The sequence below is a fragment of the Vipera ursinii genome, assembly GCF_947247035.1.
Source record: "Vipera ursinii genome assembly, chromosome: Z".
Lineage (NCBI taxonomy): Eukaryota > Metazoa > Chordata > Lepidosauria > Squamata > Viperidae > Vipera > Vipera ursinii.
The window spans coordinates 47,952,934-48,097,112 of record NC_139517.1 but is presented as its reverse complement, the minus strand read 5'-3'; the positions used below and the strand labels follow the sequence as shown (position 1 = coordinate 48,097,112).

At 41.4% G+C, this 144,179-nt stretch overlaps 5 protein-coding genes across 6 annotated transcripts; 1 reads left to right on the top strand and 4 right to left on the bottom strand.

Moving 5' to 3' along the window:
• Nucleotides 1–463: 463 nt before the first annotated feature.
• On the top strand, nucleotides 464–16,487 carry LOC310649775 (alanyl-tRNA editing protein Aarsd1-like). The gene is made up of 12 exons (XM_083378531.1): nucleotides 464–680; nucleotides 1,686–1,811; nucleotides 2,388–2,547; nucleotides 5,108–5,165; nucleotides 9,747–9,903; nucleotides 9,976–10,092; nucleotides 10,228–10,358; nucleotides 10,781–10,847; nucleotides 11,365–11,456; nucleotides 11,962–12,016; nucleotides 14,732–14,826; nucleotides 15,073–16,487. Exons 1-12 carry the CDS (start codon nucleotides 534–536, stop codon nucleotides 15,191–15,193), a joined length of 1,326 nt encoding a protein of 441 aa, XP_083234657.1. The 5' UTR covers nucleotides 464–533; the 3' UTR covers nucleotides 15,194–16,487.
• Nucleotides 16,488–17,298: 811 nt separating this feature from the next.
• LOC310650243 (glucose-6-phosphatase catalytic subunit 1-like) lies at nucleotides 17,299–24,079 on the bottom strand. The gene is made up of 5 exons (XM_083379082.1): nucleotides 22,609–24,079; nucleotides 21,137–21,246; nucleotides 20,931–21,036; nucleotides 18,390–18,505; nucleotides 17,299–18,292 (listed from the first exon to the last, which is right to left on the bottom strand). The coding sequence occupies exons 1-5, from the start codon at nucleotides 22,824–22,826 to the stop codon at nucleotides 17,781–17,783; spliced, it is 1,062 nt and encodes a 353-aa protein (XP_083235208.1). The 5' UTR covers nucleotides 22,827–24,079; the 3' UTR covers nucleotides 17,299–17,780.
• A 10,801-nt stretch (nucleotides 24,080–34,880) lies between these two features.
• Nucleotides 34,881–41,009, bottom strand: LOC310649535 (glucose-6-phosphatase catalytic subunit 1-like; the record flags this gene model as incomplete). Its single annotated transcript, XM_083378032.1, has 5 exons — nucleotides 34,881–35,392; nucleotides 35,693–35,808; nucleotides 36,924–37,029; nucleotides 39,924–40,033; nucleotides 40,780–41,009. 5 exons carry the CDS (start codon nucleotides 41,007–41,009, stop codon nucleotides 34,881–34,883), a joined length of 1,074 nt encoding a protein of 357 aa, XP_083234158.1.
• A 35,207-nt stretch (nucleotides 41,010–76,216) lies between these two features.
• LOC310648776 (amine oxidase [copper-containing] 3-like) lies at nucleotides 76,217–90,015 on the bottom strand (the record flags this gene model as incomplete). Its single annotated transcript, XM_083376813.1, has 4 exons — nucleotides 76,217–76,534; nucleotides 84,392–84,521; nucleotides 84,927–85,212; nucleotides 88,437–90,015. 4 exons carry the CDS (start codon nucleotides 90,013–90,015, stop codon nucleotides 76,250–76,252), a joined length of 2,280 nt encoding a protein of 759 aa, XP_083232939.1. The 3' UTR covers nucleotides 76,217–76,249.
• Nucleotides 90,016–94,335: 4,320 nt separating this feature from the next.
• On the bottom strand, nucleotides 94,336–139,389 carry LOC310648775 (amine oxidase [copper-containing] 2-like; the record flags this gene model as incomplete). Of its 2 annotated transcripts, none has more annotated exons than XM_083376812.1 (4): nucleotides 94,336–94,881; nucleotides 99,864–99,993; nucleotides 103,124–103,409; nucleotides 137,820–139,389. In XM_083376812.1, the coding sequence occupies 4 exons, from the start codon at nucleotides 139,387–139,389 to the stop codon at nucleotides 94,597–94,599; spliced, it is 2,271 nt and encodes a 756-aa protein (XP_083232938.1). In that variant the 3' UTR covers nucleotides 94,336–94,596. The 2 variants fall into 2 exon arrangements, with proteins under 2 accessions (XP_083232938.1, XP_083232937.1); XM_083376811.1 differs by lacking the exon at nucleotides 137,820–139,389 and adding an exon at nucleotides 114,737–116,300.
• Nucleotides 139,390–144,179: the final 4,790 nt, after the last annotated feature.

Here is a 144,179-nt window from a genome sequence, read left to right as displayed (position 1 = left end):
TGGGTATGGCTAGTCTAGTGAAAAGAAGGAGTAGGGGTGACATGATAACAGTGTTTCAATATTTGAGGGGCTGCCACAAAGAAGGGGGGGTGTCAACCTATTTTACAGAGCACCAGAATGGTTGGAAACTAACCAAAGAGAGGAGCAACCTAGAACTAAGGAGAAATTTCTTGACAGTGAGAAGAATAAACCAATGGATCGGTTTGCCTTCAGGTGTGGGTACTCCCATCACTGGAGGCTTTTAAAAAAAGACTGTCTGAAATGGTATAGGGGGTTGAACTAGAAAACCTCCAAGGTCCCTTTAGATTCTTTTATTTTTTTTTATAGTTTTATTCCGCCTCCTCCCCCCCCCCCACCCGCAAGGACATAAAACAGCCCCGTGAACATTTTCACTGAGCTCCGCCTTCCACCCCACGCTCGTCCTCGTTGCCCAGTCTTTAAAGTTAATTTTTAGGTCACGAAACACAAATAGTACATTGGCCAACGTTGGCCCCGCTCTCCCTACATAGCTAGCTTGGAGAAACGTAACAATTATGTCCTTTGCTGCCTGCCTTAGGCCGCCAGTCGCGCATGTGCGTTGTCTCGGAGAGAGAAAAGGCGCCGATAGTTCGTGTCTCCTGGTTGGCCAACTTCGGGACTTCATGGCGTTTATGTGCCAGCGGGACAGCTGGGTTCAGCAGGTGCGGAAGGATGCAGGCGAGGGATGGCTATGAGGCCGTGGTCATTGCCGCTATTGGGGGGGGGGGAGAAGAGGGAGGATGAATGCTTGCATTACCCTTTTATTCTGCATGCCTTTGCGCTGGAGAAGGATTCTTGGTGCAGTCTTTCCAGTCTCCAGAACTGGAGATAAGGGGCCTTATCCATAATTGGAAAGACACAAATTGAAATGAATAGTTGTAGAGTTCCTCTGTATTCAACAGATGCAGAATTTTAGAAATTCTGTAGGGCTTTTTAAAGCCCAAAATAGCCCATTCCCGTTAAATGAAGGAACAGTTCTGTATATAACAGATAATTCTTAGGTAGGCCTGATTTCTTCCCTAAGCAGTTGTTGCCATTCCATGTTTTCCTTATTATAGTTTAATGCAACTAATAGAACAATGGATTGTAATACAGAATATATTTAATTACTTGCACAACACAATATGCTGATTTAAAAATCATTTGCATATACATTGTATGTCAGTAGGAAAGGAAAAACCAGGAAAGCAAAAAGAAGGAGTGAAGCTTAACTGCCCTTTGCCCATGAATAACTTCTCTATGAGCAGAGTTATGACTCACTGTAATTAATAGGAAAGTGCCTCGAGACCACATCTATATTTTTTGGTCTCTATTTTAAAATATTTCTAATCTGTGAAGCATTTAGAAGGCAACCAAAGTGAAATTTGACATCTTTAAAAAATATCATTTATATACCGTAATAAAATGGATTCTGAAGTTGGCATACATGGTACAGAATTAAAATGGAAGCTTGAAATAAAAGTGGATCATTTGCTGAATGTAATAATTGTTACAAAATGTTTGCAGTTCTCCCCAGGAATTTACAGACAAGAAGGCTATTATTAAAAACATAGTTTTTCTCATTGTTCATCCCTCTTGGTTTGCACATGATACACCTCTTTAATCTCAATTTTCTATGTAATAATTGCCTCTACCAAAACTAAAGATCCCTTCCTTTTCCTGTTAAGCTTACTACCCAGGTGGTCTCCTGCTGCCCGGCAAAATTATCTACAGAAATTAGTGGAAAGAACATTTTGAAAGGTTTCCATGTCATCCTGGAAGATACTATTCTTTTTCCAGAGGGTGGAGGGCAGGTACTAATAATTGTTCTCAAACTATTTTAGACTTGTAAATTATTATATATTTCTTAATATGTTGCTTGATATTAAATGTAACTTTCTGTTTTTAAAACTAAAAATTTAATTGGTCAATATATGATAGGAATACATGATTTTATTTTTAAATATGTTTTATTTGTATTTAGATACTTAATGAGGTAATTCAAGAATAAGTTGTATTGAAAACAGTTTCATCATAAAATAGAAAGACTTGGATTGCACTAAGGTGTGTTACATAGTTTAAAAATTCTGGAGTGACTTTGATTCTTCCTAAAAACCTTTGGTATGAGATTCATAATAATTGAAACTTTTATTTCAAGTAATTAATAATGTAAAAATGATCGAGCAATGCCTTTATTTGTGCAATCGTTCATTGTTGCTCTTGCATTAATAACATTTATTTTGGGATATCTATGGAAAGGATAGCATTTATTAATTTTTTCCCAGAGCCTTCCCACAAATAAAGTATTTATGAACTAAGTTTGTCTCTTTTATATGTATGTTTTTCCCCCTCAGAAGCCAGGATTTTAACTTTAAATTTCTTCATTTCAGCCTGATGACCATGGATTTATTAACGATATCCCTGTTCTCAGAGTCACCCGACAAGGTCCAGATGCTTTACACTTTATCCAGACACCACTTGAGCCAGGAACTAAGGTACAACTGACGCTGGATTGGGACCGGCGGTTTGACCATATGCAGCAGCATTCAGGTGAAGAATTGATGCGTGTGATGTCCATCAGTTTGGGTGATATAATACAGAATACTTAAAGAAACCCAATAGAAAGGGTTTGAATAGCTCAGGGGTCGGCAACCTAAAAAAGGAAAAGAGCCATTGGGAACCGGTTCCATCACACATAAAAATAAGTGGGAGCCGCATGCGTGCGTTCGCGCATGCGCAAAAAATGTTTGACATACAAAGCCCTACATGGCATGGGTCCGGACTACCTACGGGAGCACCTTCTGCCGATGTCAGCACCCCACCGTCCTGTGCGCTCCCACAGAGAGGGCCTCCTCAGGGTGCCACCGCTCAAGGAATGTCGGCTGGTGGCCCCCAGGGGGAGGGCATTCTCAGTGGGTGCGCCAGCCCTCTGGAACAGCTTACCAACCGAAATCCGGATGGCCCCCGACCTCCGTACCTTCCGACGCGACGTAAAAACTTTCCTGTTCCAGCAGTCCGGCCTGGCATGATAGCGTTAATTGGGGTCCCAGTTTGTTTTCAATATTGTTTTTATTACTTTTTATTGTTCATCTGTAGACCTTCCTTCCTCTGTACACCGCCCCGAGTCCCTCGGGAGAAGGGCGGTTTATAAAAACAAATAAATAAATAAATAAATAAATAAATAAAACGGGTTTTTCTTGCGCATGCGAGGACGCGCGCGATTGCCATTTTTTTTATGTGTGATGGAACCGGTTCCCGGTTTGCTGATGACGGACATGGATGCAGGAGCCGGAGGGAAAGGAATGCAAAATTGCACGGAGGGGCGCAAGGGGTGGAAGATGCCGGGATGAGGAGAGGAAGAGGCAGGGTGAGTGGCTCTGAAGGACTCACGGTCAAGCCGGTGCCCAGCACGACCACGTCGTAGGCCTCGTCCATGGTGCCGGCTACACAGCCGCCTCCCCCCTCCCCGAGAGGAGCCAAGATGAACCGCGGCACCCGTAGGCTGCCTGGATCTTTCCGCCGGAAACGAGTCCCGTTCAAGAATCTCTCCGCCGCGGGGAACCGCCCCAGCTAACTTCGCTTTTCCTATGCCGTAGCAGACGGCAATGGGAGGCGTGGCGGGAGACGAGAAAGACGCGCGCGTTACTTTTCCCAGATTGGTGCCTACGCTTAGAAGCAAGAAAAAGAAGTCCCGAAGCCACTTCCCCGGGGCTGCTCGTTTGGGTGGGGAAGGGGGGGTTTGTAAATCGCGGGGGCCTTGCCCCTCCTGCTGTCATGGCAACGGCGGTGGCACCACTGATCCGGTGCTGGAAGTAAATGGATCCGTAATTCTGAATAAAGGAGAAAATAATTCCCAACCCCCCAGGTGTAGCTCCTCTCCCCATCCCCACTCTCAAGCCTCTGTCAGAAACATCTTAAAAAGATTTGCTGCTTGCAGCGACTCCCAAGATAACTCTGCCAAGGAAAAGAGATCCGCGATACGGGGTGGGGAGAGGGGGAAGGGCAGTAGTTGCACCCACACTGGTTGCATGTTAATAGTGTCGGGGACTGCGGTTCACGGCGCTTCGGTTACTGGGGAATATTTTTGTCAGTTGCAAAGCTGATTTCCACGCTCCAGCTGCATTCCCGCTCGTCGCCAGCCATAAAATGGTTGATAGGGCTTTGGGTCGACTGAGCAATGTAGGACCGCAGCCTTTATGATCTCCTGCTTCCCCTTGATTGCGTTACGGGGTTGAGGGAGCCGACCTGTCAGCTTTGGACCGGCCTCACCGTCCTGAGGCCGCCTCAGGTTTTGTTTTGGGTTTTTTTTGCCCGCCTCGAATGACTTGTGTGTAATCGCGTCCTGATGATAAAGGATTCGTGCAAGAGGGAGGGGAGAGAGCGTCCCCCAATATACTCGGTGAGGCTGAGACCGCTTTAAAGCTGGGCTTGAGGAACGCGTGTCTTTTAAAAGGCGAATCGTTTCAACTTTTTGGGACTTTTTTGGTTTTCATCCCGTTTTGACGTTCTGATTTGGCTCTGTTTGGTTTATTTGGCGCGCCCGGGGGCGGGTGGGGGGGGCGGTGGAAGAAGAGAGATTCAGGGATTTCGAAACGGCGAAGATGAGAATACAGCATGCTTTCTTTCGTCTGCCCTCTCACCGCTTAACAGCGGCGCTGCTGCCCGTTCGCGCGGAGGTCCGCGCGCACCTCTCCAAAGGTTTGGGGAGGTGCGCGCGCACCTCCGCTCATTCGGAGAGGTGTGCGCGCACCTCTCGGAATGGGCAGCAGTGCCGCTTGTTGGGAAAGCTGCCACGGCCCGTTTGCAGAGCTGCCGCTTTCGGCAGCCTGTAAACGAGCTGCGGCAGCTTTCCCGACAAGCGGCACCACTGCCCGTTCACGCGGAGGTCCGCGCGCACCTCCACCCATTCGGAGAGGTCCACGCACACCTCTCCAAACGGGCGGTGCCACTCTCCATTTGGAGAGGTGCGCGCGCACCACTGCCCGTTCGAAGAGTTGTGCGCGCACCGGGCGGCTGGGAGCCGCAGGAGAAGGCTCAAAGAGCCGCATGTGGCTCCGGAGCCGCGGGTTGCCGACCCGTGGAATAGCTGATGAATGATTATCTGTTTCAGGACAACATCTCATCACAGCACTTGCAGATCTGATGTTTGGATACAAGACAACATCATGGTAAGCAGGATGCAACACTTCTCTTTTTCTTCCTTGCCTGTGGATTCTAAAACTAGAGCAGAGGTAATTTGCAAAATCTGTAGAAATGTAACTCTTTCAGGTAATGCTGACAGGCTTAAAATCTGTAGAGCATTTATTAACAAAATCATCTGTAAAAAGAACAGATAACCATATAAGTTCATTAGAAAAAAATATCCACTGTTGGCAATATTTTAATTAAGACAAATAAAAATGCATAAATGTATATATATGCTTTTGAATTATTGGAATTCTTATTTAGACTAGGGTCCCAAAATTAGGGAATGGAGAAAAAGTATTAAAGTAAGGGTTGCAGCCATTTGGATTGCAGTTTAGAATAAATCTTAAGATGAAGATTATAAAGTTGAATATATTAGTATATAATAAAGGCATTGTTTTACCATAAGGATTCTGGCACAAAAAGCTATGGTGGGGCTCATAGTTTAACAGTACACAAAAATCACCAGCCTTTTTTTATCTTTCTTTGATGAAATGCCTGACAGAGCATATTCTGAAGCTAAAGAATATAATGTTCTATTATCTGAAAATAGATTTTTAAGTTTCAAGCTTTTTATTCACCCTAATTAGGTAATTTGGATTCAGCTGACTTTTCCCCCAGTATGTAAATTGATGTATTCAGTCTGCCATGTTTGTTTTCAGACTGATTCTAAATTGGAGATCTCATGGACACAACATTTGGCTCATTTTTTTTAGATTTTACAATAATATTGAATAGAATAGAATAAAGTTGGAAGGGACCTTGGAGGCCTTCTAGTCCAGCCCCCTGCTTATGCAGGAGAACCTATACCATCTCAGAAAAGTGACTGTCTAGCGTCTTTTTAAAAATCTCCAGTGATGGAGCACCCACGATTTCTGGGGGCAAGCTATTCCCCACTGTTAATTGTCCTCACTGTCAGGACGTTTCTCCTTAATTCCAGGTAGCTTCTCTCTTTGATCAGTTTCCAGCCATTGTTTCTTGTCCTGTCCTCTGGTGCTTTGGAGAATAACGTGACTCCCTGTTCTTTGTGGCAGCCCCGCAAGTACTGGAATACTGCTATCATGTCTCCCTTATTTCTTCTTTTCCTTAGATTAGCCAAACCCACGTCCTACAGCCATTCTTCGTATGTTATAGTCTCCAGGCCTTTGATCATCTTAGTTGCTCTTCTCTGAATTTTTTCCAAACTCTCAACATCTTTTTTGTGATATGGTGACCAGCCTTAGTAAAGCTGAGCAGGAACAAAGCTAGTGGAGGTGACAGTATTCCAGCTGAGCTATTCAAAATCTTAAAAGACGATGCAGTAAAAGTGCTACATTCAATTTGCCAGCAAATTTGGAAAACTCAACAGTGGCCACAGGATTGGAAAAGATCAGTTTACATTCCAATTCCAAAGAAAGGCAGTGCCAAAGAATGTTCAAACGCACCATTTCACTCATTTCTCATGCTAGTAATGCTTAAAATCCTACAAGCTAGACTCCAGCAGTATGTGGATCGAGAACTACCAGAAGTACAGGCAGGATTTCGAAGAGCCAGACAAACTAGAGATCAAATTGCCAACATACGCTGGATCATGGAGAAAGCTAGAGAGTTCCAGAAAAACATCTACTTCTGCTTCATTGACTATGCTAAAGCCTTTGATTGTGTGGATCATAACAAACTGGCAAGTTCTTAAAGAGATGGGCGTACCAGACCATTTTATTTGTCTCTTGAGAAACCTATATGTGGGCCAAGAAGCAACAGTGAGAACTGGACATGGAACCACTGATTGGTTCAAAATTGGGAAAGGAGTCCGACAAGGCTGCATACTGTCGCCCTGCCTATTTAACTTATATGCAGAGCACATCATGAGAAAGGCAGGGCTAGATGAATCAAAAGTTGGAATTAAGATTGCCGGAAGAAATATCAACAACCTAAGATATGCAGATGATACCACTCTAATGGCAGAAAGTGAAGAAGAACTAAAGAGCCTCTTGTTGCGGGTGAAGAAGGAGAATGCAAAACTTGGGTTGAAACTTAACATTAAGAAAACCAAGATCATGGTATCCGGCCCTCTCAATTCCTGGCAAATAGATGGGGAGGAAATGGAGGTAGTGACAGATTTTATTTTTCTGGGCTCCAAGATCACTGCAGATGGGGACTGTAGCCAAGAAATTAAAAGATGCTCCTCGGGAGGAAAGCCATGGCAAATCTAGACAGCACACTAAAAAGCAGAGATATCACCCTGTCAATAAAAGTGCGTATAGTCAAGGCTATGGTCTTCCCAGTTGCAATGTATGGCAGTGAAATTTGGACCATAAAAAAGGCTGAGCGCCAAAGAATTGAGGCCTTTGAACTGTGGTGCTGGAGAAGACTCCTGCAAGTCCCTTGGACTGCAAGGCGATCAAACCGGTCAGTCCTAGAGGAGATCAACCCTGACTGCTCATTAGAAGGCCAGATCCTAAAGCTAAAACTCAAATACTTTGGCCACCTAATGAGAAGGAAGGACTCACTGGAGAAGAGCCTAATGCTGGGAAAGATTGAGGGCAATAGAAGAAGGGGACGACAGAGAATGAGGTGGCTGGATGGAGTCACTGAAGCAGTAGGCGTGAGCTTAAATGGACTCCAGAAGATGGTAGAGGACAGGAAGGCCCGGAGGAACGTTGTCCATAGGGTCGTGATGGGTCGGACATGACTTCGCAGCTAACAACAACAAAAGACCAACATTGGCTGCAGTATTCTAGGTGTGGTCTTACTAGGGTTTTATAAAGTGGTAATAATACCTTGTGTGATCTTGATTCTATGCTTCTGTCTATACAGCCCAGGATTTTATTAGCTTTTTGGTTGCTGCTGCACACTGCTGGCTCATGGTTAAGTGATCATCCACTAGGACTGCAAGGTCCCTCTCACAGTTACTATTTTTAAGCCAAGTCTTCCCAATCTGTACTTGTACCTTTGATTTTTCCTGCCTAAATGTAAAACTGCTTTTTTCCACATTGAAACTCATTTTGTTGGATAGGTTCAAGTTTGTCAAGATCTTTTTGGATCCTGAGTTTGTCTTCTGGGGTGTTGGCTACTCCTGCCAGTTTGGTATCATCTGCAAATTTGATAATTTCCCCTTCAGTTCCCTCATCTAATTCATTGATGAAGATATTGAAGAGTACTGGGCCTAAGACGGAACCTTGTGATACCCCACTGCTTTCTTCTGTCCATGTAGATGTACATGTTGACAATTATGGAGCAGCCTAGATAGGAATAGTTCAACCATCCTGGCCCTTCATGATTTCTCAGTGGCTTTTGATACTGTTGATTGTGGTACTTTTCTGGCCTGTCCAGGTCCACTCAATATTGATAGGAGTTGAGAGGTCAAGTCTGAAGCTCCTGATATGTGAGATGCTATAGAGTTTGATACTGTCATCCTTTTGATTTAATATTTATATGAGGCCATTGAGAGAGGCTAATTGTGGTTTTGTACATCTTGACTCCAGCCATCCAAGCAATGCTGCCAAAGTCTTGTTCTAATGCCTGGAGGCTATAGGAATTTGGATGGATTTAACCCTAGCAAGATCAAGCGACTGTGGGTTCTTGGACTACCCAGTTCAGGAGATCTCTCATCTCTGGTTCTAAATGAGATTGCAGTGCCCCATTCAGACTGGAGCATAATCTGGAAGTTTTCTTGGAATCTTAGGTCCTTCTCAAAGAACAGATGGCACCTGTGGTCAGGAAGGGCTTTGTGCAGATTTGACTTGTGCAGTTGCACTTGTTCCAGAATTAGGAGGCCCTCCCTATAATGCAGCTTTGGTCACCTTGCAAGTGGATTTTGCAATGTGCTACTGGAGATTGCCTTTGAAGTCTATGCAGAAATGGCAGCTATTCCAGTGTTAGGCAGATCTTGCTATACCCTTGTAACAATTGTATCCCTCAAGCTGCACTCATTACTAGTAAGGTTCCATAGTCAATTCAAGGTATTGTTTTCACATTTAAAGACTTACATGGTGTAGAACCTAGTTTTCTGAGGGACTGACAGCTATAGTGTCTGCCTATCTTTTATGAGCCAACAGAGTTGGCTTTTTTGGGTCATGTCATCAAGGATATTCAAGAAACCAGCCTTCTCTATTGTTCCCCCCGCTTCTAGAACAGCATTCTGCAGCCCACAGATATTTGTACAATCCCCTCTGCCCATGTCCTTAAATTACCCTTAAAAAAATAGCTGTTTTCCTGGGCCTTGGGTCAATGTATCTTTGGACCTTTTAAAATTATTCATGAATGTTTTTGCTTTTGTTCTCTTCAGGCTACTACTGTTCATTTAATTTGATATTTTTATCTTTTTTTATTTGTTCTGGAATTGGCGAGCCTAGAAATTCCATGAATGAATGAACAAATGAAGGTTCATATAGAACTAGTGAATGCATAAGGGTTAATAATCTATGTAATTTCCAGATAAACATGCATAATATTTCTGTGTCCATTTCATTCCACTCTAATTCTTAAGCAAAAGAAGATCATGGAACAGCCAAGAAGCCTCTTTGTGTATCTACGTTTTCTCCGTAACAAGTGAGGGAAATATTGCCTTTCTTTAACCATTGTAGGGAGCTGGGCCGTCAGCGAAGCACTATTGAGCTAGACACCTCATCAATGACAGTAGATCAGGTGACGGTCCTTGAGCAGAGTGTGAATGAAAAAATTCGAGCTCGGATCCCTGTGATGGTACGAGAGTTTGCTGTGGGTGATCCTGAAGTTGAGATGGTAAGTTTGGGCTGCAGTCGTGGAAAAAGAAACTACTTTTGTGTTCTTCTCTAACCAGATACTGCATTGTAGGTAAGAAGCCGTGGCTTGCCAAATGATCATACTGGGCCAGTTCGGATAATAAGCATTGAAGGTATTGATGCCAATATGTGTTGTGGCACACATGTCTCCAATCTCAGTGACCTGCAGGTGAGGCCCCACATTCAAGAGTTTTATAAATTGAATTTCTTCAGATGTGCATGTCAGACTGCCCTACAGAACAAAAATAGCCTCTTTGTGCTTGTAAAGCCTTTTAATCTGAGTCAATATGTGTTTGTTCAAAAGGTCGTTAAAATCTTGGGTACAGAAAAGGGGAAAAAGAACAAAACCAACTTAATTTTTCTTGCTGGCAATCGGGTGCTGAAAAGTCTGGATCGAAGCCACGCCACTGAAAAGGCCCTGACATCATTGCTTAAGCAAGTATTCCATTTTCTGTATATCACTAATGGGCACCACTACACACAATCACTGACAAACTATTTCTGACTTATGGGCCTGAGAATTCCACTTAAGCAGTAGAAGGAAAAGCAGCTGAACTTTGAGATTTTTCTTAAATCCAGAATTAATGGCACACAGGTTAATTATTTACTTAAGAGGAACAGATACTTTATTTACCGTAAATATATTTAGAGTTCATGATAAGTAATGTAAGCCTTGGAAAAACTGTTCCTAACCTGAAAAAAAATGTTCCAAAAACATACAGCAATTCCTGTTACAATTCAGTTCTGCATCCCCTATTAACACAAGTTGCTCCTCTCACACATTTGTCCTCAAAGCTTACGCTCAATAAGATACTATACAGTCTTTCCTGAGTCCTCTGGTTGCCTTTGTGTTTTAGGAATGGTCCCGAAGAACATGTAGAAGCTGTGAAAAGGTTGCAGAGCTCTCTGAAACTACTTCAGAAGGTACATTTATGTCACTTCATTTTCCGCCATGGAAACTTTCAGGCCTCACTTTACAGTAGCCACAGCAAGATACACCATCAGCTTTATGTTAGAATAAGACATTGATAAGCAGTTTACAGAAAAGCATGTTTAGTAACGGAATATGGAAATCAGGTTTGAGGAAGTTGGGTTAGTCAGGAATGATAGTGACTATGCAATTTTCAGAATGGTTCTGGCTCCATGTGAAAAGATGTCATTCAGTTTCTAGAAGGACATGACTGAGAACCAGTTGCAGGCAGATTCTACCTATTTTAGGACCATTCAAGGTCTGTTCTCCCAGCACAAAATTACATGTGGTTTAGAATCTAGATGGGTACACTATAGCTTAATCGTGGAGAAGCTCAGTAACATTTATTGCATCCTTGCCCTTCTTTACCTTCTAGGAATTTCTCTGCTCAGTCATTTCCTCAGTCGGTTAATCTTTGCTGAATGGAATTGATTGAGTGTAACACATCCATGATGTACTTCTTTTTTTCAGAATAATGTGAATTTGCTAAGAGATTTAGCTGTTCTTACAGCGCAGAACTTCAAAAACACCTCAGCTCAACAGCCAGTATTTGTCTTACACAGGTGAGACAAAAGACTCCTCATGTTTAAGCTTGGCTAGTTTGGCAGATCACCATGAGAAAATCTATTTATATGTTTGCTGAGAGTCAACACCAATCTCACAATGTCAGTATGGTAGAATCAACGAATGTCTTAGATAATTAGAAATTCCAGATAATGGAAGTCACCTTCATTTCCCATATACCCACAAACATAAAATGATATTTAATGTTATCAAGAAGAATATTTTAATGTCTTGAGAACTCTATTTTTACTTTAATAATAAATCCTTTGAAGCTCCATCAAGCATTGTTATATTTTAAATCTCCAAAAAGCTGAAGTTAATACTAATTAAATTATCAAACCAATCCAGGCATTGATGATTTCCTTCTTGTGTGGTTGACAGATCTGTTACAGAGAGTGGTATGAGAGTGCAAGTTTGGAATTATTTTTTATAAAAATTTAAAAATAGGAAAGAATTTTTCTATTGTTCTTAGGGCATCATGGAGTATCTTTCTCCTTTCTACAGGAAAGATGGTGACTCTGAGTTTATGAATATAATTGCAAATGAATTTGGCTCTGCGGTGAGTCTTTTCTTCTTTCTCTGAATTTTTAAAATAGGAAGTCTTCAATAAATCTTTTATTTGTTGAAGATTTCCTATTTTAAATTTAAAGGAAGTTCCTACTTCTGATGCAGATAGTTCTTGTTAACAACCATTTGTTCAAAGAAATATAACAGCACTGAACATTCGTAATATAATAGCATTGAACAAGGAGATTTATGACTGTTCCTGATGTATGGTTGTTGTGGTGTTTCCATTGTCAGGTAATCGCAATTCGGGCATTTTGCAACCAGCTCACAATTATGAGGTTTGCAGCATCCTATGGTCATGTGTTCGTCATTTGTGACCTTCACTGCTGGCTTCCAGCAAACAAAGTCAATGGGAAAGATAGTGGGTGATTGTAAATTGAAACATGTAATTGTAGGAGAGCATGGGAGTCATGTAACAACCACAACTGGAACTGCTGCAACTGCTATTATAAGTCTATGCATGGTCACACTTTATGACCATGTCTTTTAGTTATGGAGTTGCCAATCCTAATTACGGTAGTTCTTGACTTATTGACCATTATTTAACAATGATTAAAAGATACAGTGACCTCAAGAAAAGTGATTTATGAGCTGTTCTTGCACTTATGACTGTTGCATCATTCACACACAGCTGCAGTCACATGATCACAATTTGGGTGCTTGGCAACCAATATGCATTTACAACCAGTTGCAGTGTCTTGCTTCACATGACTGTTTTGTAATCTTTTCTAATGGTTTCCAGTAAGCATTGTCAATTGGAGAAGCTGGATTTGCTTATGACCATGTGATTTGTTTAATGTAGTAAAACTGGTCATAAAGTTGGATCCAGACACATTATGAATTCACCAATTTATGATGGAAATTCTGGTCTCCATTGTAGCCATATGTTGAGGTCTCATTATTTATATTTATCTATCTCTATCATCTATCTATCTATCTATCTATCTATCTATCTATCTATCTATCTATCTATCTATCTATCTCTATCTATCTATCTATCTATCTATCTATCTATCTATCTATCTATCCATATAAATAGGCTATTAGGCATTTGACATCTTTGCTGTGGGATTTAGAATATGGTTTTAAATCAATGCAACATTAAAAGTGAGGTAATTGGTTATAGAAAAAATAGTTTAAAGTTTAACATGAAATAACGAATGTTCAGATATAAATACGTATACTGAAATATCCAAAATTAAGTAGTATCTGGTAAAATATTCTTATCCATATGATTTTACCAAATAAAGATGTGGAAGCAAAAGAGATGAAGAAAGTATCTCATTAATTACTCATAATTAATAGCTAATATCCAAGTGGGTGAGAAACTGTTTGCTAGCTTGTTGATCAGTTTGTCAAAGAACTTATCAGTTCTTTGTGTGTTTGAGCACGCACTTAGTGAATGTTCAAACTTATGATATTCCCCGCCAAAAATACTTAAGACCGGGTCCCAAAGTTACGTATCTTGCAACATCACAGCGGTTGTTCGCACTTATGAACGACCGCAGAGATGCTGCAACATACTACTTTAGTGCCATGTCTAAGAGTGTTAAATTGCCCACATTCGCCTCCTCTGCAGCCCTTGTCCAGCCAGGCACAGAAACGCTGGGTTGGCCTCTTCCCTTGCCCCCCAAGCCCCAGCCTCTCTCACAAGTGGTTGCTGTCCTGCTCCGCCACTTGAGTGCCGAACCTGTCTGGAATTCACAAATTGCAGTGCTGCAGAGCTGGAGAGCTTGGCATGCCACCACCCAGCTTCCTTCACTTCGTAGCACTTGCTCTTGTTTGGACGCAAGCGGGAAGAAACCACCCAGAGGAAGCGCGATGTCCCCGTCTAGCTTCTAGATTGGAAGGAATGAGGTTTAGCCGGCCTGGTTCTGCCTCTCCTCCTCACAGACTTGCTGCAAGATCTCCTAAACAGAAATTTTGCAGAGGTGCAGGGCGCCACAATGCATTTGCAGCTTTGCATAGCGCAGGTTGGCGGAACCAGCTCGCCCCTCGTTGCAAGCATGACTCTGCCAGTTTGAAATCCTATTCGTGGCCTCAGCCTCTAACCTGTAACTGGAGGCAGCCTGGGGAGAGTGGGGAGCTGGCCTCAAACGTCTGGGTGAAATTCCTCTTTGCACTTTGTTTAATCCTGGTTCCCCTCCAAGCAAGAATGAAACAAGAAATAACTTCCATTGCCTGATCTCTGCTCTTGGCTGTGCCGCTTAAAAAACGCTGAGTTGCAAACGGTAGAAACATGCAGGGAAACAAAAGGAAGTTCATGGAACAAAAAAAAGGTTCAATCAGACCTTTCAACTTCTCACAAAAAAATGTGTTCAAGTTACACCATTCACTCCTGTGAATTCTCGGGTTACGAATATAATTGGCAGGCTCCATTATATTTGTATCTCAAGGACTACCTGTAGTCCTCCACTGATCCACAAGTGGCTTTTTTAATGGGAAACAAATCATATGGATCTCATCCTAACAAATTCAGGTTGTAATTGCAAAGTATAACTTCTCCGAAGATCTTGAAATGGCTGTCAAGAATGGAACCAGTGATACATAAAACTTGCAGGGGCCTGCTAATGAATTTGACTTCCCATCATCAGGAAAATCCTGATTTAAATATTCCTATACAGTGGCACCCTTGAGCAGTGATTTAATAGTACTTGTAAAGAATTTGTTTAGCAGCATTAGATCTGAAACACTGTCCTTTCAACAGGAAACCCTCCTTTTCTTATCTGTGGGAGATGAAAAAGCAGCTGGGCTTTTTCTGTTGGCAGGTCCTTCAGAAGCAGTGGAGAAACTGGGTCCCAGGTGAGTTATTCACACCAGTTGAAGAAGTACAATCAAACTATTAATTTGGTGACCATTGAGAATGGAGCTCTGGTCTGTGATTTTGTTAATTGCCCAACTGATAAGTAAGGAAAGTCCAATCTAACTGAACATATTTTTTTTATTTTATTTAATCCCATTTATATCCCGCCCTTCTCCGAAGACTCAGGGCGGCTTACAATTTAAGCACAAACCAATTATTGATTCATCTCTTGTTCTTCCCACAAGAGTTGCTGAACTACTGGAAGGAAAAGGAGCAAAGAAGAATGGCCGCTATCAGGGCAAAGCTACAAGGATGAGCCAACGATCGGAAGTGGAGGCCCTTCTTCAGGCATTCACCAGTAAATAAAACTCAGGCATTCACCAGTAAAACCCAGAACAATGACTAGGCATCCAGACAATAATGCAGTTAGGGAAGAAGCAAATGATTCAGCCATAATTGTTCCTTAAGGACTGTTTAATAATACAATAATCTGTTTTTGTTTTTTGAGCATGCCAGTATCAGCAGAAAAGAATGATCACTGGTCTAATATCGCAAAGAGGGATATTACTAGCTATGAAAGAAATAAAATATGTAAGAGAGGTGTGATATATAAAACAAGCATGTCTGGAAACTATTTTATATTTGTAGGAAGAAGCTTTACCATAAACCAAGCAGGGTTTTTTGGTATAGAAGAATTGCATTTTTCAGAGATGTGTTATGATGCATGTTCCATAAAATTTGTGATGCTTCAGTATCACAAATTAAACACTGCAGGTGTTTGCTGATGTATTTGTTTCTAATAGTGTATGTTGTCTTCCCCAAGTTTTTTCTGCTGAACCATTTGGAAAGGAGTTTAACAGACACAATTCTTTGCTCATTCTTGTCTAATTTGGCCTCCAAATAGACGAGGACTGGTATGCTTAGAATTTTCAGTATGGTTCAGTTGGTTGGACATTTTGGAATTTGTATTCCTAACACCAGGAAGGTATCAAATTGGGAAGGTTTTTTTTTTTTTAAAAAAATCCCTATTATATCTTAGGATCAGCGGTTTACAATGTCATCATCTTGCCTCCAACAATCTGGGTCCTTATTTTATCGACCTTGGAAGGATGGAAGGCTGAATCAGTCTTGAGCCCATCAGGATTGAACTCCTGGGCATAAGCGGTGTTAGCCTGCAATACTGCATTCTAAACATTGCACCACTAGGCAGCATGATAATAATGAGAGGAAGTTCATTAGTTTTCTTCTTATATAATAGCCTTTTACTATATAGTTCACCTGCTTATGTTCAAGCTGTTTAGTACATCACTTTGTGCAAGAAGTACTGTGATAGGATTCTGAATCAGGTTTTGAAAAGCAGGCATAGAAATGTGAGTCTGAGAAAGTGCATAAATCCTTTTGGTGTTAAAAATGGTATGCAAATTTAATCCTGCATCAATCTGATGGTTTATGGTTCTGCTTATTGCTGTACCAAACATCTGATTACAAGTGAAAGAAAAAGCCTCCAACACAACATCAGAATGGCAGTAAATTGATTAGAACATAGAGTAATAGAAGAAACCTTGGAGGCCTTTAAATCCAACCCCTTGTTCAAGCAGGAGACTCTATACTATTTTTGACAAATGGCTGTCCAGTCTCTTTAAAAACCTCTAGTAATGGAGCACCTACAACAGGGGTGTCAAACTCAATTCCATTGAGGGCCACATCAGCATTGCGGTTGCCCTCAGGGGGCCGGGTGAGCGTGGCCTACTGGGTGGGTGTGGCTAGAGTGTGTATGGCCTACTGGGTGGGCGTGGCCACCTCTACATCGTTCGCATCAAGGGTGCCTATGGGGGCCTGGGCAGGAGTGGGACAGATCTGAGGGTCTCTGGCAGGAGGAAGGTCTCTGGGCCAGGGCCAAGGCAGTGGGGGCCGTTCCCTCACTGTTTCCAGGATGGCTTTGCGGGCCGCATGAAACCACTTCACGGGCCGGATCTGGCCCCCGGGCCTTATGTTTGACCTACAACTTCTGGAGGAGAGCTTTTCCACTGATTTATTGTTTCACCATTAGGACATTTCTGTTTAGTTCTAGGTTGCTTCTCTCCTTCATTAGTTTTTTATTTATTTATTTTATTTTATTTTATTTTAATCCCATTTATATCCCGCCCTTTTCCGAAGACTCAGGGCGGCTTACAATGTAAAGCACAAATCAATGTGCTTAGCAATAGCCTTCATTCTATGTATATGCCTGCTTATTAGGGCTTCCCCCCCCAATCGGCATTATTACAAAGTCAGCTTAATTGCCCCCAACAATCTGGGTCCTCATTTTACCTACCTCGGAAGGATGGAAGGCTGAGTCAACCTTGAGCCTGGTGGGATGTGAACCTGCACTAATTGCAGGCAGCTGGTGTTACTTAGGGAGGCATTAGCCCACTGCTCCACCAAGGCTCTTCCATCCATTGTTTCTTGTCTTGCCTAAATATAGGATTAAATACAAGATAATTTGGTCCAAAGAGATAAGAAAATGGTAAAAAGCAAGATTTGTGCCTAACATTGGTTGGAGATAAATGCACAAACATTCACATGAAAAAAGAGAAAAGAATGTATGATGAACATGGAAAAGGAACCAGAATGCGGGTGTGGGGGAGAGCAGACAATGCAAATACAGCAAATAGGTCTTCCAGGCTACTATATTAAAATTGGTTGTAACTGTTTCTGGCTTGGTTTGTAAACTAGCAGGTAAGGTAGTCCTCTGTTCTGGTTGGAATTCCTCAGAAGCTTTTCCAAGAGACATCCCAGATGCCAGTCAGCTTTATTTTCTGGTTAAGCTATCTATAGTTTTCTTCCCTGAAGGGATTAAGAATGTTTAATCATCCACAAAAGAGACAACAACATATCTTAGTTTATAAACCTTTAGTCTTCAGAGTTGAAGATACATGTCCAAATTTGCTCTCTATTGCAGGACATTTGTTCTTTATAAGTCTTTCTTGTTCATTGGCTGAAGGAGGCAGAAAATGCTATAGGGGATGAGGGCCACTGCACAGATGTGGGCGCAAGTGCACTTACAGAATGAGAGGATGTAGAAAAGGATCTCCTGATCAGTGGGTAGTTCAAAGGAATCAAACAGGTGCAGGACTAGCAATGAAAAAATGATGCAACTGAAATGAAAGGTCAGCCCTTGGCTTTGCTTCCCTTTGCATAGTTCTGTATACATTGGGGAGTTGAGTCCAAATCCCAGCCCAAACAAAATGCCCAGATTGCGTAACAGACTGGCAAAAGGGGTTGTGTCAATATGGATCCATTCAGGCCGTTCACACCATTTGTGGGCCTTCTCGAGTGTCCATAAGAGATCTACACCCAGCATCTTGAGCAGCAGATAGAAGCTTAAGGCAAAACCAAAGAGGAAGCCAATAGTTCCAACATATCGCATGAAGCTGGCGGTGTAGATGGAATGGACTTGTTCAAAAGCCACAGCCACCAGCATGCCTGTAGAATAAGTCAATTATTGATTGAGTTGGCATTCTCTTGATATTTACTTACAGGGTTTTATTCTTTTATTTATTCAAGACTAGGAATAGCTTACCTGAAATAACACCTGCAATTACTTGATGTGGGAAGTGTGCAGCAATGAACACTCGGGACAAGCAGACACAGACTTGTATAGCCCAGAATCCTGCCCAAAGAAGACTATGCAGACACCTGGAATGGGGAGGGTGGAAAGTTTGAGGGCAAAAGCAGTTCTTAATTGCACTTAAGAGGGACATCTTAGACTAAAGGCCAATTTGTCCTTTGAATGTTCTGCCAGAACAGGAAATAACAAGATGTCATTTAGCTAATTCTACAGTAAATTAATTAGATGCAGATAGTTTTCACCAATTGCTTTGTTTTGTGACTTTAATATTATAACAGTGCTGAAAAAATAACTACAACCAATGTCTGTCTATGACCTTCACAGTCCCCCTCAGTCACACAATTGCCATGAGGGTCAGTATGTGTTGTCCTATGCTGATTTGCTGGGGGGGGGCGGGTTTCCTTCACTTTCAGCACTGAGATTGGACAGGAAGGGATTACAAGAGAATGAACAGCCACCTACTGCTTACTCTCTTGTAATCTCTTCTCTAATCTCTATGCTCTGCAAGAGATAGGGGACAAGTAATATCTAGGCAATTTCTGCTGTCCTGTTTTCTCCTTCCCTCACAGAATAAATGCCTGTGTATTCTCTTGTAATCTCTTTTGCCAATGAATGTAAATATAAACATCAATTCTCTTTTTGCTAATTATCTCAGCAGAGGGGTGAGCTTTTGAAGTGGCAGTGGAGTAGGGAAGGGGCTATAAGATTTGCCCCTTCATTGTGAGTCAAATTGTGATACTTAAAATTGCTGTAAAGATTGGAAGCTATTTCTTTTTTCTTTTCTATTTTTATTTTATTTTACCTCCTTGCACTTTTAACTTTCTTTTTTATTTTTCTTCTTTTCTTAGTTGTATTAGTTTTTAATCTTCCTTTTAAAAAACTTTTTAAAAGGAACCAACTGTAGCTTTGAGATTTTATATGGTATATAGGTGTGCCACGGTGTACAATGTGATTTAAAAAGAGTCAAGATAGTAGCTAGGATAGTGAAATCAAAGTTCTGTCTGTTTTTCATATGTTCTGCACACATGCATACATACAAACCTGGCAGAAATGTATTCATTCCACTGTTGCCCTCATCCTGACTTTTTTGACTATCCTATGGATATTCATGTTTGTGTATCTGTGTTGAAAAACTGGGGAAAAAAACAGTGGAAGAATTGACACTGAAACTCCACAAAATCCAATTTTCCACAAATCCAGGTGATCCTTGACTTACCATAGTTCTTTTACTGACCAAAGTTACAACACTGAAAAAAGTGACTTATGAATGTTTTTCACATGACTGTTGCAGAAGCCCCATGGTCATGTGATCAGAATTCAGATGCGTGGTGACTGGTTCATATTTATGACTGTTGCCATGCCCAGGGGTCATGCGATTACCTTTTGCAACCTTTTGGCAAGCAAAGTCAATGGGGAAGCCAGATTCATTTGAAAACTATGTCACTAACTTAACAACTGCAGTGATTCACTTAACTGTGATAAGAAAGGTCATAAAATGGGGCAAAGTTCACTTAACAAATGTCTCACTGGGCAATAGAAATTTTGGGCTGACTTATGGTCATAAGTCAAAGACTACCTTTATAATGCTTCAATTTTGAACCAATCTGGATTTCATGAAAGTTATTGATGATTTATAATCGTCTTTAATACTGCTGTATTACTGCACATTTATTCATGTTGCATATAAAGGTAAAGGTTCCCCCGCACATGCGTGCTAGTCGTTTCCGACTCTAGGGGCCGGTGCTCATCTCCGTTTCAAAGCCGAAGAGCCAGCGCTTGTCTGAGGACGTCTCCGTGGTCATGTGGCTGGCATGACTAGACGCCAAAGGCGCACGGAACGCTGTTACCTTCCCACCGGAGTGGTCCCTATTTTTCTACTTGCATTTTTACGTGCTTTCGAACTGCTAGATTGGCAGAAACTGGGACGAGTAACAGGCGCTCACTCTGTTACGCGGCACTCGGGATTCGACCCGCCAAACTGCCGACCTTCTGATTGACAAGCTCAGCGTCCTAACCCACTGAGCCACCGCGTCCCCATGTTGCATATAGATAATACTTAATGTGTGCATTGTGGCATCAATTATCACAAACAAATAAAAACATCAACTACCTGAAAATGAGATAGTGAATTGAGACAATGTTTAGGTATATATATATATATATATATATATATATATATATATATATATATATATATATATATATATATATATATATGTATGTATGTATGATGTATGTATATATATGTATGTATGTATGTATGTATGATGTATGTGTATATATATATATATATATATATGTATATGTGTATATATATATATATATATATATATATATATATATATATATATATATCCATCATCTAGTATTAAAATCCTCCTCTTAAACGGAAATGGGAATGGGGAAAGGTATCCTTATTTACAGGACAGAAAATCAAAAAAGGAGCGCTCTCAGTTCCAGCTCTCATATGCCCAGCAGGCACGTAGACCTTACCTGCCTCTCAGGGTGTTTCGCTTCTGTGGCAATAGTTGTGATAGCAGTGCTGTCACCATGACATAGTAGACCCCAGAAGACCCCATGGCATGACCAGAAGGACTACCTGAAGATGCATACAATGAAATCAGTGAAAGGAAAGCTGTAGCTGCAGTGGCTTAAGGAAGGTACTGGGAAAGTCGGGGATATGACATATGCAACCTCACCTGGACCAGTTTCACAGGTAATGGGAAACTGCCGGATTACTGGAGGTGTTGCATTGCCATAAAAATCTGTCTCATGTACCCACCAGTAGGGCCTCTCTCCAAAGAGGATCCTAGAAGAAAGGAAAATTAAAAGTAATTCTGATCCCAGTAAAGGACAAAGCCATAGCAGGCATAAGACAACAAATAGACCTTTACAGTTCCAGGCATACCAGACAATCTATAAATTTTAAAAAGGAGATTTCAAGTTTCTAATTTCAGATTTATCTGCAAGACTGGAGTTCTAGAATTAAAAGCCTTTCAAGTAAGGATAGACTTGGGCAACCTTCTCCAACTTGTGCTCCCATAATTCCTAGCACTAAGAATTATGAAAATTATAAGACAAAGGTATTTGACTCAGAAACATTTATTACCCTTGCTGCTCTTTTCTGAATTTTCATTTTTATTTTTGCAAGCTCTGAGGATTATTTTACTAGAAAAGTAGCCATACAATTTTAATATAAAATCTCAACAGACAGTCTTTTATTGTTTTCCTTCATTCACCAAAATTAATTTTTTTCAACAAAATTAAGAATGCATATTATAATGTGAAGGTTGGAGTACTTATCAGTTTCACTTCTGTCATAGAGAAGATCAAATTCTAGAAGTTGCAAATTAACAAAATTCTAAGATGTAAAAATGCCAAATATTTTTTTTGTAAGGAATAATATTATACTTACCTATTCAGAAGGCAAGATGCCTTATAGTTAGTAAAATTGATTCCCAATTAAATTGGATTGGATCCTGAGAGGACATTCTGGACATACACTACAGCACAGTATCTATTTGTAAAGCTGCTTAAATTCAATAGAACTTATATACAAATAATTGTATACAAAATAATATGGAGACAAAATTGCCCAGAGGTTTCCTCATGATACCTGAATCCCAGTTTGTGATAGAGAATAAAAATCCATGGAACAGATAGATGCTCAGACCATTTAAGCAAATAAACAAATAGCCAGTTAATTTCTGAAGAGAGAGAGAGGAGAGAGAATAATGGCAGCCTTCAAGCCTGCTCCCTTTTCCTTAAGTGTCCCAAATTCAATTCTCTGAGGGGAAATGATAAAATGCTTGTTTGGAGGAAAACCTAGTTTCTTCTTCTTCCCAGTCACCTCCCTCTCCTTATTCTTTTCTTGCTTTGCAGCCAACCTTTGTTTTTAGCATTACAGCCACCTTATAAATTATGATTTGTGCTGGCCCTTCAGAAAAAGAGTAAAAATCTGGAATTTATAAGCAGAATTATCTTCATATTATTGTATACTATATACTTTTGCATGCTTCACAGCATGCAAACAACTATGCTCTGAGTTAAGCACCAAATTGCAATAAGGAAGGGTTGTAAAAGTCACTTTGGTCTTTGAGCTGGAAAAAATGAGAGCAGAAGTCATTCCTGAACTCAGATATGATGATCAGGAATTCTCACTCATGCTCACCACTTGAAAACAAGGTTGAACCAATCGCCGATGACAGCTACCCAGATGAGTCGGATTCCCACTGCTTCCTTCAGTTGGAACCAGATAGGGAAGAAGAAGAAGAAAGTCGTTCTGAGATCAGTTACTGTTGAGATGAAGAGAAACCAGTCTTGAAAGTCCATGAAATTCTCTTGAAGGTAGCTGGTAGCCTGGACTCCTGTACTGTGCATAAGATCCATAGTGCAACTTCAGCAGAGACTATCTTCTCCCACTTTGGTTCTTCCTAGTTTCCCCAGCAATTGCTGGGCCTTTTTAATATCCAAGCCCTCTGATCTTTGATCTTTAACCCCCTCTCTTGTCCAAAAAATATTGACAGAAGCTGCAGAATGAAGCAAGGTGTATTTGTGTGCAAGAGTCAATATCTTCTGTTTCAGGGAGCACATCTGCCCTACATGCTTGGAAGTGCTTGAAATGCCATTGCCTTTTCCCACCGTATCCTGAATGGAGGTTAGATTCTGCTTAACAGAACACGCTTGTTGATCAAACTACAATTTTAATGAACCTTTGGGAAAAGTTATGAACCTCTAAATGTAATAATGTCTCGGTAGACGAGGCAACTATTATAACGTTGCTTAATCCAGCCATTATGGAATGTGTGCATAACACACTGATATAGTCTTCAAGAACTATTTTTTAAAGAATTAAATTAGTATAAGCAGTTTCAATTTTCTTTGTTCTTTGAACTAGCTCTAGTTAAGTGTGTAAGTCTCAGACATTTTTAGATACAAACTAAAAACTGGGAAATAAAGGTTGATAGGTAAACCTTCCAGGTAATAAATTAATTAATCAAGACTCAAAGGCATGCTTAATCTGGCGTACCTGAGGTCAGAGAACTATCCACCAGAAATATATGCAGCAGCACAATCAACAAGGTCTAAGAAATTGTTTTCTAAATTCTGTGCTCAAGCAATTTATTAATAAGCAGATAAAGAGATCAGTCCCTCAGAGCAAAGTAAAGGGTAGTGGTGATGATATACAACTGAAATGAACTCAGCATTTTGGACTTTAGGACTACACAGCAGATTTCTAATAACAGCTATGGAACAGGATTATAAAAAGAAATCAGCCAAGGCCCCAATTTCAATCAAGACCTTGAAGCAACGCAAAGTAGTTTTCATAAAATACACTAGTTCACTGTAGATTCATTCCAGCCTGGCTCGAGGCTTAGCTTTGGGATAATACAACCTGCTGTGGTGGGCGACTTTTTCCAGAAATTACAGCATTTGGCTTTTTCTGGCCATTTCTAGCATTATCACCCATAATAGCCTTCCAGACTATTTATTTGTGTAAGGCTGAAAAAGTGAAGTGTTATGGTTATCCCAGTCTTCCTGATGCTATAGTTTGAGAAGAAATACTGGAAAACATATACGGTATTATGTTCCATACCAATGGCTATCAAATTTTGACTGTACTCTTAAATAAACAGATTTAGCCATTTAAATTTGTTCTGGTTTTGATTTGTGCAGGGTATTCCCACTTCATGTGTGTATACAAACTTTCCTACTTTGGGGACATTTTTCTATACTAGTAGGGATACTCAGATTGGAGTACAAAATCTGGACAAACTCAGATAAATTATGGATTTATCTGGATGTTCTGGAGTTAAAAAAATGCCCTAGCCACTTTTGCAGGCTTTATGTTGGTACTAGAAAGAACTTGGTTGGAATATGGAACTGAAAGAAAATCCAGAGGTCGTAACCCTCCCAGAGCCTAATGTTCTTTCACCATGGCTTAATTGCAAGGGCAAAAAGGCTTCAAGAATATTTCTGTAAGCAGCCAATTTGGCCTTGTTTACAGTACTTGCATGATCGGTTCCAGTCTCTCAATGACAATCCTAAAGTCAACTGGACAGGACAAGTTAGGTCAGTGTTTTTCAAACTTGGCAATTTGCTATGGAATTTGGGGAGTTGAAGTCCACACATCTTTGAGTTGCCAAGTATGAAAATGCTGGGCTAACTAATTTATTAATGGGAGGGGATGAAGAGTCATTTAATAATAGAGTTGTACAGTTATTTTTAAATCCCTAAGCTTTTTTCTCTTTGTTTTTTAGTTTTTTTTAAAAAAAGCAGATCCTCAGTAATGGAAATTTCACCACTAGCACTATAGTATCAAGAAAGATAGGAAGGAGCAGACAAGCTTATTAAAGGACAAGAGCTGAAGAAACCTCTTGGATGAGAAATGAAATATCTTCAAAGAAAAATAAGAAAGTCCAGTTGCCTCATGAAAAAGCACCTGTGGGATAAATATGACCTGGATGACTGACAAGGTTGCCTCATCTATTGTCCTGATAGCCTAGGCTTAGTAGCCACATCAGACAACAGAAAAAGGGTTGGTGCATAAGGAACAAAAGCAAATGTTGGAAGGTCAAGTTGCCACATGATCTGTGCACCCAGTTAAAATTTATTTATTGCCAAAGTAAAATGGGCCACTACACTGCTTGCGTTCCAACCCAATCACTTTGGTATCATGTGAGATTAGACCAATGGAGATGTTCAGGCTGCATTATGACTGAAGAAGTCACCTGAAATTTAAAGAGATGTGAATGGCTTGAATGGAGGTAATGTGTACTTTTGAAGCCTACAAAGAATACCCAGGAAAAGAGGGTGCTTAATTGTCCTCTTTCTTTGCCACAAAACAGTTTGCTTGCACAAAAATCCCATCTCAGCAATTGACATTTATATTTTCAAAAGCTTCCCATTGTGGCATTAATGGATGAGCTTTGGAGAAAATTTTGCAAGAGGGGCAGTGAATTAAATGCCCAGTGTCCACTTAATCTCTCATTGTGCAACTGCTGAGGTTTCCATTCTGCTACTTATATAGCTGTACAACTGTTTATAGTCACAACCATTTTGGGTCCTGTGAAAATTTAGCCCTTCCTCCTCTGAAAGAAAATTCACTTGGAGTGAGTCCCTACACTCTAGATGTCATCCAGGTGCATTGGAACAGCAATTCCCTAAAGTCTAATGGGATCCAGCATGAGATCTGTATTTATGCTTTAAGTATTTTAAGTATTTTCAAGTGGCTTTATAAACTTCTTACTGACTTCAAGTGAGGGAGATTGATAAATTATCATTTCAAAGAAGAAAAGTTTTCTTGGAAAGCATCTGGAAAATGACCTCATGATCTATCAGCGGCTTTTGATACCATCGACCACGGTATCTTACTGTGTCGTCTTGAGGGGCTGGGAGTGGGAGGCACCGTTCTGCGGTGGTTCTCCTCCTACCTCTCGGACCGTTCGCAGACGGTGTTGACAGGAGGGCAGAGGTCAAGCCCTAGGCCTCTTAGTTGTGGAGTGCCTCAGGGATCGGTGCTCTCGCCCCTCCTGTTCAACATCTATATGAAGCCGCTGGGAGAGATCATCCGTGGCTTCGGGGTGAAATATCATCAATATGCTGATGATACCCAGCTATTCATCTCCACCCCGAACCAACCCAGTGATGCCCTCGATGTGATGTCCCGTTGCCTGGAAGCGGTACAGATTTGGATGGGAGAAAACAGGCTTCGACTCAACCCGGCCAAGACTGAGTGGCTGTACATACCGTCATTTCGTTTAGTCCAAGAGGTTCCATCTCTGACTATAGGAGGAGAGATGTTACCTCCCATTGATAGAGCACGCAATCTGGGCGTCCTCCTAGATTCACGACTCAGTTTTGAAGATCATATTGGAGTCGTGGCTAGGGGGGCATTTGCACAGATTCGTCTTATATACCAATTGCGCCCCTTTTTGCACCGAGATGCCCTACGTACAGTCACCCATGCACTCGTTACCTCCCGTATAGATTACTGTAATGCTCTCTACATGGGGCTGCCCTTGAAGACCACCCAGAGGCTTCAGCTGGTGCAGAATGCAGCTGCACGGGTTGTGATGGGAGCACCCCGATACTCCCATATTACACCCCTCTTGCGTGAGCTGCATTGGCTACCAGTTGCCCTCCGGGTGAGATTTAAGGTGCTGGTACTTACCTTTAAAGCCCTACATGGCTTAGGCCCGGGATACTTGCAGGACCATCTGCTGCCGGGAACAAATTCCCATCGTCCAGTAGGCTCACACAGAGAAGGCCTCCTCAGGGTACCGTCAGCTAGGCAATGTCGGCTGGCGACCCCAAGGGGGAGGGCCTTCTCTGTGGGAGCGCCAGCCCTATGGAATCAGCTCCCCCCTGAGCTTTGGATGGCTCAAAACCTCCAATCCTTTCGCCGCAGCCTCAAAACACTCCTTTTCCACCAGGCTGACCTGGACTGACAGGCATTTTAATTAATTTATATTTAGAATTTTTAATTTATTTTTTAATTCTTTAATTTTAATTTATTGCACAGATGATTTCAATTTCATTTTTATCTTGATTTCTGTACTTATTATATGTTTTGTTGTTAGCCGCCCTGAGTCCTTCGGGAGATAGGGCCGGATATAAATCCCATCAATCAATCAATCAATAAATAAATAAATAAGCCAGTGTTTTCTAAGCTTAAACTTTAAGATGTATGCACTTCAATTCTCAGAATTTCCTATTTGGCAATTCTATATTGTCCCAAATTGTTTGCAGGGAGCAAGTATTTAAATCGGTTATATAAATAAATAACCCAGCTTGTAGATCACTAGTTCCCCACTCTTAAGGCCAAGAAGCAGTATGGCTGTCATTTCTGTTGCAAGATAAATTAAAAGACTTGAAGCATTTGAAATTGTTTAGAAATATATTAGCACCTTCCAGCATGGAAAGCTGAGTTCACTGAACTTGTTAGTGCCAATGAATCAATCAACTGATGATTTGCATAATTTTTCATTACATATTTACAAGTGAATTTGGGTGTAGGAACCAAGAGACTGTGGGTTCAAGGTTTCCCTTATGCATGAAACTTGGCTTGGTGACCCCCAAATTAATCACTCTCTCAGCGAATCCACCTCACATGATTGTTGTGGAGAAAACAGGAGGAAGGAATGTAAGGTACGTTCACTACTTTGATATATGATATGATAGATTTTGGGCAGGGGGTATCTTTGAGGCAATGTTGACTCCTGGCAACTACCTGGATTAGCCCCTGCAATTTTCTTGGCAAATTTCAGAAGTGATTTGTCGTTGCCTCCTTCCTAGGACTAAGAGAGAATGACCAGTCCAAGATCACCTAGCTAGCTTTGTGCCTAAAGTGGGATTAGAACTCATGGTCTTCTGTTTTCAAGTCTGGTACTTTAACTACAATTAGTTCATGGCTAATTTAAACTGAATATAGTCTGAAATCACTATCATGGCTCTCATATATCTTGAGACCAAGAGATCTTGTCCAAGACCAGGGTGACCAAACTTCCATATATATTCCTTTTATGACCCGTTAATCCCTTTGAGAAAGGGAGCATCAGATATAACAGTCCTAATTATCACCCCCTTTATTCGGGGTGATAATTAGGGCTATCATATCTGAGCTGTAGAAATCTAGATGCCCACTAGATGGCAGCAAAGAGATATAGAAAACTGTAATGCTTTGTTCCGCTACCAGAATTTTTTTGTAGTCCCACTCTACAGACGTTACAGACTGATTGAACAGGGAACATGTGAGCTGCTTTTCATATTGTGATTCACATATATGCCTGCTGTTTTTGTAACTCAAGCCTCTTATTGCTCGTGCAGCTGCTGGTGACTGGAGCAGGCTCCTGCAAACTGAGATTTTTTCCTAGTTTGCAGGGTGCACACAGAATGCTTCCCCCTAAACCAAGTTTATCTTGGGAAAATTGAGACATCTGTCACTTAACTGGATCTCACTTTCCCTGGGAACTCAAAGGCTAATTATTATGAATTTGCAATGTTTCTGTTTTCATGGAAATGATAAATGGGAAGAATTGAGAGATGAAATATTTTAGCAGCTGTTAGCCCTAGTGATGTACCTAGCAACAATTTGGGCTCTTTTTAATATAGTTTTATTTTCTGCAAAGTTTTGTAAAGTATTTTAAAATGGCACATATCAGCATTCACATCAATGGAGCCCAGAGGAATTTAGAGAATGTTTTTTAGACTTTTACGTTGTTGTATGCAGATTTGATACAACATCAGTGGAGACGTCTTCCAGAGCCTGTATATAGGATGCAATGGATCCATAAAACTCATTGACAATCATTCTTTCCTCTGGATCCATATAGGGTCAGATGACATTGCCAGAAGAGCTCTTAAAAGAATCTGTGGAGACTATGATGCAGGAAATTAAGCATAACTTGGTTTTTTCATAGGTTCTACCAAATGAAGGTCATAGCATAACAAGGAAAATCTAAGATCCTGGAAGCCAACATCTTAATATGCAAACAATATCTCCAAAAAAGGTGTGGATCTTATAAAAATACTCTCTGCCACTTTGATAAAGAACTTTGGGAACAGACTGAATACATCTGATCAAAATTGGGAAGAAAGTCATTTCACTATTCACTATTCTCATCAGGAGGGGCTTAAACTAGAACAAACAGGGAAGATGAAGAAAGTGTGGAACTAAGTATAGCCAAGAACACAGAACTCAAAGGGACAAACAGGAAGCCAGGATGGGGACTCAGTTTCTGGGGATACTAGAGATAGTATTCAAATGTCCTGATGTTTCTATACCAATGGACAGAATATGAGAAATAAACAGGGAGAACTAGAGGCTGTAATTCAGGGAAACAAATATGATGTAGTAGCATCACTGAAGCTTGCTAGAATAAATTGCACTGGAAGGCTACAATTATTCAAAAGAAAAAGACTCAAGAGAATGGGTAGAAATGTGCACTGTACATAAAGAAAAAAAATGACTGCACCAATATTACAAGAGCCTTGGTGGAGCAGTGGGCTAATGCCTCCTTAAGTAACACCAGCTGCCTGCAATTAGTGCAGGTTCGCATCCCACCAGGCTCAAGGTTGACTCAGCCTTCCATCCTTCCGAGGTAGGTAAAATGAGGACCCAGATTGTTGGGGGCAATTAAGCTGACTTTGTAATAATGCCGCTTGGGGGGGGCAAAAGCCCTAATAAGCAGGCATATACATAGAATGAAGGCTACTGCTAAGCTTGTAAGCCGCCCTGAGTCTTCGGAGAAGGGCGGGATATAAATGGAATTAAAATAAATAAATAAAATAAATAAATATTCAGAAATCAGAGTATAGAAATCCAGTTGAGAGTATTTGGATAAGAATAATAAGAAAATACCGATACTATTGTGACCATATAGATACTATTGTGACTATATAGACCACAGGTCTGCAACCCGTGGCTCTGGAGCCGCATGCGGCTCCCGGTCCTCTGCCATGTGCAGTCCCACCCCAAAAAAAGTGGGACTAAAAAAAGTTCAACCAATCAATTCAAATATGCAGGGTAGGTGCATATCTCACCTTGGCTCCACTCTTCAAACCCTGTTCTGTGCATGTGCGCATGTACGTGCATGTGCACATATTTTTTGCGGCTCCCAGTTTTTCCTTTTGTGAGGGAACCGGTTCCGAGTGGCTCTTTCACTGTTTCAGGTTGCTGACCCCTGATATAGACCAATTCAACAAGCAGAGGATACAGTCTTTCCAAGAGACATTTTATAGTAATAATGAAAGGTTTGAATTATCCTGACCCATGCTTAGGATTCAATTCTGCTTGTCCAATAAATTCCATTTTTCTTTTGTTCGCAAGTTCATTTATCAGAAAGTGGAAGAAAGAATAAGAGGGTGGCTGCCCTGGATCTAACCCTCATCCATGGGAGCAATTGGTTAAAGAAATAAGGTGGGGAAAGTGACACTATCATCCTTGAATTTGTGATATCCTCAGGAGGAGAATCTGAGGAAAGAAAACTCTGCATACTAGACTTCAGAAAAGCACAGTTTGATGAACTCTTGAGGGTAAGTGAATGGATCCATTGGCATGAAATCTTGAAGAATGTCCAGGAAAGAGAAGAAATTCTACAAAACCAATTACTGATGGCACATTTAAACACTATCCACACAAGAATGGAAAACTGGTGAGTTCAAGAGGCTAGCAAAGATACATGGAGAATTTGGGTCTGAGCCTGGTGCCGAAGCCAATAAAGAACACCAGACACAAAGTGTAGTTGTTTCCTTTTACTGAAGTGCTCCAAGAAAAAGGGTCCTGGCTAGAAAATGCTAAGGAACCTCAAACAATAGAATTAATAAAGCTTTATACATTTTCACTAAAGCGGAAAACGGGATAAGGTGGGATACATAAAACAAATAGTCTAATAAACATTTTAATAATGATCTAACAATTGTACTATTGGTCTTTCGCCATCCCTATTTCTAAGACTTGACTAATGAATGCTCCAGGACTTATTTAATACAGATTCTATTTGCTCCAGGCCATCCTTATTTCTCACTTCTAGCTGAGGTATGCAGGATGCTTAACTCTTTGCTACTGCTATCTCTCATCAAACCACCTAGAATTGATACAAGTGTGCATATTATCTGTGAATAAACATTCTTTATTCTTGCCAGACAGATTCCACAATTACAGGCATCCCAGTTTTCTTTCAAATGCATGCTATGGTCTTGCTTTGTTTTAGCAGACAGCCCATCAGGAGATAGTAAAAGGCAAGATTTATTAACTTCAATTTTGCCTCTGTCTTCTCTCAGAGTGGGAATGGAAACCTAACTGATCATAATTATGTCACGAGAAAGCAGGGAACTCCAGCTTAGATAGAAGAAGCTAAAGTTAAATTAGCTAAGAGACAACTTAGTCAATTTAAAGGAATTTAAGTCTCCAGGGTCAGATGAATTGCATCCCAGGGTACTGAAGTAATTGGCAGAGATTAATGCAAAATCACTTTGGGTAATCTTGGAGAAATCCTAAAGCAGGGATGTCAAACTGCCGGCCCGTGGGCCAGATGCACCATAGCAAACCTGCACCCACCCCATTGCTGGCAATGGAAAAAAAGTCGCGATACGTCAAGACACGTCATGTAACGTTGCGAGTTTCACACCCCTGTCCTAGAGGATTAGTGAAACAAATGCAACCTATATCATCAAAAAGAAAATGAAGTATCCCAAAATTACAGACCTGCAGAGTTTAACATCTATCCTAGATAAGGTTTTCAAACGCTCAAAAACAGTATGGTTGTGAGTGCCTGAACAGGCATGCCTCAAAGAACAGGTGCTCAGATCTCAATGAAACCTTGTTAGAATATCTCATTGTGTTCTTCATATAGTGGTAGCATATTGGCTAGATGATACTTCTGTTAAGACAGATTCACAGTTGGCTAAATTGCAGAATCCAGATAGTGCTCATTAACCATTTCATTTCAGCTTGGAGAAAAGCATTGAGTGGAATGCCACAAAGGCTCTTTCCTAGGCCTTCTGCTGTTCAACATTCAGCATGAGGATGTTGAAGAACAGTACAATGTTTGCAGATGATGCAGAACTGTGAGGAGGGAGTAATACTTCAGATGAGATAGAATCTAGTGTTAGGATTACAAAAGTTAGGAGTAGATGAGCCAGGTGTTTCCTTCTATTACCACACAGATCATCCCATACAATAGAAGCCAAGCCAATGCTGCTGTTTTTGCAATGAAAATGGACTGCATTTGACTTAACAAGTCAAGTCAAAATAACTTTCAGTAGTCCTGGGTAAATGTTATCTGATGATAAGTATCCATGACAGCACAACTCCCAGTATTCCTGTCTGCAAAAGACTTGTATCTCTATTGTGATTTGTTGAGCAATGGGAAGAGAAGAGGAAAAGGCACATGGAAGAAGAAGAAAAAATATATCTCAGAATTTGCCAGAAATGGATTTCAGAAGGAATATTGACTTTAGGAGTAAATATTAGTACTCCTTTTAGGAGGACATTAGAAGAATTTATTTTACCATCCATCCATCCATCCATCCATCCATCCATCCTTCCATCCAATCTCAATCAAATGACTCTGGGTGATGATGACTGTATGGCACTAATATTATGCTTGGCTATCACCAAGAGGAGCTTTGATACCACCACTGCCAAATTTGATGACAAAACAAAACATTTAATAAGAGAAAGAGTGGCCTCTTTGAATCATTGGTGAGCATTCCAGACTTGTTTTGTTATGCTGTTGCCAGCAACCCTGCTACTAGGATATCCACCTGAATTTTACTTCTGACCACCCTCACAAATTTTGAGCCAAAGAAATTTTCACTCAGTTTGTCTTAAATTTCTAGGCCCTGGTGAGGTGTATGTGGCTACTCACCCTATTTCAGTTTCTTGATTTGCCTCTTACAGCAAGTAGTTGCATTGGAACTTATATTTCATGTAATTAAGTTGCCCTGCTATGAATTTTACTAGATGAAAGTATATATTCATACAGTGTGATCATTCATCCTTGAAATTTTATGCTGAGAGCTCCTCCCCAAATAGATTTTCTTCCCGGCTCTTCTTGATAGTTGAATGCTGTAATGCAGGGGTGTCAAACTGCCGGCCCGCCGGCCAGTTGCATCATGTAGAGGCCGTGCCCACCCCAGCTCCAGCAGTGCAAAAAAGTCGCAAGTTTGACACTCATGCTGTAATGCAGGGGTCTTCAAACTTGGCCCTTTTATGACTTGTGGACTTCAACTCCCAGAATTCCTCAGCCAGCGTGTCTGGCTGAGGAATTCTGGGAGTTGAAGTCCACAAGTCATAAAAGGGCCAAGTTTGAAGACCCCTGCTGTAATGGAAAGAACCTGGAATTAAACTTGACACTTTTAAAAAATGTAAATCATGCACTTTTCTCTAAGATATTCTTATCTTTGCAGTTCCTGTTTATGTAATACACAAAAATATATGGAACTGGCCTCCAAGTTACCTCTCGGTTTTTGCCTTATGCTGCTTGTGAGTTAATCTGTCAGTATGTTCCATCAGTTGACCTTTTGCTTGGTTTTTCATTTGGCTGTTTTTGCTAAAAACAGGAATTTAGCTGTTAATTGTTAACAACTTATGAGAGGTCTGATTCAAGCCCATTACAAAGCCATAAACTAGACTTCAGTTTTCAAAGATTTTTGCTACCCTGAACCTCCACAACCCCTCCCCAAATTGGGAACATTTTTCTCTTTTGCAGACATGTCATGCGGCAAAATGAAAATACCCGAAGAATTATCAATTTTTCCTTTCGAAACCCATCCCAAACCAGGTTTGCTCTGTCTTCTCCAATAATATCATGATATTATTTCACACATTCCCAAAAACTAAAGCAAATGAAACCACCATCTCCACCATGATTTGTCAACTCATGGATCAGAGCTCAGTTCAGAAATATGTAAAATAATAAATATAACCATAAGCCAAATTTGAGACTTTCATCAACAAATGACATCAATGGTCTGTGCTCGGCCTTGGTTAAAAAGAAGCATTTTAGGGAAGACGTTTCCTGACCAGAAATGACAGTTTTCTATATTGCACAATACCTCAAAGTTCCATAAACAAAACTCAATTCACTCCGTTAGTGGAGTGGTTGAATTGGTTTGTTCCATTTGTATCAAAATTTCAGATGTTAACTTTTGACACAGGATAGTCATCCATTCTTCAGATTAAAAGAAAAGACTGTGCACAGTTATAGAATAACTACTCATAAAAGTTCATTGCCAAAATTAGAGCTCTGGTACTGTGGGAACTGTGAAACCTGCATTTCCCCACCCCTTAAAAAAGGGAAGGATGGAGGAATGTAATACTGAACTGTAAAACTAATTAAGTATACTTGAAATTTTAATTTATCACATTTCTCCAATATAAGTCAACATAAATTTGCTAACAAAACAGATGCCATACTTTATTAATAACAAAACGCTCTAGATAATATCTTTAGAAATATTCCATGCAGACATTTACCAAAACCAAAACCTATCTATATTATAGCCTTCCCTAACCTGGGGCCTAATAAACCAGCTGATGGGTAATGGCAGCCCCAATCCAATATATAACCAAAGTCACTAAGCTGGAGAAGTTTGGTGCAATATAGGAGGGCTGAATTCATCAACCTTATTTCTTTGGCATTAGAAAATGTACCATACATTGTTTAAGGGTAGCAAACTATTGCAACAGTTAAAGGCTGATTATTTGACTTCACACTCCAATACCCAATTACCCCGGAGTGATGATCTCCAGAAATGTGAGCAGTACTGGCAACTGGGTGGAGTGATAGTCTTTTATCATTGTCAATCTCTATCCCAAAACATCTTCCAGGATATATATATATATATATATATATATATATATATATATATATATATATATATATATATATATATATATATATATATATATATGTATATATATGGCTGATCTTCAAACTACAGTGTTTTCTTGTCCTGTGGCCTGAGCAATTGTGTGACACAATAGGGGATTAGCGCAGCCACTGCCAAGGGCACAGCAGCACTTTTGCAAAAAGAAAACAGATAGAAGAGAAGCTCCACCTTGGCTGGAGGCTTGAAGAAATCAAACAGGTGCAGGATAAGAAGTGAGATACCGATGCTGCCCAGTCGAAAGTTTATCTGCTGCCCACGTTTACTTTTGCTGCTCTCTATGTACATTGGGGAATTAAGGGCAAGTCCCAGTCCAAAGAGAATTCCCAGGTTGCGCAAGAGGCCAGCAAAGGGGGTAGTGTCCAGATGCACCCATTCTGGATGTTCACACCATGTCTTGGCCTTCTCCAAAGTCCATAGGAGGTCCACACCAAATACTTTGAGCAGCAGGTAGAAACCCAGAGCAAAAGAGAAGAGGAAAAGGGTGGTAGCTATATATTTCCGCAGGCTGGGATCATATATGGAAGTGATGTATTGGAAGGATTCGGCCACCAATATACCTAACAATGAAGAGGAAATGACACTGTTTAGAATGCCACAGGACTTTAAAACTCTCAGAAATACGAGGCAACAAGTCTTGCAGTTCACTTGGTAAAATAGCTTAAATCTGCTGCTAGCTAAAGGAGAAGGGGTTCTCCTGTCCCAAATTGTATACTTTATATGTTTACATATATATTATCTAATTTTGGTCACAGGGAATTGCCTAGAAACTGGTAAAATATAGTGACATAATCTAAAGGCTGCAACCTATATTATATCTCAGCATACCATGACAAAACTTGTATAAGAGCTGCACTGACCTGAGAAGACACCAGCAATGACTTGGTGTGGAAAATGAGCTGCCAGGAAGACACGAGAGAGACAGACACAAACTTGGATGGTCCAAAAAGCAGCCCAAAGCACTGCTTGCAAAAAGCTGCCATTGGGAAAAAATAAGAGGGAATAAAAAAGAAACATGTTTCCAACCTGTGAGTAATTTTAGAGACTAGAAAAATGGCCAAACGCTCCCTTTCTACCTATTCTGCTTGACCTGAACTAACCACAGTTATTTCTCCACTGAAATATTTTGGACACAAGGCTTTGCAAGGATAGTATGCATTCTTGTTTGAATCCCAAGACAATTCATATTACAGGAGGTCTTTGATTTACAATCATTCATTTAGTGACCATTTGAAGTTACAATGGCATTTTAAAAAAGTGACTTACAACCAATCCTCACACTTACAATGTTTGTAGCATCTCCATGATCATGTGATTAAATTTGAATGCTTGGCATGTATTTATAATGGTTGCTGTGCCCTGGGATAATGTGATTGTCATTTGCTATCATCCTAGCTGACGTCCAACAAACAAACAAAGTCGGGGGGGGGGAAGCTGGATTCACTTAATGACATGTGATTCACTTAATAGCTGCAATGATTTAATCACTGTGGCAAAAATGGTCGTAAAATCAGATGCAGTTCACTTGATGACTCCCTTGCCTAAAAACAGAAATCCCTACAGTGGTTGTAAGTCAAGTACTATTATACTGTCCCTTATATTCAAACTAATGAAAAATAGATCTGCTTATTTCAGTACATCTCAGTTTTGTTTGGGTTTTTTTTCATTTTTGCAGATTTGCCAGATGGATTATTCTGCTTTCATTTTCAGGATACTATTACATTAGTTTGTCAAATGTCAGGTTTTTTCCAAAGTTTGCACTAAAATATGTGTATCTGAGTGCAACAGGTATTTTATCTGAAATTTTGAATAGCTCTTATAAACAGATTTTCCTAGCAGTACATTTTGGTATGAATATATGCATCTTAAATAAACTTCCTCTTGCTTGTCTGTATGTTGGTGTGTGTGTGTGTGTGTGTGGTGTGTGTGTGTAGATATATATTTGATTGCTTATTTACAGAAGTATGAATTCAATTCATTCAATTCAATTAATTTGGTTTGAAAAAATTATTATGTGCAAGCTAAATAAATTTCTTCATGTTTAGTTTTCGGCTAGCACATTTTTATTATTTCACCAAATGATGTGCTTACCGATGTTTCCATGATGGAGATTTCCTTCCACGGGTGATAGAGAGAATGGCTGTAACTATCACGTAATACACACCAGCTGAACCCATTGCATGACCAGAAGGACTCCCTAAAGTTGGAGGAAAAAACCTTTGACTTTCCAAAATTGCCAATCGTGTATAGGCTTTAAGAAATTTTTATTTATTTATTTATTTTATTTATATACCGCCCTTCTCCCGAAGGACTCAGGGCGGTGAACAGGGCAAGCATAAAAAATACAGAGTTACAAAAGTTAAAATAGGATTAAATATATGCCCACTAAAAACAGTAAATACAAATATTAAAATAACAATAAAAAAACCCCACCCATCCCCCATCAGGCCAGGCCGGCTTGTTCAAATAAGAATGTCTTTAGATCGCGACGGAAGGAGCGAAGATCGGGCGCCATCCGGAACTCAACCGGTAACTGATTCCATAGCTCCGGGGCGCCCACAGAGAAAGATCTCCCCCTGGGGGCCACCAATCAACATTCTCTGATCGGTGGCACCCTGAGGAGGCCCTCTCTGTGGGAACGCACAGGGCAAAGGGAAGTTGATGCCGGCAGCAGGTGTTCCCTAAGGTACTCTGGACCCATGCCATGTAGGGCTTTAAACACCATTACTAGTACCTTGAATCTCACCCGGAAGACAACTGGCAACCAATGCAGCTCACGGAGCAGAGGTGTGACATGGGAGTATCAGGAGACTCCCAACACAACTCTCGCGGCTGCATTCTGTACCAGTTGGAGCCTCCGGGTGGTCCTCAAGGGCAGCCCCATGTAGAGAGCGTTGCAGTAGTCTGTCTAGGTCACGAGCGCGTGAGTGACCGTGCATAAGTCATCCCGGCCTAGATAGGGCCGCAACTGGCTCACCAGGTGAACCTGGGCGAAGGCCCCCCTAGTCACAGCCACTATGTGGTCTTCCAAAGTGAGCTGTGAATCTAGGAGGACTCCCAGGTTGCGAGCCCTATCGACGGGGGATAATAGTTCACCCCCCATAGAGAGAGATGGAATATCTGGAATAACCCGGGATGCAGGTATGCAAAGCCACTCAGTCTTGTCGGGGTTCAGTTGAAGTCTGTTCCTCCCCATCCAGACCCGAACCGCCTCCAGGCAACGGGACATCACGTTGAGGGCATCACTGGGGTGGTTTGGGGTCGAAATGAAAAGCTGGGTATCATCAGCGTACTGATGATACCCAACTCCAAAGCCACGAATGATCTCACCCAGCGGTTTCATATAGATGTTGAACAGGAGAGGCGAGAGGACCGACCCCTGAGGAACTCCACAAACGAGAGACCTCGAGGTCGACCTCTGCCCCCCTGTCAACACCGACTGCGAACGTCCCAGGAGATAGGAGGAGAACCACTGCAAAACCGTGCCTCCCACTCCCAATCCCCTGAGACGCCGCAGCAAGATACCATGGTTGATGGTATCGAAAGCCGCTGAGAGGTCTAATAGGACTAGGACAGAGGAATATCCCCTGTTCTGAGCCCTCCAGAGATCATTCACCAGCGCGACCAATGCCGTCTCCGTGCTGTACCCAGGCCTGAAACCCGATTGGTACGGGTCTAGATAATCCGCTTCATCCAGGACCAGAGGGAGCTGATGCGCCACCACACTCTCAACAACCTTCGCAAGAAAGCGAAGGTTGGAGACCGGACGAAAGTTGTTCAACACAGCTGGGTCCAAGGCAGGCTTCTTGAGGAGAGGCCTCACCACCGCCTCTTTCAAGACGGCGGGGAAACTACCCTCACTCAAAGAAGCCGATATAACTGCCTGGAACCAGCTTCGTGTCCTCTCCCGGGCTGCATAAACCAGCCAGGAAGGCCACGGGTCCAATAAACATGTGGTGGAGCTCAGCCTCCCCATAATCCTGTCCACTTCCTCCAGAGTCACAGAATCAAACTCCTCCCAGGTAATATCGACAAGACCGCCTGTGTCCTGATCGTCAGACTCTGCCCAGTCGGAGTGCAGACCGGTCTGAATCCGAGCGATTTTGTCCGACAGATGTTGGTTAAACTCCTCGGCACGACCCTGCAAGGGTTCCTCCCTCACCTCTTGATTAAGGAGGGAGTGAGTCACCCTAAACAGGGCGGCCGGGCGATTATCTGCGGACGCGATAAGGGTAGCAAAGTGATTAGACCTCGCCACCCTTATCGCAGCGAGATAAGACCTAATGAGCACCTGTAGCAGCTTTGAGAGGTTTAGGATTAGGCTCACATTAGAGAGATAGAGATCAAGCAAAGGAAGCTCACTGGGTGAATTGGATCAGATCTTCTATCTCAGCCAAACCTACCTCAGAGGGTTGTTTTGTGGCCTAGATCTCCATTAACCCTGAGTTCCTGGAGGAAAGGTGCAGTACAAAAAACAGATATTTTAAGGCATTTGTTGGTGTTGTATTGGAATTAGGAGCCTGAAAGGTGAGCTTTAAACAAGGGAGTACATGAAAATTTTGCATGATTACCATGTCAAATAAACCACGTTTCAGTGAAGGGAGGTACATAGGCCTTCAGATGGAAGGAACTACTTTATGTCTGTGACACCACCTAGATAAATTGATCTTACCAGCTGACAGCCTTGGTGGAGCAGTGGGCTAATGCCTCCTTAAGTAATTAGTACAGGTTCGCATCCCACCAGGCTCAAGGTTGACTCAGCCTTCCATCCTTCCGAGGTAGGTAAAATGAGGACCCAGATTGTTGGGGGCAATTAAGCTGACTTTGTAATAATGCCACTTGGGGTGTTTGTGAAAGCCCTAATAAGCAGGCATATACATAGGATGAAGGCTACTGCTAAGCTTGTAAGCCGCCCTGAGTCTTCGGAGAAGGGCGGGATATAAATGGAATTAAAATAAATAAAATAAAAATAAAAACTGCACTCTGCTTCTTTAATCACATTTTGCCAAGTGGGATGTCATTTTTCTATCCATCCTTTTCTTATACTGTCCCACTTCTATTATTTTAGTGGGGTTTTCTTGGGAAACTCACCTGGGCCGGTTTCACAGGTAACTGGGAACTGCTGGATTTCAGGGGCAGAAGTATTTTGATAGAAATTGGTCTCATGTACCCACCAGTAGGGTCTTTGTCCAAAAAGGATCCTGCAGAGAAAGAGATTGTCTGAGGTGCTATCAGTCAATTAAAAGGGATTCCATTTGCATCACAAGCCATAGTGAAGTCACATGCTCACTGATTTTTTCTGAACATTGAGATCCAGAGTATTTACATTGAGATACTGATCTAGGAATCATGGGATTTAGGGAACCTATGCAAGAAAGTAATAAGCATGGCTCTGGCTTATCCACTGGACAATTGTCTTTATCTTAGCTTTGAAGGCTACACAACTTTAGTAACTGAGGACCTTTTCCCATGCCATGAAAAATAGCTTCCTAGGCTTTAGCTAATTTTCTAGAAGAGGAGGAAAAAGGGAGAAACTGGAAGAAAAAAACCTGAAATCTTAAATCTATCCAGACACTCTAAACAAGCAGGTTCACATAGTAAAAGATGGATTCTGGTAAGAGTGGGATGAGCTTGTCATTTCTGCAGTGGTTAATCTCTTGAGAAGATAGTTGCAGAATCCAGGCTTTTTAAGGTGGAAGATGTTGCTGTCTAAGTCATTATTTAGCCGTGGTTGGTTGATTAATTCACAATTTGCTGAATTTGTCCAACTGACTAAGGTATAAACCATAGTTTACAAACCACAATTGGCAGTATTCATGCAATACACTAAGAAAAAGCAGACAGTCGTGGCTTAGCATATGTGAGCTCAGCCTCCATGTTCAGCGGCTCAGCCTAACAATGAAACTCTTAAGTTCATGTGGTAAACTGAAGTTGACAGACTACTTACCACTTAAATACGAGGTTTAGCCAGTCACCAATCACAGCAACCCAGATGAGCTTGATTCCCACTGCTTCGCAGAGATGGAACCAAATAGGAAACAGGACAAAGAAAGTGTTTCGGAGGTCAGCAGCAAAAGAAACAAAGAGGAACCAGTCCTGCGATCCTGGGTATTTTGTTTGCAGAAAGTGTGTGGCTTGGATGCCTGTGTGATATAGAAAATCCATGCTGGCTTCCATTTTATCTCCGGTTGAGCAAAAAGCTATCTTTGGTCTATATTGCAGCTACAATGCACCCTTTCACAGAGGCCTGCTGTCTTTTATTCCCTCCCATGTGTGGCAGCTTGAGCTTTGAACTCAAAATTACTTTGGTCACAAAAACACCTCCTGGTCAAAGGTACTTCCCCAAACAGCTTGGGACAAACACACTTAAAGCAACTTGCATAAGAGGGACAAGTAAGCTATCCAAAACAATCCAGGTAGTCAGCATGACAAAGGTGTTAAGTCTTTGTAGAGTTGCTTTATAATTATTATTCTGCCTCCATTTCCTGGCAAAAATCCAATGGAACATAGCTGCGTTTTCTCTGTGCATCCCTTCTCGTGATATTAGATGGACCATGTAGGGATTGGGTTTGGGTATCCAAAGTTGATCCTGGATCTTATTGAGTAAAACTCAAATGGAAGTTCTCTAAAGGTCAATTGATATTAGCCCATTATTTGAAAACCTGAAGGCAACTACAGATAGTCCTCATCTTACAACCATTCGTTTAGTGACCAGTTACAATAGCACTGAAAAAAGTTACTTTTGATCATTTTTCACACTTTTGAGTATTGCAGAATCCCCATGGCCACCTGATCAAAATTTGGGCATTTGGCAACTGGCATGTATTTATGGCAGTTGCAGTGTCTCAGAGTCAAGTGATCACTTCTGACAAGCAAAGTCAATGGGGAAGCCACATTCACTTCACAACCACCTTACTAACCTGACAACTGTAGTGATTCACTTAACAAATGTGGGAAGAAAGGTCATGTTGTTCAGTCGTTAAGTCATGTTTAACTCTTCACAACCCCTTCAACCATAAGATGCTAGATTCCCCTGTCCTCCACTATCTCCACTGCCCAACTTCATGTTCATTGCATCAGTGATACTATCTAATCATCTCATCTTCTGCCATCTTCTTCTCCTTTTGCCCCCAACCGTTCACAACATTAGTATCTTTTCCAATGAGTCCTCTTTTCTTATTTGATGGCCAAAGTATGTGAGCTTCAGAAGAAAGACCATAAAATGAGGCAAAACTGTCTTGCTTAGCAATGAAACGTTTGGGTTCAATTGTGGCTGTAAATCAAGGATTACACTACAAACTATATTTTAAAATTAACTGAAATAAATTTGACAATTTTTATTATTTTGTCTCCTGGTGGCTATTAAGTTCAAAAGCTGTAGTTGCTTTCATGTTGTTGTTTTTTTTTTGCTATCTAAGAACACTTGCTCCAGCTCAGGTGTTGCAAATTAGTGACCTGATAACATATTTCAATCATTTCTATGCCCATAATCATCACATGAAATAATAAGCAGTGTTGGGATACAGTTTTCATGCATTCTGTACAACTACACCGGTCACCAAGGTGGCTGTGTTTATTAGTTTGCATCTATGGTATATATGCCTTTATATTCTGAGTAAAGTTTCCTATTTACTGTTGCAATTAGGCAGCAAAGGCATGTGGACTGCACAGTGTTTGTCCTATATGGCTTTTTGCAGAATTTCTAACAGGTTATGGGCTCAGTCATAGCCGGCTACAGTAAATAAGTGCAAGATACAGCAACAGAAAGAAAACTGCAACAGAATAAAAGAAAATGGCCAATAACACAGCTGCAACAAAGTTTTCATTTGCAAATCTGACAAACCAGAACTACCAGTCTTAGAAATTCCAGATGAAAATACTGCTAATAAGAGATGGTACGTGAAAAATGTATAAATGGATGTTACTCTCCCTTCAGATGAATGGATAGAGAAAGCTCAGAAAGCTCAGAGCACAATCTTTTTTACCATAGATAATGATCAAATTATACATATATGTAAGCATGAAACTGCTAAAGAAATGTGGAAAGGGTTACAAAAGGTGCATGAAAGAACTAATCTCAGCAATAAACTGAATAGGAAGCTATACCAAACCAAGCTAATGAAAAGCCAGGAGATGTAGAATTACATAAGGAAGACCCTGGAAATGGTTGAAAGCCTGAGAGGTATAGGAGAAGAAATAAAAGATTTTCATGTTGCAGCACTATTACTTAGTGTTTTATCAGAAAAGTATGAAACACTTGTCACAGCACTTGATGCACATCTAGATGATGAACTCACATTGGAATATACTAAGGGCAAACTTATGTATGAATAAATATAAAAGTAAAACAGAGAGCATTAATAGTGACAATGCTTCCATTGCAGATGAAATAAAAATAAAAACATGCAGTAAGGAGCACGTGAATGCTTTATGTGCAAGAAAAAAGGCCATTTAAAAGCAGATTGCAGAATCTGGAAAGCTAGAGTGCAAAAACAAACTAAACTAGCTTCTAAATATATATATGTAATAAATCTAATAATAAAATTAAATCAACATACCATGCCTGCAAAGATGAGGTGCAACTTTTGGATTAAAAAAAACCATATTCATCATCTGAAGCAAAATCTTCCTTCACATTTTTGGCCTTTTGTAGAAAAGCCAAAAATGTGAAGGAAGATTTTGCTTCAGATGATGAATATGTTTTTTTAATCCAAAAGTTGCACCTCATCTTTGCAGGCATGATATATTGATTTAGAAGCTATGAGTCACATGACAAATGAAGAAATTATTCACCTTGACCAGAGTAAAACAGAAAAAAAATCACCTCAGCTAATGGACAAATAATGGAATCAGAAGGACTAGGAGATGGTTATCTTTACTGCTCTACCTCCCAGAGTGTCACCAGAAATATACTTGTGAAAAATGTCCTGTATATCTCTGCTCTTGAAACTAATCTTTTGTCAGTGAAGAAGCTCACAAAACAAGGCAATGGAGTGACCTTCCAAGAAGAAGTTGTGCCATCACAAAAAGGGATATCTTATTTGCAAAGGTTAAAATTACAGATGAACTGTATCAGTTGAATAGCAATGAGGTGGTTAAGGAAGAAAAACATTCAAACTGCATTCACACATGGCACAGACAACTTGGGCACAGAAGTCCTGACATAATAAAACATAGCTGTCACTTGATTGCGTCACATGACATATCATGATGTATTGCAACATTTTTTGCCTTTGCAGAGCCGGGGTGGGCGTGGCCTGCGCATGACCCATCTGGCCCATGGACCACCAGTTTGACACCCCGTAATAAAGAAATTAACTGAGAATGACTATGCAAGTGGAATAAAAATTAGTCCATGTGATCAAACAATGAAATGCACTAGCTGTATAAAAGGAAAAATGATAAGAAAAGTCTTTCCAAAGCAGAGTAACAGCTGAGTTGTTTCATCTATGGTACTGATATATACTTTTTTGTTCTGAGTAAAGTTTTCCATTTCCTGTTACTATTGTGTAGTGGGTCCGACGCAAGAGAGACGCCAGCCGGTGTGTGAGTTCAGCTCTTTATTGGAAGGGGAAGTGAACTGAGGAATGAGGGCTACCTGGCCTCCTTATATACCTGGCCAGGTAAGCTAACAGCCAATGGGGTTGGCCCTAGGTTTCCCGCCGAAACTGTCCAGGCCAACGCCCCCTGAGGGCTGTTGCTATGCAGATGCCTGCATACATAACACCCCTCCCCCCTCAGAGAAGACCCACATAACAACAACAACATGCAACTACTATAACTATGAGTATATATATATAAAAAAACAGTGGTGTCCTTGTGTGAGGATCACTTGCACACATAGTCCGACAGGTAGGCTGGTGTCCTGTGTGGACGGGTGGATCGTCTGGGTGTGCTTGGCCCCTGGGCTTGGACCGTGGGTTCCTGAGGCCTTTGTGCAGGGCTGCAAGGAGCCGGCATCAGGAAGTCCTCCTCCTCTGGTCCCTGCCCTGTGACGTCCTCAGCTGGGTTGACCCCTCCTGGAGTGTGGTCCTCCTGTTGATTGTGTGCGTTGAGTTCAGGGACGTGTGTGACGCGCTCAGGGGCGTGTGTGACGTGCTCAGGGACTCTTCCTCTGAGCTGATCGATGTGTCGCCTTATGCGTCTGTCCCCCTCCACCCCTACAATGTATGAAAGGGGTCCTGTTTTCCCGACCATTGTCCCCGGAACCCAAGGATGTCCAGCCCCATAGTTCCTTGCCCAGACCAGGTCCCCCAGGTTGAGGACCCTGTGTGTGGATGATGATGGCAATGGTGATGGTAGTGATGCTGGTGGTGATGGTGATGATGGTGATGTTGCCCTACCGGTTTCGGCTGCTACCCGGTCTGGGTGTAGGCGGTCCAGCTTGGTGATGAGGCGCCGTCCCCATCGCAGTTCTGCTGGGCTCTTGCTGGTAGCCATGCATGGTGTTGTGTGTTGGGCTAGTAAGTCAACAACAACTTTTATTGATTAGCCCTTGGGCCATATCAAAGTACAAAGTTCCAGCAACAAACCGTCACCGAAACTAGATAAAAACAATCCGAAATGGAATTTGATAAAATACAATTTAAAATGGAATTAAAATACAATTTAAGTTAAAATAGTAATAAAATACAAATTTAAGATATAGATAAAATATGGTAACATTATATTTCGGAGTCGCCCTTACAATCTACCCCAATCAGTCCCACATATGCAGATCTTAACTGGATCATTTTGTTTAAATACCGTGCTACGTTGAATGTTCTTTTCAAGTTCTGGCCGGACATAAGCTAAGTTATTTTAATATGGGGATCCCAATGGGTCATTCGTTTGGTATATAGACCAAGATACCTGTCTCTCACCCTCTTATACAAACTAGAGTCAAATAGGATGTGAGCCAGGTCCTCTACCTCTGCCGCTCCGCAAATGCAGAGACGCTCATTGTACGGTATAGCATGAAATCTCCCATATCTGACCGTTGTATCAAGCTGTTCGAATCTTGCTCTCGTAAATATCTCCCTAAGATGTTTTGGGAGTTGTGACTTCAAATAACTGTCCACTTGAAAAGTACATTTGTATTTACTCAGCCATTTCAAGTTACCCACCTTACTAAGGATAGCTATATCAGTTTGTGCTTCTATATCCTTAATTCTTTGGGCAACTCTTTTTTTAGATTGTTCTCCTGTTACGCAAGAAACAGGAAGGCCACAGCTTCTTACAAAATTTGTTAGTTTGGTGATCCAGGAGATTTGTGATTGCAGTTTTATTTGCTCTAGTAGGCATAATTTGGGGAGTCTATCAGTCTCCATTTCATTAACTTTGCACCAGTAGTTATAAGCTCTAATTTTAGATAATGCCTGAATTGTATGAATTCCCAATTCAGCTCTAACTGCTGCAGCAGATGTTCTTGGGTCTACACCCAAAATACATCTCAGATGCTGGGACTGTGTTTGTTCTAAAGCTGTGGTTGAATAAAGACCCCAAATTTCTGCTCCATACAAGAGCATTGTTGTAACCTTAGCCTTATAAACTTTGAGTACTGGAGCTAGGGACCCTGGGTAACTATGGTTCTTTAGTTTGAGCAATAAATCCAAACGGGCTTTTGCTCTAAATGTACTTCGTTGATGATGGCAGGCCCAAGATCCAGTCTTGGGTGTTGGGCTAGTAAAAATTTGGCCAGTCTGTGGTGCCAGTCCCCGCTGATGATGTGCCGGAGTGCGTCTTTGGTCGTCCTTACCATCCGTTCGGCCTGCCCGTTGGTAGATGGATGGAAAGGCGCAGAGGTGGCGTGCCTAATCCAGTTCGCCTTCAAGAACGCCTGGAAATCAGCAGCAGTAAACTGAGGCCCATTATCAGACACAATTACGTCGGGGAGGCCGTGTGTGGCAAAGAGAGCTCTGAGCACCTGGATTGTCCTCCCCGAGGTCATGTTGGGGACAGGGACTACCTCTAACCACTTGGAGTGACTGTCCACCACTACTAAAAATAGTTGACCCTGGAATGGCCCCGCATAGTCAATGTGAATGCGGGACCATGGCATGTGTGTGGCCTCCCACCGGTGTACTGGTGCATGTGGCACTTCTGGCCTGGATCTCTGGCACGTATAACAGGCCTTGACCCGATCCTCAACCTCCTTGTCCAACCCGGGCCACCAGAGGTAGCTCCTAGCCAGTGCCTTCATCCTGACCACCCCCGGGTGCCCTTCGTGTAAGGAGTCCAATACCCTGGCGCGTAGTGCGGGTGGAATGATGACCCTGCTACCCCAAAGGAGGCACCCTTTGTGTGTGGAGATTTCATCGCGTCTAATGAAATAGGCCTGAAACTCTGGTCCCGGGGATTTGTCCTGCCACCCTGTGCAAACCCATGAGTGCACCCTGCCCATGATGTTGTCTGTGGCTGTGTGGCTGGCAATGTCCTTGGCAAGAACTGGGCACTCGGGTAGTTCCTGCAGGGCTAGGATCTGTGTGGCTGGTGCTGGGTCTGGGTCGTGTGTGTCTAGGGGGAGCCTACTTAGACCGTCTGCGTGGCCCATCTCCTTCCCTGGCTTGTGTACCAGCTTGCAATTGTATGCTGCAAGGAAGATGGACCACCGGAGCATCCTGGGGGACAGAATCTGGGGGGTTTGCCTGTCTGTGGTGAACAGGCCCAGGAGTGGTTTGTGGTCCGTGAAGACAGTGAACTCCCTGCCATATAAGTAATCGTGGAATTTCTTGATTCCTGCCACGATTGCCAGGGCTTCTTTGTCTATTTGGGCATAGTTTCTTTCTGCTCCAGACAGTGTCCTAGAATAGTATGCTATGGGGACTTGTGCCCCGTTGGGCTCAAGGTGGCTTAGGACAGCACCCACACCATAAGGGGATGCATCGCAGGCGATACAAATGGGCTTGGACTCGATGAAATGGGTTACTGTGGACTTGTCCGACAGCAATGCCTTCAGGGCCTTGAAGCTCTGATCATGGGTGGCCATCCAGGCCCATGTTGCCTGTTTGTCTAGCAGCCTGTGGAGCGGTTCAGCGATGGCTGCCTTGTGTGGGAGGAATGTATGGTAGAAATTCAGCAGACCCAGGAATGCCTGAAGCTCTGCTTTGTTCTTGGGTGTGGGTGCTAGTTTGATGGCCCTCACCTTGGATTCTGTGGGGTGGATTCCCCTGGCGTCTACTCTGAACCCCAAAAATTCTGTGGAAGGAACGCCTATGCTGCATTTTTCCTTTTTGAGTTTGAGGCCAGCTGTGCGCAGCCTTGCCAGCACTTCCCTAAGCCTCCCTGCCAGTTCCTCTGCTGATGCTCCTGCGATCAGGATGTCATCAAAATAGGGGCAGACTCCTGGAATGCCCTTGAGTGTCTTTTCCATAACCTCCTGGAAAATTCCGGGAGCAACGCTGACTCCAAACTGCAGCCTGTTCACCTGGAACGCCCCCCTATGGGTTACTATGGTTTGGATGTCAGCTGTTTCCCTAGTGACCATGAGTTGCTGGTATGCCTGTGCAAGATCGAACCTTGCAAAAATGGCGCCACCTTGGAGGGAAGCGAGAACGTGGCTGACCGTGGGAACCGGGTAAGCGTGCGGGTTTAGGGCGCGGTTCACCAAGCACTTATAGTCGGCGCAGATCCTTATTTCCCCGTTGGATTTGAGGGGGGTCACGATGGGGGTTTCCCACTCCCCTCCATCTACAGGCTCTAAGATTCCCTGGGCCACCAACTTGTCTAGTTCACGCTCGATTTTGTGTTTGAGCGCAAACGGGACTCGCCGCGGCCGGACCCTAACGGGGGAGACGTTCGAGTTAAGCTTGAACGATATGGGGGCCCTGGTGTACTTGCCTAATGACCCGTCGAAGACGTCGGCGAACTCCCGGCAAACGGCCTCAACGGAGTCCCCCTGGATCCGATGGATCCCGGATACTGAGATTCCCAGGGCCTCAAGCCAGTCCAGCCCGACCAGGCTGGCTCTGCGGCCCTCTACCACTACAACATCCAGGTGCCCTTCGCGACCCTTAAACCCCACTGAAATGGTGGCCTCCCCCTTCACCTTGACCGGCGAATTCTGAAAATCGGTCAGGGTTAATTTAGTAGGCCGTAATTTAATCCGTTGCTTGCTCTGGCTAATTATGTGGTTAAGGGTCTCATCCGAAATAATTGAGACCGCTGATCCGGAGTCAAGCTCCATGCTGCAAGGGACACCTTGCAAATGGATTGTTAATCTAATTTTGGGTTTGAGCAGCCGGCGGCTACCCGTATGGTTAATGGCCGGCCGGCTCTCGACATAGCCAATTTTTGTTTTGGTGGGGGCCCCAGTACCTTCGAACGGCGGTTCCTCCGGCTGCAGCTCGTGGATCTCCTCTTGGGGGCGGCGGCTATGGCAGACAGCGGCTATGTGGCCTGTTTTCTTGCAGGCCCGGCACGTGGCGGACCGGAACTTGCAGAGGCTGCGCATGTGGTTCCCACCACATCCTGCGCACCTCTGGGGAACGGCAGTGTTGCTGGGAGGCCTGGGCCTGTCTGGGTGTCTGGCTCGCTGGTCGGGGGTCGACGTCCGCTGGAGGAGGTCGATGCTCAGGTCGTCCTCCTCTGTGGCCCCTTGCCGGTGGACGCTGGTTGTCTGGTTGCCGGGTCGGGTTCCCTGGCAGGCTTGGACGGCCCCGCAGGCCGCTTCGTGGGCTAGGATGGCGTCCTCGGCTTCCTGGAGAGAGACCTCCTCTCTTTCGAACAGGCGCTCCTGCAACCGCCTGTTGCGTAGGCCGCAAATCAGCCGGTCCCGTAGTCGCTCCTCCAAATTTGTGAACCTGCAAGCGACGGCAGCTTCCCGTAGGGCGGCGAGGAAGTCGGCGCCAGTCTCGTCGGGGCGCTGGTCCCTTTTCTCGAATTGTGACTGTGCGGCCACCTTGGAGTGCCGGGGCCTGAAATGTGCGTTGAGCCTGGCCACGAGGTCTCAGTACGCGACGGTGTTGATGGCCTCCTGGGGGAACAGGTTCGTGGCGACTTCCAGCAGCGCTGGTCCCCCAAGGCAGAGCAGGGCGGCCGCCTTTGCACCGTCCTCCGATATCTGATTGAACCGCATGTACAGTTCAACGTGAGCCAGGTAACGGGTCCAGGTTTTGGGGCGGCGGGTCTCAAATTCGCGGGGTTGTCCGGCTCAAGCCATGGCGGCAGTTGGTCGTGGATGTGGTGCTTGGTGTTGCCGGTTCGGCTGGCGGTCGTGGGGGGAAGAAGGAAAAATGCCTTTCCCTTCAGCTCGCGGAGCATTCCCCCAGTGACTTCAGCTCTTGGTCTGCAGCAATCCCACCTTCGTTGCCACTATTGTGTAGTGGGTCCGACGCAAGAGAGACGCTAGCCGGTGTGTGAGTTCAGCTCTTTATTGGAAGGGGAAGTGAACTGAGGAATGAGGGCTACCTGGCCTCCTTATATACCTGCCAGGTAAGCTAACAGCCAATGGGATTGGCCCTAGGTTTCCCGCCGAAACTGTCCAGGCCAACGCCCCCTGAGGGCTGTTGCTATGCAGATGCCTGCATACATAACAGTTACAGGTAAGCAGCAAAGGCCCACATGGATTGTGCGCTGTTGGTCCTGTATGGCTCTAAACAGAATTTCTAACAAGCAAAAACCCTCTTGTTAAGGGTTGACTATATATTATGTAATAAAGATATATTGAAAAATGAATGTGGCAAATGTTATCAGTTATCATGCAGAATCTTATTTACTTAGAAATAGGAGACAAAGACATTATTTAACACACACACATGCACGCGCGCACACACACACACACACACACACACACACACAGAGAGAGAGAGAGAGAGAGAGAGAGAGAGAGAGAGAGAGAGAGAGAGAGATTTGTATTTCCAATCCAATAAACAAAGTGATTTAAACATTACAATATTAGTTATAGTAGACAAGGCTCTATAAACACAAATGTGTGTTTGAGAATATATTCACCAAAATACATCATAATAGTTCAATTTAAAAGCAAAGGAAATGGGCAATAAAAAGATATAAATTAGACAAAAATTTAGAAAAATTGTAATAAACTTACGGTATTCCCTGATCCATACTTAGAAGCAGAATTCACTCTGTTTTACCAAAGTTTGTTTCTAGATAAAAAAATATTTGGGTGATAAACTTTGGAAAGAAGATGCTTAATATTTACAGATGAAGTAGACATTAATTAACCAAATGGCTTCTTTCTCTGGTTTTATCTTTGCTGTGTAATTATGACATTAAATATTTGAAAATTATTCCTATACTGTTTTTCTCTTTCTAATGTTAAAGTGGGCTTCAAGTCTTTCCCTTGTTGAACAAATTTGTGGATTTAAGCAGAATTTGTTTGAGCAAAATTTATTTTATGAGATGACTGCTCTAGTTTGGGCATTATCACACAGACAGGATATTCATTGATCCCAAATATTCACTTCCTGTTAGAAAAGATGTTAGAAGCACACTGCTGGAGAATTCAGGCTGAATTGTCCAGCATTTCACACCTCGCTCTGCTTTTTTGACTACATTGCTTGAAAGAATTAGCTACCCACTGCCTGCCAAGTCACAGATCAATTTAGCAATTGATTGATCTTGATCAAGCAACGAATCTGCAAACAAACTAAATCAAAGTTATAGCCAGAAGCCAACATGGGTTTGTCAAAAACAGATCATGCCAGATAAGCCTTATTGCATTCTTCGAAAATGTGACAAAATTAATGGACCAACAAAATGGTGTGCACACAATTTATGTGGACTTCAGTAAAGCATTTGACAAAATAGCCCACAACCTATTATTGGATAAGACAGAAAAATGTGTGTTAGATAGCATCATCATGAGGACCCAGATTGTTGGGGGCAATTAAGCTGACTTTGTAATAATGCCGCTTTGGTGTGTGTGTGTGTGTGTGAAAGCCCTAATAAGCAGGCATATACATAGAATGAAGGCTACTGCTAAGCTTGTAAGCCGCCCTGAGTCTTCGGAGAAGGGCGGGATATAAATGGAATTAAAATAAATAAAAATAAAATCATCACCAGATGGATTCATAACTGGTTGACAAACCACACTTGTGTTGTTATTCTTAATAGAACTCCACCTGCATGGAAAAAAGTATGTAGTGGGGTACCTCAAGGTCCTGCCTTAGGCTCAATACTCTTCAATATCTTCATAAAGTATTTAGATGTATTTGTAGACGACACCAAAGGGGTGAAAATAGTTAACACTACAGAAGACAAGCTCAAAATACAGAAGGATCTTGATAGACTTGAACACTGGGTCCTATCTAACAGAATGAAATTCATTGATGATAAAAGGAAGAAAAACCAAATGGACAGGTATAGAATAGGTGGCACCTGGGTCAATAGTAGTAACTGTGAGAGTCCTTGGAGATCTTGGAGTCCTCTTAATGAGCTAGCAGGGTGCTGCAGCTGCCCAAAACTCAATTGGACCTAGTCTACATTAATAGAGGGATAGAATCTAGACATGTTAGTATCACTTTACAATGCCTTGGTAAGACTATATTTGGAATGTTGCATCCAGTTTTGGTTACCATAATATAAAATAGATGTTGAGACTGTAGAAAGAGTCTCAAGAAGAGCAACAAACATGATTAGGGAACTGGAGGCTAAAACATGAAAAACGGTTGCAGGAATTGGGTATGTCTACTCTAATGAAAAGAAGCACCATGATAGCAGTTTTCCAATATTTGAGGGGCAGCCACAAAGAAGATGGAGTTAAGCTATTTTCCAAAGCACCTTGTACATGGACATGCACAAGAACCAAAGGATGGAAACAAGGAGGGAGTCAATCTAGAGCTAAAGAGAAATTTCCTGACAGTTGAGACAATCAGTGGAATGACTTGCCTTCAGAAATTGTGGGTGCTTCATCACTGGAGATTTTTAAGAAGAGATTGGACAACCATTGTTTGCAATGGTATTCCAATCAGAAATTTTCTCTCCTGCTTGAACTGGGTCTCCAGCTTGAACAGGTGGTTGGATTAGAAGACCTTAAGGTCCCTTCTGTTATTCTGTTCTGTTAGAAATACTATTGTGGTGGAATCAAATTGTTATCACATCTTAGTTGCTTAGTGACAAGAGGGCAAAGGCCCATCAGCTGGAATGCAAATTCTGGTGTGAATTTCCACCAATAGGAAATCTGTCCCTCCCAAGCTCTGTAGTGCTCAAGCACCAGAAAATACAAGTGGTGTTATTTGAGATTTTGGGTAGCTGTGCCAGGAAAAAAATTATTTTGCTGGTTACTCGGCAACAGTAATTCCAGGGAATACCTTTTGAACTCTTATGACTAAATTTATGTATGTGTGTGTGGGAGGAGGGAGAAAGAGGCATTTTGGAGAGAGAGAGAGAGAGAGAGAGAGAGAGAGAGAGAGAGAGAGAGAGAGAGAGAGAGAGAGAGAGAGAGAGAGAGAATGTTGATGGACTCCAGAACTTCATGTTTAGAAATGAGGCCCTATGTATAGCTTGCTGGAATTTCTTTCACAAGCTTATGCCTGATGACTGAAAGAATGCCATGATTATCCTCACTTCTCAAAGGAAAAAGTAGTAAGAGTGAATGGAAAACTCACAGGGAAAATAATATATTAAATCTGCCTGAGAATGTATTTGGCAGAATCCTGAAAAGATATGAGGTGGCAACAAGTAGTCATAATTCAATATTCCTTCACTCTACCTGCACACAAACACCTGAAAGGTTCTCTCCAATGCTAGCAGTAAATTGTAACAATGGTGTTTTCTTAAGCATTCTGTCAGTCTAACAATGTAAATTGTCAAGTTGTGGGCTCTGGTGAGCAGGAATGATGACACAAGACTGAGTACTGGGAAACTCATTCTTTTATTCTTGCTGGAACTGTACTGGAGCTTGGGCTGCACCCAGCCACAATATATAGCCTAGCCCCTGGGTGGCAGCCAATAGGTTTGAACCCATGCTTGCCACCTGGAGCTGACCAATTGCAGGACCGGAGACGGCCTGTCTGGGTTGCTGGAGAGCCGTTAGCTCCTCCAGCAACGCACGTGGTATAATACCACAAGCCCAATACATAACAGAAACCACAGAGTGGAAATGGAGAGCAGCAACCAGAGGGGATGGGGTGTGCAGCATGAGTGACTCAGCATTCAGCATTCCTGCAGAAGTGGTCCACATGAGGCAGAGAGCATGATTTTGTCAGGAGAATATAGAAAACATCATTTAAAACATTGTTCCAAACATCCTGGTCTCATCTTGTATTAGCTGTGTGGGTAGAAGAAAGACTGCATCAAGCATAGAGGCCTTTCAAGAATGGTAAGTGGGCTCTTCTCAAGCTAAATATATTAAGGTAGTCCTCAACTTACAATCACAACTGAAACCAGAATGTCCATTGTTAAGCAAGGCATTTGTTAAATGAGCCGTGCCTGATTTTATTACCTTTTTGCCATGATTAAGTGAATCACTGCAATTGTTATGTGAATCATGAGATCATTAAGCAAATCCAGCAGAGGTGTCAAACTGCTGGCCTGCGGGTCTGCCGCATCACAATGAAACCACAGCCACCCCATTGCCGGCAATGGGGAAAAAGTTCTGATATGTCGCGCAACGTCACATGACATCGTAAATTTGACATGTCTGCGGTTTGCTTATCAGAAGTCAGCTGGGAAGATTGCAAATGGGGACCACATGATCCCAGGATTTTGCAACTGTCCTAAATACATGCCCATTGCCAAACATCCAAATTTCGATCATGTGACTGCAATGATTGTAAGCCAGCGGTGTCAAACTTGCAACAACATGTGACATGTCATGATGTATTGTGACTTTTTTTCATTGCAGGCAATGGGGTGGGCATGGTTTCGCTATGATGCATCTGGCCCGCAGGCCGGCAGTTTGATACCCCTGTTGTAAGCATCAGGACTGGTTGTAAGTTATAACTTCAAATGGTTTTTAAATGAATGGTTATAAATCGGGATTTACAAAGAAACACCCTCCTAATTAGGCCAAAATAATACCATAGTGCTTTATTTTGTTTTGCTTTGTTTTAATTTGAGCTTTTAAACATTTACAGTAAAGTAAGTTACACTAGAAAATACAAACAAAATAAAACAAACTAAAAAGTTTAAAATAAAAATATTAATAAAGCATAAGTAAAACCATTATTGAAAAACTTTTAAGTGATGCATTCTTTCTTCCATTTGTTTCCCCAACCACTATTCCCAATCATTAAACACAGCCAAAATAATTTCTGTATTTTTCACTGAGCATTGATAGTTATCACTATAGTATTTGTTCAAAGCACTTTATCTGTTCTTTTAAATGGCCTCATAATTCTACTTTAGAAATCATAAATCATATATGCCAGAACCTGCCTTACTGTATGAGACATTCCTACTAAAATTTGAGTAATTCTGTTACAGATACACACACACACATACACATATATGTGTGTGTGTGTTACAACTATGAACTTTAAAGATCTTTCCTCACTGGAGTTCTGTAGCCTTTTTTTTAAAGGGAAGAAGATTAATGTAGACTCCTTTTTAAAAGCTTGAATAATATAAATTATAAATTGGCTTCGGTTGACAGAGTACTGGTGTTGTGAATGAGGGAACATGCTGTGAAAAACATTGGAAAGGTATATATGAATGAGTGAGATGCAGGCTTTACTTCCCAGATGAAGAGACACTGTTTTAAATGTCTCCTCTTGTTTCCCATTTCTCAGCCTAGTTTTTCAGGATGGAGACCAACATTAGAGCCCTATCTTCACTTTCATCATCAGCAGAGAACATGGAATGTCCATCCCATGCTGGTTCTTTTGCTTAGAGCTACGTTTTCCTGTTTATCACTATTCTATTGTCAACAGTTTGTGCAGTTTGTTCTCATTTTCCTGGAAATCTGGTTCACACAGCAAATGTGTATTGTAAGCAGATAGTTTTCCTAGTGCAGAACAATGTTGTGCATATTGTGTCACTGGGAAAAAGCAGGGCTAATATTTACCACCCAATCAGTGAAAACACCCGGCTTATCTCTTGTTACCAATGAAAGTCCAGGCTTAAGGCCCTTGACCTGCAACAATCTGCGCAGGCAGTGGAAGTCCCTGAAGGCCAGGCCATTGCAGATGCAGAACTAGGATTCAGAAAGATCCAAAACCAAGAGCTCGCTGATCTGGTCTACTTTGCATATGTACACACAAGCAGAAACTATCTATGGGTAGTATTTAATAAGCCTGGAAGATAACTAAAAAAAGTTAACTAAGTCTTACATTAAGACTGGCTATGTATACTATCTTCTTACCACTATGAGCCTTGGTGGAGCAGTGGGCTAATGCCTCCTTAAGTAACACCAGCTGCCTGCAATTAGTGCAGGTTCGCATCCCACCAGGCTCAAGGTTGGCTCAGCCTTCCATCCTTCCGAGGTAGGTAAAATGAGGACCCAGATTGTTGGGGGCAATAAGCTGACTTTGTAATAATGCTGCTTGGGGTGTGTGTGAAAGCCCTAACAAGCAGGCATATACATAGAATGAAGGCTACTGCTAGGCTTGTAAGCCGCCCTGAGTCTTCGGAGAAGGGCGGGATATAAATGTAATAAAAATAAAATAAATAAAAAAATAAAAAATACTAGCATCATTAAAAAAGAAAAGGTGGGGGGAAGAGGAAATCATTATGGAATAGTTGCATAAGAGCAGAGTGACTCCAGAAGGAAGCATGCTCTGTCTTTCCTCCATTGCAGAAGGATTTTCTTTTTTTTTACAGTTTTGGGGATGTGTAATTTTTTAATCAGAAACAGGATAAAAGAGAATTAAACACCATCATCCAAAATACTACTATTACTACTACTGTTGTTATTGCTGCTGCTACTACTATTACTACTCCTACTCCTATTCCTACTCCTACTTCTACTACTACTACTACCAGCCCTGCCCCAGCTGGCTCTCTAGGAAAGAAAAATGCTTGACTCCATCTGAAAGTTACAAAGATCTTTTACTAGAGACAACTGGATACAGCTAATGCAGGATTACATCTGAAGAAAACCCACACAAACCGTTACATTATTTTGAACCCTTAACCCTCCCCTCTTTGACCAGTTCATTAGTGTCCAATAAGATGGTAAATGGATGCTTTGAGAACAGGATACTTTGAGAAGCAGTTAACATTCCATTCCCAGGTCCTGGGCGCCCAAAAGTCCTTGCAGTGGCTGAATGAAAGTATAAGGTAGTGCATTATGCAATCTATGCTTTTTAATATCTACTTTAATATCTGCACAGGTTTGTCTGGGTTAAAGTGTCCAGGTTCATACAATGCACCTCTTTTTCTTATTGTTTAAACCAAGTAAGATAATGAAAACCCTGAGAAGGAATCAGATGAACTAGATGTAGTTATCCAAATTGAAACCAAACAGGATCAAGATGTTAACACTGTCTGTAAAGAAGGCTTTAGCTTATGTTTATTCAAGAGATACACTACTTAACAAAAGCAGAGATGACAAACTGTTCAAACAGTTGTGGTTTGGAAACCATTTTATAGCTCCTACTTCCAACAAGCGGCTGGTAAATTATCTAGGTAAAGCTATAGACTTTGACCAAGGTACAACAGAGGAAAATTAAGAAATATTACATGTTTGTTAGCCAAACAAAAAGGATAAACATTATAATCCAATTTTGGACTTGTGCTGGTTGGCTGCTGACAATTTGTTATTAACATTCTTGTTAGAAAGCACATCATGACCAGTGAAGGTATTCACATACAAAATGTAATATCTGGACAGTTTAGATTTATTGAGTACATTTTTGGGGTTTGTATTCTTAATCCTACACTGACTTACACATAATCATACAGAGCTTTCTGAAGCACAGCCCAATCACTTTTCGATCCTGGAAAACTAGAGTTTTTTGATAGACAATTTTAACTTTTATATTGTTGTTTTACTATTTGAATGTCTTGATTAAAGAAGATAGAATTAAGGAATTTTCCTCAAAGAACATATTTATTGGTTACATAGTATCTGCACAGTCAAAAGTGAAACCAAGTGTGAAATCCCCTTCAAAGAGAGACAATATTACAAAGCTGAATTTCCCACCCCAACACTATGCAATCAGGTATGTTTAGGTTTAGGTTTTAGGTTTTATTTAATTTATATACCGCCCTTCTCCCTGGGGACTCAGGGCGGTTCACAGGGCATATATAAATAACAATACAAAAGTTAAAAAAGATTAAACCAATGCCCGATTAAAACAATAATACCATTCTAAAACAACAATTTAAAACCCATAATCCCCCATCAGGCCAGACCAGCTAATTCAAACAAATGGGTCTTCAGACCGCGACGGAAGGTTCGGAGGTCTGATGCCATCCGGAGCTCCACCGGCAGTTGGTTCCATAATGCCGGGGCGCCCACAGAGAAGGCTCTCCCCCTGGGGGCCACCAGTCGGCATTCCCTGACTGGAGGCACCCTGAGGAGGCCTTCTCTGTGGGAACGCACAGGGCGGAGGGGAGTTGATGCCGGCAGCAGGTGGTCCCCGAGGTAACCCGGACCCATGCCATGTAAGGACTTAAAGATCATAACCAAAACCTTGAACCTCACCCGGAAGACAACTGGTAACCAATGCAGCTCACGGAGCAAAGGTGTAACATGGGAGTACCGGGAAACTCCCAAGACAACTCTCGCGGCTGCATTCTGTACCAGTTGGAGCCTCCGAGTGGTCTTCAAGGGAAGCCCCATGTAGAGAGCATTAGAGTAGTCAAGGCGAGAGGTCACGAGCGCATGAGTGACCGTACACAAGGCATCCCGGTCCAGATAGGGCCGCAACTGGCGCACCAGGTGAACCTGGGCGAAAGCCCCCCTAGTCACGGCCACTATATGATCTTCCAGGGTAAGCCGTGAATCTAGGAGGACTCCCAAGTTGCGAGCCCTATCCACGGGGGGTAAAAGCTCACCCCCCATAGAAAGAGATGGAACATTTTGAATGTCCCGGGATGCCGGAATGCACAGCCACTCAGTCTTGTCAGGGTTGAGTTGAAGTCTGTTCCTCCCCATCCAGACCCGAACCGCCTCCAGGCAACAGGACATCACAGCGAGGGCATCACTGGGGTGGTTTGGGGTCAAAAAGAAAAGTTGGGTATCATCAGCATATTGATGATACCCAACTCCAAAACCACGAATGATCTCACCCAGCGGTTTCATGTAGATGTTGAACAGGAGAGGCGAGAGAACCGACCCCTGAGGAACTCCACAAACGAGAGACCTAGGGGCCGATCTCTGCCCCCCTGCCAACACCGACTGCGAGCGTCCCAGGAGATAGGAGGAGAACCACTGAAGAACCGTGCCTCCCACTCCCAATCCCCTGAGACGCCGCAGCAAGATACCATGGTCGATGGTATCGAAAGCCGCCGAGAGGTCTAATAGGACTAGGACAGAGGAATGTCCCCTGTCCCGAGCCCTCCAGAGATCATTCACCAGAGCGACCAATGCCGTCTCCGTGCTGTACCCGGGCCTGAAACCCGATTGGTAGGGGTCCAGATAATCCGCTTCATCCAGGACCATAGGAAGCTGATGCGCCACCACACTCTCGACAACCTTCGCAAGAAAGCGAAGGTTGGAGACTGGACGAAAGTTGTTCAATACAGCTGGGTCCAAGGCAGGCTTCTTGAGGAGAGGTCTCACCACCGCCTCCTTCAAGACGGCGGGGAAATAGCCCTCACTCAAGGAAGCAGATATAACCGCCTGGAGCCAGCCTCGTGTCCTCTCCCTAGCTGCATAAACCAGCCAGAAAGGGCACGGGTCCAACAAACATGTGGAGGAGCTCAGCCTTCCCATAATCCTGTCCACTTCATCAGGGGTCACAGAATCAAACTCTTCCCAGGTAACGTTGACAAGACCACCCGTGTCCTGATCACCTGACTCTGCCCAGTTGGAGTCCAAACCGGTCCGAATCCGAGCGATTTTATCCGACAGATGTTGACTAAATTCCTCGGCACGACCCTGCAAGGGATCCTCCCTCACCTCCTGATTAAGAAGTGAGCGAGTCACCCTAAACAGGGCGGCCGGGCGATTATCTGCGGACGCGATGAGGGTGGAGAAGTAATTACACCTCGCCACCCTCATCGCTGCGAGATAAGACCTAATATAGGTTCTTAACCGCAACCGGTCGGGTTCGGATCGGCTAGACCTCCAACAGCTCTCTAGGCCCTGTTTCCGACGCTTCATCTCCCAGAGCTCCGCGGAGAACCGTGGAGCTCGCTGGGATCTGCGCCGGGTCAGGGGCCGCAAGGGTACAACCCGGTCAAGTGCCTCAGTGGCTGCCTTTTCCCAGGCTTCCACTAAGGCATCCGCCGAGCTGTGAGCAATGGAGGCAGGTGGGGACCCCAGCGCCGCTTGGAATCTATCAGGATCCATTAAGCGTCTGGGGCGGTACCATCTAATTGGCTCCATACCCCCACGGCGGGGGGCGGCAAAGCGGAAGACCAGCCGCAGGAGATGATGATCGGTCCATGACAGGGGCATAATAAATGGAGCGCCCCCACCAAGATCATCCAACCACCGTCTAGATAAAAAAATCAGGTCAAGGTATGTTCCCCAACAGAACAGTGACTTGGGTTCCCATGGGACAATAGAAAATTTAGATTAGTAGAAATCACACCCTCTCATTCTTGTGGCAACCTAGAACAAGCAAAATGGCTGCAGCCAGGTTCGTTGTACAGTTGACAACAACCTCCAATCTGTTTCTGAGCTGCCACCAGCCATGGAGTAATAAAAATCCTCCAACCATTCCACATAAAAATAAAATAAACTGTTCATACTTTCCTGTTCATATTGGTGTCTGGACAGCAGCAAAATGATGAAAGTAACTTTTATACATATATGTTTTCTTCTTCCATTCAGTTGTGTCTGATTCTTGGAGACTGCCTGCAAAAGTCCCTGCAGTTTCTTGGCAAAATGTTTCAGAAGTGGTTTTTGCCATTGCCTCCTTCCTAGGGCTGAGAGAAAGTATCTGGGCCAAGTTCACCAAGCTGGCTTTGTGTTTAAGGCAGGACTAGAATTTATACTTTCTCAGTTTTTAGCCTGATGCCTTAGTCTGGACCAAACTAGAGAGCCAAAAGGAATGGAACTTGCACTATGAAGCTACTTTTATCATTTCAGTGATAAGAGTTGAAGCCTACTAAGGTCTGTAATTCTGTAATTCACTATATGTATTTGCCTGCACTTGTCTCATTGCCTGCATAACAGTAACAACATCAATCTATCCAAATAAATAACCATAAAAAAGTCAATTAAAAAAACATTCATATGACTTCCCAGCTGCTTTGTTTTGTTTAAAGGTCCCAGTTACTTATAAAAATGAAATGATTGTTGATATGATAGTATCATCAATTTTACAACTGGACACTTTTCCTGGTAGCAGCAGCCATGATTACATGTTGCAATGGCAGCTGGATTGAGGAAAGAGATCAGTTCTAAATAATGTATGCACAAAGAGATAATCTCCATGAACTAGACACTGAACCTGGGAATGTAACACAGCAATAGCACTTAGACTTATAGATGGTGTCAGAGTGCTTTACAGCACTCTCTAAACAGTGTACAGAGTCAGCATATTGCCCCTAACAATCTGAGTCCTCATTTTACCAACCTCAGAAGGATGGAAGTTTGAGTCAACCTTGAGCCAGTCAGGATCAAACTCCTGGCAGTGGGCAGGGTCAGCCTGCAGTTCTGCATTCTAACCACTGTGCCACCCAGGTAAGGATTACCTAGAGCCCAGAAGGCAGCAAGAAGTAATGTGAGGTTAATAAACAAGTTGACATCTAGAAGGTCTAAATCCAGTCCCAAAGTTATGCAAATAATAGCATAGGATTTACCCCTGGTTCAAATCCTCCTCAGCCATGGAAGCTCCTCTAGGTGGACTAGTCGTTTTAACTTAATCCATCTTATTTTACAAGGTTGTTGAGAGAGAAAAAATGGAGGAGATAATGCTGTTGATGCTATTTCAGTAGTTGGAGGAGAGGTGAGATCTAACAAATACCAGTTATAACACACTGAATTTAAAAATAGTCACTGACCTCTATTAAACTCAGAGAGATTTGTTGCTTCATGAACTGATTTTAAAACCATTTCGTGTTGATCAAATGATGCTGTGCTCACTCAAATGTTGATTGGAATGTATTGCAGTGTAAAGAGGTAATATATAGGAACAGATTCAGCATTTTCATCCCCAAAGCTCAGAAGAAAATCGCATAGGGCAGATGGATATTCTCCAGGAGTATCTGTCCCCACTCTGATTATTGAATCTATCTACCCTGCTGGTGGTTGTCCTCTTCTCTTTCATTCTGCTTTTCCCAACATTATAGACTTCTCCAGAGAGTTTGGTGGGTATGTAATTCAAAATGCATCTCTATATTTTCCCCTTTTTTCTTCTTGGAAATAAACATGAATGTTTTTTTAAGTCCTCCTCCTCCTCCTCCTCTTCTATCCCCACTATAAACATCAGCATTTTACCTAGCAGACCAGCTTAACCTGCCACTTTCTACTCAGCTAATTGCATGTGTAACACTGATGAAATGCAGAAAGACTTTGGATAAAATATGAATCACCTCCTCCAATCTGGAAATGGAAAAGTCAGAGAGAAGAAAGAGAACAGAGAAGAAGTGTGTATACAGTATGTGTAGCAGTCAGAGTTCAAATGAGTATACCAAAGCTCTGACTTCTGAAGATGGCATGCCTTCATTTTGGCCTGTATTGAAGCAGAAGGAATTAGTGGAAGGAGAATGAAACTTGGAAAGAGTCAGTGATCACAAAGAGGTGCTTCAGGTGAGAAGATGCACCTGGGCCCGAATTAATATACAAAGATTTTATTTTGAGACGCTTCATTATATTACTCCAATTTGAGAAGAGAATTTAAAAGATTGACTCAGCTAGATTCTGTAACTCCAACAGATGGAGAGATTGGATTTTGTTTTGACTGAGATGATACTGCAAGAAGTACAACCGCAGGTTCCACATTATACATTTGAATTAGCAATTATCAACAATCAGCACATATTTATAGGCAGTTGAAAATTATTAGCAACTGTATCATTGCATTTTACTGCATTCAAAACTTATTGTAATAACCAGTGCTTTTTTTGTAAAAGAAAAAGGTGCCGGAACTCACACACGTCATACAACCTGCCTTGCCTACCTTACAAGGTTCCATCCAAAAAAGGTGCCGGAACTCCGTTCTGAGCGTTCTTTGAGAACAAAAGCCCTGGTAATAACAGAAGATATGTAAGCACGAATGTTATACTAAAAAAGAATAGATTTTTCTTTGTTTCTGCTTGGTGGGTTTTTACAGAGGTTATCGAAGGAGGACTTAAGAAATGAAGACCTACTGACATTGAAGACAGCACAACAAAAACAGGAAGCTGTAGATTCCCGTTAGACTCAACCTTGCCCTTCCTCTCATCCTACTCCTCCCTTCTGTCCTGCTTCTCACTGGATGTGCTTGAAAAACAGAACAAGTACTCTGAAAGAACTGTAATCTGCCTCCGTTGGCATCAAACTTAGTCACAGATGCCTTGAGGTTAAAGGGACATGGTGTGCCATTTATTCTTACTGTGGTGGCTCCAGTGGGTGGATAGAGTCTGGGGAAGATTACCAAGATACTTCCCCCTCTTTGAAGGTTTTACTATCCCATGTATTTCAGGAATGGTGAAATATAGAAAGAGAAGTGGGAGACTATCTGTTTTTTTGTTAGGACCTTCTATGGTCTCATTTTGGTGACCAGCGTCTGTAAAGATCTAACTAAGGGTGGTTAGTTTGGAGAAGCAAGCTCAATGCTCGTTGGGACTAAAATTAAACCTTTCTAAATCCCAGAGTTTAACTATTTATATGATTTACTAGCCTCTGTATTGTTATGAATTTTATACAAACAAAATTTAGGAGTAACATGACAAGCATAAGAAGTGTGCTTCTCTTTTCATGGAGACTTAGCAGGACAATATTGATGTCTGTCTGTTTTTCAGGTAAAACTCACTCACAGAGCAACTAGTGCCACCTTGAGTGACACATTTCTATTAGCTTTCTGTGCATGGCTGGCAATGAGACATTTTGACCAAGTGGCAAGAACAGAGTTTAGAAGGTTAACCCATCACATCCTGTCATCATTTATTTTGCAAAGCCCCAGTTCTATCTCTTTGACTCTTTTGTTTAATGTTACACAAAGACAGATTGGATATCAGCAGGCTCCTTTTTTAAAACTTTGACATGAATAAAGGAAATAGTTGACCTATGCTGGCTATTTTGAGGGAAGAAAATATTGTTTTTTCTTTTCTTTTTTTTATTGAAATGTTTTACAGTACATTTTTAAAAAGAAAGAACTCCCTCCCTCCCTCCCCCTCCCCTACCCCTTACCCTCCCTTACCCTCCCCTCCCCCCCCGACTTCCCAGAGCTGAATACAGGGTATAAACTTTACAAACTTAAACTAAAATATGCTAACAAGCTAAAATAAAACATTAAATTCTATCGCACTTTAACTCACCTTAAACATACCAAAAATAACAAATAACTAATAATACATCATATAAAACCAATACTTATTCAAATGCTAAATGAAACTTTTTAGTCCCATATTTATTCTGAATATATTCAATCCATCTTCTCCATTCCACAATATATCTCTGTTGCGATTGTTCTTTCAAATATGCTGAAATCTTTGCCATTTCCGCCAAGTTGGAAACTTTCAAAGTCCACTGTTCTATAGTCGGCAGTTCCTCCTTCTTCCAATATTGCGCTACTAAAAGTCTTGCTGCCGTAATTAGATTCAACATCAACTTAGTGTCTATAACAGTAGTATCTGTAATAATACCCAATAAAAACAATTGCGGAGAAAACTTTATCCTTTTCTTAAATATCTTTTGCATATTCCACCAAATTTTAATCCAAAAAGCTTTAACCTTTTTACAAGTTCACCATATATGAAAATACATTACATCCTCACCACCACACCTCCAACATTTGGGCTGGCAATTCGGATACATACTTGCTAATTTTTTAGGGTCTAAGAGCCACCTATAAAACATTTTATAAAAATTCTCTCTTAAATTTTGGGGAAAATAATGTTTTTTTCATCCCCTTTGGGTGGTGTCCTCATCCTCCCCTGCTCCACCCTTAAGAATGGGGCTCTTCTTGTTTTAGCCCAATTATTTATATACAAAAAGATCATAGTAACATACTCCAGATTCAAAGCATGCAATCTGTTTAGTAGATTTCTCCTATTGTCTTTTTGTTTGGCGTATTTGTATTTCTCAAAACTGTATAGCTATATGAAGCTGTGTGAGGAAAAAAGAAGGTGGCCTGTGCATTTAGACATTCTTGAGCTATTTATATATCACTCATGCTAGGAAACAGCAAGGCAAAAACACCCAGTTCCATCACACTCAATTCCTCTATTTGTCCAATCTTGGTTACAGTAATGCCAGTAGCTAATTTGCAGTAATCCAGAATAATATTCTATGTCCTGTGATTATCCTCTGGGCCTCTCTGCCTATCCAACCTTTTGTTGTTTAGCATAGCATCCTTGTTATATCTTCATATATTACATAAACCTCCACAAAAGGAAAAAAGGGAGCTATGCCATGAGGAACGGGGCATTAGAGAAAACCTGTAAGCAGGTTTGGCAGTGATGAGTCCCAGTTGCATGGCTCAACATTCAAATCAGACTATCTTTGCAACACAGAGAGAGACAATTAAAAAGAGCAATATATGTGTGATGTTAAACTAGATATGAGAGTCAGAGAGCCCAACAGCCTCCAGCCTAGAAACTGGGAAACTGTGTTTTAGTCCTACCTTAAGCACAAAGCTACCTGGGTGGCCTGATTTTCTTTCAACCCTAGGAAGGAGCAATGGCAAACTACTTCTGAAGTCTTATCAAGAAAACTGCAGGAATTTGTCCTGGCAGTTTCTGAGAATTGGACACAACTGAATGGAAGAAAGAAAGAAAAAGCTATGGGCAAAAAGTGTGGTTCTGAGATCACTATCTTTGTGGCTTTCAAAAGCTGTAAATTCATTTATTCCTGAACTATCAAGATAGGTTGCATGATTCTGCCTATTGATGACTGGCCCTTGCTCTTCTGGAAGAAAATATTTATGTCACTAAATGTTTACTCTTATGTGAAATATATTAGTGTGAAGCTTGTTACAGGGGTTTTTTCCCCTCCATACCTAATCGTGAGCAGGAGAAACAATTTAGTATAATGATTAAGACATCAGATTGGAAACTAGTAAAACCAGGAGTTCTAGCTTTGTCTTAGGCACAAAGCCACCTCATGACCTTGGGCCAGTCACTCTGTCTTAGCCGTAAGAAAAAGGTAAAAGCAAACCACTTGTAAAAAATCTTGCCAAGAAAACTGGAAGTTCATACTCAGATTTAATGTGTGTTTTAGGGAAAGCAGTTCCAAGATGGCAGAAAACAAACGTCACTGTTGCATGGTTGGTAGGAATGGGGAAAGGATTTTCTGAGTTTGCACAATAGTGCAGCAGCTGAGGGATTGCGGGGCTTTGCCCCCTACAGCTGATTTCTACCTGCTAGGGGACCCTAAATGGGCCTGAAGTTGCCCCGTAGAGGCAACAAAGAAGGAAGGAAGTCCCACCAATTGTGGAGAGATGGTGGTCGATCTGATCGATTTGGGAAAAGCCCTCCAGAAACCAGCAAAAGAAAGGCTAGTTTAACTTCAGAGTCTAGCCCAAGCTACAAGCAGCTGAAGTCCAAAAGCACTACTTTAAGCTAACTGTAAACAACATATCTGGAACTGGGTAAGAACAGTGATTTTCTCTCTTCTACTTGAAAATTGATTTTCCTGGGGGGGAAAACCCTAAGAAGCAAAAAGCCTCTGAAAGTGAGAAGTGGGGGGGGGGGAAATCTTTGCCCCAACCTGCTACAGATGGAAGTGGCAAATTAAATTTTTCAGGGGGAACAGAAATATACTGAAATGAAATAAATATAAGGTTTAATTTGGATAAGTTTGAAATTGGTGGAATCTGTTAAGAGTTTCCTTTTAAATCATGAAAATAGAAGTAAACAATTGTCTATTACTGACTGGTGCCAATATCTAGCGGTGAATGAAAATGTACAAAAGCAGTTGCTTTATTACAGGAACTGGCAAAGCCCAGGAAAAGATAACTGCTTCTTGATGACCTTCAATGTCTTAATAATAGAGAACAGCTGTGATAAAGAAAGAAAACATTTTGGGCTATCTACAAAGTGAGAACTATAAACTCTAAAAAAAAAGAATTGACCTTTCTGGATTATAAATACCAACTTAACTGTGACTCTAAAGCTGTTTGCAGAGAAAGGAAAACCCTGATTTTTAGCTATCATGGAAAACCAGAGATCTGCAGAAAGAATATACCAAGAAAAAACAAATACTTTCCAGAAGATCTATGCTATGTTGCAACTAATCCAAACAACAATGATCTCAAGCCATGAGGAAATCAAAAATAATTTAAAAAAATATAAATGAACACATCTCCAATTTAACTTTACAACACAAAAATTCTCAGGAAATAAAAACAGAGAGTGAGCAGAAAAAACAGACAACTGAATACAAGACAAAGGAGAGAGATTTCAAGATGGAACTTAACAATAGAAGAAAGTATGACTTAACTCTGATGGGAAAAAACCTACAAGAAATACTGGACATGGAAAAGGCAACCTAAACTCTAAGATTACAAAATAAGTTTGAGGAAAAATTAAATTAATTGTCATTTATTCAAATAATAAGAATTGTATTAATTTAAGGTTGGCAAAAGAGAATATTATTAGAAGAAGAGAAAATCAAGCAAAGCTATTATATGAACTATAGAATTATAGAAATTGTTATTGATTGTTTTTTAAATACTAACCCAGACCACAAGCTGTTTACCAAATATTAAGGGGATTATGTTAAAAATGAATAACACACATGTGTGTTGTTAAAAATGAATAATAACACATGTGTGTGTGTGTAAAAAGGACCTCTGGGGATTATTTGTTAGCTATTGAAGCCATTTGCCAAACTTTTTTTTTTAAAAAAAGGAATAGGGAAAGGAAGACACTGAGAAAATGGGGCTAGGGGCCAATGGCCAATCAAGTATATTGTGTTTACATCCAACATCTATTCAGTACCACAGAAGCCATTAGCATCAAAGGGGGAAATGGAACTTGGACAGTTAGGTGAGCAGGCTGGCAGACAGGATATGTGGTAAAGAAGAGAATGGAATGGAAAGGCATACTAGCCTTGTTTTAAAAACCCATAAGCCTCTTCTGCGGTTTGTGTCAGCTAATATATCTAGAACAACCAAAACGTTCCAGGTTTTGCTTAGACTCATCTGGAATGAGCTGGCCAAGATTCTAAACCACAATATATACCTTATTATATATATTAAAAATATTAAAAATCTGATATTAGCCAGTTTGGTTTACTGATTAAGGCACCAGTCTAGAAACCTGGAGACTGAGTTCTAGTCCCACCTTAGCCACTTTGGACCAGTCCAACTGACCTCATAGTTATTGTTGTGGGGAAATTAGGAGGAGGAAGATGTCTGCCCCCTTATTTGTAAAAATAATACAGGTAAGATACAAATAAATAAATAAAAACATATAATACTTGATTCCTGTTTTCAAGAAAACAAAATTAATTTCTCAACAAAAAGAAAGTATTTGAGGCCAAATTATATATTACACAAAGAAAGGTCAAATAAATACCATCCTGCAAAAGAGGCATCCAGCATGCAATAATAAGAAAGTGTCAATTTTCAGTTAGTGACTGGATGATTCCAGACTAATTTGGGGAGCTTCTCTAAATAGAAGAGCTGGGACATAGGAAATAAAACTGATCATCTTAAACTTTCTCTTTTGAGAAAGCAGTACTACAAGAGGACATGAAAGGCTTGAGATATTGCGTTGCATGTATTCTGAGCCAATATTCCCATTCACTCAGAAACTGTCAACTCTTTTATAAGATTGCCATTTCCTATATAATTAGTTCTAACAACAGTTTTGTCTAAAACCATTTCTCTCTCTCTCTCTCTCTCTCTGTGTTTGTGTGTGTGTGCGCGCCCGCACGTGTGCATGCACATATGCATGGAAAGTTGATTTGAATTAAGCTCATGATAGTAGAGTGATTAATAGCTAATGGGGGAGGAGAATTTATATAGAAGAATTCCAATAAAACCTCAATTGTTTGGATTCAGTGGACATTGGATATAACAGAAACATTTTATTTTGGATTTCTTCCTTATACAACTTAAATCCATTATTTCTGAAGTACTTCAGACTTAATTTTCTTATTTATATTTATGTAGTTTGCATCAATTTGTATCATTTGCAACACTGCTGTAGATAACGTAAAATCATAGATACCCAAATAACAAAAATGGCATCAACAATAATAAACACTTCAATTTAATGGAACCCTTTTAGCAATTGGGCTGAAGGCATTTTCATGGATATAAAGTAGAATAATGATATTTGGGCTGGATGATTGCAGCAAGGTAAAGGCTGTGTCAGTGAAACTGTCACGCAGAGGATCAAGGCAAAGTAACCATGTTTGGGCATCTGTTTCTACAGAGACAGAAAGCTAATATTTATGCTGTTCACAGAAAGCATACGCAATAGGGCAAAATAAGTACAATCCTAGCTTAAAAAGCTCTTTTTTGTTGCCAGGAAAATTACATAGACATATCCGTAAAATAAACAGAAATTTTATTTCATTTGAAGGAGACTTAACCCTCCTACTACCTCTATTACAATTGGCTCCAGGATTAACTGGTTAGAGTATTCTGATACTGTACTGTACACATTCAGATACCGGTAAGTCATTCTGTTGACCAATATGAATCAGAACTGTGACCAGCAGGCAGGGCAATGCTGAGGGTTGGGGGTTAGGGTTTAGCTAGGAGAGTTCCTGAAAGGCAGTTGGTTTCTACCTCCCTCTCCTTTCCACCCTCCATTCAATTAATTGTTATATATTAACCCTGCTGTTTTTACTTGGCAATGTTTTTTCTTTGACCTCCCAGGGTATCACTGTGCCCTTGACATTTTTCATTCTCAATTGATTATTATTTCCGAAGAAATATGTTGCATGCTACATGGGGATGCCGGCCAGATACTTTATTGATCTAACCTTCATGACTCTGTCATCCTCATTTAGTCAGTTCAATGTTTGTAGCTCTTCTCCTATAATTTTCCATATTGTAGAAAGATAAAGTTTTAGAAGAGGAATATGTATTGTTATTGCCATATACCATTACCTGGATATATTTCCTAAAGATTAGTCAACCATAAATCCTCAGATTTTGTTGCAAGTAAATCTTACACATTCTCCAGCTGTGCTCTTCAACATCTTCATCAATGATTTGTATCAGGGGATAGATGGGGAACTCATCAGATTTGCAGACGACACAACAGCTGGCAGGAATAACCAAAACTCGAGAAGATACACTTAAGATACAGGAGGATCTTGACAGACTTGAACATTGGGCGCTATCTAACAAACTGAAATTCAATGGTGAAAAAATAAGGTTCTACATTTAGGCAAGAAAAATCTTGCCTTCTGCACAGGTACAGAATACATGGTACCTTTCTCAATAGTAGTGTGCTGCCATGTGCTGCAGTTGCCAAAAAAGCCAACACAGTTCTAGGCTGCATTAACAGAGGGATAGATCAAGATCATGTGAAGTGTTAATACCACTTTACAATACCTTGGTAAGGCCATACTTTAGTCACCATGATGTAAAAAAGATGTTGAGGCTCTAGAAAGAATGCAGAGAAGAGCAACAAAGATGATCAGGGGACTAGAGGCTAAAACATATAAGGAACAGCTGCTAGAATTGGGCATGTCTAATGGGGTGACATGATAGCAGTGTCCCAATATCTCAGGGGTTGCCACAAAGAAGAGGGAGTCAAGCTCTTCTCCAAAGCACCTGAAGGTAGGACAAGAAGCAATGGATGGAAACTAATCAAAAACAGAAGCAACCTAGAACAGGGGTCCCCAACGCCTGGTTCATGGACAGGTACCAGGCCGCGGCATGTTGGAAACGCAGTCCATGCAAACAAGCAAAACCCCATATGCAGGATAAAGGCAGTACATGAAACCATGCCACCTCTGGTCCACATAAAAACCTCTCTCTACGGAACTGGTCCCTGGTGCTCAAAAGGTTGGGGACCTCTGACCTAGAGCTAAGGAGAAATTTCCTGACAATTAGAACAATTAATCAGTGGAACAACCTACCTCCAGAAGTTGTGAATGCTCCAACACTGGAAGTTTTTAAGAAGAGACTGGACAACCATTTGTCTGAAATGGTATAAGGTATCCTGCCTGAGCAAAGGGTTGGACTAGAAGACCTCAAAGGTCCCTTCCAACTCTATTATTGTTATTGTTCTTTATATTATTGGCAGTGTATTCTCTTTATTGTGGGAATAGTCTGCTTGAAAGCATACTGCTTCCCAATCTAAGTCTCCAGGCTCCTTTTGTAATAATAATAATAATAATAATAATAATAATAATAATAATAATAATAATAATAATAATAATAATAATGATGATGATGATGATGATGATGATGATGATAATTCAGTAGTGGGATTCAAATATGTGAATAACTGGTTCTCTGTGTGGATGCCGCTTCTGGAAGTCCATTCTGGGCCTCAGCAACAAAAAATTAGCTACCGGTTCTGCTGAAGTGGTGCAAACCGGCTGAATCCCACCACTGTAATAATTGTTCTGATTGTCAAGAAATTTCTTCTTATTTCCAGATTGCTTCTCTCTCAGTTAAAAGAACAGATGGATCATCCAAGACATCAGTCAGAGTTCTCACTCTAGGCACAAATTACCAGTCTGAAATTATTCTACTTCAGACAAATTATGCAAAGACTTAGCTCTCTGGAGAAGTCTCTAATGCTGAGAAAGGTGAATGGAAAGAAGAGAGGATGATAGTCTAAAGGTTATTGGTGAATGCAATTGTGTTTTTATTTTTTTGAAGAAGATGGTGTGCTTGGATAATATTGGTCAATTCATTGCTAGTACTGATATTTTCTGGTCTCCAGATTTGTCCACCAAAATCTAAGTTGAGAGGGATAGGGAAAGTGGTATCATGCAATATACTGAAGTTTCATTTGTCTTGAATACCTGGATGATTCATTACTAGTGTGCCAGCCCTTTTGTTTTAATCTAGGAATGCAACATGCCCTATTGGGTTAGGTAGTTGTAACTGAGCAGTCCTTCAAATAACCTGGGCTCAAACCATGTAGGACCTTAAAAATGATAAATAAGAAAATAAGACCTATCCAGAAAATAAACCCTAGTTTGATTTTTACGTGTGCACCTAATATAAGCCCTACCCCCAAAATAAGCCCTAGTTAAAAACCTGCATGACTGACTGACTGCCCATTCTGTCTGGTTGTTCATGGTGCCACTGCCACAAGGTAAGGCAAGGCAGGTGGGGGAGGGGGTGGAGTTGCCCCATGTGCCCCCCCAACCACTTACTTCAGGGCCCCCGCAGCCAGGCCTCTCATGCCCCAACACCTCCTTCGTCTCACGGCAACATCCTCATCCAGCAGAACCCAATGTGGCCGCTACCGGTCCACTTCTTCTGCAGCCGCTTGCTGCCTCTCACGTATGTCACCTCTGTTTCACTGGCAGAGGCCTTCAGGAAAGACCTCTGCAGCTGAGAACAGAGCCCCAGGTTGACATGCTGGTCACTCCCTGGCCTCGTTTCGCCAGCAGAGGCCTTAAAGACTTCTGCTGTTGAAACGGAGGACAGGGGGTGACATGTGTGACAACCTGTGATTCCGTTCTTGACTGTAGAAATCTTTCTTGAAGGCCTCTGTTGGTGAAATGGATTGGTGGATAGTAGCCGCAGAAGTGGGCTGGTGGCGGCCACTCCAGCTCCTGCTAGATGGGGCTGTTGGTGCCACCACCACAAGGAGAGTCAGTGGAAAAAATAAGACATCCCCTGAAAATAAGACCTAAAATAAAATAATACCAGGTCTTATTTTCTGGGAACACGGTAGCACCTTGAATTGCACCTGGAAGCGGACTAGTAACCAATGCAACTCTTGCAAAAGAGTTGACACATGTACAAATTTGGGCTTGTGAAAAACTCTGAGGGTCATTGCATTTTCAACCAACTGAAGCTTTTGAATACTTCAAAAGCAGCCTCTTGAATATGCAATCAATGCCATTTACATTGATATATTTCTCCCATACATCTCAAGCAAATGTACAATTTATTTAGATAATCCCATTGTGTTAATACACAAAAATCTACATATTCCAATTTATAATGCTTAAATCATGTGCATGCATCAGAGATATTCTCAGTGAGGGAATTATAGCAAGACATTTTGATATTGTGGTACCCTTAATAGATGATTCCACTAATGCCATCTCCAGAATATATTTCTGAAGAATGAACAAGAAGAACAATTCTCTTCATAAATGTATATTAACATAGTCCTTTTATCCATTATATGCACCATCAAAAATAGATGATGAGGGCCATTCCTAGTGAAGACCTGATTCAAAGAAAATGCTTTTTTTTTTTCTCCTGCTTTCCTTCCCAAAATTTCTAGTATAAAATCAGATTGTTGCTCTTATAGTTTTCTTCAGTCAAACAATATTATAATCTGGAGTTTTTTCTAGATGGGTTTAAAAAAAATATCCTCCCTCCCTCTCTCTTTCTCTCTTTACATTCACAATATCTCTTAAAATTTTATTGCATGTTATCCAAAAATTTCCGTCACATGTAAAGGCAGTTGACATAGTTTTTCTAATACAAATAAACACAAACTAAAGCAGTTTTTTCCAATTTGTTTAATTACGGTAGAAACCAAAGCTGATGAATTTAATCTGATACTAAAATGGTGTGAAGTCCAGCAGGGGTGAAATATCCAAATTAGCTCCTAGAGGATTATATTGATGAAATCCTTATATATTCCCAATGTAAGTCACTAATACATCTTTTTGCATCAGAAGAATCAGAATTGTATTATCATAATTACCAAAGTTTCAATTACTCAACAGGTTTTTTTATAGAAAGCAGAATGTAGCCTTCTTTTCAATGCATATTAATGCAGCTATTGTTTCAGCTATTTTTTTAAATAAAATATTTCAACTACAAAACAAATATTAAACAATGGAGCATAAATGAATGCATTAATGCCAATCACTACATTTATCTGAAGGCATCATTTTAGAAAATGATCTTAAATTTGAAATGGGTTTCTCCTCCTCTGCTCCTCCTCTAAAAGGAGTTATGAAAAAAAATGTACAGAATAATAAAAAAAATCTTGAGCAATACCCAGCATTCTTACCTTGGCAAACTGACATTCTGGAAATTCTCCCTCAACAGCTTTTTATGCAAGAATTAATGCCTACAAATTAAAAACAATTGCCTAAAATAAGGTATCTTGTTGTGAAAATTAATTGAACCGCTATCTGCACACACATTTTCCTTCTCTCTCTCTCTCTCTCTCTCTCTCTCTCTCTCTCTCTCTCTCTCTCTCTCTCTCTCTCTCTCTCTCTCTCTCTCTCTCTCTCTCTCTCTCTCTCTCTCTCTCTCTCTCTCTCTCTCTCTCTTTTACAGATGGCTCATACATATACATATTTTCCTTCTTCCTTCCAGGGAAACAGCAAAAAAGGAAGATGAAGAGACAGAGGAAAACCAATATGGCCTGGGATGGAAAACAAAAAAGCCAATGGAAGGGGGGGGGGGGAATAAGAAGTGTATTTTTACTTTACATAAAAGGTTAAATTCACCAGCAAGTCTCCCAAACAGCTACTTCTCATTTCAACAGCTTTTCTATCATTATCAGTAATACAAGAGAATGAGCTGACCTATTCTCCACTCTAAACTTGATAGCTGTTGTGTCTGTGTGTGGAGGGGAGAGGGATACACTATTTTTTCTATTGAAATTTTTTATTAAATATTTTTTATTACATGTTTTTTAAATTACTGGATTTTTCCCCTCTCCTAATCACTAAGTTCCTTTCACTGTTCTGAACAGACCAGAATAAGAGACCTAGGAAAAATGCAATGTCTCCAACAGTATGGGAAGCCAACTATAGTTCCACAGCTGAAGAGCAATATTCAGTAGTGCTAGTAGCAATTGTAGTCAACTGATTCTGCAGCTGGTGTCCTGGCCACCATCACATGACTTGTTTGCCATTCCTTTGTAAAGCCAGGGGCTTTTGAATGTGCAGTGCGTTCCGATTTGATAATGGTCTTTCCAGTCCATTCATTTGTTTCCAGCATTTCAATCTTCAAAAGAGGAACACAAATCATGACTGGGCTTCTCACAGGGATTAACATTATCATAGGAAGCAAGCAGTGGAATTTACATTTCTTGTTACACTGAAAAAAATTGCTGGGGTTGGAGCTGAAAGGAGAATGAGCAATCTAATAATAATAATAATAATAATAATAAACCTTTATTGTCAAAGTACAACATGTGTACATTGAGATTAGCTGAGCCTCCCCCTGTGCTCTCTCCCCCCAACACACAGTGACAACAAACCCTCCATCCCACCACACTATGTGAACCAACCACACCACACACCGGCCTCCCAAGTCAATTCTGCATAAGATTATGTCCCATTTAAAAGCCTAACAGCCCACGGATAAAAGCTATTTTTCAGCCTGTTGGTACGGCTGGCTATACTCCTATATCTCCTACCGGATGGTAGGAGAGTAAAGAGATACCGTCCAGGGTGTGAGTCATCCCTGAGAATCTTCCTCACTCTTCCAAGGCAGCGAGCCCTGGCGATGTCATCCAGTGGTGTCAGGGAACAGCCCACAATGTCTTGTGCTGTGCTCACTACCCTCTGTAATAATCTATCTTTTGGTATAGTAAGCCCTTGCTCAATTTAAAGAATTTCTTCTCCAAGTGGAAGAAAACATGTATGACAGGGATGAAAGGTTTTGGCCTGGAATTATAGTATAATAAACTAATCACTTTTGTGCATCTTAATGGAGATTTCAAAAATCAGTATATTGCTATGACCATTTGAAAGCAGTGCATTCTAATTATCATTTAACTGAGCAAGTCCTTGCTGGATTCTCCCTTTGATATGCAAGTCAAAGGATACCCTGGCTCAATTTAGATCCCGACTAATTTTCCATAAGGTGAAAACCTATACATGCTGGAATATTTAGAACACTGGGTAATGACAATCATAGAGAAGGAACACATACGTAGTTGCCTAATGATATAGCCATAATGTGTAAAAAGACTGAGTGAAGCATCTGATTGTCAGCTGAAAGCAGAAATTCTCCACTGAGTTACTGTAAAAATAAATAAATCCCAGCCTCAAATTGAAAACATTGAGAGCTGATCAAAAGTAAGGAATAGAATAGACAGAATAAAAATGTGGAACGAGGAGTGCTCAAGCCAGCCATCCTTTAGCCTTTACATTTTTTAAAAAAGTTAAACCATAATATAAATGTAGATTCTTCTTGTCATGGGCTTGTTAAGTTCTCAAAGCCATTGTAAGTGAAAGGAGGTAGACTGGGAAAGCATGTGGCTCTTTGTTGCAAGCAGGCAATTTGGTTGATCTCACATTTCCCTGCATCTTCATCATCTCTGAAGTAGATGCTGTCAAGGGAGCTGCTAGAAGGATCAACATCGAAATAGTTATAGGGCCGAAGTAAAAAGCCCACTCCGTTGCCAACTGTCACAGTAGTGGGGATGTCCTCAGCATGTGGCACATGTAAAAATCCAACTGAGATCCAGGCCACAAGATCCTGGGAAGAGGAAAGGAAAAAGAAAAATTAGCAAGAATTGGCAAGATTAACGATTGGCAAACCCTCCATTTAGCTGTGACAGTTTTCTTATAATGTAGAATGCAGTTATATTTCATGGAGCTACATCCTTTGTAAATGATGCTCTTCTTGAAAACCGGCTGCATGTAAATGAAGCTCAGTTCATATCGTTTGTTGAGATGGTCTGCAACCAGATTGTAATTCATTCATGCATCAGACATGCAACTGCACTACCAACAGAACAATATTGTAAGATTTTGTGTTATTTTTCTTCATTTCCTCTATGTATCTTTGCCATGAAAACCCCATGGACAGCACCAAAAGGCAAAATGATATGACGTTGGAAGATGAGCCCCTCAGGTTGGAGGGTGTCCAATATGCTACTGGGGAAGAACAGAGGGCTAGTACTAGTAGCGCCAGAAAGAATGAAGCGACTGGGCCAAAGCTGAAAGGACACTCAGCTGTGGATGCAGCTGGTGGTGAAAGAAAAGTCCGATAGGAACTTGGAATGTAAGATCCATGAATCAAGACAAGCTGGACATGGTCAAACAAGAGATGACAAGACTGAACATCAACATCTTAGGTATCAGCGAACTAAAATGGACAGGAATGGGTGAATTTAATTCAGATGAGCATCAGGTATACTACTGCGGGCAAGAATCCCTCAGAAGAAATGGAGTAGCCTTCATGTTATGTATTGGGCTCAGTTGTAACACCACGTGATTACCTGGAGCAGCTAACAGCTCTCCAGCAGCTCAGACTCCCCATCTTCAGAGCTGCTATTGGCTGCCTCTAGGCGGCAATGGGTTGCTTCAAACCTATTGGCTGCCGCCTAGGGGCCAGGCTATAAATTGCTGCAGGCTACAGCCCAATTCTCACTTCAGATCCTGCAAGCAATAAACCATGAGCTTTGTTGAACTCACTTGCCTCGTCTCCTTTCCTGCGCGAAGAACTCACTACACAACACTGGCGACAAAGGTGGGATCCTGCTTCTCCAAAAGAGCTGAAGTTCACTAGGGGAGAGGCAGCTCACGCCTGGAGGGAAAAGGCATTTCCCCCCCCCACGGTTGGCTATCAAGCCACGCTAGCGACCACGTGCTCAGCGGATTCAGTCCCTGGGCCTTGGAGAAACAGGATCGAAAACTGCAGGAACCAGCCGAAGACAGAATGCCGAAAGTCAGAAGACTATGCAAATTTGATGTCAAGCATCCAGAGGGATGGCCTTCCTACTTGTCCCAGGTAGAAAACTACCTCTGGGCAAACCAAGTCACAGAAGATGGGCTGAAGGCCACCACGCTGCTCTCTGTGTGTGGCCCAGCTACATTCGACCTGGCCGAAAACCTCTTCGCCCCGAAGCCGCTGGAGTCAGTTTCTTATGACCTCAAGAAAAATCTGGGAGAGCATTTTCAGCCAAAGATGTCGGTGATTGCTTGGCATTTCACGTTTGAACAGCGAATGCAGCAGCCCAGTGAAACAGCGTCAGAATACATCGCGGCCTTGAGGCAGGCCGCACAGCTCTGTAAATTTTCTGACATAGAGGAGCGACTGCGAGACCGGCTCATCTGTGGACTATGGAACTCAACGCTCCAGCAAAGACTTTTTGCCAGACTGAATTTAATCTTCATCAAAGCCCAAGATGAAGTAATGGCAGACAAAGCCACCGGGGGTGCAGTCCAGACAGTCCAGCCCGCCAAAATGACAAAACATGAAGAAACAGTCCACCACGAGGATGCCAAACGCTCAGAAGAGGAAGAAGATCTTGAAGTCAACAAGCTTCACAAGCAACCCGATGCACAGCACTGCAGCAGCAAACAGCAAGAGAACACTTACAAGGCAGTTCTCTTACCTAGATATAAAGGTTGTGGCGGCAACCACCAATGCGCTGATTGCAGATTCCGGTCAGCCATGTGCATGGCCTGCAGCAAAATAGGCCACATCGCAGCATTTTGCAGAGCTTGCCAGAGGGACTAGCCACCCAAACACCAATCGGAAGATCCAACCAGGAGAGGTACCAGGGCCCAGGGTCTATTTAGTGTGGGGTTTTGTAGAAGTCGTAGAAGTGTATGCTGCACCGGGGCCCAATGCCCTATCAAACCTAAACTCAAACTGCAGGTAGACATTGCTGCAAAAACAGCTACAGATAGAACACTTAGTAGAGTGCTTTCATGGCTACACACGGGGTGGTTAGATAAAAGCCCAGGCTCTGAGTTTCAGAGTGACTTTGTCAGAAGACATGAGCTATCACCCCCCTCCCAAGGGGTGCATCCTATGGGGAAACAGAGTCATAATCCCCTCTTCACTGAGAGAAAGGGTTTTACAGTCATTACATGAGGGCCATCCAGGCACTATTAGAATGAAAGCTTTAGCAAGAAGCTACTTTTGGTGGCCTGGCCTTGACAAGGACATTGAGGCACAGGTACATGGTTGTTATACATGCCAGCAATCTAGGCCTGAGATGCCACACGCCCCAGTTCACAGGTGGGAGGAAACGCACACTCCCTGGTCTAGAATTCACATAGACTACGCTGAGCCCTTTCAGGGACAACTCTTCCTCATAGTGGTGGACAGCCACTCCAAATGGCTGGAAGTAATCCCAGTTGCAAACATGACTACTGTTAGGACCATCCAGGTGCTGAGAAAACTCTTTGCCACACATGGGTTGCCAGATGTCGTAGTTTCAGACAGTGGGGCCCAATTAACTGCTGCTGAATTTCAGGCCTTCTTAAGAGCAAATCTTATCAGATATGCAACGTCTGCCCCTTTTCACCCGTCCTCTAATGGTCAAGTTGAACGAATGGTGAGGACCATGAAGGAATCACTCAAACGCATTGTAACAGGTGACCGGCATCACAGACTGGCAGATTTTTTACTCTGCCAACATTCTACGCCCTGCACTGCTACAGGCAAAAGTCCTGCAGAACTTCATTGGGGGAGGCGACCGATCACTAAACTGAACAGGTTGCATCCAGATAGAGTGGCAGCAGAGGCCTCTTGACCAAAACCCCCAAGGGGGCTGCATGTGAGCGATTGGGTATGGGCCAGAAACTATGGACATGGGAATCTGTGGGTTCCTGGTAAAATTACCAAATCATCTGGTCCTCTTTCTTATGAAGTGGGGTTGGAGGGAGGGCAAGTTGTCAGACGCCACATTGATCAACTCAGAAACTGGTTTCCAGAATGGCCACTAAGTGAGGACTGCTTCATAAGTCCCTCCCAAAGTCCCCAAGCTTGCAACCAAGCCAGCCCATACATAGACTCTCAAGACTTTTCCTTCTTAAGCAATGAGGAACTGGGTGTAGAGGAGGGAAGTCCAGAAGTGCAACATGGATTCCCTGAAGGAGCAAGCCAACCAGACTTTAACTGCTCCTTGGTGGAGCAGTGGGCTAATGCCTCCTTAAGTAACACCAGCTGCCTGCAATTAGTGCAGGTTCGCATCCCACCAGGCTCAAGGTTGACTCAGCCTTCCATCCTTCCGAGGTAGGTAAAATGAGGACCCAGATTGTTGGGGGCAATTAAGCTGACTTTGTAATAATGCCGCTTGGGGGGGGGAAAGCCCTAATAAGCAGGCATATACATAGAATGAAGGCTACTGCTAAGCTTGTAAGCCGCCCTGAGTCTTTGGAGAAGGGCGGGATATAAATGGAATTAAAAAAAACAACTGCTGTGCCAACTCAGCTGATCAGTTTGACTCTGGGGTGGGCCAACCTGGGGAGGCCAGCCAGAGAGCATCTAATTCCTTTGACTCAAGTGCATCAAGGGACATTGGTCTACCTGGCCCGATGGGTAAGTTGGTAGACCAGAAGGTGACTGGAACCCCAAGGCATTCCACAAGGGCATGCAAGCCTCCTTCTTATCTAGCTGATTGTTGTAAAACAAAGGAACTATAATGTTGTCTGTACTGTTGACTTGTCACTGTACTGAACTATAACGGAGCTATAATGTAACTGTCTAGTGTGCTGTTAATGGAAACCTATTCATTCTGGCTAAATGATGCTATAATGTTAAACCTTGTAATCTGTATTGTTTGCTAACAGTTGCTATGATGTTAAGTCTTGTAACTTGTATTATTGCCAAATTATTGCTATGACGTTGTCTATTCTAAGAGGGGAGGGGTGTTATGTGTTGGGCTCAGTTGTAACACCATGTGATTAGCTGGATCAGCTAACGGCTCTCCAGCAGCTCAGACTCCCCGTCTCCAGAGCTCTATTGGATGCCCCTACGCAGCAATGGGTTGCTTCAAACCTATTGGCTGCTGCCTAGGGGCCAGGCTATAATGCTGCAGGCTGCAGCCCAATTCTCACTTCAGATCCTGCAAGCAATAAACCATTAGCTTTGTTGAACTCACTTGCCTCGTCTCCTTTCCTGTGCGAAGAACTCACTACACAACACTTCATAGTCAATAAAAGAGTAGGAAAAGCAATACTGGGATACAATCCCCAAAATGACAGAATGATCTCAGTTCGAATCCAAGGCATCCCATTCAATATCACAGTAGTCTAAGTCTATGCCCCAATCACTAGTGCTGAAGAGGATGAAATTGACTGGTTCTATGAAGCCCTACAGCACCTTATAGAATTACTGTAACGCCAAAAAATGATGTCCTTATCATCATGGGGGATTGGAATGCTAAAGTAGGAAGCCAAAAGATAATCAGAATAACAGGCAAGTTTGGCCTTGGAGTACAAAATGAAGCAGGGCACAGGTTGATAGAATTTTGTCAAGAGAATACGATGGTCATAGCAAACACTCTTTTCCAACCACTCAAGAGACGGCTCTACACATGGACATCACCAGACGGCCAACACAGAAATCAGATTGACTATGTGCTCTGCAGCCAAAGATGGAGAAGCTCTATACAGTCAGTAAACACAAGACCAGGAGCTGACTGTGACTCAGATCATGAGCTTCTCGTTGCAAAATGTAGGCTTAAACTGAAGAAAGTAGGGAAAAGCACTAGGCTACTCAGATATGAACTAAATCATATCCTTGATGAATACACAGTAGAGATGACAAATAGATTTAAGGAATTAGATCTGATAGACAGAGTGCCTGAAGAATTATGGATGGAGGTTTGCAACATTGTACTAGAGGTAGCAACTAAACCATTCCAAAGAAAAAGAAATGCAAGAAAGCAAAATGGCTGTCTGAGGAAGCTCTGCAAATAGCTGAGGAAAGAAGGGAAGTGAAAGGCAAGGGAGAAAGAGAAAGATATACCCAATTGAATGCAGAATTCCCGAGAATAGCTAGAAGATATAAGAATGCCTTCTTAAATCAATAGTGCAAAGAAATAGAAGAAAACAATAGAATATGGAGGACCAAAGATCTCTTCAAGAATATTGGAGATATGAAGGGAATGTTTCATGCAAAGATGGACATGATAAAGAACTAAAATGGTAGGGACCTAACAGAGGCAGAAGAGATTAAGAACAGGTGGCAAAACTACACAGAAGAACTATACAAGAACAAGCTTAACGTCCCTGATAACCATGATGAGGTGGTCACTGACCCCAAGCCAGACATCCTAGAATGTGAAATGAAATGGGTCTTAGGAAATCTGAGCAACAACAAAGCTAGTGGAGGTGACAGTATTCCAGCTGAGCTATTCAGAATGTTAAAAGATGATGCAGTAAAAGTGCTACACTTAATTTGCCAGCAAATTTGGAAAACTCAACAGTGGCCACAGGGTTGGAAAAGATCAGTTTACATTCCAATTCCAAAGAAAGGCAATGCCAAAGAATGTTCAAACTATCACACTATTGCACTCATTTCACATGCTAGTAAAGTTATGCTTAAAGTCCTACAAGTTAGACTCCAGCAGTATGTGGAACGAGAACTACCAGAAGTACAGGCAGGATTTTGAAGAGGCAGAGGAACTAGAGGTCAAATTGCCAACATACACTGGATCATGGAGAAAGCTAGGGAGTTCCAGAAAAACTTCTGTTTCATTGACTATGCTAAAGCCTTTGATTGTGTGGATCACAACAAATTGAGGGAAGTTCTTAAAGAGATGGGAGTACCAGACCATCTTATTTGTCTCTTGAGAAACCTATATGTGGGTCAAGAAGCAACAGTGAGAACTGGACATGGAACCACTGATTGGTTCAAAATTGGGAAAGGAGTCCAGCAAGGCTGTATACTATCGCCCTACCTATTTAACTTATATGCAGAGCACATCATGAGAAAGGCAGGGCTAGATGAATCAAAAGTTGGAATTAAGATTGCCGGGAGAAATATCAACAACCTAAGATATGCAAACGATACCACTCTAATGGCAGAAAGTGAAGAGGAACTAAAGAACCTCTTGATGTGGGTGAAGAAGGAGAATGCAAAAGTGGGCTTGTAACTCAACATTAAGAAAACCAAGATCATAGCATCCAGCCCTCTCAATTCCTGGCAAATAGATAAGGAAGAAATGGAGGTAGTGACAGATTTTATTTTCCTGGGCTCCAAGATCACCGCAGATGGGGACTGCAGGCAAGAAATTAAAAGACGCTTGCTTCTGGGGAGGAAAGCTATGGCAAATCTAGACAGCATTGTAAAAAGCAGAGACATCACCCTGCCAACAAAAGGGCGTATAGGCCATGGTTTTTCCAGTTGCAATGTAGGGCTGTGAAAGTTGGACCATAAGAAAGGCTGAGCACCAAAGAATTGAGGCCTTTGAAGAATGTTGCTGGAGAAGACTCCTGCGAGTCCCTTGGACTGCAAGGTGTTCAAACCGGTCAGTCCTAGAGGAGATCAGCCCTGACTGCTCTTTAGAAGGCCAGATCCTGAAGTTGAAACTCAAATACTTTGGCCACCTAATTAGCAGGAAGGACTCACTGGAGAAGAGCCTAATGCTGGGAAAGATTGAGGGCAATAGAAGAAGGGGATGACAGAGAATGAGGTGGCTGGATGGAGTCACTGAAGCAGTAGGTGTGAGCTTAAATGGACTCCAGAAGATGACAGGAAGGCCTGGAGGAATGTTGTCACGATGGGTTGGACACGACTTCGCAACTAACAACAACAACAATACATCCTAAATTTATTTTATTCCTTTTTTGACTACTTGCATTACTTTTCCATCTATTTAGCTCAAATTTTGGTTCTCATTTGCAAATTGCGCAAATTTCAATTTTTTTAAAAGAAGTCTTTTTGTCTTGAATGGCTTTTCTGATCACATAGAACTCTCTCTCTGTGTGTGTGTATATGTGTGTGTGTGTGTATGTGTGTGTGTGAAAAGCTGCAAGATTGTCAGTGTAGAATCACCCCTTTGCCTACAGAGGGGACAAAGCTTAGCTTTAGATTGTGACGTTGTGCCTGCCATCTTCCAAATTTGCCTGAGCTTTGAAGATGTTCCTAGGTCTCACATTAAGCAAATTCTTCAGCGGAATACCAGCTTTCCTAGTCTGGGATATACCTACTAGCTGGACAATTGTTATTACAGTTTTGAATAACCTCAAAGCATTCTGAAGGAATGCAACCAATGTTCCTTTTGAATGTATCCTTTAATCTTCCTTTTCTTGTCAAATGAGCTTTTCTTCATACATCAATACCTCTCTCCATCTCTCCTCCCCCTCCCCCTCTCCCTCCCTCCCTCTCTCTCTCCATATCTTCATAATGTTGCTTTCATCTGAATCCTGATCCATATTTGTGGCAGCTTTAGGATAACCCTGGCTTTTCCAATGCTAAAATAGGGGCTGTTTCTTAATCTGACCCATGTGTTTTGACCATCTTTCAAACTACCTCTTAAGACTTTCTTCTCTTGAAAATTTGGTAGTGCTGATGCATAGCAGATTTCTTCTTGTTCATGTTTCAGCTCCTCCTCCATGTAAAGCATAGCTGGGTCATCTCAGTACTTACCTCGTTGACTATGGTCTCATTGTCTATGAAGTTTGCAAAGGTCACCAGGGGATCCCATGGATCATTCTGGTTATAGATGCAGGTGCTTGTCAATTCTTCCTCTTTTTGCTTAGTGACAGACAACTTGTACCTAAAGTGGACAGAAAATAAGGAAAATGAGAAAGAAAATGGGAGGAGGAGAGGAAAAAAACTCAAGGTTTTATTGTGTTCCTGAGCAGTGCAAACTACTTCTCTAATTTCTTTAATTCTTTTAAAAATATATTACAATGATGAGTCTATGACCAGATGATTCCGGTTATAGATTTTGTTAACTCAATTGTATTGCTTTTTAAAGTTTTTTAAAGGTTTTTAAAAATATATTTGGATTGTTTTTCTTTAGTTTTTTAAATTGTTAAGCCATCAGAGTCATGCAGCTGATCAATATACATCAGACAAATGAATAAACTGCAAAACCTTTTCCCCTGGCATAATCCTTTAATTTAAACAAAATACTATTTATTTAAAAGGCAAACATAAGGCTATGATAGGGACTTACCTGCCCCAGCTGATGGCCTTCTCCATGGAGCTACTCTGTGGTAAGTGCTTGCCTGCAAAGCTAATGATCTGGATGCGATAGCTCTGTTTGTGGCCCCACTGGTTTTCGTTGTTAGAACTGAAAAGCAGGTACCGTGGGACTTTGCCATCAAGTGGGAAAGCAGCTTTTTCTTCCGTATCCAGGACTTGCTGGGTGAGGATTGGTCGCTGGATTGTGTGCTGTGTGCTCCAAGGGGCCTGCACAGATTCATAGGCCATGTCAAGATCCAGCAAAGAGTTCTTGACTCCTAACAATCAAAAAGAATGAGAGAAACACTTCCCATTTTGAACTCCTGCCTAAGGATACACCTACTTAGGAACAATGGATTAAACACCAAAGTCAGTTTGAGACTGTGGACAGAATGGCTTATCTTAGATTTGAGAGAGTTTCTCACAGATTCACCATACAGCCTTGTTCAATTATTATTTTTCAGCATCTGTGGCTGCACTATACATTAGGAACAATGGAAACCTACTCAGAGAATTGTTATATCTTACATAACATTATAGATCTCCTTCTCACTTGCAAACAAAAGTCAACCAATAAAAACTTTGTCACAGGCACCAATTCTATTTGGAAGATAACATGAGAGATCTTTTCAGAGGCTGCTTTAAAATTCCCTTCCCCCAGTGAAGATAAAACTGAGATTTATTGGGGGTTTTTGTGGTCTAACATAATAAAATATTATATGTGAAATAGTTATTTGTTTTGTTCTTGTTTTCATAATAACTCCCATATGATATGGATTGACTTCAGCTGGTGGGGTCCAGCTGAGGAAAATAAATTACATCAGTGATACAAAATGCTTCCTGAGGAACACAGCAGGATATGTTTATTTTATTTATTATTCCATGGCTGGTTACATGTGTGCAAATGAGAGAGAAGCAACCTAGAACTAAGGAGAAACTTCCTGACAGTTAGAACAATTAACCAGTGGAACAACCTGCCTCCAGAAGTGGTGAATGCTCCAACACTGGAGGTTTTTAAGAAGAGACTGGACAGCCATTTGCCTGAAATGGTATAAGGTTTCCTGCCTGAGCAGGGGGTTGAACTAGAAGACCTCCAAGGTCCCTTCCAACTCTATTATTATTATTATTATTATTATTATTATTATTATTATTATTATTATTATTATTATTATTATTATTATTATTATTAATGTGTTTAAATTGCCATAGGTTCTAACAACTTGAAGTATAATAATAAACAGGATTTTGGTTTGGTTCATATTTTAAGGAAATATGTACTTTGACCATAATCCAAAATCATACACAAAGGGTGTTACCAGGAAAAGTGCATATAGTATTATGCTTATTAATAAAAAGCAAGATATAAAAGTGCACTCACCTGGAGAAAATGGCTTGCAAAAATCTGCACAATAAAACTGTATTCACATGGTTTATTAGGATGGTCACAATTTTGAATATTTTGTTTTGAAAATTACAAACTTACACAAATAGATTGCAATGAGTACAGGATTGAAAAATGCAAAATTGAGCAAAATGAAATTTATGTGTCCTTGATTTAAAAGAGAACGCTAGTTGGGCTTTGCCAGGAAACTTTTGCCAATTTACAGTTAGTCATATATAGAGATCTCTGGAACTAATCACTGTTATTTTCTGCACACAGAGTGAGAACAGAACAGATGTACTTTCCCAGGTACCTTTTACTCAAGGGAAAAGGGAAAACTTTCTCAGATTTAAAGAATAATCTGCATATTAGTTCTGCCTCTTCTTACAAGAAGGGAACTATAGTTGAAATGCAGCTTTTGGAGAGAAAAGACTTTCCTGTTTACAGGATGAAACTAATTGTATGCCATCTGTATATAAACATATATTATAATGACACTTCTGCTCTATCTTCTCTTCATAGTATCCAGTTGTTAAAATTAGCTCTCTGTTGCTTGTCTAAAGATCACATATTTTGCTGGCCCAAAGCAACTCCTTAGCGCTGAATATAAACCATTGAATACCAAATCCATTGCAGCTTCTTGGCACATGCATGCAGAAGGACATCCAAGCATAGAACATGGGAGAAAATTCATATGGTGATGGTGGTGGGAGCATTTGTCATATATACAGGGATGCACAATTATTTTCAGGCTGAGGATCATGCTGGGCTTTATCTTCTGGAGCCTTCATTCCAAAGAAATATGCAGAACCAAGACAAAATAAGCTTGACACAAATTAAATTTGACTTCATTGCATTTCCATTTAAATATAAACCTGATTTACATAAGATTAGAGTACAAGCAGTTAATATTATTACATCCCAAATACTGAATAATGCATCATTTCTTCACAACAAACATTTACAACTTCTGAGGCCACAATTAAGGCTTTCAGACAAAGACATCTGGCCCTGCAGCTGAGGTATAAAAACAACTGCTGTAGATTATATTTGATAATCTTCTGGAATCTTATCTGCTTTTATGACAAAGGCATATCCACAGGGCCCAGAATTACAAACTGTTGCTCTCTCTTGCCTAATTCTTAGCATATCAACATTCCAGGTGTCAATTTTCAAAGTAAAGGTGATATCACCTTAACTTAAAACACAGTTGAGCCCAGAATTTCTGTTGCCAAGCAACAGCTGTTAAGTGAGTTTTGCCCCATTTTATAACTTTTCTTGCCACAATTGTTAATTGAATCACTGCAGTTGTTAAGTTAGCAATTTGGTTGTTAAGTGAATCTGGCTTCACCATTCACTTTGGTCGTAAAAGGTGATCATGTGACCCTGAGACACTGCAACCCTCATAAATATGGGTCAGTTGCCAAGCATCTGAACTTTGGGATGCTGCAACAGTCTTTAAGTGTGAAAAATGTTCATAAATCACTTGTTTCAGTGCTGTTGTAATTTCAAACAGTCCCTAAAGAAGAAATGGGATATACAGGTAGTCTGTTGTAAGTCAAGGACTACCTGTATTTCACTCTTTCAGTTTCAGCCTCTCATGACTTTCTTTGTTCAGGAGCTGAAGACAATATGCATAGAGTCTTTTCCTCCATTTCCCTCTGTTCCTCCCCCCAAAAAAATAGTCCTCATAGTTTAGGGTGAACTTAGCTTAGGCTTATCCACTTATCAACTGTTTAACCACTAAACCACACTAGTTCTAATCTGAGTTTCTAAATCATACATGATTAGTTGTTTCTAGCCTCCATCTACTCACACTAAAACACAAGCATGTATAAGCACACACAGTCTATGTTTGCAGTTTAATCCTAAAGTATATATATATATATATATATATATATATATATATATATATATATATATATATATATATATATATATATATATATATATATATATATATATATATATATATAAACTTTAGGATTTATTTGAAGTTCCAAACAAGCCAACCTAGACCTGTGGCAGGAGAAGGCTGACCAAATCACTAGCCCTTATATAGCTCTAGTAGGTTTTAATAGAATGGCAGTTTGTGGGAGTTAGGGAAATATAAGAACCTACCTTCTACATCCAAGTCAACTTTGTAGTTTATCAGATGGTTGTGCATGGTTCCAAGTGTGTACTCCCCAACCTTGTTTCCATACTTAGTCCCACCGTCCATAAAAAATGAAGAGCTGATGTATCCTGTAGCATGAACCTTGACTTCTATGGCACCATTTTGATAGAATACAAAATCCCAGACGTAGTCATAGTTAATGAGGGTAGAAACAGTCCTTAAGACCAAAGCATATTTGGGTAACCCCTCATAGTAAAAAGAGCCTAAATTAGAAAAATGGCGACGCAGAGGGACACCCATGTCATGTTCAAAGATGCAGAAGGAGTTCTTGTTTAGTTTGGGAGTGTCAGAGTCTATTAGATAATGCCGATCCACATAGGTGGCTGCATAGGGGCAGTCCACACCCCGCACTAGTTCATAAGAAAACTTTCCAATTCCAAGGCTACCATCCATGTACCTGGTCACCATACCTCCAGGACAATTGGAACCATAAATGGCAAGAGCTTCTTGCAGACTCAACTCATAGACAATCCTCTTATCATTAAATCTGATATCGAAAAGACGTGGCCCTGTGTTCACATTCATCCCAAAGGTAAATTTCCATAGCTGATATGTAACATGGCTGCCAGTTACAGTGTAGCGCTTTCCTTGGGTCTCAAACTGAATTGGGCCTAGAGGAGCTGCCTGTTCAAATCGCTTCCTGGAAGCATATTCCATCTGCAGCTGACTACTCTTCATTCTTGCCTCCTTCACCTGTCCATTCTTGAATGCTTTTTCCAGATGGGCCATATCCTGAAAATAATGTCCATTATAGAATACTTTCTTCAGCTTCCATTCAGAGATGTTCAGACTGCTGTGATCCACCAGCATCTCCAAACCAATAGGATGAATGTAATATCCACTGCCAATCACATTCTGGAAGAGGACAAACCAGGTGGCTCTTTCACCAGACACAAATCCCCTAGGAGCTGTGGTTAGAGTAGCTAAATCAGACTTCTCATAATTGCAGCATATTTTGAGGAAGTTGGAGGTGTTGAAGAGCTTATGGAAAATGAACAAATCAATATCTTTATATTCTCTCTCAGTCACCGGTCTGCTGTGATATGGAACCTTCTTGCCAAATTTTTGCATTGTAATGTCTTGATGGTACATTGGATTTGGAAGTGGACCTACTACAAATTCTGTAATGTTTGGATCTGACTGACTTCCAAAGTATACCACAGCCAATGCCTGCCGAGGTAGCTGTTCCCTTCCACGATCAAGAAAGCCCAGAACTTTGGCTTTAGGCGGGAAGTACACATCCATATAGTAAATGCAATTATCTGATGGTTTTGCATGAAATGCATCTTCCAGGTACACCCCAAGATTCTTCCTAAGATACTTCACCACCTGAGTCATTTCATCAGCTGTCAGATCAGCAAAGACCTCACTTTGTTCTCTGTTGGGCCTCTCAGAAGAAATTGGTAGTTCAGAGTAGACACAGCTGGTGACTTTTTTTTCCTTCGTTGTCAGCAAAACACAGACTAGAGCAAAAATTGTAGCCAGAGCTAGCACCAAAACAATGACTAGCACCTTCATGTTCATGTCAGCACAGTAAAGGCAGCAGTGATAGCACACAGCTTGTCCGTGCTTTTCTTACAGGAAAGTGTCCGGATGGGTGGATGGGAGGAAGAAAAATTATTGCTCCATTCAGAGTAAGAGGAGGGACCTGAGCTAGGAATGCCTGTGGGGGCTTTACAAGGGACCATAAAAAGGCAGATTTTCATTTGGTTTCTTTTTCTCCCCCCCCCTCTCCTTCCTCCCATTGTTTCTTCTGTATCTGCTTTGATACTAACCTTATAAGCTGTTCTGGACCAAGAGTGCTGGGGAACACATTGGGCTTGGGTCCAGAAAGGTTAAAACCAAGATAAGTTAGTGCACAGAAGCTTCCCAAGAGCACTGGGAATGTCCAACTAACTGGCAAGGAGGCTGGCAGAGCCAATTCACATTTAAATATCCAGCCAGACTATTCTAAGCATATTGTGTTCCCATTATTTCTTTGCTTATTCCCAGGAATACAGATCTAATTCTGCCAATGATGATCTAGCTGCCCTCTCTTTTATAATCTAGCTGTGCTAGTGTCTTAGACCTTTTGATTGTGAGACTTAAAAACTTGATTTGAACAAGACACTGTGAATTTAAAGTAAGGTATTTTGGCTGGGGGAGCTAAGACATCTAGCCTAGGAATGTTTTGACTTGTAGTCCATCTACTAAAATTCATATGTCTATAAACAGGCATATTATTATTAAATAGGAAATAATTAATATTCAATATTCCACATGGCTACAAATGTGTTTAGAAGAATGAGAAATTGATATTGCTTATAAGCAATATTGAACACATAGTAAGTCTCAGGTCAGTAATCAGGGTGGTTTAGGGAGACCTTACACTAACCCTTTAAAATTTGTCTTTAAAACCCAGATAAGTTTTGGGGTGGATGGGGTGGCTCCAGACCTGGCAAGCATTTTGGAGGGGCATGTCAATAATCACAGACTTGAAAGCTAATGTGTTGTATGGTTATATTTTCTCAATTCTAACTACACAGCACAAGGATTTGTCATCACAAAATGACTATTTGCTAGGCCTCTAAACCTCTCTTTTAGATTGATTTTCTTGGGCTGTATCAGTGCAAAATTAGGGACGTGGTGGCTCAGTGGGTTAGGACGCTGAGCTTGTCGATCAGAAGATCGGCAGTTTGGCGGGTCGAATCCCGAGTGCCGCGTAACAGAGTGAGCTCCTGTTACTCGTCCCAGCTTCTGCAAACCTAGCAGTTCGAAAGCACATAAAAATGCAAGTAGAAAAATAGGGACCACTACGGTGGGAAGGTAACAGCGTTCCGTGCACCTTTGGTGTCTAGTCATGCCGGCCACATGACCATGGAGACGTCCTCGGACAAGTGCTGGCTCTTCGGCTTTGAAACGGAGATGAGCACCAGCCCCTAGAGTTGGAAATGACTAGCACACATGTGCGGGGGAACCTTTACCTTTACCTTTATCAGTGCAAAAAGTAACAGCATTCAACTCCTATTTCTGAATTCTCAATCTCTGGAATGTTATTTTGAGATCACACTAGATCGGAAACTAGTCACAAGGTGAAGCTTGCATATCAGGTAGTGAAACCTACAGTACCTAGCCAAACAACAACCAGTTAAGAGCACAGCCGAGGTGAAAAATAAAGCTAAGGGCTATTTTAAAAAGGGGTTAGATAGGAGCCTAATTGAAACTCATACAATACCTGGATCTTATGCCATCTCCCTCATGTTTCTTGGTGAGTATGTCAGAGCCAAGGAGTGGATGTGTGTGTGCATGCATTTAAAGCACAATCTTGCTACATTATAATACAAAAAAAAAATTAGGGGGTTAAACAGAACATTATTTGTGTGCTGTCTCACCTGTTAGTGAGAACTATTTGACTGTTTCCAATCTTACAAATCAAGTAGCTTAAGGCTGCAGAATAAAAAATCCCAGAATGTGAGAGTGGTAGAAAATGGGCCATAGACAGGGCTTTTTTCCTCATAGAACACTCAGAACGGAGTTCCGGCACCTTTTCTGGATGGAACCTTGTAGGGTAGGCAAGGCGGGTTGTATGACATGTGTGAGTTCCGGCACTTTTTTTTTTTTACAAAAAAGGACTGGCCACAGATATATTAGAAATGGATATGTTGACTGCTACCACCAGGGCTTATTAGATACGGCTTCACATACACATAGACAATAAATCAAACTACTTGCTGATTTCTCCCAGTTCTGCAAAAGCTTCAATAAGTTGTTCCTATTACCTCAGGTTGCAAAGTTGCAAATTCTTTCTGCCTTGATGGAAAATATACAGTAATGTCATATATTTATTTCCCATATAACTCCAAACATATGTAGAGGTAAATTCTACCTTTTAACAAAAATATAGCAAAGAATGATAATTTAAATGTATGAAGGCTTTACAGTGGCCATCAAAGGTCAGGAGAAGATTTAGAGTTGCCCATTCTCTAATTCCAAGAGAAAAATATGGAGTGTTTAAAAAAGGGCTGTTCTAGAAGGATCATCTAAGTTCCCATCTATCACAGCCAGTTGGAACACAAAGCTAATTTTTCTCCTAGGTTTGGACAACAGTCACTAAGTATGAGATACAGAACTCTAGGATTAATCCTAAGTATGTTTACAATTGGGGCATAATCCCAATCTGAAGTTAGTTACCAGTTTTTGAAAACCAGTTTAAATGTCCCAGTGGTTTGTTCTAGGTAGCAGTTCATAGTTTGAAAAACTGCAGCCATGAGTTAGCTTTATTGCATGTGCAAAAGATGACACAACACATAATTTATTCATAAATCCTGGCTCGTTGATTTTTATTGCCACATAGAAGCTTCCAAGCAAACCTAGGATACAAAACATTAGCAGCTAAACAGGCAGAAAAAAGGTCAGAAATTGGCAAAACAACTAGCATGAGCATCTGGAAGACTGTAGGTTAACAAACCACATCTTAGCATAATGTGTGTTTATTAAAATAAAAATTTCTTATAGATTTCTTAACACAATTGTATCCACAGTGACACCGTCATCTGTCTAGATGCAGTATATTTATCATCATCTATACTAACTGGAGAACATGCTTGTATCTATGGATAACAGTCAGAGCAACTTAATAATTCTGATAAAGAATCCTGGTCAACTTAATTTCATGGCATTTTTAGTTTTTTTTAATCAGATTCCTAGAGCAAATCTAGAGAATAAAATATAATGTAAATACTTTTAAGAAAATCAAAAGCCTTTTCTTTTCTTGGTACTTTTTTCACATTATTTTTTCTTAATTTTCTCTTTTGAATTTTGTATTTTTATTCTTTTAAAAATTCTCTTTTATTCACATACTCACATATAAAAGTCTACACCCATCTTAAAATGCCAGTTTTTGAGATGTAAAAAAAAAATCAGACCAAGATAAATCACTTCAGCTTCCTTTGATATAACACATAAGGTGTACAATTCAATTAAAAAAACCCTAAAATTGTTTAGGAGAAAAATAAAAAACTTACCACAACATGGTTGCATCTTTATTGAAGCACCTTTAGATTTTATGCCAACATTCAGTCTTTGAAGGGAGGAGCCCATTAACATGGCACATCTTGCCCTGGGAATCTTTGCCCACTCTTCCTTGGAAAAGCACTCCGAATCTGTCAGATTGTGAGGGCACCTCCTGTGCACAGCCCCTCTTCAGATCATCTGTAAGGTGTTGAAGTTGATTCAAGTTTCATTTCAAAGTTTCATTCCAAAACTTGGGTTTTCTTCTGTGAAGCCATTCTTTTGTTACGCTAAATCCTGAGGGTTTTGTGCCAAAACTGACTGATATTTGGAACTGTTCATATTTCCCTTCCCCTTGACTAAAGCCCTAATTCCAGCTGAAGAAAAGCAATCCCAAAGCATAATGCTGCTGCCACCATGCTTCACTCTGGTGTCCTTTTGATGATGGACAGTGTTGTTTTTGCACCAAACATACTTTTTGGAATTATGATCAAAAAATTCAACCTTGATCTCATCCAACCACAACAAAGTTCCCCATGTGGTTTTGTTAGATGTGATTTAGCCAGGCTTGGATGTTTTCTTTTTAAGAAAACACTTCTGTCTTTCCATTCTACCCCACAGCCCAGACATGTGAAGAATATGGGACATATTACAGGTAGAAAAAATTCTGAAGTGATTTCTCTTGGTCTGATTTTTATACATCTGAAAAACTTGGCATTTTAACAAGAGAATGTAGATCTCTTATATCTGTAGTAGGTAGGTAGGTAGGTAGGCAGGCAGGCAGGCAGAGAAACAGACAGATAATATAGCAAATTACAAAAATACAGACCGAACCATTACTTTCAGAATGGGGATTTAATATATTTTACAGATACATTTATTATAATCTTCAAATAAAAAAATTAACAGGAAAAACAGTTGGGTAAAAAGGTAGAGGAATTGCAAACACATTTCCAAGTGAGTACAACGCCGACAGAGCTAAGACTTAGGTGAAGCACAGTCAACAATAAAGGGCTCAAGACTGCTATCTTAAACTCACAGATTTATGCTCAACTATTTCCATTACTGTATTCACTCAAATACGAATAGCAGCATTGACTCAAAATCTGGACAGTATTAGAACTTTGTCAGGTTTTGGAAACCTTCGTAAGTGAAAGGCGGAAGGTCGGGTATGCAAGCAGCTATTTTAGGGAGGCAAGCAACATGGTTAATCTCACAGGAGTTGAAGTCATCCTTGTCAGTGAAGAACACACTATCAGGCGAGTCAATGGAGGGGTCATTGTCAAAATAATTATAAGGTCTTAAAATGAAGCCAACTGCATTTGCAAGTGTCACAGTGTTAGGAATATCCTCAGCATGGGGAATATGTAGAAATCCAGTGGTGATCCAAGCAACCAGGTCCTGGTGAAAGACCATAATACAGGGAAATCTGATTAAAAAACATGGAAGGGAAATTTTAGAATAGTCACTTAGTCTGAGTCATGCAATTAGGAGGGAAGGAGCTTAAGAATGGACCACTCAGCAATACTCCAAGGCACTGCTAATTGCCTCTTACAAAGGGAAGCTTTGGGGAAATTATTCCTGTTTGTTTGTTTGTTTCCTGCAGAGGTCCCAGATTGATCTGGCCCGTTTTGGAAGTCCACTTTTTTGTTAGTTTCCCCCATCATATCAAATTTAGTCCCTCTTCTCTATTTTGTTTGACTTCACTTTTGGAGAATGATTGTGCTGATTAGAGAGAATTTTAAGCCCAATTTCTTTTTAACATCCCATTGAGCATTCATTTCTGCAATTAAATGCAAAAAATGAATCAAACAATAATTGTGACATCATGTTGAGAAACCCAGCCTTTCCTGTTTGTGTTCCAAAGCGCTTTTTTTTATCTGCCTCATCCCTGACAGCGCAGATGTTTCGGTAGGAAAAGTACACCAAGCCTGGCTTCTGGAACTGTTTCTAACCCCTTAACTAGCTGTGAACATAGGATACTGTATGTTCTTCTGTTACTGAAATAACACATTTTACATCTCTGTGTTCTGCATGAATGCTGGGAAGATAGAGTAAGATGCATAAGCTTCACTTTGGGTCACATGACCAGGAGGAACCAGGCACCCACCTATGAGGCAACCCAACGAAGTGCGTCTATGAGAATAAAATAGGGGGTGGGAGTGAGGGGGACAGACTTTTCTGAAAGACAAAGATCTTTGAACTATTGATAAAAAGGAAAGAAACACCATTTTTTGTACCCCTCTCTATAAGCTTGTTACTGAAAAATAATCTACCTACCTAACTTCACTTTTTGCATGCCTGCTGTTCCCTGTTGAAGAGAAGGGGATTTTTTTTCTTGTAGGGAAGTAGATTTGTTTCTTTGAACCCAAAGTCAGACTTTCAACTGATTCTCAGCTAGACCTCACTCTCCTGGGCCTTTTTCAGCCATGAGTGCAATTGTGCAATCAACTCTGTGTCTGCCTTTGCATCGGACTCTTTGCTCGTCTTTGTAAACTGCTTGTAAATCAAGCTAATATGTCTTTGCTCAATCTGAAATAGGGCAGTCGGCACAAGATTGGCTGCCTAAGGTAAAATAGAAGTCCCTTCCAGCTCCCTGATAATACAACACACTTGGAAAGCTGTAGGCTTGTCAAATTATTTTAATACAATGAAATAGAACTTTATGGAAAAACACCGTAAATTTTGCCTACAAATCATTCTGAGTGCAAAATGTTCCAAGTTTGGAATGGCTATTTCAAGCATTCAAACACTCCCCCCCTTCCTTAGAATTTGTCCTAATTTGGGATAAAACTGCTTTTCCCCCTTATCTTCAAAATTCCACTGTCTTTTTTAATTATTAAAAAAACCCACCTCTTTCCAAGCCATGGAAATTTGAAGAACGTGATGGCAAGAATTTAGGGGGAAAGAACAATCAGTTTAGCCCACACTGAGATGGGAAATAGTTTGGATTTTTGCTTCATGGAGATACATGAGAGGTCACAGATTAATTTGGTAGGTGAACTTCATTAATGTAATCAGTCAGTTTACCCTAACTTCATTAATATAAACAATTGATTACACTAATGAAGTTCAGCTTCCAAATTAATTTGGCCATCTCTCCTCCTATCCTATTTCCTGTATCTAATACAGTAATGTTATAATCCTAATTACTTAAGCAGTGTAGACAGTACTTTATGAGTTGAAATATGATGTAGCTGTTTTTGTGCAGTGTGTGTGTGTAGTCCTTTCTTTTTCAAGAAACTTGGCAGTGCAAAAGTACATGCTGTTCATGTGCATAAACAGTTCCTGTTGCTGTGCTGTCTTTTGTAGACTTGTTGCTGTCGGCAAAGAATGTTAAATAGTACAGAAAGAAAAACTATTTCTGAGCTTTATTTGTGTGCTTAAACTTTTGGTCAAAAGTTTTTTTTGGTTTGTTGTTGTTGTTTTGCAGTTAGGTTGCCTAATTAAAAAAGCATGTGCTGTGAGTGTTTTTCTGTTGTTGCATTATTTGTGGCGTGTGCTGAAGTGAATTGATGGCTGTTATTTGCTTTTTCATTGGGCTAAGTTCTGTGGCAGTTCTGGGCTGCAAAAAGCATGTTTATCTGTTGATTCTAATGTTCGCTATTGGAATTTAATTTTCTTTTAAAGAAAACGTTTTCATTCTTTGATAAGTCATATGGCATAGCATTTAATTGTGACCTACTAGCCCACTTATTTTCATATCTGTGACATAAAAGATAAAAGATATGTTCTTATTTTGGAACATAGCCCGCTTAAAGTATGCAGGGTACTTTCTAGTAGCTGAATTTCAGGAGCATGATTTTCAACTTGAAAATATGCCTGATCTATGAAGGATAACTCTAGTTTACATAGAAATTAATAAAGCTTCTCTGTAAAAGAGAAGCTGTATTAGTTTCCATGTGAACCAGAGTTTTTACTGACATTTATGCTGAATGCTCAAATGCCTTTAGGGAAGCCCCCAAGATTTCTCTAATGATCTTGGTGGAGTAGAGAAGGTTATCCAGTGTGATCACATAAATATAAGGTAAAGGTAAAGGTTTCCCTGCACATGCGTGCTAGTCATTTCCGACTCTAGAGGCCGGTGCTCATCTCCATTACAAAGCCGAACAGCCAGCGCTTGTCCGAGGACGTCTTCCGTGGTCATGTGGCCGGCATGACTAGACGCCAAAGGCGCACAGAACGCTGTTACCTTCCCACCGTAGTGGTCCCTATTTTTCTACTTGCCTTTTTACGTGCTTTCGAACTACTAGGTTGGCAGAAGCTGGGACGAGTAACAGGCGCTCACTCTGCTATGCGGCACTCGGGATTCGACCCACCAAACTGCCAATCTTCTGATCGACAAGCTCAGCATCCTAACCCACTGAGCCACCACATCCCTCACATAAATATACTGGATTCATAAAACCCAGTAAGGCTGTTACATGAGAGGAACGAGGTATTATGTAGGAGAATATGTAGGCAGAACAGAATTTTTTCTTTAATCCTTTCATAAATGTAGATTATTTTCTGAATTACATTTTTCTACTCCTCGGACCTTATTGCAGAGAAAAATAGATATAAAATATAAGATATAAGATATAAATATTGGGGAAAGAAATGGCATTCACAGTAAGAAATTTATTCTGCCTTGAAAATGCACCTTTTGTCATTGTGCATTTTCTGAAAACATGCAGCTTTGCTTCATAATGTGCTTTTTCTCTCTGAAAAGCTATGGAAGTTATTATTATTATTTTTTATTATGGCCTATATAGAATGTGAAAGATTTCCTGTGTGATCAAATGTTGGATTTTTGTCAGAAAGGAAATCTGGCCAGAACAAAAATTAGCTACATGAAAAATTGAGTGTTCTTCATTCCCACCCACTATCATTTTAAAACACTCATCCACAACCCACAGAGGGATTCTGTGGAGTTTATTTATTTTCATTTAATGTATTTAACAATTACAGATCTCTTGTTATATCAGCATTTTTAAAATGTAAAAAATCTGATTTGCTAACAGTATGCTCAACTATTAGAAGTTCTATAATAATGATGATGATGATGATGATGATGATGATGATGATGATAAAGTTGGAAGGGATCTTGGAGGTCATCTAGTCCAATCCCCTACCCAGGTAGGAAACCCTATACCATTTCAGACAAATGGCTGTCCAGTCTCTTCTTAAAAACTCCCAATGTTGGAGCATTCATCGCTTCTGGAGGCAGGTTGTTCCACTGGTTAATTGTTCTAACTGTCAGGAAGTTTCTCCTTAGTTCTAGGTTGCTTCTCTCCTTGATTAGTTTCCATCCGTTGCTTCTTCTCCTGCCTTCAGGCACTTTGGAGAATAGTTTGACTCCCTCTTCTTTGTGGCAGCCCCATAGATATTGGAACACTGCTATCATGTTCCCCCCCCCGCATCCTTCTCTTCATTAAATAGACATACCCAATTCCAGCAACCATTCCTTATATGTTTTAGCCTCCAATCCCCTAATCATCTTTGTTGCTCTTCTCTGTGCTCTTTCTGGAGCCTCAACATCTTTTTTACATTGTGGTGACCAAAACTGGATGCAGTATTCCAAGTGTGGCCTTACCAAGGCATTGTAAAGTGGTATTAATACTTCACATGATCTTGATTCTATCCCTCTGTTAATGCAGCCTAGCACTATGTTGGCTTTTTTAGCAGCTGCAGCACACTGCTGGCTCATATTTAAGTGATTGTCTGCTAGCACTGCAATATGTCTCTCACAGTTACTACTATTGAGCAAGGTACCACCTATACTATACCTGTACATTTGGTTTTCTTGCCTAAATGCAAAACCTTGCTTTTTTCACCACTGAATTTCGTTTTATTAGATAGTGCCCAGTGTTTGAGTCTACCCAGATCCTCCTGTATCTTAGGCCTATTTTCTGGAGTATTGACTGTTCCTGCCAGCTTGGTGTCATCTGCAAATTTGATGAGTTCCCCATCTATCCCCTTGGCCAAATCATTGATGAAGATTTTGGAAGAGCACTGGGCCCAGAACAGAGCCCTGGGGCACCCCACTACACACTTCCCTCCATGTAGATCCAGTTCCATTGAGGACTACATGCTGAGTACAGCCAGTCAGCCAGCTATGAATCCATCTGGGGGTGAATGCAATAAGATTTCTCTGGCATCATCTGTTTTTGACAAACCCATGTTGGCTTTTTGTTTGCCTTCTAGTTGTTATTTCCTCTGGTTGGGTAGCCTATAGTATACACCTATGGCAATGTCATTTTTCTCCCTTTTATATTGACCCAAATGCATTCAAGACAGTTTTCATCATTGTTGTGCTCTTTTTCTGTAGAGATGTTCTTTCTTATAATTAGAGAGCAACTCCTCTTTTCTTTGGTCTGTTTCTTCAGGATCTGACAACTCACCTCATCAACAATGGTCTCATTATCTATAAAGTCTGCAAAGGCAACAGTAGGTGTCCATGGGTCATTCTGATTATAGATGCTGGTACTGCAAGGTTCTTCTTCCTTTCGCTTGGTGACAGCCAGCTTGTACCTAAGAAGCAGAATTGCAACAAAAGAAACAAAGAATTGTTGAGCTGGATGATTTTATCACTTTCATAGGCATGCAATAAGTTTCCTTATTGCTTATAGGTAATAGTAGCTCCAAACCCTATGGATACTCTACAAAAATTGGCAAAGCTTATCTGAATATATTTCTTTCCACAGTTGCTCACAATGTAATATATGTACAGATAGTCCTTGACTTATGACCATTCATTTAATGACCATTCAAAATTATATGGCTGCTTGAAAATATGATTTATAGCCAGTCCTTACATTTATAACTATTGCAGCACACATACACTCCAATCAAATTATCAAAGTTCAGGCACTTGGCAGCTGTCATGCATTTTAATGGTTGCAGCACATCAGAGTCACATGACTGCCATTTACAATCTTCCCAGGGTTCTTCTGATTAGCAAAGTCAACAGGAGAAGCTGTTAATGACTTTATGACTCACTTAACATCTGTGACAAAAAGGTTGTAAAATTGGACATGACTCACTTAATGACTGCATTGCTTAGTGACAAAAAAGCTAGCCCTAATTATGGTCATAAGTTGAGCTGCCTGTATAGCAATAAGTGCATTACTAAAAGTATTGTGCAGGTCATAGTTGATTTACGCCCATTTGTTTAATGACAGTTCAAAGTTACAATGACTTATGACCCATCCTCAAAGTTATAATTGTGCTATTTCTTCGGTCACATGATTGCAATTTGCAACTTTCCTAGCTGGCTTCCAACAATCAACATCAATGGGGGAAATCAGGTTTGTTTAAAGACTGCATGATTTGCTAAATGATCCTGTGATTCACTTAATGATGGAATGATTCACTTAATAATCGTGGTAAAAACGATGGTAAAATTGAGTCCAGTCACATGTGATTCACTCACTGACCACATCACTTAGCAACCAAAATTCCGGTTCCATTTGTGTTGTAAGCTGAGGACTACCTGTAATGAAAACTGTGACAAAATTATCCTAATGCCAACATAAAAGAAATGTGTCAGTCCATAAAACACTGAATAAAAGAATACAAAAAAATGGATTCAGTCCAACAATTTAAGATTAAGTTGAAGACAGAAGCACAACAAAGATATGAAAGAAAAAAAACAACTCACACACTGGCAAATGGTTTTCCATTTCACAAAGGAGTATAGGACAGCGTGTTTCAAGCATGGCAACTTGAAGATGGGTGGGCTTCAGTTCCCACAGTTGAAATCCATCCATCTTCACGTTGCCAAGATACAAATACCCTAGATACTATTATTTAATTAATGTATATGCCCAACATTTCTTTTTCTATTAAGACATTGCAAGCACTTCAATTCATTACTTATTCTGTCAACTCTCTCAACTCTGATGGTTTATAATAAGCTATTAAAGCAATAAATATAGATAAATATAGATAATATCTGAACAATTATGACTTCATAATAATAAAACAATAAAAATAAGAAACTATTGGCACCAACCCAACAACCCAGTGACATTAACTCCCACAGAACCTATGGACCTGCTCTCTCTTGGCAGCTTTATAAAAGAATGCTGGGGAATTCTGGAATTGCACACATTTTATAATAATAATAATAAGTTGGAAGGGACCTTGGAGGTCATCTAGTCCAACCCCCTGCTAAGGCAGGAAAGCCTATACCATTTCAGACAAATGGCTGTCCAGTCTCTTCTTAAAAACTTCCAGTGTTGGAGCATTCACAGCTTCTGGAGGCAGATTTTTCCACTGATTAATTGTTCTGTCAGGAAGTTTCTCCTTAGTTCTAGGTTACTTCTCTCCTTGACTAGTTTCCATCCATTGCTTCTTGTCCTGCTTTCAGGTGCTTTGGAGAATAGCTTGACTCCCTCTTCTTCGTGGCAGCCCCTGAGATATTGGAACACTGCTATCATGTCACCCCTAGTACTTCTCTTCATTAAATTAGACATGCCCAATTCTAGCAGCTGTTCACATGATCTTGATTCTATCCCTCTGTTAATGCAGCCTAGCACTGTGTTGGCTTTTTTGGCAGCTGCAGCACACTGCTGGCTCATATTTAAGTGATTGTCCACTAGGACTCCGAAATCTCTCTCACAGTTACTACTATCGAGCAAGGTACCACCTATACTATACCTGTGCATTTGATTTTTCCTGCCTAAATGTAGAACCTTACATTTTTCACAATTGAATTTCATTTTGTTGGATAGTGCCCAGTGTTTGAGTCTGTCCAGATCCTCCTGTATCTTAAGCCTATCTTCTGGAGTGTTGGCTATTCCTGCCAGCTTGTTGTCATCTGCAAATTTGATGAGTTCCCCATCTATCCCCTCGTCCAAATCGTTGATGAAGATGTTGAAGAGCACTGGGCCCAGAACAGAGCCCTGGGGCACCCCACTACACACTTCCTTCCATGTAGATGCAGTTCCATTGAGGACCACACGCTGAGTACGGCCTGTCAGCCAGCTACGAATCCATCTGGTGGTGATGCTGTCTAACCCACATTTTTCTATCTTATCAAGTAGTAGGTTGTGATCTACTTTATCAAATGCCTTACTGAAGTCCAAGTAAATTATATCTACTTTAAACTTGCCAAGTTGGAACAACACTGCACTAGAGCAACTTATACCATTCCTACCCTAGGCTTGAATTCTGCATGAAAGGAACTAAATGATCATCCTCTAGAATACTTTGTTGCTGCTATGTAGCACATCTTCTCGGTAATTTTCCCTAAAAAGGGAACAATGGCAATGTTGTGATTATTGTTTTATGTCAAATTCAAAGAAACCCTCTTCTGAAGAGCCTGCTCTCAAAGGCTTATTTACCAGGTATACAGAGAGGACTTTTTTTTCCTTTTTCTTAGATTCTAGAATATACTTTGGAGTTGCATTGGGTTCCAGATCTCTCTGCCTTGAGAGAAAAGTGGTAAAAAGAGTTAGCAGTTAATGCTTCCATAATTTATATTTTAGTTATCTGTTTTAATCTTTTTTCCCCCTCTCTGCTTATGTGTCTATCGTTTTAAACTGTAACTTATCCGGAGTGCTAATTTTGAACAGGAAAGCCCCATTTCAAAGCAAGCAAGTAAATTAATAAATAAACAAAAGCCTTGGACATGGGTGCTTAGAAAAGGACTGCTTACCTGCCCCAACTGATAGCTCTCTCCATTGGATCTGCCTCTGGGAGATGATCTCCAGCAAAGCTAATGGTCTGGATTAGGTAGCCACGCTTATGGCCCCACTTGTTGGTGCTGTTTGCTGCAAAATATATGTATCTTGGCATCTTATCGTTATGGCGGAAAGCAGCCTGATCTTCAGTATCCAAGACCTTTTTTACCAGTTTCATTCTCCGAATCTCATGGTCTGGATTCCAGGGAGCCTTCACTGTCTCAAAAGTCATATCATTGGTAACCAAGGAATTTTTTTCACCTAGGAAGAAAAGGGGAAGGGGAAGAAAGCAAGAGGGTGAGATGGTGTTTTTTTCCCCTCATTTACCCCCAAATCACAATACAACCAATTGCTTCTGCCTTGTTCTCATGATGTTTCCTTCAGCCCATCTCCATCCGTAGTTGAGACAGTTTCCTCTTTACTCTAACCCAGGGGTGTCAAACTCAATTTCACTGAGGGCCGCATCAGCATTGTGGTTGCCCTCAGGGGGCCAGGTGAGTATGGCCTGGGTGGGTGTGGCCTACTGGGTGGGTGTGGCTAGAGTGCGTATGGCCTACTGGGTGGGCGTGGCCAGCTCTACATCGTTTGCATCAAGGGTGCCTATGGGGGCCTGGGCAGGAGTGGGACAGATCTGAGGGTCTCTGGCAGAAGGAGGGTCTCTGGGCCAGGGCCAAGGCAGTGGGGGCCATTCCCTCACTGTTTCCAGGATGGCTTCGCGGGCCACATGAAACCACTTCGCGGGCCAGATCCGGCCCCCGGGCCTTGTGTTTGACATGTCTGCTCTAACCCTTTTTTCCTCCTGTGGATATAATCTGGCATACTCCATTGATAATTTAGGAAGTGAGGTGCTGAGGAATTATGATGTGTCCAGTTTCTATTCAGCACAGTACTTTAAACTGCTGTAGACATGACTTCTTTCCTCCAGTTGCTGGGTTCCCTCCAATTTTGCCTTGGGCTGCAGAATGAGGAGACACCTGAACTCCACAGAGGCATCAGCTTAGTGCTCTTTTGAAAGCTGCATGTCACTATTTGGATTCATTCTCTCTCTCTCTCTCTCTCTCTCTCTCTCTCTCTCTCTCTCTCTCTCTCTGTGTGTGTGTGTGTGTGTGTGTGTGTGTGTGTTGCCATCTAGGGTTTTATATGGCCATGGTGGTTTTCTTTTAGGGTTTAGTGTTTCAATAACTTTTTATTACCTTGGGAAACTTGAACATACAGTAAGCCTTAAAACTAACCACTCCTAACACCCATCCTATTTTACGAAGCTGCAGTTCCTATGACTGCTTATGTGATATACCATGGTTATTTACACTGTCTTGATGGGGGAGTGATGCCATGTATTTACTGTACTCCAACTTTGGTGGCATTTTGTGCTGTGGGGACAAATGCTGTTATTTATGGGCAGGTCAAATAGTGTGTTCTCCATGGCTATTAACTATATTTGAATATTGCCAGAGTTGGATTCTTTTCTCATTTGCTGCTAACACTTCCTTCCATTCTTTGAAATACAAATAGTTCTCATTTAGCAACTGCTTCATATAATTATTTCCAGTTATGACTAATCCTTGCTTTTACAACCTTTTCAGTTTGATAAAGCAAGAGAAAATCTTGATAATTATCTGTTTCTTCTTTTGTGCTTCACTTACAACTTTTCTTCACATCTGTAACCTATCAGGCTATTTTTGAATATAGTTTACTGCTGTTTCAGAAAACTAAACCTATTAACATGATACAGATATAGATAAGGAAGTGCACCAAGCATCTCTTGCTTAGGCAGCTTCATGTGACTATACCCCTTCAATGAGGCTAACCTCACCTAAAGTCATCCAGCACCACTCCACTTTGGACAAAAAGGAAAGCATTTGGTAGTGGTTGCAGCTGCAACAGGTGAGTTTGGTAGGAAAAGAAATGATGCCCAGGAAGTACCCTGATTATTTTCCTGGAATTGACATATTATGTAAGTAAAAACAGTACCACTGGCCAGTCTCTGTTGGTAGAATACAAATTAACAATAGGAGCACAATTAATGCCAATATGCTTTGCTCCTGATTTAGGTAAGGTAAAGGTAAAGGTTCCCCCGCACACGCGTGCTAGTCGTTTCCGACTCTAGGGGCCGGTGCTCATCTCCGTTTCAAAGCCAAAGAGCCAGCACTTGTCCGAGGACGTCTCCGTGGTCATGTGGCCGGCATGACTAGACGCCAGAGGCGCACGGAACGCTGTTACCTTCCCACCGTAGTGGTCCCTATTTTTCTACTTGCATTTTTACGTGCTTTCGAACTGCTAGGTTGGCAGAAGCTGGGACGGGTAACAGGCACTCACTCTGTTACGCGGCACTCGGGATTCGACCCGCCAAACTGCCGACCTTCTGATCGACAAGCTCAGCTTCCTAACCCACTGAGCCACCGCCTCCCTTGCTCCTGATTTAAGGACTACTATAGCAAACAGAACTTTAATGTGGCTGTGTGGAAGAACCCTGAGTCTTGAGCTATTACTTGTAGACACTTTCCAGGGACAAAGAAATCTTCTCATTATAGGCTTTATCAAAATCATTACAGCTAATCCTCAGTTTGCAACTACCTTGATTATTGCCCATTTGCAAATAAGACTGTAATAAATGGGTTCGACTTCCAGTGGCGCCGCGACGCTGAAGACAGCCATCTCCGGGCTGTCCACTCCGCAGCTTTGTTGAATCACTGAAAACAGTGTCGATCAGCTGTTTAGGTGATTCGGAAGCCCCCTCCCCGGGAGAAGAGGAGGGGGTGAGGCCCCAGGTAGGGGTTGAGCTCTCCGGGGCCACCTGAGCTTTAAGTTTGGGCGGCTGAAGGATTGAGCCCCCCCCAAAGCCTGGGTTTGCTCCGGGCTGCGCAGCGTCTCTGCTCCGTGATTTTTGGAGCAGAGCCAAGCGTTAGCAACCACTCCTGCCAGAAGGAAGGACTCTTGAGTATTAAGACGCAGGCAGAGCGGTACAGGAGGTCAAGGTGAAGTGAACTTTTATCTTTACTCTCTAGCTCAATGGATTTTATGGATTAAAAGTGAAAGTGCGCAATAAGTGAAAGTGGGGGAAGATGGCGACGAAAGCCTCTAAAGTTCTTCGGAGTGCGGGGGCTTCCCCGGTGCAACAGACTTCGTTGCAAGCTTTGCTCCCTCCCACACCTGCTCCAGCACTGACTCTTAAGGATTTACAGGATGCCTTTGAAAAGCAAACACAATTAATGTCAGATATGATGGAAAAGCTGGAGGAGAAATTGGAGGAGAAAATGGAAGAGAAGTTGGAAGAGAAGTTTAGAGCAATGAGGGCAGACATCTTGTCTACAATTGAAAGTGTGGCTGTATGTGTGCAAAGTTTGGATGAAAAAGTGGAGGATCTTAGTCAAAAGAACTCTATATTAGAAGTAAAAGCATTAGAGAATGAAAATATAAGGGATAAAATGGATGGAGACCTGAGTCTGGTCCAGTACCATCAGATGGAGTTTGCTATCAGAATCAGGGGCTTAAAAGAGAACCCTAAAGAAGATTTAAAGCAGCTGATTTCCGAGGCTTTGGAAGTGGTACTGGGCCAATCAGCAGCTGAAATTGAGGGAAGTATAGATAAAATCTTTCGTGTGAACTCATGGATTGCAAGGCAGAGGAAGTTACCTAGAGACGTGGTGGTTTACTTTACAAAGAGAGCAATTAGGGATGAAGTTATTCAAGTTGCTTATGACACTAAGTTGGTGGTTGCTGAGCAAGAAGTTCTGGTCTTAAAAGAGATTCCTCCCAAGATTTTAAGGAGAAGGAAAGATTTTGCCTTCCTAGCACAGGAACTTAAGAAATGTGACATCAAGTTTAGATGGGAGATCCCAGTGGGCATGGTGGTGATGCACGAAGGTAAAAGACACCGTCTGGTTACAGTGACTCAGGCACGTGATTTTTACAGCAAAGTTTTAAAAGCAACCCCTCTATCACTTCTGGAAGTTGTAAAGGGATATGGTGAGGGAAAGCCTCAAGATGTTGATGGAACACAGACAGAGGAGAATGGTGCTGGAGGGGATCAAATTACAGTTTCATCGGCAGCTGCTGGAGAGCAGAGGATGACGTGTGCCACTTCAAGACGAGTGAGACAAGAGCAAGAACAAGATCAGCAGAAAGTTATGGAACCTTCAAAGCGTACTTACAGTGAAGGTGTGGGAGGGGCGCGGCCTAAGGAAGTTAAAGGGGTCCTGGCAGACGTGCTCCAGAAGCTTCGGGATGCCAAGAATGGCGACTAAGTTCCTAACCTGGAATGTTAATGGATTAAATTCACCACAGAAGAGAAAGAATGTTTTTCAATATTTAAAACAATTTAAGACTGATGTTATCTGTTTGCAAGAAACGCATATTAGGGTTATGGACCAAAAGTATTTGTTGAACTCAAGGCTGGACACGCAATTTATTGCTTCTGCAATTAATAAGAAAAATGGAGTGGTTATCTATGTCAAGAGTACTCTGACAGCGGAACTAATTGAAGTAGATAAACAGGGAAGATATGTTATGATAGATTTGCTGTTAGAAGGCAAAAAAAACGCTTTTAGTTGGACTGTATGCTCCTAATCAACAACAAACTGATTTTTTTAGTTTACTACATACAAAGATTACCCAGTTGGATTATAAATCTTTTATTTTTATGGGAGACTGGAATGGTGTCCTCGATGTACAGCTGGATAAATCTGGTTTCTTTAAGCATGCCCCGAGTCATGCTAAGCTGCCTAAATCTTTTTTTGAAATGAAGGATGACCTGGAATTGCGAGACATTTGGCGAGATACACACATATATGAAAAGGATTATACTTTTTTTCTGATAGACATCAATCTTTTTCTAGGATTGATTTTATATTACTGACTAATGACCTCTTTTCTAGGACTAAGAAGGTAAAGATCTGTGCAAGAACTATATCTGACCATAGTCCAGTTTGGTTGGAGATCAACAAGGACAATAGAGATAGGCGCTCCTGGAGCGTAAATGAGAATTTGTTTAGAAACCAGAGAAATGTGGAAGAATGTAAAAAGCAGATGAAGGATTTTTTTGAAATTAATATGAATAAGGATACCTCTATGGACATGGTTTGGGATGCTAGCAAAGCTTATATGAGAGGGGTGTTAATATATATGAACAATAAATATAGATGTAATTTGGAAGTTAGAAGGAAAGAACTGGAGAATGAAATTAGGGAAAAAGAAAAGGCCCTAATTTTGAACCCATCGGATGCGAAGATTAAGGAGGTCATTAAACTGCTAAGAGGACAATTTGATAAGTTGATGGCTGATCAGGTGGCAACTAACTTACGGTTTGCTAGGCATAATACTTTTTGCAATGCCAATAAACCAGGTAGGTGGCTAGCCTACAGGCTAAGGAAAAAACAAAGGGCTTCTAATATAGATAAAATTGAATACAAAGGAAAGGTTGTGTTTCAACAGGATCTTATTAAGGAAGCCTTTGTGGATTTTTATTCTAAACTATATGTTAAGGAGAAGATTAATGAAACAGATATTGATGTATATTTGAAGAATGCTAGCATCCCGGTTCTCACACAAGAACAAAAGGAGGAGATTAATCAATTGATAACAGAAGAAGAAATTTTTATAGCAATTAAGGAATTGAAGTTGGATAAAGCGCCAGGTACGGATGGTCTGACAGCGATCTACTACAAACATTTACAATTGGAGCTGATAAAGCCATTAAGGGAATTGTTTCAGACAATTCAGAGGGGGGGAAAGGTGCCTCCGTTTTGGAAAACTGCTTTTATTTCTTTGATTCCGAAGGAAGATCAAGATGCTATTCAAGTAAAAAACTATAGACCAATATCACTCTTAAATACAGACTACAAGATATTTGCCAAGGTGTTAGCTAATAGACTGATGAGGGTTTTGCAACAGGTGATTCATGGGGATCAAACCGGGTTTATTAGTGGTAGACAAATGAAAAATAATGTGAGGCATATAGTTGATGTGGTGGAGTTTTTGGAAAGGAACAACCAGATCCCTGCAGCGCTAATTTTTTTAGATGCTGAAAAAGCTTTTGATCAATTGAATTGGCAATTTTTGATGAAAGTTTTAGATAAAATGAATTTTGGGGATAAATTTTTACAACCAATTAGGGCATTATGTCAAAAACAAACTGCCCGAATAATAGTTAACAATAGTCTGACTGAAGTATGCAATATTGAGAAGGGCACAAGACAAGGGTGTCCGTTATCACCTTTATTATTTGTTTTAACATTAGAGATATTATTGATAAAAATACGGAACTCGGAAAAAATTAAGGGTATTCAAATTAGAGATCAGGATTATAGACTGAGGGCGTTTGCAGACGATCTGGTTGTTACGGTGACTCAGCCAGAAAACTCTGTTGTGGACCTGATGGAGATAATAATGCAATATGGGAAGGTTTCTGGATTTAAGGTTAATGTACAAAAAAAAAAAATTTGGCCAAAAATATGACAACACCGCAAAAGGCCCTTTTAGAAGGATTAACTAGATTTGAGATTGCTAAAAGGGTTAAATATTTGGGGGTGTATTTGTCACCCTCAAATGCAAAGTTATATAAAAATAATTATGAAAAGTTATGGGGAAAAATTCAAAAAGAATTGGAGAGTTGGGAAAAATTGCAATTGTCTTTACTGGGAAGAATTGCAGCAGTGAAAATGAATGTCCTGCCTAAATTTTTATTTTTATTCCAAATGATACCGATTCTTAAAAAAGACTCTAATTTGGAAGAATGGCAATGGGGTATCAATAAATTTGTGTGGGCAGGGAAAAGGCCACGAGTTAAACTTAAGATTATGCAGGATACTCGTGAAAGAGGTGGTCTTAAAATGCCTAATCTTAAATTATATTATGAAGCTGCTGCGTTGTCAGGAATAAGTGATTGGATTAATTTGACACAAGGGAGATTATTAAATCTTGAGGGCCACGACTTGTTATTTGGCTGGCATGCATATTTGTTGTATGATAAGAAGGTAGATAATGTATTTAAAGTGCATATTTTAAGACAGGCATTGTTGAGAGTTTGGAAGAAGTATAGACATAAGTTAGATTGCAAGATGCCGTTGTGGGCAATCCCGAAACATGCAATAGAAAACATAAATGTAGGCTTCAAACATGATGTGACTACGTATAAGGAGATCTTAAGTTTGGAAAGGAACGTCTGGTGTTTGAAGCCGTACAATTTCTTGCGAGATGAGAAGATCGTTCAAACTTGGTTCCAATATACTCAATTACGGGCCAGGTGGAAAGAAGACCAGAAAATTGGTTTCTCAATGACTGATGAAAATTTGATAAAGCAAATTAGAAATCAGGGTCCAGCACATATTCCATTCCATTTATATCCTGCCCTTCTCCGAAGACTCAGGGCGGCTTACAAACTTAAACGGATTTATCTTGCATTGATAGATATTAACTCAGAAACAGAACTTGTTAGACTGTATGATAAAATGGGCCCAGAATATTCAAGAAGTTATTACAATGGACACTTGGGAAAAGATCTGGGTGAGGAACGTAAAATTCACGCAAGCTCAAAACTTAAGAGAGAACTTTTATAAAATGTTTTATAGATGGCATTTAGATCCTAAAAAGCTTGCAAGTATGTATCCGAATTATCAACCTAAATGTTGGAGATGTGGTGGTGAAGATGCAACCTATTTTCATATATGGTGGACCTGCAAAAAGGTTAAGGCTTTTTGGATAAAAAATTAGTGGAATATGCAAAAGATATAGCAAATAAGCAAAGGATAAAGTTTTGTCCACAATTGTTTTTGCTGGGCATAATTACAGATGCTACTGTTGTGGACATTAAGTTGATGTTGAATTTAATTACAGCAGCAAGACTCTTAATAGGTCAATATTGGAAAAAGGAGGAACTGCCGACTATAGAAGAATGGACTCTAAAGGTTTCTGACCTGGCGGAAATGGCAAAGATCTCGGCTTACTTGAAAGATCATTCGCAAGAACGTTATATTATGGAGTGGAAAAAGTGGATTGATTATATTCAGAACAAATATGGGACTAAAAAGTTTCACTTAGCATTTGAATAAGTTTTCTTTTCTTTTTTCCCTTTTTTTAAATATGTAACGTTAGTATTGCTTGTAGTCATTTTATATGAGCTAGAGGGCGATAGAATTAATAGTTTATTGTTTTTAGCATATGGATGTTTATGATTGTTTTTTGTTTTTATACCTTGTACTTAGCTCTGGGAAGTGGGGGGGGGAGGGGGGATGGGGGGGAGGGATAGGGAGGGTTAGGTAGGGGTGGGGGGAGGGGGGATTGTTAAAGATAAAATGTACTCTAAAACTTTTCAATAAAAAAAGACTGTAATAAATGATAATTAAAATTCATTTTCCACCCAATGCATGCATTTAGGACTAAATTTTGGGCACTTGACAACAAAAAATCCAGAGTGAGACTGATGAAGGTCTGGTCAGTTTCAGGCAGTGTGAGCTGTCTGGAGGGATCAAATCAACTGATTTAAGGTCACACATTTGAGCTTGTCAAACTGCAGTTAACACTTTGTGGAGAAAAATGGCTCAGGAAGAGATAGTTTATTTAAGCAATCTCTCATTCCTATGAGGGGGAAAAATGGGGAAGCAGTGAGTCATAGAACACTGTTGGAGAGAAATGAAACTGCAGCAACCAATTCCTTAAAGATTAAATCACTGCAATAAATTTCAGTCACTAAAGAAGAAGAAGAGATGTATAAATATATGGATTCAGTTACAAAAAAGTAGAAACTCAGGATTAATAAGTACAGGCAGTCATAGATTAATAATTGTAATTGGGACTGGCTATTCTATCACCAACTAACGTAGTTGTAAAGGGTACCATCATGTGACTTTGCCAATTATAGTGGGAATTCAAGTACTTCCAGTTGCCATCATTAAGCAAATCCTGTGCGGTCATTAAGTGTGATGTCACACTATTGCCATTTGTGATCTCTTGCCAGCATCCCCATTGATTTGTTGGAAGCCTACAGTGAAAATCACCAATGGTGATTCCATGAGTATGAAATGTTGCATCAAGGGCCCAAATTGTAATCACATAACTGTTGGGGTGCTGTGCCAGTCATAGTTATAATAACCAGTCATAAATCCCACTATTCAGCATCATAACTTTGAACAGTTGCATATTTGCTTGAGCTATCTGTTCCATCATAGGCAACAAAGGCCAAATTAGTGTTACTGAAATTTACAGGTGAGATTTTATTTATTTATTTACCTATTTATTAAATGTACATGCCACTTGATTTGGGCAGGTTTGAACCTTATGCAGTCTATTTTATTTATTTATTTATTTATTTATACTAAACTCAGAGATCCAACACAGTTTGGATGCTGGATTATGGAATATAGCCATAATACATATATTTAATCTGTGTATATAGGTAGTTCTCAATTTACAATCACAACTGAGCCCAGAAATTCTATTGCTATGCAAGACAGTTGTTAAGTGAATTTCACCCCATTTTATGACTTATCTTGCCACTTTTGTTAAGTGAATCACTACAGTTGTTAAATTAGTAACATGGTTGTTAAGTGAATCTGGCTTCTCCATTAACTTTGCTTGTCAGGAGGTTGCAAAAAGTGATTACATGATCCCGGGACACTGCAATGGTCATAAATACATGCTAGTTGCCAAGTGTCCAAATTCTGATCATATGACCACAGGGAGGATGCAATGGTCGTAAATGTGAAAAAGAATCATACGTCACTTTTTTCAGTGCCATTGTAACTTTGAACAGTCATTAAACAAATGGTTGTAAGTTGAGGACTATCTGTATTTAAGTACAAAACTGCAGTTGAGTATATATTTTGACAGTTTAATCAAAGGAGCACTAAAAGAACAAATCAGAATAAAAACAATTTAATGGTTATTCATTGCATACCTGTACTATATATTTACATTACTAATTCTCATTACACCATTTCTGATGCCTCAAAAATCATGAAAGCATAAGCATGTCCACATTTATATTTCTTTTCTCTGCAAACTAATGCTCACAATGCAAACAGGCAAACTGTGGAAAGTATCCAAAAATACAGTGATAATAACAAACCTGGATGGTTTTAAAAGGGGGTTATAGGCTTATATAAAACAAGGCCGTAAATGGTTACCAGAGATAATGGCTATATATTACTATTATCACTGATAACCATTTATAGCCTTGCTAAGCTATAGGATCAGAGAAAGTTACCATAATAGTAGAATATAGCATTATTATGCTATATTATAATATAGAACAAAGGTTGTGCTATGCACTAAGCTAAATCAAATCTTTTCCACATTTTGCAAGAATTCAATACATTTTGCATTTTTTTGTTAATGTCAGTTTTTGTTGACTGATATTCTCCAAATAGTGTTCAATCTTGAAATAAACTTGTTTTCTCCTCTTTAAAGGTTCAATTTAATCATTACTGTGTTAACATTTTCCAGTTTCTGTATAAATATCACAGTATTCAGTTATTTTCTATAATGTATTTCAGTATTTTAGTTTAATGTATCCAAATTCTATTCTTATTTCATAATGCAGTAAAACAATTAACTTTCAAAAGTAGTTATAGTGGTGCTATAATCTATTGCTCTGATACTATAAAATTATAATATTAAAGAAAATTAGTCTTTCTATATGCAAGTTGTGAAACCGGGGAGAAAGGAACTCTTATTGCATAAGTGTCAAAGTTTTACCAGATGTTAGACTAGATAAACCTTGAACTGGACCAGCAGGGTTCTTATATTCCCAAATCACTCCCTGCGGAACAATTATGGCAAGACTAATAGTGATCTGGATTGCTGGCATAAATCGTGGAAAATATCTGTGTTTTATAAGAGTGGTGGGGTTTTTTAAGGGTAGCTGAAGGCACAAAAAGAATTGCCTCTCTACGCCTTTACAGCCATGAGAATGGTAGGTATGCTTATAGGGTTATAAAATGTTAAGTAGTTACATACAGTATATTGGAATATGAGTAAACACCAAAATACATTAAATCAAGGACTGATACAACAAAGGTTATATGAAATTGAGTATGTATACTATACAAACTTAAACTGAGAAAATCCTGTAACTTGTTATCTAATCCTAAGTGCTCTTACCCTGAGGACTTTAAAAAGCTGAACCTAGCAAATTGTAAATGATTGCTTATCATTGACATTCCTGTTCTTGTAGCCACTGAACAGTGCAAGATAAGAAACTGGAACCCAAGAAGATAAGAATATGGGGGGGGGGGAGAGAGAGAGAGGAAAACATTCTCAATGTTCAAATGGTGCCCTCTTCAGGTGCAGGTGCAGAGATACTTTGCTCTGGAACTTGAGTCACAAGCTTTGTACAGTAGGTATAAGAGATTCACTAGAAAATATTAACATATTAAATAATTCTGCAGCTCATCAATATTGACTATCTGACCAAGGTGGGCAATCATTTTCTATTCTGGCCTCTAATGCTACTAACCTTATGGTTTCTCCATAAGAAACCCAGATTTAGATAAAGAACAATAAAAGTAAGCAGTGGGGAAAAGAGTTGTCAACAATAGCAGAAAATAGTGCAAAACTGGAACAATCAAAACTATTTAAGACTTTCAAGGACTTACCTCCAACATCTAAATCAACTTTGTAGTTGATGACATGAGTATGGACTGTACCAAGTGTGTGATCTGCAACTCTATTACCATAATCCAGCCCATCATTATGAAGGAAAGATGAGATTATGTATCCAGTTGCTTGGACTTTGCTTTCAATGGCACCATTTGGATGAAAAATAAAATTCCAGACATAGTCATAGTTACCGATGGTAACTATAAAACGTATAACTAGTGCAGAGCTCGCCAGTCCCCCATAATAGACAGACTGAAAATTGGAAAAATGACGCCGGAAAGGGTTCCCTGCACTCTGCTCAAAGACACAAATTGAGTTCTTGTGTACCTCTGGTTGGAGGTTTTCAATTAAATAAACAGCATCAAGGTAAGTGGCAGAATAAGGGCAATCAACTCCACGAACTAATGAATATGCAAATCTTCCCATTCCAAAACTTGCATCCATATATCGGGTTAACATTCCACTAGGACTATTGGAGCCATAGATAGAAATGGCATCCTGCACACTGAGTTCGTATACAATTCTTTGATCCTTAAATCGGATATCATAGAGATGGAGTCCCCTATGTATGTCCATCCGAAAGGCAAAACTCCAGTTTGGGGTAGTTACTTGGTTGTTTCTCACATTATAGTGTGGCTCAAAGGACTCATGATAGAAGGATCCAGGTCTTAGAGGGGGTGTCCTTGGATGAAGTGAAGAAAAGCCCCCATCAGAAGAGACTGGCTTAACTTTTGTTATAATCACCCGCTTTGCTTTGAATTCTTTTTCCAGTTCTGCCAAACTGTTAAAATATTGGCCATTATAAAATACTTTTGGAACTTTCCAGTGAGAGATATCCAGGCTGCTGTGGTCAACAAGCACCTCTAGTCCCAATGGATGCAAGAAAAAGCCACTTACATTCTGAAACAAGGTAACCCAGGAACAGCGATCTCCAGACTGAAACCCCCCAGGTATTGCGAGGACACCTTCAAAATTGCTTCCATTATGTCCAAATACTTCAGTCATAAAAGTGGGTGCCTCTAGAAATTTTTTCTCCACTAGGAATGTCTCAATATCCCCAAACTCACTGAGTATTAGAGTTCTGCCATGATAGGATAATTTCTTTCCATACTTTTGTACTGTCACATCCCAATGATATGTGGGCACTGGAAGTGGCCCTACAACATACTCAGTGATATTTGGTTCTGGTTGATTTCCAAAGTACACCACAGCCAATGCTTGTCGAGGAGGGCGTGGTCCATCACGATCAAGGAATTTCAGCACCTCTTCCTTTCGGGGGAGATTGACATCAACATAATAAATAAAATTATTAGAAAACAGAGCATGAGAAACATCTACCAAGGGCAAACTTTGTTGCAGATATTTCACCACCTGTACCATCTCTTCTGCTGACAAGGCAGCAAATATCATATTCTTGTTCTTCTGATTTTCATCCAAGGAAATAGGTGACTTAGCATCACAATGACTAGACTTCTCCCTTCTGGTCACCAACACACACACCAAGGCAAAAATTGTAACCAAAGCAAGTACAAGAAGAACAAGGAGAGCTTTTGGGTTCATTGCTGCAAAGATATGGCTTGAAGACTCACCAGCTATTTAAATAAGGCAGTCCCAAAGACAATTCAACGGCTGTTAGATGGCAAGAGACTTTATCTATTTTCTGCAGGAAATGGGACCTCACTGGATTGGGTCCAAAAAGTGGAAGCTTAGAATTCATGGCTTCGATTTAAAAGTAAACGCCCTTTCATGACAGTTTTAATCTTTCACTGTGCCAAAAATGGACAATGCATGTACTAAAAGACTATGGATCACAAAAAAGGAACTAAATACTAAAATGGAAATAACAGATTACCTCATTTTGAAAAGATTCCTGAACTTATTGCTACATTGCTCTTTTACGCATTTTTATTATTCCACAAACAAATGAATAGGCTTCATATTACTCTTAATAGAGTAATGTTTCTCTGTTAAGTACATAGTACAACTGCTATTTGTACAAAATGTCACTTAAACCTCAAATGTGCATAGAAGTAAATTGGAAGATCAGTTGAACTACAGTTGCAAAGAACAGCTGATTGGCCACAATAGTAGAGTTTGGAGTTATTTTCAGAGTTTGTTTATCTGATTGCAGAAAGTTAGAGGAAAACCCCACCAATGCAATGTCTGGGAGAACTGCAAGTGCTGCAGCTTGAGAAACTGCAGCCTGTGCTGGAAATAAATTATTTAGGTCACTAGTACTATCAACTTATTGTGTTTTGTAGTCTTTCATCAATGGCTATGTCAACATTACATTAATGAGGATGGGCTTTATATTACTTTAAAGTGGTGCTCTGAAGATTCTGTAAGTCATTAATGAAGAAACCGCCTTAAAATCATCATAAGCAAGCAATAGATAAATCAGAAGTTAATCAAATTCAGAATATGTGAAGAAAAACTACCCATTACACCAGAGATCTCCAACCTTTGAGGCACAAGGGACCAGTTCTGTGAAGAGAGATTTTTCTATGGACCAGAGGGGTGTGGTTTTGTGTGCTGCCTACATCTCACGGATGCATGTTTGTGTGGACTGGTTGCTGGCATGCCATGGACTGGTACTGCTGCATAGTTTACAAAAGTGGAGACAGACCACTAAGACTGCTATGCTGTTAAATCAGGTTTCTTCTATGGGAGCAACTGGGAGTTTTTGTGAAATAGGGATCTGAGACTATCTCAGCATATTGGCATGGTGGAAAGGAAGATTCTAACAATAAAATGCATACTATAATAATGTAGGGATTTAGGATATTCAGGTTGAATAAAAACATATGTTAACCAGATACAGGAATCAGTTTTGGAAGTGTAGAGAACAAACAAATGACCAAACAGATTTATTCCATTGTTTGCCAAAGACAGCATAACTTTCATTAGTTCTTTGTCCTGGCAGCAAGAACAGTCATGACATACTGTATCAGTGAGCTCTAGGACAAATAGCTATGTGCTTAAAATAACTATGTTCTTGGAATGTTTGTGATTTCCTATAGAATGGAACATGAACTTCAGGAAACTCTGATTTTCACTGCAATGCAATACATTTTCCATGGAAGATAAAAGCATACTATCTTTATGTAAACAAGGCTGTCAGGAAGCATCTCTCTGTGAAAGGCATAGGGAAGAGGCTTAACCCCTGTAAACACTGCTGAGGACTAGAAATGCAATTGTAAACAATCATTTATGTTCCAGGAGGTCTGTCATTACAGGTAGTCCTGGACTTACAACAGTTCATTTAATGACCATCCAAAGTTACAACGTCACTGAAAAAAGTGACTTATGATCATTTTCTATGCTTATGACCTTTACAGTATCCCTATTGTTAGATCGCGGAGGAATGAGACGCATAGGCGATGGCTGAATCATAACCTTTATTGGATGGCAAGGTTGTAGAACAAAGACTAGGGAACTGGGGTTACCTGGGTCCTCTTATACCTGTCCAGGTGGGCACTGACCAATAGATTCAAACCTTGGTTTCCTGCCTAGCAGTCAGCCAATAGTCTTTTGTGGTTTTCCCGCCAGTGCTGCTCCTTACCGGAGCTGTCCAGCAACAGCGCCTCCTGTAGTTCTTTTACTGTACTTGACCCATACATTATGCCCCTTCCCTCATAAGAACAGACAATGCCAATCCACTTTAAACTTACCCCCCCAACTATTTACACTTGTACTTTCACGACTGCACATAGTCCGTGAGGTAGGCTGGGGGCCTGTGCTCCTGTCCTGACCGCCTTAGTGTTCCCCCCAAGTCCTGTGTGGTGTTATCTGCATTGCTGGTTTTGCCTTGGTGTGTGGGGAAACCCCGGAACCACATTTGTTTCTGGCGCCCGGTTCCCCTGGCCCTGTTGATGCCCTGACTGTGTTGGTCTTATTGTCCACAGGTCAGCATCCCCACCAGACTCTTCTGTGTGTGGTTGGTCAGGTTCTGTGTGTGGTTGATCAGGGTGGCTGGAGTGTGCCGCTGGGCCCGCCCTGTGTGTGCTTCCTGCTACGTTCTCAGGAGCTCTCCTCCTGACCTGATCTATATGTCTTTTCCACTGATGGCACCCCTCCATCCTTACAACGAACAACAGTGTGTGTCTTTTCAACCACCTCCCCTGGCACCCATGTGTGCCCAGAGCCGTAGTTCCTTGCCCAGACCAATTCTCCAATGTTGAGATGTCTGGGGGGTTTGGGTTTGGGTTGGTCTGTGTCAGCAGCCACTCTGTCAGGGTGGAGTCTGTCTAGTTTTGTTATGAGTCTTCTGCCCCAATGTAGTTCTGCTGGGCTCTTTCTTGTTGATGTGCAGGGTGTGGTGTGTTGGTGTAGTAAGAATTGTGATAACCTTTACTTCCAGTCCCCTTGGATGATGCATTTCAGAGCGTCTTTGGTTGTGCGCACCATGCACTCTGTCATTCCATTAGACAACGGGTGGAACGGGGCTGTCGTGACATGTCTAATCCCGTTGGTCCTCATAAACACCTGGAAATCCGTGGAAGTAAATTGTGGTCCGTTATCAGAGACTAACACGTCAGGGAGGCCATGTGTGGCAAAGAGTTCCCTGAGCACTTGGATCGTCCTCCCCGTGGTCATGCTACTTACTGGTACCATCTCCAACCACTTCGAATGGCTGTCCACTAACACTAAGAATGTTTGTTGCTGAAATGGTCTCGCATAGTCAATATGGACTCGGGACCAGGGAATGTGTGTGTCCTCCCACTTGTGGACTAGTGCATGAGGCTGTTCCGGCCAGGACCTCTGGCAGGTATAACAGCCAGCTACCTGTTCCTCTATTGCCTTATCTAACCCTGGCCACCACAGGTAACTCCTGGCTAAAGCCTTCATTCTCACCACCCTGGGGTGCACTTCGTGGAGAGATTCTATGACTTTGTCCCTCATCTTCTCAGGGATGATTACCCGGCAGCCTGATAACAAACACCCCTTGTATGTAGACAATTCATGTTGCCTGATGAAGTATGCTTGGAATTCTGGGCCTGGGGACTTGTCCTGCCACCCTGTGCTCACCCACATCTGTACCCTACTCAGTGTTTTGTCGGCAGGTGTTGCTGCTGCAATGTCCTTTGCTCTGAGGGGGCACTCAGGGAGATCCTGCAATGCAAGTATTTGAGATGCAGGAGTTGGGTCGGATTCAGTGCTGGCTAAGGGCAAACTGCTTAACCCGTCAGCGTGGCTCATTTCTTTGCCTGGTTTATGGACCAGCTTGCAAGAGTATGCAGACAGGAAAATGGACCACCTGAGCATTCTGGGTGACAGAATCTGGGGGGTCTGTTTATCTGTGGTAAAAAGACCTAGTAGAGGCTTATGGTCAGTGAATATGGTGAATTCTCTGCCATACAAGTAATCATGGAACTTCTTCACTCCAGCAACTATCACCAGGCTTCTTTGTCTATCTGGGCATAATTCTGCTCTGCTGCTGACAATGTTCTGGAGTAGTAGGCAATGGGAACTTGTTTCCCATCACCTTCTAAATGGCTTAAGACAGCGCCCACTCTGTAAGGGGATGCATCACAAGTAGATGGGCTTTGATTCTATGAAATGAGTGATAGTGGCATCACCCACTAACAGGTCCTTTAAAGCCTGGAAACTTTTGGCATGGGTGCTTGTCCAGTTCCATGCAGTGTTTTCATCCAGGAGCCTGTGTAAGGGTTCTGCTATGGATGCCTTATGGGGTAGGAATGCGTGGTAGAAATTGAGCAGACCTAAGAAGGCTTGTGGCTCTGCCTTGCTTTTGGGGGTGGGGGCACCTTTAATTGCCTCCACCTTAGATGCTGCAGGATGGATGCCCTGAGCATCTATCCTGAATCCCAGGAACTCAGTTTCTGTCACCCCAATGCTGCATTTGTCTCTTTTAAGTTTGAGACCTGCAGCCCTGAATCTTTCCAACACAGCCTGCAAACGCTCAGTCAGTACCTCCTCATTGTTCCCTGCAATAAGGATGTCATCGAAGTAAGGGCATACTCCTGGGATGCCCTTGAGCGTTCGCTCCTTCCGGCGCAATCTAAAGACGTATCTTTTTGAACAAGCTGGCCTGGCCTGATGGGAGGGGGTTGGGTTTTTATTACTTTTAAATGTGTTTTAATCTATCTAAGAGTTATGGGCACTTGTTTAATCTTTTTTTAATTTTTGTATTCTGTCTTTTTAACATGTATTGCCCTGTTCACCGCCCTGAGTCCTTCGGGAGAAGGGCAGTATACAAATAATAATAATAATAATAATAATAATAATAATAATAATAATAATAATAATAATAATAATAATAATAATAATAATCTCCTGGAAGATGCCTTGAGCTACACTAACTGCGAACTGCAACCGGTCTACCCGGAATGCCCCCTTATGGGTGACTATGGTCTGTGCATTGGCTGTTTCCCTGTCGACTGGTAGCTGCTGATATGCTTGCATGAGATCAAGTTTTGCAAAGATGGCACCGCCCTGCAACGACGCGAGGATGCTGCTGACCGTTGGGACAGGGTAAGCATGCTGATTTAATGCTCTATTTATAGTACATTTATAGTCAGCGCAGATCCTCACCTCACCATTTGCCCTGAGTGGGGTGACTTTAGGAGTCTCCCACTTGGCTCCCTCGACCAGTTTCAGGACTCCCTACGTGACCAGTTTGTCCAATTCCCTCTCTATTTTTTGTTTAAGTGCAAACGGTACTCTCCGGGGTTTGATTTTTATGGGTGGAACATTGGGGTTTAATTTAAACATTGGTAGTCCTGTGTATTTTCCTAGTGTCTCATCGAATACATCTGCAAAAGCATTGCAGACGGATTCAATGTTGTGGGCCCGGGTTGTATGTATCCCTGTGATACTAATTATTTATTATTTATTTATGTATTATTGGGACTTATATGCTGCCCTGCCTAGGCCTTGAACCAGTTTAACCCTATGAGACTAGTCCTCTGCCCCTCGACCACTAGGACATCCAATTGCCCCTGGAATCCCCCATACCGCACTGAAATTGTTGCCTCCCCCTTAATTTTGATGGGCGTTTGCTGGAAGTCTGTTAGGGTGAGACTGGATGGCCTCAAGGTGGCCCTCTGCTTACTCTGGCTGCATATCTGGGTAAAAGTTCTCGTGTGAGATCACTGAGACTGCCGAGCCAGAGTCAAGTTTCATTTTGCAGGGGATGCCCTGGAGCCACATGTCCAGCCTGATTTTTGGAGTTAATGGCCGACGGGTCCCCATGCTACAGATGGCCCGCTGGCCCTCATAACAGTTAACCGACGTGATTTGTTGTGGAGCCACAGTACCTGTCGTTTGCTGGTCTTCTGTGTCCACATCATGCAGGCTGCTGCAGTTATGGTTGCGACAGACGGCTGCAATGTGGCCGGTCTTATTGCACGCCCTGCACTTGGCCATCTGGAACTTACAGGTAGACTGGGGGTGGTTGCCTCTGCACCCTGCGCATTTTGGCTTGGTGTTGCAGCATGTACATCTGGAGCACTTCTTCTCGTGGTTGGTCGTGGCCATCTGTTGTCCCCTTTGGTTGTTGCATCGCGCCGGTGGCTGGCCGTTTCGTCTGAATCGTGTCCACTCCGGTCTGGCCGTTGGTGTCTCCGCTTTCCCCGAACGCGTTCGCCTGGTGTACGGCTCCCCCCCGGTCTGCTAGTTTGGGGTTCTGACTGTCCCTGTCATTCGACCATGTTGAGGACCAGGACCTCATCCTGGAGCTCCTGCAGCATCAGCTTGTGTCTCACAAAAAACTTTTGTTTCAGCTTTCGATCCCAGAGACCGAAGAGGATTCTGTCCCTTAAACGCTCTTCCAGGTTGTTGAACTGGCACAGTCGGGCCACTTGCTGGACCCCAGCGATAAAGTTAGCGGCTGACTCACCAGGCCGCTGATCTCACTTCTCAAATTGGTATCTCCAGGCCAGCGCTGACATATTTGGATTAAAACGCCGATCCAACTTGGCCCAGAGATCGCTGTATTCGGCTTCGTCTGGGGCCGTTGGGGCACACAACCCTACTGTTATGTTGTAGACGTCCGAACCACTTATGCAGAGTAGGGCTGCCACCTTTAACTCATTGTCCCTGATACAGTTCACTTTCATGAACAGTTCCACTTGATCCACGTGCGACTCCCATCGTTCGGGGTGGGTGATATCGAACACAGGTATCTGACCGATTTGTGCCATCACGACCGGTCCTTCCACTTTTCCGCTTCTGGGTTCCGATCCTGCTTTGAGCATCCGCTGGGTTGACCAGTTGCGCTCGGCCGCTTCTGAGCATCCGCTGGGTTGACCAGTTGCGCTCGGCTGCTTCCACAGGGTTGACCGGTTGTGCGCGGCTGATTCCGCTGGGTTGACCGGTTGTACGTGGCTGCTTCTGCAGTCATCGCTTGGTCAACCAGTTGCTCGTGGCTACTTCAGCGGTTGTCTAGCGGCTACCGAAACAGGATCCCACCTTCATCACCACTGTTAGATCGCGGAGGAATGAGACGCATAGGTGATGGCTGAATCATAACCTTTACTGGATGGCAAGGTTGTAGAATAAAGACTGGGGAACTGGGGTTACCTGGTTCCTCTTATACCTGTCCAGGTGGGCACTAACCAATAGATTCAAACCTTGGTGTTGTGATTCAGGGTCAGCCTGTGGGTCCGGCAGCCGGGTCGGATGACTCGGATGACTCAGACGAGGGGGAGGAGGAGGGTGTTGAAGACGAACTTGCTGATGATGGCTTGGAGGCTTCGCAGAGCCCTCAGCCAGGCCCCTCTTCTCAGCTGCGCGAGCCCGACAGTGCAGATGAAGAGGACCCACAGCTGGCCCTGTTCAAGGACGCCCAACGCAGGAGGCAGACCAGTAGAAGCAAGCAGAGAAAGGCTGTGGGACTCCTCGGAAGGAGGCACAGGGAGGCCACGCCCTGAACTCTAATAAAGGGAGTGTTTGGGGAAGGGCTGGTTGCTGAAAGCAACCGCTCCGTTTGAGGATCAAAGCTCCGGTATCTTGTTTCATGTTTTGTTGCTTGTTTGTGTAATAAATCTTGGCAGACGTTTTCCAGCCTCAGACGCTCTCCAGCCTCTGCCGTTTGTACAGGGGTTGCCTTTCTGCAAGGCCGGTAGCAGGCTGGTACAGAACACTTGGTTTCCCGCCTAGCGGTCAGCCAATAGTCTTTTGTGGTTTTCCCGCCAGTGCTGCTCCTTACCGGAGCTGTCCAGCAACAGCGCCTCCTGTAGTTCTTTTATTGTACTTGACCCATACATTACACCTATGATCATGGGATCAAAATTCAGACACTTGGCAACTAACTCAAATTTATGACAATTGCAGTGTTTCAGGATCTTGTGATCACCTTTTGGGCCCTTTTGACAAGCAAAGTCAATGTGGAAGCCATATTCACTTAACAACTATGTTACGAACTGAACAATTTAATATAAATGGCAAGCACTCCATGGAAGACCACAGATAAGATGGCAAGACATGAAAAATGTCCAGTTAAACCCAGATGCCGCATTTGATTGTGCAAGATGGTGATTGTTGACCAGAAAAATAGACATTGCACCTGCAGGAAAAACACTAGAATGATTATGACCTTTGTTTTGTGTACTGATTGTTCATAGTTCCCAGTCTTCAGAATAACGTAGAAATCCTCTCCGCTATAATGATGAAATGATAACCTTATCCACATAAAAGAGGATTGGGATATTCCTCTCAGTAAAGTTAGGGGAATGAAAGCACCAGTTATTAAAACAGGAGATAATAAAATTGTTAACAAAATTTAATAATGGAGCAAAGAGAAATCCTTGTTAAACATCTAAGGTTAGGGGAATTGAATCAGTGCATTAACCTGGGGCACTGCTCATAGCTCTCAGAACAATTTAACTGTAGATATTATTAATAAAATGAGTCTTCAGTTTATAATGATAGGCAACAAATTCTTCCATAGAATTTCTCCTGTTATCAAAAGTTGATTTCATGTCTGTGAGGGCTGTATACAATGGAACTTAAGACCATAGGCATATTTTTCTACCAGGTGGGATAACATCACTGCTCAATCAAGTGTATATCTACCTTTAAACCCTGCTTATTCTTCTATTAAAACATTATTATCTTCTGTTCAATCCAAATATTTCTTCATATATGAAACACAAATATTCATATAGGAAACATACTGTATATGTTGATCTGCATTTTTAGCATGCATTTCACTATGTTCAGGAGGTTAGCTAGTTGAGACTAGGAAAGATGGGCAACAATTAATTAAACTATCCAGCATTCATTCCAGCTGGAAGTGACCCAAAACTGACCTTTTGTTAATGGGAAAGGCAATCACCAGAAATGGAAAACTCTGTACAGAATAGGAAAACTCTTTTTCATTGTTATTTTCCAAAACTATTGACAGTAAAGGCTATTTTTTCACAACTTTCTCTTAAATCCACCTCGTCTCTTAGGACACATCTATGTTAAAATGGAATTTCTTCCCTGTCCAGAATAAACACAACCCAAGAGAATAATTCTGCAAAGAAACTTTCTCCATCAAAGGTCAGAACCAAAACTTGGTTATTCAGAAATGTACTAAGCACTATATCTTAAAATGAATAGATACCATTAACTGATTTTCAGTTCTTGGCATTCTATTAGCTCTACTGCCAAAATATCAATACTAGTACATTTTTGAGAATTTTGAATCCCCCTCCAAATGATCTCGCTTTTCAGCTTGCTGGGAATTGTGAGAATTGAAGTTCCCAAACTAGCGTGCCAAAGTGGAGACCCCAAGAGTAGGCCAAGTTAATCTATGGGAACTTTGCCCATGTGCCTCCAACTATAGAATGAAGTTTTTGATTATTGTGTTCTATGCTATGTTTTCATTGAGTTGCTTAACCTTTTTCGTTCTTTTGCTTTTTAATCACTGGTCATTTTACCCAGATAGGTGCCAGCACTGAACTACGTGTGGCTTATCTCCCAAAAGTAATATTTGCATAGAAGTCCACCAAGAACTAGTAAAGTTGTAACCTAGTTTGGGCAGTTGAAACATCGAGGAAGAAGGCAATGAAAAGACACCTCCACGCTTTTGCCAAGGATGGGTCTGCTGGTCAGCAAGAATTGGGCTCAACTTGAAGAGGACATTAGGTTGTATTCTTGATATGTCAATAGTATTTCTTAGCATTATTTTAACTTCCCATAAATAGTTAATTAAGTGTCAGAATTATTTTTTAAAAATCCATATTTTTATTATGTTTACTGTTCTATTGGATTTAAGGTATGGGGCAGGAAGGAAGAAGAGGCACAATGCAACCAACTGAACTAAAAACTTTAGAAGTCATTACTGTTCTATTTGAGCAGGTCTAATCTTTTTGCTGAAAGGAAGAAAAGGATCTAAAAGAGCCAGATGTCAAACAAATTATATAAATTAGTGATTTAATTTAATATGTAAAGTAATCTGAAAATGGTGAACTATTGGTTTCCTTATCAATAGCAGACAAGATAAAAAGTAAAATAGTTCAAAACCTTTGGAAGATGCATTTAGGGTAAGCGTTTAAGAACATAAGAATTCTTATGAGAAGTCTCTTTAAAGTGGAAAGCCATTTGTTAAAATAGCTGGTTGTGAAAGAAAACATGCTGGCCTTTTTAATCCACTCAGCTAGTCTCCAATCTTGATTGCTGGGACTGAGATAGAGCCTTGGTGGAGCAGTGGGCTAATGCCTCCTTAAGTAACACCAGCTGCCTGCAATTAGTGCAGGTTCGCATCCCACCAGGCTCAAGGTTGACTCAGCCTTCCATCCTTCTGAGGTAGGTAAAATGAGGACCCAGATTGTTGGGGGCAATTAAGCTGACTTTGTAATAATGCTGCTTGGGGTGTGTGTGAAAGCCCTAATAAGCAGGCATACACTTAGAATGAAGGCTACTGCTAAGCTTGTAAGCCGCCCTGAGTCTTCGGAGAAGGGCGGGATATAAATGGAATTAAAATAAATAAATAAATAAATAAATAAATTCAATAAATCAGGGCTTTTCAACCTTTTCACAGATTGGTACCACTTTTAGGACATGACAGTATTCTAGTACCACCTGTGCTTAGCAAGGTGTCAAAAACTTGATGACTAAAAAAAGGGGGGCAGAATTTTTGGTTTTACTGATTAGATTGATTTGTTGTTATAGAAATGGCTATTTTATACTATTATGGACAAGTAAAACGTTGAGGTTCAATGTTAATGCTTCATTCTACTGCAACAGAGGAAGTCAGAAATCAATGCCTTTTCTTTTCTTTTTCCCTTCTCCCCCTCACTTTCCCCCCCTTCTTCCTCCACACTGTGTCCTACTATTTGCTTTTGTATTTTTGTAAAAAAATGTTACAAACCATAAAAATAAAAGGGAAAAAGTACCAGTTTTAATTTCTTTGGTGGCAGTTCCTTTGCTCTCAAGCCACATGAGGACCCAAGGGGGTGCCAGGCTGCCAGAGCCCTGGGCAGTGGAGGGCAAGTGCAGCCTTCCCCAAGGGGGTGCCAGGCTGCACTTACCTTCTTGAGGCTCTGCTTGGCTTGCTTTCCTTGGCCAGATTGCTCATGGTGTGTGCAGAAGGGCAAAATGTGTGGGTCGGAGGGAGGCCCACTCCCTCTCCATGCGAAGAGACCTGGCTTTGTAACCAAAGCACCAGCGATAGGATGGGAGACCACGAGGAGAGTGAGGAGGAGGGGACAAGGGGATGGCAAAAAGGCAGCAGGGCTGCCTTCCTTCCTTCCTTCCTTCCTTCCCCCTTTTCTTCTTTTTCCTTCCGTTCACAGACAACAGTACAGCAAAACTGTCAAAATGGTGGCTGTGATAGTTGATCAGAGCTCCTCCGTTTTTTATGTGCAGCAGTTTTAGCGTTCAGGAACAGAGGTAGCTTAGTTGCTTTTCTATTAATAAAAAAGGTAAAGGTTCCCCCGCACATGCGTGCTAGTCGTTTCCAACTCTAGGGGCTGGTGCTCATCTCTGTTTCAAAGCCGAAGAGCCAGCGCTTGTTCGAGGACGTCTCCGTGCTCATGTGGCCGGCATGACTAGACACCAAAGGCGCACGGAACGCTGTTACCTTCCCACCATAGTGGTCCCTATTTTTGTACTTGCATTTTTACGTGCTTTCAAACTGCTAGGTTGGCAGAAGCTGGGACGAGTAACAGGCGCTCACTCTGCTACACGGCACTTGGGATTCGACCTGCCAAACTGCCAACCATCTGATCGACAAGCTCAGTGTCCTAACCCATTGAGCCACCGCGTCCCTCTCTATTAATACATAATCCTTAAAAGGGCTCTCTTGTAGGGACCCTGCCTTGGTCTAACTGAGACTGGAAATATAGCAAAAGAAAATATTTTTCCCCACTCTGCTTTGTCCTGTTTTCCCCACTGGAAATGGCTGTTAGCAATACACAAGGAAGGGATACTTTCCTGAGAGCTCACAATTCAAGAATACCAATGTTAACTTGGATTGCCAACGAAGTTGTGTCTGTGACAAAACAGAACACAAAATTGCTTTCTCCTTTGAATTGGGGCATTTCCAACCAAATAGCCTCTCCTTCCTCCCTCCCTCCCTCCCACCCTCCCTCCCTCCCTTCTTTCCTTCCTTCCTTCCTTCCTTCCTTCCTTCCTTCCTTCCTTCCTTCCTTCCTTCCTTCCTAATGAAAGCTGGTTTTTTGGAGTACTTGTTTCTGTTTCTCAATGTGCCACTGATCGCATCACGTGCAGGGGGAGGGGGGGCGTCGCTGGTTCCAGGGCTGCCCCGTGGATCTAAGGCTGAGAGCATTCTGGCTTTGATGGTGGCTACAAGGTTGTAAATCAGCACCCAATTGGCCTGGGCTTGCCTCTTTTCTTTCTGAGTGGTCAGCAGGAATGGTAAGCAGGGATTCTGGGTGCTCACTAACTCCTGTGTGTGCACTCAGGGTGGGGGGGCAGCCTCTTGCTGGTCCTTTTCTGCCAAAACTTCCTCTTTTTATATCCTTTCCTCTCTCTCTCTCTCTCTCTCTTTCTCCCCCCTCCTTTTCTGTGAACCTCCAGCTATGCACTGCTTTTGGAAGTGCCAATCAGGTGGAGCTTGGTGCTGAGCCCAGACAACTCTGGAGAGGTGCCAATCAGCTTGTAGCCGCATGTGCAGATTTTGCCAAATCCCGACAGCCCTGCAGCTCCAGCTGCCTCTCCCTCAAGGCTTGTGCAGTGCTGCCACTGCTTCAGCTCATTCCTCTCCCCCCAGCTACCACTTCTCTAGGATGGTCGTGTACCACCTGCCAGGTGCCAAAGTACTACCGGTGGTACACGTATCACCGGTTGAACAGCCCTGCAGTAGATGATATGAAATTGGTTAGATCCTGCTGTGGATTTTATTATTTGACAATGTGATTAAACTAGTGGATCAGCAAAATGCTGTGGACATAGAATGGTTAGATGTCAGCAAGACATTTGTCAAAGTAGACCACAACCTACTTCTTGATAAGCTAGAAAATGTGAGGTAGACAGCACCACCACCATATGGATTTGTAACAGGCTGAAAAGAGTACTTAATGTGTAGTCCTTAATAGAATTCAGCCACAATGGGGTACCCCAAAATTCTGTTTTAGGGCCAGTACTATTGTACATCTTCATAAACAATTTAGTTGAGGGAATAGAAGGGGAACTTATCAAATTTTCAGATGACACAAATCAACACCCCAGAAGATAGACTCAAGATCTTGATGGATCTCAATAGACATGAACACTGGGCCCTATCTAACAAAATGAAATTCAGAGTGGATAAAAGTAAAGTTTCATACTTAGGCAAGAAAACCAATTGCACAGGTATAGACCAGGCAAAACCTGGCTCGATACCAGTAACTGTGAGTGGAATCTTGGAGTCCTAGTGGACAATCACTTAAATATGAGCCAGCAGTGTGCAGCAGGAGCCAAAAAAAAGCCAATGGAATCCTAGGCTGCATTAAAGAGGGATAGAATCAAGATCACACAAGGTATTAGGATGCTTTCAGTAAGACCAGACTTGGAATTCCATATCCAGTCACCGGAATATAAAAGCTGGACAGAGTGCAGAGAAGAGCAACAGATTATTAGGGGGCTGGATGCTAAAACATGAAGAACGGATGTAGGAAGTGGGTCTATCTAGTTAGCATTGATCAGACTTGTGAATCCCTTCTGAGATGGGAAGTCTGCTATTTTGGTTCTCCTTGGTCTCTCAGTGGCTCACAGTGCACCAATCATACCATGAACTTTCTGTTCCATCAACTGAGATTAGGATGGAGGCACTGTTCTACAGCAGTTTTCCTCTTTGCTCTGTGGACTGTTCCAGTTGATATCTCAAGTTTGATGCTCTTGCTATTTTTGTTTAAATGGTTAAATGGTTTGGGGCCAGGTACCATTAGTGTCATGGTTCTGACTAACAAGACAGATCAAAGAACATTCCATGATTGTTTATTCTAAAAAGTCTACAATAATGAGAACGAAGCATTGGCACTCATGGATGGATTCTCCTTCCCTGAACACATCATATCACACACAATTCCTGCCCTTAATTACATGTCATGAATCACATTCTCCAATTAGTTTAATATATGAAGTTTCACTTCCTTTCTGTAGCATGCCATCCCTTATCTTATCAAAACATACGAGTTAACATCCCCCCTTCAATGATTCAAAGCAAAACAGTTAAAGCAAAATGCTGCCTCTTATATTATCAGAGCAAAAATATCCAATGTTTGCAGCATTGACATCCGCCCCCCCCCTTACAAAAAGGATAGATCCTGTAATGTAAACAAAAGCATATGTCAGGGATTATCTTAGTTTGTTGTGTTTTTTTTCATGAAACTTTTTGATGAGTCGGTCAGCCTTCACATCACTAGATTTCACCCAAGTAGCTTCAGACAATGGGTATCCCTTCCATTGTACTAGGTACTGCAATTTTCCCTTAAAAATTCTAGAGTCAAGAATATGTTTCACTTCATAATGGGTCTGACCCACTACTACAAGGGGTCTGGGTGCTTTCTTAGGGAGAGGTCTTAAGGTGGAGTCCCGAAAAGATTTCAGCAGGCTGAAATGGAAGACAGGGTGAACGTTCCCTAAAAGCCTAGGGAGTTTTAATTCTACTGTGAAAAGGGTTGATGATCCTTACGATGGGGAAAGGCCCCAAGAGTTTCGGTCCTAATTTGAGGCATAAATATTTAGTTGACAGATAAACCTTTTCCCCAACTTGGAATGTTCTTTGGGGAGCCCTCTTTTTTATCAGCCTGGTTTTTTATAAGTCTCGGAAGTCTTTTTTAATGCTGTTTTCATGTTTCTCCAAACCTCTTCCCACCCTCTCACCCATTGATCAAGTATCTGGGAAGCAGAGGGCTCTTGAGGGTAGCCAGGCATTGAGCTGAATTCTTTTCCTGTGGCTACTCTGAAAGGTGTGTAGCCAGTGCTGCTGTGAACAGAATTATTGTAGGCCACCTCGGTGAAAGGGAGGTCAGTCCAGTTTGTCTGTTGGTAGGAAAAATAGCATCTGAGATACTGCTCCACCATTTTGTTAGTAGATTCTGCAGCCCCATCGATAGCTGGATGAAAAGCAGATGATAAGCCTTGAGATGATCCAATTAATTTAAGGAAACTCCTCCAAAATTTTGCTGTGAACTGCATTCCTCTATCCGAAATTATTTGCTTAGGGACACCATGCAGTCAGTAGATATGTTTCAGGAACAATTTAGTCAGTCGTTGGGCAGATGGGAGTCCTTTGTAGGTGATAAAATGAGCCTGCTTCAAAAACAGGTCTATCACAGTCCAGATGACAGTATTTCCTCTACTTTCGGGTAGGTCTACAATAAAGTCCATAGGTATTTCTTCCTATGGTTGAGAAGGGCCTGCCACCAACTGCAGTAACTCAGGGGTTTTCCCTGGAATTCTTTTCATGGTGGCACATATGGTACAACTCCTGACATAGTTTTCTACATCTTGTTTTAGCCCCGGCCACCAAAATTGCAGGTGGATGAGGTGTAGAGTTTTTAAATATCCAAAGTGTCCAGCCTGTTTTACATCATGGCTGTGTTTGAGAGCATTGAGACAAAGGGCTTCAGGTAGGTACAGTCCCCCCCCTCTTGTATGCCAAACCATCCCTGCATGTTAGAGAGGTTTGATTATCTTTGAACCATTGATCAGTGAGGAGCTCTCATTTTATCTTCTTCAGGTCATCAGGTTTAGGGGTTCTGTGAGGTGTGAGTTGTGCTGCAGGTTGTGAACTGGGGTTAATTGCCTCATTGACCTCTTCACGTTTGCTTTTGTACTGGGGTAATTGAGATAGCGCATCAGCTAAGAAGTTTTTTCCTCCCAGTGTGTACTGTACTTTTGAGTGAAGTTGAAATGATTAAGGTACTATGCCCAGTGCACTTGTTTTGGGGACAGTTTGTGAGGGGTCTTCAGTGCATCTAGGTTTTTGTGATCTGTCCATACTTTAAATGGCACCTTGCTCCCCTCTAAATAGTGTCACCAGTTTAACAGGCTCCACCTAATGGCAAAGACCTCCTTCTCCCAGATTGCCCAACCCCTCTCACTTTCAGTGGGTTTTTTGGAGGTGCAGGGTTGTAGGACTCCACTTTTGCTCTTCTGCAGTAATACATCTCCGACTGCAATGTCACTGGCATCAGCTTGGATTACGAAGGGCTCCCCTGGGCATGGATGCTTTAGGACTGGTTCAGCAGCAAATAGTCTTTTTATATTCTCAAAAGCTGTTTGACAGCTCATTGTCCAAGCAAGTGGTTGGCCCGGTCATGGCTTCCCTCCCCCTTTGCCTGTCTTGAGTAGTTCTGTCAGGGGTAGGGCAATCGTAGCAAAGGGGGGATGAATTGGCAATAAAAGTTACCAAAACCTAAAAAGCTCTGAAGCTGTTTGCGAGTCTTTGGGGCTGCCATTCAATTAGTTTTCACTTTGGCTGGGTCTATTTTAATGCCCTCATTGGAAATTCTATAGCCAAGATAATTTAATTGGGTTTGGTGAAATTAACATTTTGACAATTTGACATAAAGCTTGGCATTCAATAGTTTCTTTAACACTTCTCTCACCAGCCTTCTATGGTCTGTCATATTCGTATAGGATGTCATCAAGATACACCAGAACCCCTTTGTATAAATGATCATGTAGGACCTCATTAATTAACTGCATAAATACGGCTGGGGCCCCCTGCAGTCCAAATGGCATGACTTTGAACTGGTAACTTCCCAAGGGGCAGTTCAAGCGAGTTTTCCATTCATCCCCCTCCTTTATTCTCACCTGGTAATATGCTTCTCTCAGGTCTAACTTAGTGAAGACACTCCCCTTAGCCAGGTGGGTTAGTAAGTCCTTCAGTAGGCGGAGGGGGTATTTATTTTCCATACTCACCGTGTTCAAACCTTTATAATCAATGCATAAGTGAACAGACCCATCTTTCTTTTCTTTAAATAGCACAGGGGCTCCCACAGTAGACTTGGCCCGTTCAATTAATCCCCTTGCTAGGTTTGTGTCCATATATTGCTGCATTATCTCTATTTCAAGGGGGGACATAGCATACATTCTTGGTTGTGGAAGTTTGGCCCCCAGCAACAGTACAATGGAACAGTCATTGGGCCGGTGAGGAGGCAAGGTATCGCATTCTTTCTCACTAAATGCCTCCACTAGGTCCCGGTACTCACTGGGGATGAGCGGCTTACCTGGAAGCCGTGAGGCAGCCATGTGCGCTCACTCATTGGGTAGGCTAAAATTCCTTGTAACATCTGTTGAATCAAGGGGGGGGATCGGGCCCTATAGGTAGTCTCACAGTTCTCATTCCTTTCTCCCACCAGATAAACGGCTTCCATTTGTCCAGCCAGGCTAATCCTAGGATCACAGCCTCAGTCATTTTTGGGGCCACCAGGAAGTGACTAAATTCCCAGTGCTCACCTATTTTTAGGCATAGGGGCTCCGTTAATTGCGTGACTAAAATCCCTCCCATCAGGGAGCCATCGGCTTGCTTGAGCCTCACAGGTTTGGAGAGCAGTTTTGTTCGTATGCCCAGTTTCATGGCAAATGGCAAGCTAATGATGCATTGGGAGCATCCAGAATCAACTAGCACCTTTAAATCTACCTGCGTACCTGAATTAGGGATTATGAGCTTGGCAGGTAGTGAGAAAGGTGAGATGTGTTGGCTCACCATTGGGTTGTTCTCTCCTTTGTTGTTGCTGTCGAAAGAGGGTAGAATGGGGGCTGATCCAGCCTGAGTTCCTGCATCCTCCCATGTGGGGGATGTGACCTGGGCAACAGGTTCCTGCATCATCTGGTTGGATTTCTCTCCTGTTAGCTGCTGTGCAGGTTTCTTTCTTGCTGCTGGTCCTGGTCTATTCTGCAATTGGGGGTAGAGGACTGGGCAATTCACTGCTCGATGTCCCTGCTGTCCACACCAGAAACACTTAATTGCCCAGCCTACAGGTGGCCTGGGTCTTTCAGCCATCACAGTAGTTGGAGATTTTCATGGGGGAGATTCCCATTTGAATTGTTCTAGCCTCAGCTCAGCTTCAGGTGGGAGAGGCTTCTTATAGTGGGCGAGCTGAACATATAATCTCACTGCCAGCTTGTTTTATCTTGTCGATTTGTTCTTCTGCTTTGAGGGCCATGGATGTGTCCTCAAATCTTTCTATCAGCCCTAGGAGGAAGAGATGGGGGTCCTCCAGTTCAGGGCTTTGCTCATTATATAAATTGTTTAACCATCCAGATGTTTCTCCCTCTAGGCTGGACACAATCACATCGACCATAGCACCTGGGTCCGGGTAAAAACAGGCCCAGCGATTCAAATGAAAGTGTACTTGGTTGAGGAAAAAAATCAGTTTCTCTGGGTCCCCATTGAAAGTTGCCCTGAAGGGTGGGGACATCATTGGTTGCTAGGGCCCCTATTGGTCCTGCTGTATGCCCAGGGGTTGCACGTTTGGGCCCTGCTGCTGCCACCCTTGCTGTAGTTGTCTGAGAGGACGCTGCTGGGTCTCCCTCATTTGTGGGCCCTGCAAAGTTTGCTGTACACTCGGGGGCGGTGACCAATCTCGTTGCTGTGGTCGTCCTCCCACCAGCTTCTGATGTCTAGGCTTCTGTACCACCCCAAGCTGTTGCAAGGCCTCTATTAGCTGTGGCAAGCTCAGAGGTTGTGGGTGTTCACTTGCGGGGGTTCCTCAACCTCCCATTGCTGCAGAGGCCCCAGGCTGGGGTTCTCTGTCTCTGTGGGTCTGGAGGGCCTGGCAGAGGACTCCTGGGGCTGGCAGTCTGTCTGGTCTGCAGACAGGATTTTCCACTCACCCAAATTCTCAGTGGCAGATGGTCTGGTAGCTCTCCACCATTCTGCTTTTGAAGACTCTGGCAGGGCAGTCTCGAGGCATCTGGAGTCTCCGCTGGGGTGGTTCCAGCCTAACAACCAGATAAGCTCTCCTAACTGGTTGGGTTCTGCCCCCAACTGGGAGTCCTGCAAAAACTCATCTTCCCACAGCATGCTATTACTTCCTCCTCTGAGGTGTCAGCAGCTGCCAGGTCACCGTCTCCAAGCCTCTTTTCCTATGATGAAGATTTTCCCCTGAATCTTTGCCAGCTTCTCTCAAGGCTAGAGACAGCAGCTGGGGCTCAGGACCCCCAGGTTGTTTGAAAGAAAATAGATTCTGGCATGATGTCATGGTTCTGACTAACGAGACAGATCAAAGAACATTCCATGATTTTTTATTCTAAAAAGTCTATGATAATGAGAACGAAGCATTGGCACTCATGGATGGATGCCAGAATCTGGATTCTCCTCCCCTGAACACATCATACCATACACTATTCCCTCCTTAATTACACGTCATGAATCACATTCTTCAATTAGTTTAACATTCGAAGTTTCACTTTTTTTTCTGTAGCGGGCCATCCCTTATCTTATCAAAACATCCGGGTTAACATTCCCCCCACTTCAGTGATTCAAAGCAAAAGAGTTAAAGCTAAAGGCTGCCTCTCATATTGTCAGAGCAAATACATCCAATGTTTGCAGCATTGACAATTAGTATACTAATGATATCCAGTTGTATATTTGAACTGGTACCCAGTTATATATCTAGGCTGTTCAAATAATGCTATCAAATTTTATCCTAATGTCTTGCAGGTATGGGGATCTGGATAGGAAAGGACAGATTCAGGCTCAATCAAAGCAAGACTAAATATCTCTGAGCAGTTAGACTTGGAATTTGGAATTTTTCCATATGTACAGTAATCCTAGATGGGATAGCCCTTCCACATTCAGAACTGGCATGTAATTTGAGGGTATTTTCTGGATTCACAATTCCTACCTGAAGAATATTCAGCAGCTGTAGTCAGGAAGACATTTGCTGAGATTCATCTGATATACACCTGCTCTTAAACCAGGGTCCCCAACAAACAATCAATTCTACTCTAGTCACCTTGCATGTGGACTATTGCAGTGTTATCTAGATGGGACTGCCCTTGAAGACCACTCAGAAGTGGCAACTATCCAGAATATGGCAGTGGAAGCAGAGATGGGCATTCCTCAGTACGCCCATATAAAATTGGTGCTCTATAAACTACATGGGCTACAAGAGTTTCTGGATGTAATTCGAGGTGATGGCCACTACCTATAAATCCATTCATGGCATAGGTTTTGCTTGTTGGAGGGTTTCTAATGGTTTATGTCCTTCCTATATTATCAAATAGAGTGGGTATACTCCTGGTTCTTATCAATTAAACATCATCTCATAGATCCAGAAAATAGGCCTTTTCTGGCAGAGCATCTGTCTTCTAGAACAACATCCTCCCACAGATCTATATAGTTTCCATCCTCAAAAGCTTTTAAAAAGTCTTTGAATACCTGGTTTTTCCTCCGGGTCTTCATTAGGAAGGATGGCAAGGCTCTTTTAGATTTTAGATATTATTTTCTATTGTATTTAATGTTGCATGCTGATGAATTTGGACAGCCCTCTAAAAAGGAAGGAAGGAAGGAAGGAAGGGCAAAAGTAATGGTTTTTTTTTTACTCCCTATTGACTGTTATTCTCATTATGGTGGGGAAGAAAAATAACACTGCCATTTCAATATCCAGTCTGCTCTTTGCACAGAAGAATACAAGCTGATAAAAGAATATTTTGTAACTTTAGTATTTCTACAGCTGCTGTGATGTTGGTTGTTCCCAAAACTAAATAAATAAAAATTTTCTGTGCTTGTAAGCTTTTTGGCTGGAAGCACCTAGAAAGAGAAACAACTTAAGTGACAATCTTGAATTAGCTTTTTCCCATTCTCTGCTTCTTTATATATTTCAATGATTTATAAACTGCGTTTTGGGATAAAAGTCTTTCAAAGTGACTTACAAGCAATATAAACATACAAGTAAATAAAAATACAAGCAAACTTTCTGGAAAATAAGGTTGCTTTTTACTGAACTGCTCTAATAGAGAGAAGAATACAGATGGGAAAGCATCCTGTCTCTCTTTCACAACATCTTCCCAGAAAGGAAGTTGCAGTGGCATAATGGAGAATAGTAATTTGGAATTTGGGTCATCAGATTGAAAGGACATAATACCTTTTTGCTCAGAATTATCAAGAAAAATTGTACTTGAGGTTTGCCAGCAGGGGTTGTATGTACAATAAAATTAATATGTTTGTATTTTCTGCTTATAAAAAACTCAAAAGAAGGCCAGCTTCAGAGGACAAAGGCATTATCATCTGGAAACCAAATTGCAAATGATAGCTCATTGGGATCTCATAAAAGGACTATATATCAGCAAGAGATCATTTCTGAAAGCAGAGGGTCAAGGCATGCTAAGTAAGGATTCTGGGATAGTTTAGCACCAATAATCAGCAGAGCCCAGCTTCTTACTCTGCAATTACTAACTGTAATTACTAAAGCCTGAACTAATAGGATTTGCTAGTATAGGAATCTGAAAAGGACAGTGAATTATTGATAGGCTCCAGGGAGAGCAGAAACATAAAAGAGGCTGATACTCTTGAAATCAGTCTCTGCCTTTATCCATTATGCTTAAATAGCACATATACTGCAAACCATCCAAATGTCTGTCAAAGATAAAGACTTATCTAAATGCACACCACAGAAGTAGATAGGATGCAGGATTTACTTGACGGAAGCAGAAAATCTGCATACTTACCAGCGACATCCAGATCCAGTTTGAAGCCAACAAAGTGTGTATGAATTGTTCCTAGAGTGTGGTCTCCAACTCTGTTTCCATAATCTAGGCCATCATTATGGAAATAAGAAGAACTTATATAACCAGTGGCACGGACTTTGCTTTCAATTGCTCCACTTGGATAAAATACAAAATCCCAAACATAGTCATAATTGCCAATGGTGGACACAGAGCGAAAGACCAATACTGTGCTTTGTAGCCCTCCATAATACAGAGAGTGAAGTTTGGAAAAGTGACGCCGAAATGGAACCCCCATATCCTGTTCAAAAACACAAATAGCATCACGAGTAATGAGAGGTCTTTCTACTTCTGCTAGAAAGGTAACATTAAGATAAGTAGCAGAATAAGGGCAGTCAATCCCTCGCATAAGAGGAGATGAATACTTTCCAATTCCAAAACTCCCATCCATGTACCTAATAGACATCCCACCAGGATTGTTGGAGCCATAGGTGGACATAGTATCTTGCACACTGAGCTCATACACAACCCTTTCATTTTTGAACCTAATGTCAAAAAGTTGTGGTCCTGTATACAAATCCATTCGGTAGGCAAAACTCCAGGATGCAGAGTGGACTTGGTTGTTTTTCACACTGTAATTTGGTCCAAAAGGTTGATAATTCAGGGAACTGAGTTTGGCATGATGCACCCTGGGTTTCATTGAAGAGAATCCCCCATCAGCTGGAACTCTGTTCACCTTTTCCACATGTATATGCCCCTCTGTAAATTCTCTTTCCAATTGTGTCATATCCCTATAATAATGGCCACCATAAAACACTTTCTTCACAATCCAATGGGTAATATCTAGGCTTCTGTGGTCTATTAGCACTTCGAGTCCAACAGGATGTAAAAAGTAACCAGTTACATTCTGGTACAGGATCAACCAAGTTGCACGATCCCCAGATTTCATTCCCTTTGGCGATGTAGTCATTGCTGCTAGGTTGGCTCCATTGTAGTTCAATACTTCACGCATGAAGCTTGGGGCTGTGGGGAACAATGTACTCTTCAGAAAGTGGGCCATCTGCTTGTGTTCAGCAATCAGTGAAGGTCTGCGATAATATGGCACTTGTCCTCCATACTTCTGCACTGTCACATCCCGGTGATATATTGGCTGTGGGAGGGGACCCACCACATATTCAGTAATATTTGGATCTGGCTGATTTCCAAAAAACACTACAACCAAAGCCTGCCTAGGTGGGCATCTTCCTCCATGATCCAGAAATGACAAAGTCTCTGCTTTAGAGGGCTTCTCCAAATCAACAGAATAAATGCAGTTATCAGAAGGCTTTGCATGAGAAGCATCTTCCAAGGTTGCTCCAAGATTGGATTTCAAATACTGTACTACATGGACTAATTCCTCTTGTGATAAATCAGCAAAGAGCCAACTCCATTTGCTATTTAGATGCTCGGATAAAACTTGAGACTGAGAAGCACAGCTATCATATTTTCCGCCTCTGGTCAACAAAATACACACTAAAGCAAAAATTGTTAGAAAAGCTAGAATGAGCATGAGGAGAAGAACTTTCTGATTCATCTTTGCCACAGCAGAAACAGTCTAGCAGTGGTGTTCCAATTTGAAACCACTCTCTGGAATTGTAACTAGTCAGAATGAAAGACAGAGAAGACAGACTAGGAGGAGGGAAGAAATTCCTAGTTTGTTAAAGGTCAGCAAAGGAATATGACCCTCCTCTTCATGCTTGTGGAGATATATTTGTACTGTGTGGCACAGACATCCTGGGGCTAGAGAAAACAGTAATGAGTCACAGGATAAATCACAAACCACTCCTGCAATCCAGTTTCCTAAGGAACGACAAAGTCCACATGGTAATAGATACTAGAATGTCTGAAAGGTTCAGCATCTTTTGGAAATAAAAAAAGCTATCTCCTTCTCCAAAGTTAATTCTTTGGGCTCTCAATTAAATCCAACTGTTTCTTGAGGAAAGGATTCAAGATGGCTACAACAATCAAAACAAAGAGGATTAATGCAACAAATAACAGAATATCTTAATAGAAACACACTCTATGAATATTGCTTTGAATGGTTTATCAGAATCTACATACAATATCACATTAACTCAAAGAAAGAAAGTCAACATTATTGTTGAGGTACATCCACATGCTAGGAGGGTAAATGCTTTGCCACACCTTATGGTTGTTTGAGAAGGAATGCTGAACCAATTTGTCCTGCCGCAAGGCAAGGCAGCGAAGACATGACTTAGGAATTGTATGGTCTGCCTACAGGGAGCTGCCAGATAGCAGGGTTTGAACAACATGCATACTTGGGCGTCTATTGCTTTATCTTTCTCTGGATTGAGACAGGACCTTGTGTCATGCTTCGGGAAACCCAAAGGGCTAAGAGGTTTGAAAGGTTTCCTCTTTTATACAGCATTTTCCATTTCTTCTTTAAATTTTTTTTAAGGCAAGGAGCACAGCTTGACAGCCTTGAGACTGAATTTCCACTCATCTCAGCCAGAAGACTTCAGTTTTATTCTTCTTTGTGCCTGACTTGCTATGGAAAGAAAAATACAAACTCATGCAGCAAGAGAAGCCCTTTGCGGGACTTTCCATTCCTGCTTCTAGTTTGCTATTTGGTTTCCTGAAATTTACAGAATGAATGAGCTCTTTTTGTCTCTTTCCAGCTCAGGTGCCTTGTTCTGCCTTGGACTACAGTTGCAACATTTTCCTAAAACTTTGAAGAACTGCTTGCCTAAACAACCTCTTGTCTTCATTTATATCAGCAGGCTATATCTATAGACTGTACCTTTCTCTTTTTCTACCATTCGATTTGGTCTTCATCCAATTGTTTGCATCTACACTAGAAAATGTTAACTAGGATAGCAAACGCCTTCTGGATCTGTTCTGTAACTGGCAACTTTAGTGCACTCCTTCCTTGAAAGAGGACATTTAAGCAACATTTAAAAAATCTTAAAAAGTATGTTTAAAATATAATGTAATCACTGCCTTGGTGGAGCAGTGGGCTAATGCCTCCTTAAGTAACACCAGCTGCCTGCAATTAGTGCAGGTTCGCATCCCACCAGGCTCAAGGTTGACTCAGCCTTCCATCCTTCCGAGGTAGGTAAAATGAGGACCCAGATTGTTGGGGGCAATTAAGCTGACTTTGTAATAATGCCGCTTGGGGTGTGTGTGAAAGCCCTAATAAGCAGGCATATACATAGAATGAAGGCTACTGCTAAGCTTGTAAGCCACCCTGAGTCTTCGGAGAAGGGCGGGATATAGTAAATGTAATTAAAAAAAATAATAATTTCTTTTGGCTTGAGGCAATTACCAAAAAGGTGAATCTCAGCTAGTTGTTTTTTTGCTGTCATGTTTTTAACCATTTTTTTGCTGTCATGTTTTTAACCATTTTAATTCTATATTTGGGTGTTATAAGCTGCCCAGAGTCGTTTGGAATGGAGGAGCACAATAAATTTAATGAATAATAATAATGAAAATTCATTGGACATCTCTTTCATCCCAACTTATTCCAGAGTTATGGGAAAAATCTAAAGCTAAGTCTACATAGGCTGTCTCAATTTTCTGGGGAAATATGGGACATGGCCTTAAAATATGTCTTAGAAGTAATCCTCAGATTATGCTAGCAATTGGGACCTGGATTGTCAACAGTGATATAGTCGTATAGCATGACATCACATAACTAATGTTTCTATACCTCCTTTAGACCTCTGACAAATTTTTGACTAGCAATGGCAACAGGCAGAATTATATACATGTCTTTACTATCAGTACCACCCACTTTTTTCTTTTTTTGGTTTTTGTGGGGGGGATTTGGAATTTTAAGCAGAGCAAGATGCAACTGTTGGCCAAAGTTATTTTTGGCTCAAGTTATGTAGGATTCAAACTATCGGGCAAATATCTTAGAAAATGCTATGGTAACTATCTTAGAAAATGGCTTAGCATACCATATTCCCCAGGGATCTGGACCCTTTTGAATGGCTACATCCTGCCTAATTTGCAGCTGTGCAGATACAAGTCAATTATTTGCTTTCTGAGCTCAGCTGCAGAAGAACTTTGTATATTTTGCCTTACAATAATTCTGTGATGTGTGCAGACTTTGAACTGGCATGCTTTCACCACATCTAATTATTAACAAAACCATATTGTTTGGGCATACCATTTTTGCAAATGTTACTGACAATGGCAAATTATTCAGCAGTTGCACATTTTAAGCTTCTGCAGGCCACTAAAAAGAAACCCAACCTCCTGTTCTTGATGGGCTAAGCAGGAAACCTTGAAAAAGAAAGGAAAAGAAGCTGGATAAATAGTGGTTTGGACCACAATACCATCCTGTACATGTTTCTAGTTTCTATCTAAAATGCTATGATTTTTTTTCTGTTTTACATCACATTTTCTTCCTTTTCCACAACTTTGCTAAAACATTGCCCAGTTCTTAGCAAACCTGATTTTTGAAATAGGCATAGGAAAAGTAAAATAAGCAAATCCATGCAAATCTGCACTTATGCTACAAAGGTAGAAAGTATTTGAGCCAATCATATTTCACTTACAAATAGTTTGCGAACAAATTCCACATCATTTTATATATCCATTAAAAATAATAAAGCTCTCCTCTTGATTGTTAAAGTGGCTTGCAAACAGCTGATGTTCACAAGCAAAACTAGAAGACAAAGATAAGGAGGAAAACAATGGAGCAGAACTTGCACAATCTGTTATAATTCTTTTTCTCTAGAACCAGCAGGCCACAAAATAAGTAACCTCAGCAGATACATGCAAGCATGTTTAAATAGAACTAGCATTCGACTGTAGATTTTTGTTATTTCCCACATTATTCTGATTACAGGTAGTCCTCGAATTACAACAGTTCGAAGTTACAACACCACTGAAAAAAGTGATTTATGACCATTTTTCACACTTATGACCACTGCAGCATCCCCATGGTCACGTTATCAAAATTAAGACACTTGGAAACTGACTCACATTTATGAGCGTTGCAGTGTCCCAGGATCATGTGATCACCTTTTGCAACCTTCTGACAAGTAAAGTCAATGGAAACCCAGAGTCATTTAACACACGTTAATAATTTTAACAACTGCAGTGATTAACTTAACAATTGTGGCAAGAAAGGTTGTAAAACGGGGTAAAATTCACAACAAATGTCTCACTTAGCAACAAAAATTTTGGGCTCAGTTGTGGTCATAAGTCAAGGACTACCTGTATTTTAAAGCCCTGAATGGATATTGTGCTAATATGTCTCTACAGCTGAAACAAAAAATTAGAAACAGGAAATGGGAATGGGTTAATCTAATTCTGGAGCTTTTACCACCTACAGCTTGTTATGCTTTAGAACCGTCCCCACCTGAATCTTATAATACTGTATCTTTCAAGTTCAGAAAATGAATAAGATGAAATTAAAAGCAATTAAGTAGCAGTGTCAGCTTCTCTTTGATTAAGTCAGGAGGAGGCAAGAAAAATCACTAGTTCTCTTAATGAAATTTTGTCAATTACATGGGATAAAAAATTTACAATTACAGCACAGGAAAGAGGCTAATACTCTCTAGGTGTGTACGTTTCAAATTAATCAAAGAGAAAGAAAACATATAACTATCCATTAAATAGGGGATGATGAAAACAATAATAGAAATATCACATCACCCAGACAATTTAAAAGCAACCTGAAAGTTAGCTTTCTGGAAAAATACTTGAGAGTTGTTGACATTTGTGTGCTGACTATATGAAAGAACTATTATAGACACATTCTGCAGAAAGCATGACTTTATGTCCCTGAAGAAAAGACCTGTGGCTATTAAATGAATTGAACAAAAAGGAATAAATTAAAAACTAAAAAATGCTTAAAAATGCTGTACAATAGGCAACATCTCTATGCTATCAACATAGGGTTGCCAGTTCCAGCTGAAATCATCCTGGAGATGCCCTTTCCCCAAATATTATTTACTTATTAAATTTATATACCACCCATCTTGCTGTTTGAGGCAACTCTAAACAAGTAATAAATTAATGCATTAATAAATGCAGGTTTAATGTTAATATTTATTAACTGAATTAAGAGCTCCTGACTAAGGCTAGTTGCTTATAAAATAAGGAACCCCTTTTGTATATATTGATTTTTCATCTGCCCTCGCTCTATCAACCAGGCAAACAACTTCTGTGTGACACAGAAATATGTAAGCATTCTGCTTTCCTACCTTCCAGCAGAAACTATTAAATCCCCCCAAAATTAAAAACCTCAGATTGGAATAGCTGCCATGAAAAGAGAATACAAATTTTGTCTGTGTGTGTGTGTGTGTGTGTGAGAGAGAGAGAGAGAGAGAGAGAGAGAGAGAGAGAGAG

Excerpts from the sequence above, each read along its gene's own strand:
- LOC310649775 (XM_083378531.1), top strand. The coding sequence starts at position 534 with ATGTCCTTTGCTGCCTGCCTTAGGCCGCCAGTCGCGCATGTGCGTTGT. Across the intron at positions 1,812-2,387 it reads TTCCAGAGGGTGGAGGGCAG|CCTGATGACCATGGATTTAT; the intron begins GTACTAATAATT and ends TCTTCATTTCAG. Across the intron at positions 9,904-9,975 it reads GTGATCCTGAAGTTGAGATG|GTAAGAAGCCGTGGCTTGCC; the intron begins GTAAGTTTGGGC and ends ACTGCATTGTAG.
- LOC310650243 (XM_083379082.1), bottom strand. The coding sequence starts at position 22,826 with ATGGATCTTATGCACAGTACAGGAGTCCAGGCTACCAGCTACCTTCAA. Across the intron at positions 21,247-22,608 it reads TTCAACCTTGTTTTCAAGTG|GATCCTCTTTGGAGAGAGGC; the intron begins GTGAGCATGAGT and ends CCTTTCTTCTAG. Across the intron at positions 18,506-20,930 it reads CGAAACACCCTGAGAGGCAG|GTGTCTGCATAGTCTTCTTT; the intron begins GTAAGGTCTACG and ends TCCCCATTCCAG.